The following is a 114217-nucleotide window of genomic DNA, read 5'->3' as shown; positions in this document are numbered from 1 at the left end:
ATAAATAGAATGATTTGTGTTTTTATTAAGTGTTTTAGATTAGAACTGTTTGTTTTTAGATTATGATTACATGTTATCAGTGGTATAACAAAGCTAAGAATCACTTCAAGTGGATCACATGAAACCTTATGGGTTTTAACTTTTGTTTGTAAAACCAATATTGTTGATATGAAAAATACAAATTACTTTCTGGGTTGGCAGTGGTGTTCAAAGAAAGAAAGAAAATTAAACAAGTAATAAAAAACTAACTTTTTTTTTTTACAATGTAGAGAGTTCCTTCTCTTAGATGAACCATTCTAAGTTTAGCAACCTAGTTAAAAAAGGGAATAAGAGAGAGCAAGAAAGGTGCTGATGGGGAAAGTTCTTCTTCATGTATGTGTGTGTATGTTCTTACTTTCTTCTCAGGCCTCCTTTCCCTTGGGATACAAGCATTTGAGCAAGTAATTATTTTCAGGATTCTGCTGGCATTCGTGCTTGACACATATATGTAGTATTAACTTAAGCTGGTTTAGTATTAACTTTTCAGCAGCAGCTGCAGGACAATGGCAGCAGTATGTGAAGAAGCCAACTGGGATTAAAATGTTTGTCCTTCATTTTGCTTTCAGGGTGCTTTTACTATAGGCAACTTTTTCAGTTGTCTACATTGCATGCAAGATGATTTTTTAAAATTGCCTAAAAATCTTATTCTACAGTCTCCCAAACTATTAAAAAACTGTGGAGTTTGGATGATGAGGTTTTCCAGCCCATGTGTTGACCAAAGGTTTCTATGTGTCTGAAACTGCCCCCTTGTCAGTCTTACGAATCAAAGGACTTAGCTTTCTGCAGAAATGTGACTGATAGAAAATAGGAAGCTTGAAGAAAAGTAAGGCAAAACATTTGGTAGCTTTTCCCCCTGTGTCTTCCATACCTTAACATTCCTCTCAGTAGGGATGATATTAAAATATGGCTTAAATTACTACTCCAAGCCCTCACCTGTCTCATTTTCTCTCCATCTCCTTCCCTCCTCCTGCCCATGCACATTCTTCACTTTTTTCATGCTGGCTCCAGGCCTCATTGGTCCTCTCTCAGCCAGCTCAGGTAGCAAAATCTCTTGCGGTTCATTTTCCAAACAATAAATTGTGACAAAAAGAAGAACTGATGCCTTATTTCTCACATCTCGCTCTTTTCCATAGGCACCAGTGTGCTCTCAGCCTGTCTCAGCCTTAACATATAGCTTCAGGTTTAGGATAGACTTTTTCCCATTGAAATGTGGCAGCAGGCAGCTGTATCCCAGTGAAAGCAACAGTTTATCACCAAGTTTGAATTCACTGAAGTGTGCTACTGATGTTGCATCTTGGATGGCAGACAAGGAGAATGCAAGTGGGATCACTCAGATAAGTTTTTCTTGGCTTAAAAACACGTATTGAACTAAAATGGGCTGTTCATCCATGCAGGCATCTTGTTTCAGTGCTCTCTGTATGTATGACCTATCAGACTTGCCTCACAGTTGCTAACTTTTCTTAAATGACAAGAACTAGAAATTTGGTCTTAGTAACAGAAAATCCAAATTTTTCCTATCTGATTTCCTTATATTTGGGAGCTTCTAAAATCAGAAACTCTGCACCCAGTTTTAATTAATTTGGGGTTTCATGTTGATGTGTTCTCTATTTTGATACACTTATGCCTTTTTTCTCATTGTACTTAAAAGTGTGATTACAAATGATTTCATTATTTTTGAGATCAAACTGTGTATATACAAATCTGTCGTTCAGAGGGACAGAAACCTAAATTAAGAGTGTTCATTGACCACAAAGCCAATAGTTATGTCCATTATATCTATTTCTTATTGCTACCTACCCGCCTGCAATAGGTTATCATCACCTTGTAACAACTTCCCTGGCCCTGGCTCTTTGGCCTGAATTGTGGTGGGAGGTTAGTGCCTTTGTCTTATTGTTCTTGCAGGCATATAACTGTGATTTTATTTTAAAGACCCAAATGCCTTCCTTTCCTGTTCTGTTCAGTATATTTCAGAAGGGGAATTTGTTGTCATTTTACTAAAATGTTTAAATCATTGTAATGCTTTACAGGAACTTGATCTTTTAGATTTTAAGTGTTCAGATCACCTAGAAAAAACATATGCTTTTAAGGAAAGCCATATATCCAAAATCCCTAAATTGCTGCTCATTTCTGTAACTGTGGCCTAATTTTCTGGTTTTTTTAATTCCTGTATTCGTTTTTTATTATGTGAATTTATGTATTCCTTTATTTGTATTTTTAGATAATATTGTATATTTATATTCCTATGTTATAATATGTATTAGAAGTCCTTATATATCACATCATCACATATGGTTTTCAGACATTGTAGGTTGTTTGTTCTACTTCATTTTCTCTTAGGTTCTTTCACATTTTCTGTTGATAAATTCCATTTCTATAATAAAAGTTAATTTATGTAAATATTTTCAAAGTGGGTTTTTTTTCCTATTTTTTGGAGGGACTTCCCCCTCCACCCAGTTTAATACTATTGTTACAAAAAAACTCCCACCAAAATGAGGTGAAGTATACAGGAAGTTCTTTCACACAGACAAACCTTTTGTCTCAGATTGGAGTTCAATTGGCATTATTTACTGACACTGCTGAAATTAAATGTATAGATGGCATTAAGACCTCTTACAGCTACTAAAGAACTATCATACATAAAAATGATGTGCTACCTTTTAATCAGAGTACTGCTATTGCTTCTGCTTCACGCTGTGCTTATGTTGTGATATGCTGTATCTCTTATAATTATGGATAAAAACCGAGTCCTTACTTACTCGGGTGTTTTTTGAAATATACCAATTTCGAGTGCCACTCTCTCCTCTTCTATTTAATGGCATTTTAAGAGGAAATATACTTCAAAATTATTGATGAACACTTCTGAAATTAAGATTCTTACATTCATAATGAAGCTTTATCCTGATGATAGGATTTGTTAATTTTTTTAGCAAGAGTGCATCTCAATTTTTACTTTAAAAGTTTTCTAACAATTATATTGCAGTAGAAAACAAAGTAAAGCAAAATGAAATTTCTAATATCAGCACAAGGGGTCTAATTTCTAATCTGTTGAGTAATGGAGAAAGAGAGGAGACATTTTAAAATTTTATGTACCAAAACCAGAATGATTGAGTAAATTTGGCCTCACAAATTGATTCCTGTTAATGTCAGAGAAATAAAATATCACTTTTCTTGTTGACAAAGATGCATAGTAAATCATGACTATAGCTGGCTGCATATAGCTCTATACAGTGAGGTTAGCCTATGTATCTTATTCATTGATTGCCATATTGCCGGTACAGTCACTTGTCATCTGCATTGAGTCATGTAGATGTGGAGATTCAGAAAAAAAAGGCGAGGTGAAGAACTTGTCCCAGCTCAGACCTCATCTGTGTAATCACTGTTGACACAAACAGTCTGAGCCTCTCAGCCCAGAGGACTTTGCCCTGGAGCAGGACATAGCTAACAAAGACAATATAATATGAAGCCTATACTCTCAAAGCCAATGCATTGGTGCACATATGCATTGTTTCATCTGTTTGCCCATACTACTTCATCAAAATAATACATATCAAAAGCTACAGTCATGTATTTTTTTGTATAACAGTCAGGCAGAAAATTCAGAGACTTCCTTCTTCAACTTGCAGTGTTTCTTTTGTTAAAATGTAAAGTATGTATCCAATAAGAATGTGTGTATCCATTTTTATGGCTAGTGGTGTCACACCTTTTTTTTTTTTTAAAGAAAAAAGAATTATGTTTGGAACAGTATATTCTCCCCTATAGCCAGATTTATTATAATCAATATCTTAATTGCTCTTTACAATGCAGCTCATGATCTTGGCTTTTTAGGCTTTACTTCAGTATTCACAGCTGGTCCAAGGTGTTCACCTAAAGACAATAGTTTTGGAAAGCAAGTGCCAAAGACAAATCAAAACAAATCCAAATGTCATTTTACTATACTTAAACATTCTGAGTTTCAGAATAGGTCTGGAGGATCAAAGGAGATTTGTGGGATTTGGCTGAGATTGTGACAAGGGTGTGTGTTGCTCAGTTTTCTGGTTTCTCTTTTTGACGAAGTGAAACTGGTCCAGAAAATGTTGCACTTGAACAGCCTTTTCAGAGTAGAGTTCATGACAAATATGTGCCCCAAAATTTTAAAATCTAAAACTGGTAATTTAAACAATAAACAATTTTATTTTTCAGAAGTTTATTGTTCTTAAGCAGGATTATTAAAAGGAAAACAAGCTGTTGTTTATTTTGTCATCTTTAAGGGGAAATAGAGGAAGGAGTAAAAAAGGGAAACGTATTTAGGTGACTTACGCTTTCCTTTTGCAGGAATAAATATTTTTTAAAACTTATAAGGTAATATTATTTTTGCATTTTTTCTTCAGCCTGCTCCTGTTAGAGTTATATGAGGACTAAGCATACAGCTGTAGCTAGAATTTTATTGAAAAACCTAAATATAAAAGTTTGTTGCCATCAAGAATCATACTTTCTTCAGTAGACCATACAAAAGGACACAAAGGGAAGATACTGGCTCAGAATGCTCACTGCAGAGGATTATATTAAATTTAAAAATGTCTGAAAACAGTAATAGCAGGTGTGCCTTGAAATTAATGTTCTACATGCTGTGCAACAACCAATTGTTCCTTTTGGCTTTAAGTGTTGCAGCCATTTCCTTAGTTATGAAAAAGAAGGTCAAACGGGTTCTTTTCCGTCCTACTCTTAAGAATATCCTTTTAAAAACACACATAAAAGCCCAATAAATACTCAGTTCATGGGCAGAAACATATTAAAAATCAACAAACAAACAAGCCTGCCCCTCAAATGGAGGTAGGGTTGCAGGAAGTAATTTCACAATACTGGCTGAGCAGTTCTTGTTGAGCCTTGATTGTCTTTCACTTCCAGTTCACAGAAGAGTTCCACATTTATCCCAACACTTTAAAGCTCTGCCTGTGATGTCATGAGCAATTTCCCTTGATTTCTGAACTCTCTCTGACTTCATCTAGATCCATGGCTCCTCCAGTATTCTCATTTCTCAGATGCTTATCCTTGCACTCTTAGTTAGATAGCTTAGAATGATATTCTTATTTCTCAAGATCTTATCATTAAAGGGTGTACCTGCAGCTGCTACTTTTAATTTGACATAGTTTGTAAATAATTTTAATCCCCATTTTTTACATTTATAAAGCACAAGTAAAATAAATTTTAAAAGCAGATTTTGGGCTATATCAGTCAAGCAATAAAATTCACAGCATTCTGGAAAAAAATTACTATTGTTGAAGAAACAATGTTTAAATCTAGATGGCTTACAGAGGTACATATGGAACTTCTCACATTTAGGTCACAAGTTCAAACATGGTCTTCATTAGCTGCAAATTAAAACTATCAATAACTGACATCTGTTACATAGCCAATATGGAATGAGTTGCTTTCTGAAGTGGATAGCACAAAAGACATAATTGGTGAACTTGTTTCTAAAGGCACTCTAAACATGCACATTTACAGATGTTTGTTCTCAAAAATGAGTAATTTTATCTCTCAGGAAGAAATCATAGTACCAACCTCTACAATTTGGCACAACACATTCATTACTTCTGTAATTGCAACAAGTAAAATACTGATGTTAAGAGCTCTGTTGTACCTGCAACCTATTTTCACAATGAAGTCAGAGTTTTTAATTTACAATTCTTTATGTGCGTGCTGCTCTCTCAGTTGAGGTGAGGCTGATTGGCAGTGCAGGGTGGAAAAGCCCTTTGCCTGCTCTAGGTATTTTCGATGGATCTTGGTCACAAGTCATATCACTGTGAAATCCTGAAATGGCACTGTGTGCATTAGGAAACAACCTACGTGCCTCATTTTCAAAAACATCCTAAGAACATTTATGAAGGTGTCTATGCAAGTGTAGACCACACTGAGTCAGTTGATTAAATTTGGGTTATGCTACAGAAGTAAGTTTGTCAAATTCATCACATAAAGCACACTGAACATTTGAAAAATATGAGAACAAGATTCAGAAAAGGTGAAAAATCCTCATATGATGATTGGGTGTCTAGGTTGTTTTCCGTATATAAAACAGTCAGGAAATACTCTGTCAGCTGATCTGTCTGCTATTTAGTGACCCAAGACAAAGTTGAAGTAGGAAGTGTATCATCTTCTTCCACAAAAGCTTTTTGGATCCCTTAAGGATTTCACTGCTTTTTATTTATGAAGCAGTAAATTTTGTTACTGTTGATTATAGTGTAGCAAAACTCTTTTTAGTCATACTATTCTGTTCCAGGTTAATGTAACTGGAGACATCTTTTGGAAAACAATTGAAAGAAAGACTCAGTGACCTGGACATGCTGAAGATCATATCACAGCTTCCTTTCATGTAGGAACTTTATAAAAGAAAAGAGCAGTGCTGAATATGCAGTGTGCTCTACCAAAGCTGGAAATTATTACTGATGTAAATAACTCTGCAGCTTCTTTTCACTGCATATGTAGAATACTTTAATGTGCATCTTACTACATGACTAAAATCAACATTGGTAAACTGACCACAAAGAATGATAGAATCCTAAACTCCAGGATTTAATTAAAATTGATAAATAAGGCTGTTCTTTTAGGACAAAAAAGAAGGTTGATATTTTTGCTAAATGTGGTCATCGTGAGTACACAAACGGGTCTCTTTTGTGGGTAAAAATCAGATTTTAGCTGGCTATCACATTTTGCTGCAGAAAAGAAAATGCTTTGATGGAAGAAATGACATTTGACTAAATAGCATGTATTCAGGGCAGATTCTCAAAGACCTGAAGGGCACTTAGATACATCAGTTAGGTGCCTCATGGATGTTCATGCCTTTGAAAAAACATCCTCTCTTGCTCTGTTAGGGTTTTCTTAATGCAGAATTTCTTTTATGACTCATCTCTATCATGTCTTTGCTGTAAATAAAAAATGGTTTTGGTTTTATAAATATGTTGATAGGCAGCATGGAAAACATTAATCATTGTAAAGATGAAGGATACTTAGCAAAAGTGAAGTGCATGAATTGAGAAATATTGTTTTAAATTGTATTCAATGGCTACAAAAAGTTCTATGCAATCTCACGATTTTCACACCAGAAAGGCCATTTTATCATACAGGAAAATTAATAAAATTTCTATTTTTCTCTTCTGAAAAAAAAAAAGAAAAAGAAAGCAAAATAAAGATTTTTAAGAACATATTATTTACCACTAATATTAAGAAGTTAGAGAACACATTGACAGATATAGAATACTACCTTTTTCATAATGATTCCCATTTTTCATAAAAATAAGAAAATGCTTAAATACTGGTGACATGTAAGTATATACATAGTGGGAGCAATTTTCATACGTAGATAAGATAGATGCTTACAAATCAATCAGAATTTAATTTTTAATACGTGAAAATTTGAAACCAAATCTTTATTCTATGTGAATCCTTAGCAAAGTTGGTGTTCGCTTCAGCATGACTGTGGCTTCCTCACTCCTTGTTTAAATACAAACTAGAAAGGCAATTTCATGTATACTACTGAATGCTAAATCATTCCTGTGGCAATGTGAAGACAAAATAATTGGGATTTAATTTTAAAACTTTCAAGCTTCAGATTCAGAAGTCACACTACTTCTTTTTTCTATTATTAAAAACACAATTAAAACGAAATTAGCAAAATGAAACATCAAAAGCAAATTAATGTCAACAGAAGTGACTATTTTTGTTGTATTAGAAGAGGAAATCTCTCAAAATTGCTGTTATAAAAGTTCTCTATTTAATACTTTAAATTTTTGAGAACTGTTTTAATACTATTGATCATTACATCCAATTATTGCTGGCTGGTGCTCATTCTTTGTTGTACTGGTATCAATAAATATGTATTGTACAATTCTGCTTTTTTGTCCACAGCATTCAGGTTCAACACTGTAAGTGAAAAACTGCCCTAAAATATATAATTTCAATGGGATTTAATATACTCATTATCGCCACATTTTCTTTTAAGTGTATTTAATCTTAATCAAGGACTTTTTTAGAACAGTACTATTACATTAATACTCTTTCACTTAGCAGGCAAACTTGAGATGCAAAAAGTTCAGTTAGTTTGATGAGACCCATGTGCCATAAAGATGTTTGGCAATTGACTACATTTCTCTCTTTTTAGTCTTCATTATCAAAACCCAGGCTAGTAACTTTCTCCTTTTTTTTCCAGTCTTACTAAATACAGAAAGAAGCTCTGTCTCTGATAATATGCAACACGTATGGCCAGTCAGGGAGGGGAAACTTTTCAGATTTCAGTTAGTGATGAAGACAGAATTTTAGGATTATCTGTTTAAGTGCAATAAAATTAAATTTTTTTATATTTTACAAAAATACTACGGTAATTGTGCCCATATGGTGTCTGTGGTGTGGACTCTGCAGCACCTTCTTGAGCTTGCACTTGTCAGGCTGGGAGGAGGGCACCCTTCAGAAGATGTGGTTAATTTAACTTCCAGCCCAATCCATACTTTGTGTAAAAGTCCAAGACCCATAAGCAGGGCTGTCATTTTGAAACTAGTTAGAATGCTGGGTGTGATTTGTCAAATATATTTCAATTGGTCAAATCCACAAACATCTCTTTATCCTCTGCTCCAGGTAGTGTGTCCCTGATACTTCCCTTGCACACAATAAGATAATGCTGCTGTAGGGGAGAATCATCCTTTATTCATACTCAGAGCCTGCCAGGGAAGGAGGTGGGATAGTTTTCCAAAAGTTCAACAAGCTGATCCAGCTCATAATGATGTATTTGCCAGGTCCAATACAAGGTTGAGAAGGAAAAAGCAAGTGCAGAACCACTGTGCCCCAAAAAGTCCACAGTCACACCATGTGGGTGTGAGCTAAAACCACATCTTTAGTGCATGAAACCCCTGATTTACTGATAGTACAATGTGAATAGGTCAGACAACCAGAGGATGAGTGGAAGGCTTTGTGCTTTGACCAAAATTCAGTAGGACTGAAGCAGCAGCAGTCAGATTTTCAGAGTATTTTTTCAGCTGACTGTTCTGGGTCTTGAGCATATCTTCAGTTTAGAGCTCTAAAATATTTACAAGAAAAATCCTACGAAGATTCTAGAAGGAACCTCATTCATAAATATCAAAATAATTACTCTAGATGACTCACTTTATGCCAGATGAAGACTCTCCTGGGAATGCTCAGTGATTTAAGATTTTCCAGTCTACTTGTGGAGGTATGCTAAGTGATCTTTGATTAAAAAAATGGATTAATTTCATTGAAATTACAGTAATTGGTACTACCAGAAAGTCTGTTTCTAGCCAATCATTTACTAATTGCTCACTGGTGCAACAGAAAGTGAAAGTAAGCCTTACCATGAAAACTTTCAGGTTACTGGCACCTAAGATAATCACTATGGTGACTTTATTTCTCTGTAGCAATTCATACTGCTTTACATATCACTACCCTGTGAGTAACCAGATTCTTCCATACCATATTGTGACTATTTATATGCAAAGAGTTCTCACCAGCTCTCTAAGGACCCTCATCATATCAAAGTTTAATTTGTATATGATGATTCACTGTTAGGTCTCTTAGCAAGATTGCCCTAAGCAAATAGGCAATGCATCAGAAAAGGGTCATTTTTCTCAAAGAAATTGAATAGAGCATTACTTAGAGTTTAACATTCATCTGATAATCAAAACATATTTCATTCTTCTTATTTTTAGATATCATTAATTCAAAGGGGAAACTTGGATGTTTTCTCCAGTCTGTAACTCTCTTACGCAGATTCAAAAGACAAAAGCTGTATTGTCTGTTTCTAAGGAAAAACTGCTGGAGGCAGTTCTTTTGTTTTTCTAATGAACACCATATGAAAACAGGCATAGAATAACTATTTACTTACATGTAGTGGTCTGCTAGGATCTCTTACATGGTCTACTTTCCTCATCATGACACTGGTCAGTCTATTTACAAGACTAGTCTCTTTTTTCCTATTATTTTTTGCAATGCAGCAATTTGTTTATTATTTTGAGTTTTTAATGATGCTGCTCTATGTACGGGAGAATGATACTAATATGTATAGTTTACCGGACTTAAACACATCAAAGAGCGATAGTATTTAATAGTTTTAAATGCTATGGAGTCAGTCTTGCTCATTTCCTTATTTCAAAGTTCAGATTTACTGTTCAATAACAGCACAACTTTTATTGTTCCTGCTGCTAGAAGTTTCTCATTTGTCTGGTTAAGGATGATTTGGAGGGCATGTTGGAAGAGAAATTGATGTTTTTATAGGCTTTCCTGTATTAAACATTGATGGCTGGATGTGGTTTTGGTGATCGGCTATAATGATTTACATATTTGCTTTGCAGCCCAGCATTTTCTGCTGCATCAGTTCCATACCCAGCAGTTTGTGTATTTTCCTGAGCCTGCTGACATAACAGCACCGGCCACGCTGTGAAATGTGTCGGACCTTGGGGGACCTTGGCCTCCACTGTTGGGCTGCCAAACAGAGGGAAACAGTAGCTGTACACTGTGATACTGTTAGATGGGGTTTTTATCCCCTCCCCTGTGTATGCAGATACACACAATGAGTTGAATACAGCACTCTAAAGAACAGCACTTCTTTGCAAACACAGTACAGGTACAGACATATATATTCCACATATATTAATTTCTCGGAACAAGTTATTTTCTTCTTGCTCCATCATTAATTTTCTTAAAGAAGAAAACCTGATCTACTCATTTTAGTAAGTGTAACTGTGTTTTATAATGAAGATTAACTTTTAGAAAATATTTAGCAGATAAAATAGTTCCCTATATTAAAGCTTACTTGAGAAATGAGCATGCACAGTCCTGGAGAGACATGCTGAATAAAAGCAAAAGTATAGAAATTGACTTGCAATTTTACAGTTTCTCTGAAAGTTTCAGAACAACTAACCACTACTAAAGATATATAGCATTCATTCTCTGAAGAATGACCTGTAGAAAACATGCATCAAAAGCCAATAAAATGAGGCAATGATTTATGTGCATCCCAGTATCAAAAGTGACTTTCAAAGGTAAGAGAGTTGTTCTGAAAAAATTATTGCCCCTGCTTGGAAAAAAAAAAAAAGCTTTTTATTGAACCCATTATATTAAAGTGAAATGGATAACAAATATATCTGAAAGTAATTGCACAAATATTCAGTTCAAAGAAATCATAGGTCACTGGTAGGATCTGATGTGGTCAAAGACTTTTTCTTGTGAAAAGCTTGGTAATTAAAAACACAGTTTGTATGGGATAAATAGCCTACAGCTTTTCTCAACTATAAATTGAGTTAAATACTTAATTTCTGTTAAATAAAAATACTGAGACACACCTAACACTATGAAGTAAGAAATAGCACTTACATTGTTGGAAGAGCATTGGCAGAAAAAACATTACATGAAAGTTATTTTAAGTGTTGCTTCTCCCCACTTATACCTATTCTGTCTAAAACTGTAACTCATGGTGTGACATCTGGCAACCACATTACCTCAGGCTGTGACCTTGCCAGTTCTTACAAAACTGTGGGAAAAGTTTCACAGTGTAGGCATCAGGTTTGGATTTTTTTAAACTGTCTTGAAGTAGAGAATCAAATATAGATACAAGCTACTCAGCTCTTTCATTTCTAAATAGCCATACCTGCTTTCCTCACAACAGATTCTTTCGAGAGCTGCAGTTAGATCTTTCATAGGCAAAGAAACTGAATGGCTGGCTGCTTTTGGTGCAAAGCAGTCCTTAAATCTTTACAGGAAGTTCACTTTATCCCAAATTAGTTTGTATCATTCAGCTTGAAGAAATATATAGCGAGAGAGAGCTGATTCTGCAAAATTGTAAAATATCACAAAATTTTGTAGCCAGGAAACTTTGCAAAGTTGTGTGTTTTCCCCATCTGTTTGAAATGGATGGTGTTTTACTAAAATGTTAATATTAAGAATTTAGGTGCATTGTTATCTGACCATATTCAAAATCATATTTGTAGTTATAATCATAAATATTTTCTTTTCCACCTGCTGTCAAGATAGCAATGAATAGAAGATAAATCAACATCCTCAGTCTGCTTTCTGGCAGGGGTTACTTTCTGGTAGATGTTGCTGTTACAGAGTGAGTTTCTTTGTTCAGTCCCTGGGGAGCTGGCCACAGTATTTCCTCATTGCATGATCACTGCAGAGCAGTTTTTCCTTTCAGAGACCATCATGTTGCATTAAGCAAGGAGTGGCAGGTGGAGTGAGGAGCAGCATGTGGAGAAAGCCCATCAGTGTAAAAAGGAAAGTTAGGAGGAGCACTAGGATCAGACACGAGTATGAAATCAGTGGTACCACAGAACAGGAAAGAAGTCTTGGCTGAGTTGGTAATCTCCAGCTACCCACAGGCCATTTGCTTTCTATGTTCATCAGATGGTCATTTCATAGGCTTGGTTTTGTTTGTTTCTTTTTTTAACAGAAATTATCATGGCTTCTTCAAAATTGCCAGAGAAAATTGTTCTTTTACTGAAGTAGCTTTCTTAATTTCTTGTTCGCCCTACTGATAAAGTGCCTAAAACAGCTTTGGAAGAATTTCAAGATGGGAACCATCAGTCAGAGAGGAGAAATCCTGTACCTCTGTACTTCCTCCAGTGTTGAGAACACAGCATCATGCTTTTTTCTTCTGAAAATTTGTGTAAGTAATGACTGTCATGTTTGTCATGTTTGTACTATGTTTGTCCTTTATCAAAGATATAATCTAAATGTTCAATCCTTCTACTCACATCATCACCCATATTATTGAAAATTGCTGCCACAAACTGATACTTTCAGGGCCCTTTTTTTTTTTCTTTATATAAATTGGATAGGAATAAACATTGAAGCAAATAAAGCAATTCTCTTTGTTTCTTAGGATCACATATACAGGGAACATAAGTCTTTAACAGAATGCACTTCTCCATATTCAGAAAACCTACACTTTCATCCAAACATCCTTTTGGAAATTATTTTAATGTTCAGAAGCTACCAAAAAGCTTCCTGCATTTTTTGATACCTAAAAGCCCATTTAAGCTTTCCATTCTACTTTTGCTGTAATCATAGGACTGGGTTAAGAAGCTCTACACATTACAAAAGATGCAAGTTACTGAAATAATGTTCATATTTTGAAAAGATGTTCCAATTTCAGGTTATGTGAAAAAAACATCAGAAATATGAGTACCTAGAAGCTGCATATTTCTTCAGAAGGCATGTATCTTAGCACAGAAATTACCTTATATCTAGAAACCATAAGCCATTCCTGAATTTATGGGATGATTGTACAAGATACACAGAGAATGCTGGCACTGTGGTACTCCAAAAGAAAACTACAATGGAAAAGTTATATCCAGAGCTCCTGCAAGAAATAGTTCTTAAATGAAAGTTAATTAGATGAGTTACTGTGGGCATAGACTTCTGTGAATGCCTGTGGTGGCTTGACCTTGGCAAGCTCCTCTGTGCCCATCAGTTCCTTTCTCACTCCCTCTCCTGGAGAGGACAGGAAGAGAAAATTTGATGGAAAAGTTCATGGGCTGGGGAAAACACAGGGAGATTGCTCACCAATTACTGCTATGAGCAAAATAGATGCAACTTGGTTATTATCAATTTCTTTTATTGCCTTATAACAGTAGAGTAAAATTGTGAGAAACAAAGACAAAATGAAAAACATCTACCCCTACCCCTTTCCCCTTCTTCCTAGGCTCAAGTCCTTGAGTCCTCATTCCTCTAAGTCCTCCCCTGTTGCCAGAGGGGAGATCAGTCCATGACAGCTGCTCTACTGCTCCTCCTTCCTCCCACTCTTTCCCTGTTCTGGCATGGGGTCCCTCTCAGGTGACATAGTCCTTTATGGGTCCTCTCCAGTCTTCAGGAAGATATTGCTCCAGCATAGGTCCCCCACCCCAGGCTGCAGTTCCAGCCAGGAGCCTGCTGCTGTGTGGGCTCTCTCAGCATCCTTCAGGGTATGGCTGTCTTCTGATGGGGGACATTATCCATGGGCTGCAGGAGGACAATCTGCATCACCACGGTCTTCTTGGACTGCAGGGAATCTCTGAACGGGCACCTGGGACACCTCTTCCCCCTCCTTTCCTGGCCTTGGTGTCTGCAGGGCTATTTCTCTCACATCTTCTCTTCTCTCTCTTGAAGCTGCTGTAAAGGATCTTTAACCTTTCCTTAAATACACTTTCCTGGAGGAGCCACTTATCATGGCTGTGGGGCTGAGCCATGCCCTGCGGTGGGTGGGCTGCAGCCAGCTGGAACTGTGTGTAGTGTGGGGCAGCTGATGTTGTGTTCTCACAGAGGCCACCCCTGCAGCCTCCCAGCTGCCAAAACATGGGCACCTACACCCAACACGCTGCTTCAGTGCTCCCTTAGCTGAAAGCAAGCACAAGCTGGGGCCTGATGCACAAGGGGGTCAGTGGCACCCAAGTGAACAGATCAGTGATACGACTGAGACCTGAGGAGCACAGCCACTGGGGATGTCAGCTCTACAGGTCTCACATGAGTAATGAAGGCACAGTACTTGATAAAGGACTCAGTTTGGGCATGACCAGCTTTGAATTTGCATAGCACTTGTGACCAGATGTGGAGGCATCTCTGAGCATCTCCAACATCAGGTGAAGACAAAGGGGAAGGATGTGCAGATGTTCGACACCTGAAATTCAGACACAGGGAAAGTCAGGATAACCACTCAGACTCACTCTCATTTGAAGATACTTATAAAAATGTTGCCTTGGAAGAGGTGCAAAACAGCAACAGGAAAAAGGCTAAAGTCATAACACCTCCATGGTTCCTGTAGGCCTGTTTGGAGTGGCAGAGAAGCAGCCAAAGGCCCATTCAGTCTGAGCTAGAGCATGAGCCAGCCTTTTGCCTTTAACCAGCTTGTTTTTCATTCTGTATGTATGACATAAGCCATGTCCATCACCTGCCTCTCAGCATCTTGGTGCAACTCTAATAAAAAGGACAGCAAATTCATCCTGTGTGAATGCAAGCGCTCAAGTACCTGCTGGAAAACCTTGCCAAGGGAATCAGTGCCTGTGGTTCAGGTGTCATTTCCATGATTAAACACTGATTTATTTAATGTCAGTATCAAATAGGCTGCTAATAGCCAAAATTTGCCCAGTCATATTTAACATATTAAACAGAGGTAAGCTTCCATGTTGTTATCCTTAAATCCAAAGGATTTATCCATAAATTCAAGGTAAATTTAAAAGCTTCTTGGAAAAAGCAGCTTTCATATTGAGGGATCTAAATGCTGAACAGACTGGACAAGTTTTCTCTCTCTCGGTCAAATCTACATTCTCTGTAAGAAAACAGGAAAGAAAAGGAATGGCCACATACCCAAACACACATAATAGAAAAAGCTAAGTCAAAGACCATGGTAACATTTTTGTAATAGTAATGTACAAAATAAAGTCTCTCCCTATCCATGTGAAACAGAAACATCTGAATTGATTATATTAAATCAAAGATCTAATCTATGTAAGCATATAAATGATAAGCAAAATGGTATTCTATTTCATTTGTGCAGGAAAAATAAGGACTTAACGAACCAAGCTAAAATATAAATATGCAATTTTACAGGCCTTGATATTCAAACTTTTTTTTTATAACTGGTGATTTTTATCTAAAAATTTAATAATGGCCTGTAAAATCTTTAGGTTAAACCAAAAATTCTTGGAAAAAAGTCACCTATTTCAAGATACCTTAAAGGCAATGTATGAAAATAAAACAACCTTTTTTCTTCCATCAGCAAATCAAGAACTATAAATTCAGTGAGTTCACCAACAAATTCACAAATGTTTGAAAATCTAAATAATCTTTAGATTTGTTCTGAATTTTTAGTGACTCTCAGTCAACTTCAGTGCTAAGTAGCTTAAATTTTTTTTCCCTCAGTATTGATATACTTTGATAATTACAATTATGTCACTGACTATGTCCTCTGATGTTCTAATTCCATAAACAATATTATAAACTGCAACTAGTTGGTTATGCTTTGAGGAATAGGGTTTCAGTTAATATCAATTCAGACTAAAAAGTATTTTTCCAAAGCTGGTCTGTAGAAATTCCTCCAACAACTTTGTCCCTATTTTTTTGTTGTTGTTTTCTTTTTTTTAAAGACAGAGGTTCCAAGTTAGAGCAGATCTTGGTTGCAATTTGCACCAATGTAACCAAGTTTTGAGAAAATGGCTTACAGAACAAACAAAGACATAAAGAAGCAAGTGTTCTCTATGTAACAGTGGTCTAACAATAGTTTCACTTTATGTGTAGAGCTTTTGTTGCTGGATCTGGGAACAGCATATGGGCAATTCCTCTTACCCTTGGAGGTCAGATTCCATTATAACTGACCTCCACATTACAAATTAGCAAACAAAGCCATTTGTGAGCCTTCACTGCTTGTTACTGTTATTCATGCAAATCTGCTGCAATGTGCCATTTGGGACAGTCCTTGTTGTAGCCCAACAACACCACGATCTATGCCAATGGCCAATAGACTGAGATACAAAGAAAGAAACAAGTTAGCATCGATTTTCCCAGCTGTCCACACCTGCTGGCATTAACAGCAGAAGTATTTAAAAATAAATGAGCCAGTCCTTGGTGGAGGAATGAGGGTCTTGCCCCCAAGAAACTACAGAGAGAAGCCTGCAGAGAAAAAGGAGGAAAAGGTGTGAATTCAGTTTATCAGGAGGTTCAGAGCTGTTAAAGCCCCAGGTGGGGGTGGGGGGTGGGAAGGGGTGGGGGGAAGAAAAGAAAAAAGGAAAGTGAACATTGAGAAGCAGGTATATTTCAATTCATCCTTCTTAGATGCTTATTCATGTTTTATTTTTTCATAAGGCGTACTTAAAGACAATTAAATATTATTAAAGTAACAGCATTGATTGATTTTCATTTAGAGTATTTTATTTGGAATATTTTTGGCTCAAATGCTGTAAAATCCCAGGATCTTCAGAAAAGGTATGTGCTATGCCATGAAGATGCCCATTTAACAATATTAAATTGGGGTAAGCAGGTAGCAAGACACTGGTACTTTTGGAGTTAACCACAAAAAGCAAAATTTTAAGCATAGTTGTTATATCCACTTAAATGGAAAATCTATAGTAGGGGGAGTCAGACTACATTAACTCTGCTTTTTGATGATAAAAAAGTGGCCTTCACTAGAGAGTGTAAAAAACAGTCATGTAGCAGCCAAGAGATGGGCTGTTTGTTCTTGTAAATTCCTTCTGTATATAATTTACATAATTTTCTGTGACTCAGCAGTTGTTTATCAAATAGCTTTCATTACATAGAACTTCATAGATTCTGAGCCAAGCATCTTTGTAGCATTTATCCCTTCCAGTTTGACTTTAAATTATGGACATTTCCATGTAAAAGAAAAATTAATCTACTTTATGTTGTTAATCTTAAAGGAAAAAATTCCAAAAATGTGATGGCACATTAGTGTGTGTGTGTGGGAGCACTTTTGCATAACAAATGAGTTACATAATCTGTAAGGTAACAAATGAAGAAAACCACATTTCTGTTTTCCTGGCTCTTCCTGTCCCCAAGTTTTGATGTTTTTCTCGATATGTGTTTGGGAATTATTACATGTAATATGTGGTAGAGTATAGGTAATAAGTCTCCACTGAAAGGCTTATAACCAGTTTCCTTACTACCAGGGTTTTTATGTCTTCTTCTCTTTTGCTGGAAAATTTTAAGGTCAAAGTCAATGGAAATTTCTTCCTGTTTCAGTTATATAAATGTAGTTCAGTATAGTCCCTGGGATTTACTATTTAGGACCTTCTCATGTCTTTAGGATTTCCAATGGAGATTTTACAAATCATAAAATTGCAGGAACTTTAGTGTATTAATTTCTGTGCAAAAAAATAGGAAAAGGAAGAACAAATAATGGGACTTTTGATTTTTAAAATATATAATAATGTCTCAGTGAGGGAAGTCTTGGGACTCTTAATGTAAGAATCAGCAAGCTCCAAAATTTATTGATAAGCACTAGGTTTTTATACACAAGTAATAAGCTCATGCATATTCTGCAAGCTAAACAATCTACTGGTTATACTACAATATCAGCTCTTCCTCATTCTTGAGAACTTACATTTCTGCTTCTCACGTCTCATCCTCATTACTGTTATCGTACTACTGCTATGCTCAAGGACACAATTTTGTTGCAGATGCAGAAACTCAGATTAGCTGGGTTTGGTGCTTTCTTAGTCTTTGGTCAGCTAATAAGAGAATGTCTGTGTGACCTCTACTCTGTAACCATTCCTCCACATTGTAAACAGTGATATAAGGAAGGATAATATTACAAATATGATTGATCATATATTTATCTTCTTTTGCTCTTTTTTATGTTTAATGGCCAACCCTTCCAGTGTTTCAAGTCACGGTCACAGCAATTTCAGTGATGCATGGGGATAAACCCATCCACACAATTGTAAATATTCCTCAGTGTTTTGGCAAAATATACATCTATAAAGGTACTGATTTTCACACCTTCATTGAGGGCTTCTATCCCAGCCAAGGGTCAGATTTTCTTTAAAAATTTCATCTTCTTTAAAAATTTAATCTATATGCAAATAAAATAGCAATTTAGGCATAGACATATTCTATCTGTTTTAGTTGTAATTAGATAGCTCATAATTCCTAAGAGGATATTTTATTTTTTTCTTTAGTTGTCATAATGTTATAGCCAAACTACAAGTTATAATTGTGTAACTCATTACTATACAATACAGTATATCTGAAAATCCAAAGTGCCTTGTTGTATCTTTTTACATTTTACAAGAGTTTTTTCCATGCCATTTGACAGGAACAAGCACTAAAATGCATCCTGAAATGTTGCACTGTTGGTTTTAGCTGTTCTGATACACTGCTGAGCTAAATCATCTCTAATATCAATACCTTTTATTTCCAGAAGTAGTCACATCTGGGTACCTAAGTGTGTTTACTTCATCTGGGCCAGGTTTTTTTGGTTTTTTTTTAAAGTTTTGAACAATTTTCTCAGACAAGGAAGTTCTATTAATATAAGTTTACAGGCAAGAAGCCCATGTCTACGTTCTTCTCTGACTCATCTGTTATCAAAAGAATGAGCGTCAGCTTTAGAAAACTCTATTTTACAACTGCAGCCTGAAACTTCAAAACAGTTTAGAATCTTTCAAAGTCAAAAATTTGCAATGTTAACATCTCAGATTAAACAAAGACTAACACAGAGAGAAAAATCCACTAACTGTATTTGTATCATGGAAAGATACAAAGACAGGATTTATCCTACCTGATCAACATCCACGTGAACACCCTATCTAAACCTGGTAATCTATTTAAAGCTTTGCCCAGTGTGGGATGCTTCATCTAAAGAGGAAGTCTCGCTACTCTCTCAAATTCCAAGTGAATTGTGTAATGCTGTTGAAAGCTTAGGAGATGCAAGTATTTCCTAAATTGACCAAATACTGAGCTGAGCCCTGAGGCTTCCTTAAAGCTCAGGACTCTGCCTGAGACCATAGCCAGGATGAGATTCCCTGGCATCCCCTCCCTGTCAAATACACAGCCAACACCTGTATTTGACTCCTCTCAACCAACTTAAAGCAGAGGGAACTACTAAAACAATTCCTTTAAAAAAGTGAAAACTAGAGAGAGGAGGCTTTTAATGAAAAGCCAGACTTCAGGCTGGAGGATAAGCAGTGTTGCTAGTAAAAAAGCACCTGTGATTCTGTGTCTGCACACTCACTCCTGCAAGTTTTACTTCAATATCTTTCACGTTTGAGGACAGGGTTTCTTCTAGAAAGGGACATTTTAGTGCTGCTGGATGAGATAACTTGCTGTGCTAACTATGAAAACTGTCACATCCATAACAAATAACTTGTGATGAAATATTTAAGTAACAGGCTCATTTTGGATTTCTAGTGGCACTTTTTCAGAGAGTACACAAGACTGCACAGATTAAGAAGTCAGTAGAATTTCTTCAGTAGTGAATTACTGCTCATTTTCTCAGAAAGAATTGTAAATGTAGCTGTATATTTTATTGTAATATATCATTTTATCTTAGAAGTAGCAGAACAGCTGGGGTTATCTCAGTGCCACCCTACTTAGCTCTACTTTTTGAAGCTGGTAATTGTCAAACAATTTCAGCATGAATGTTTATTGTATAAAGCCTCAGATCTAAAGAACATCTTTAAAACTGGTTGTAAAATATTGCTTAAATTATTTCTGACTTGATCTGAATAAAATATAAACCAAAAATATTTTGGGACTGAGTTGTACTGAGGGATATTTTTCTCCCTCTGTTCTGAGTCCTAGCATTTTGATATGAAGATTTGACAGTTCTATTTTTCTGAAAGGCCAGCAAAATGTTAAAGAGGAAAACTAAGATCCTAAGAACAAAAAAACTAGGCTCTTTTTGAAAAATAAACAATGTACACCTTAGGCCGGTGTGCAATTTGCAATTACGTGAGTGGGCTTGCATTCTTATGTACTACAGCTTGAAAAGCACCTTGATTAATCCTGATTTTCTTTAGAGACAGAAAAGCTTTTAGAAACTGATGTTTTAAGAAAATGAATAAAAGGAATACATACAGAATTTGAACAGGGGAAGAAGGTTTGAGTCAAATAACATGCTATCCAGTGATAAATATATAGAGGGTGTTAGAATCAGAGTCTGGTGTCTGTCAGGAATGAAAACGTAAGCATGTAAAATGGAATGCAGAGAAAAAGCTTTATCTTTGAAAAAATACATAAAGTAAAAAAAAAAAAAAGTTCAGAATATTTACAAAAGTCGAACAGTTGAAATATGCTAAATAAAACCTTTATAAATACTAGAGAGTATATTTTTCTCTTTAATGCAAAAATGAGCTGGAAGACTTTTCAGACTTTCATGCATTTATAATTTCTAGATATGGATATTGCAAAATTGCCTAGCAACACTGAGTGTCCAGTCCCTCATTGTTAACAGGACTGAAATCAGGACTGAAATATCTAGCTCTGTTAGCTTCTTATGAAAACTCTGAACCCTTATCCATCATATTATGTTTAAAAAGATGCTTTGTAAAAAATCTACAGGTTTCGAGGATTTAAAGGATGTTTCTGTCCTCTCTTTTGTTAGTGTTACAGCTCATGCATTGCTTTTTTACTGCTTTCTTTACTACTTTGTATTAATACAGTTACTATACCAGTGAAGTAATTTACTTCATTAAATTTCCTCTTTATATTCATCAAGAGGACATGCAGGAAATCAATTTTTCTTCTTACTTTGGACTGAGAGTAAATTCTATGTTACTCTTTACCAGGTGTCCCAGGTTTTGCTGCTTGCATCAGTGATGGTCAAGTGTAGAAGGAAAAGCAGGAGTCTGGAGTATGCATCAGGTATTTTGAGAAACTATTTTGAAACACTGCAGAATGAACTAAAGACAATTACTGGCTTAATAGATGAGAAAAATGTTTTCTCCCAGCTTCTAGGGGTTTCTCTGTTGTTTTTTTTTTCTTTTTTTCCTCACCACTGAAGACAGTGAGTTGTGATAACACACCTAGTAACCAAATTGAGGTTGATAACTATCCCTTTGTTTCTGAGTATCTTCTGATATGACTGCTAAATCATGCTTCTATCTTTTGCACATCTGAGTCTCCCATTTTCCCAAGTCTTCTGCTGTACTTCAGTCCTCAGGGCAAAGAAAAGCAGTCTTGTCCTGCTTTGAAAGTCCTTTGTGTAGTGGCTTGGTTGTCCAGAGGGGTGCCTTACATCTTTCCATTTTTAGAACATTACCTTTAAATACATAACCAACAAGACAAAACAAAACAAAAAATTAATTTTTTTTAATTAAAGCCTCTTTTCATTGGTTGGCATGCACTGAAAACCATGTGTCAGCTAGTGGGTGTGTATAAACACAGTGGTGAGGCTGCAGCTGGTCTTCAGACAGAAATATGCTGCTGCTGAAGCAGAGCAGGATCATGTCATTTTGGAGTGTACAACCTATCAAGCAGTAATTTGGGGCTAGATTGCAGTTTTGACCTCATGCTAGCGGTGAGGAAGATGAGCTGTATGCTAACAGCAGTTCCCAGCACTGCTCCTTGTGGTGCTGGAAGTGCACACTGGTGAGCAGCTGCTGCTGCCCTCACCAGAGCTGTGCATACCCTCTCCCACTCCAGCCGATCTCCGCTGACATCTGGGTACAAACAGCAGCATTGCTTGAGCCGTGTCAAGGCTGCTGCCTGCCGTTAATCAAGTTTCTGGCATCACTTTTGTCAGGTCCTGAGGAAACAGATGAAGTTCTGAAGAGAGCAAAATAAGGAAACAGAAGAATATGCTATCTTTCTTCATTCCTCTGCACACATTTTTTGAGAAATGCTAGCCAACAGTTTGTCATTTCACTGAGACATAGCTGTGCAGTGATATAGCTTTCAGATGGTTAAATGGGTGGCTTGCAGCTAAAAGAGAATTCTGGGAAGAACAATCTGAGACCAAACCTCTCTCTTTGAAGCATCACCACCTAAATGCTATTTAATCTGTAAATAGCGACGTGATATGAACCCACAGCCAGCCTTCTACTAAAGTGAGACCAGTAATAGACCCCTGACTTGTGAGAATTACAAGATTGAGATCTAAGAAAGTTATTTGTGGCTCATATTGGACAAAAAATTATCTAGTCCCAGAGAATCTACACTCTGCTTTCTCAAACGGTCACACAGCTCAAATGGATTCTTAGTGAAATTACTTATTTTGTAATTGTAGAGCTAATTAATTTGTAAAGGGAGACCTGTTGGCACTGGAAGCAATATTCACAGTCATCAGATACAGTCTTCTTATTAAAAGAGCTGTTGAACTGCTTTAGGCTGCCTGACCCTCTCTACACCTGTCTAATCCAGGTGTCTTCCAGTGTCTGTGGAGAATATTTGCCTAGTGGAAACAAGATAATTTCAAGGCATATTTGTGTGACAAATGTCTCAGAGATAAGTATACATCTGCTTCCTTCTGGTGATGCCTTAGGTTTCAGCTTTTATATTTTGTGCTGCTTTAGTGTGTGGTTCTGAGCTTCATATTGAGGGATGGTAAGCTCTCTTCACAGAGTAGTTAGACAAAATAATTCCTTCTCTAGCTTGGGACCAAGGACCACCAATCCAAATTTCAGGCCCAAGAGCATAAACAACGTGGACTGAAGAGAGAAAAACAAGAAGGATGGGACTTCATAAACTAAAGCTATAACTGGACAATTAACTCCAATATGCTGATGGACCAGAATTTATAAAAGTCTGAGACTCTGTGACTGGCTGTCTGTTCGTCTTGGGTGTAGCCCTGGCTGGGCTCCTGTGCTGCCCAAGGTGTATCCACTGAGGCCTTTTAATAAATACAATAAATACCTACTTTATTCTTTAACTGTCTAGTCTCTGTTCCAGGCCAGCCTTCACAAGGCATCACAGGCAGTGAGCAAAGCAATAGACAGATACTGGGATACTCTTTCTCCTGCTCCTGGCATTAGCAATGGGAAGGTATATATAGCTGGCGGCCCCTTTGCTACCTTCTAAATTCAACATACAGGAGTTAAATCCCTAAAAAGCTGCAACCAAGAAAAAGAAAAAAAAACTAATCATAAACCAAATGAAAGCTAAAAAACAATGAGACAAAAAACCTTCAAAAATATCATCATATAATGAAATGCAGATTTCTGTTCCACAAAATGAAGAAGAGAAACATTGTCTAATAAAAACAGTGCTAGCTCTCCCAGTGGTCACCATTACATTATTCATTAAAATGTCAGTGAATTCTTCCTCACTAAATATAGGGGTTTGGAACATTTAAATACTACCTGTAAACAGAATGACTTTTCTATGAAAAAATTAAAATTAAAACACCATATAGTTTTATCACTGTTTCATCCAAATATGCATATTTTACATGAAATTTGCTACTAGTTATAGACAAATGTGTGAACTAAGATGGTGAAGAATTCAGTACTGAATAAAAATATTTTTAGCCCCAGCATGTGTCATATATCTCGTATCTTTAGGATACTATTAATAAAATGTTCCTATATGAAACAAAAAAAGGCATTGGTAAAGATTGAAAAAAGCATAATTTTTTTGTCATTTACACTTTGAAAACCAATTCATTGATAATAGCAGAAAGCTTTCCACATGTTCCTGCTCATGAGTACTTCAGATTATTAATATCCCTTAAAAGTGCCTATATTTGAAAAGAAACCCTTGGACAATACACGCCCTCAGACAATTGACTCCTTTAGGCAGCCCTGGCAAAATTAGAGTTAAAAGAAGGTGCAAATCAGGACAGGTGAAGACAGGCTTAGTGGAAATATTTTCCTTGTATTACTTATACAGACATGTATACACAAATAATAAGAAAATTTAAATAAATATATATATAAGCCTGTAGTGCTGATGAAATACAGGTGCTAGGTTAGTTTTGTCTTTTTAAGCAGTGTTGATAACAAAGCTTCAGTGTTCTAACATATGATCTCTTCTTCACTGAGCGCAACTGAAGTTTCTGTGGTTTACATTTACCATGTTAACCTGGTGAAATTATGATCAGGAAAAAAAAAGAAGTAAAAATGACAGGTTGGCAGCTCTGCTGGGTGTCATTCTATCAATGTCTCATTTATTCTTCCAGGCTACACATGCCAGTGCAGTAACAGAGTGCATTCAGCTACCTGCAAATGAGCCCATTTCCCCTCTGCTCCCTGTCATTCATTGCCTACTGCCACTGAAGACTGCAGAGACTTCATCTTGTTAATAATCAGCTCTGTGGTTAATTCTGGAGGCAGAATACAGTCCATCCAGCTCACTGCTTGGCAGCTATTCTGACTTAGCTGTGTGACATTAGCTAAAACTTATTTTTGTCAGTTCACTAAGAAAATATCACTAGGTGAAGGCATACATATGGTTACATTTTCAAATTGACTTCTGAAAAACATTCTCAGGATATTTGGAAAAATGCCTATTTTAAAGACAGAACTGAAGATTAGTACAGAAAATAGGTTTTCTGCACACACTATACAAGTGTTACAGGTGAACTTGAGTATGATGGTTTTGAAAAAATGCTTGCAGGATCAAAAAAAATATCTAACAGTTGCCACTCAAAACACGCCAGCAGACAGTCCTCAATTTTTAGCAAGTCAAAGGGAGATATGAGGCTGAGTAGGAAAACATGTAGGGAATAAAACTGAATGACAATTATATAAAACAAGTTAGATCAATTTACAGATGAAATTATCAGCAACAAATAGCTTTAAGATCTGTAGTCATTAAAAAATGTACATATTTTTCCAAGACTGTTTAGTTGTCTTAACAAGCTCTGAAATCTTGCCAAAAAATTGAGAAGTCTCACATTGTTCATGATACTGTCCAAGAACATTCAGGCAATTACAGCTCTTGCAGATGTCATGATGTCAGATTTGTGGGCAATGACAAGTCATGTGATTTTCTGCTGCCTTCACAAACACCAACTGATCAATGTGCAGTATTAATCTCCAAAAGTTATTGTGCCTATATAAAAGCATACAGTAACAAATGAAACAGCAACAGCAATACTTAGAGTCTGTCAAAGAATGGTATTGCAATATACCTAGAGTGCAAGTTTCAGTTTTAAAGCCTAGAAAAATCACATGAGAAATCTAGAAATCAAATCTGTGTTAGGGAAAATATTTATAAGTCTCTAAAAAGTTATTAAAAATAAGTTTAAATCTGCAATCCGTGCATATACAACTTCAAAACTGTGTTTAAGATAGAAATGCAAATATTTTTATAATTTTTATGATCTTGATTGCAGAATTTTTTCCCAATATATTTCTTTTGAATTGATCATAAGATAGAGAGCATCCAACTCCATTGTCAAATATTTCAACAGATGACTATTTCAACAGTTTTTCAAAAGCTAGAAAAGTTGAGAACATAAAGTATATCATTCCAACTACATCTTCAGTCAAATCACTGCTGTTAGAGAATTTCTTTTGAGAAATTGTGCCCTGCTCAAGCCAGGACACAATTTACACTACAATAATTGCTTCAGTAATTTTCTCCCTCTTGTCATTTCTGCCTGATGTGAATCTACAGTGTTCGGAGCACGCAAGCCCCATGCATGAAGAGAAAGCCACCTCTCTTTTGTCTGATGAGAACCATAATTTTGAGAAATGTGGTAGATTCTTGAAAAGACAAGAATCTTGGCTGGAAACAGAATCTCATTTCCTCTTTCTTTGGCATTTTATAACCAAAAAATAACCATTTTTGGTTATTTATTAGTTTTAAAGGAAGAATAACATTGGGGAAAAGCAATAAATGTGAGGCACTAAACACTGCACTCTTTTTCTTCTGAAGTTAAATACACAGAATAATAGCCAAGCTTGTGGAAAATACTAGGTGGCTGTGATGTGTAGGGTAATGACATGAGTTTGCAAAACTCACTTTCTGAAGTAAATAAAGAGTATTACTTATCTTGCAGATACTATTATTGCTAATTAACAGTGATAACATTCAAAATTATATTGAGCTTTATTAATGTCATCCAAAGTTTTTACAAGTCCATAAATAATTATACAAAATGACTACTCCATAAGCATTTTAAGAAATTACTTCCTGTTTTGACTGAGTCTTAGTAATTTAATTACAGTTACATCAGTATAAAAACAAAATGTCATAATGTGGGCTAAAATGTGAATGTCTTCCAAATCCAAACTTATTACTTAAATGTTTTTATCCTTTGCAATGATGTACAGCATTAGTATTAGTAGAAAAGAGTTACCTCCATGAAAACATTAGTTCTCAAGAATATACTGTTTCCCAGAACAGCAGAGAATCTTCAGATGTTTAATATTATCCAAGCAATAAACTACAGAAGCAGGTCCCTTTAGAATAAACTATCTTTATGAAGCAAGTGCAGTAAACCATGTGGTAAATTATATAAAAGTAGTAGAGAAGTGCCCTGATACAAACTAAAATGCTAGATGTTTTAATAACATCAAAGACTTTACCAGTGGTTTATTAATTTTAAATGACATAACCATAAACTTGTTCATAAAAAGGAAAATATATGTGGCAATTATGTGTCCTGAGCCAAAACTCCTGTGCAATGCAGTGTGCCCTCAAGTGAAGCAAAGCAGTTATGTACATTAGGCATTGCCTTGCCAGCTCTTTCTGTGAAGTGGATGCAGATTCAATTCACAGCTGTTTAATCCAGCCTTTTCATTTTGGGAAAAAAAAAACCCCAAATCCAAAACAAGCCAATGTTCGGTTTAATTTGGCTTTATATTTTGGAGGGAAGAAGATTCTTACTACCTGTGAAAAGGTAATAAAAATCAGATGAGAGTAAGAAATGCCTCAGGGGGCACTGATCTTGTTGCCCCCAGGTGATAACCACAGCCACTGCTGGGGGAGAGCTGCTTTCCCCGGTCTGAGAGCCCTGTCCTGCCCAGGGACCACAACCCCTGCCTTGGTGGGTCAGTGGGCACATCCCTGCCTGTGCTTTCCGTCTCTATGGGCCTGTTCTCCATTAATTTGCCTACCCTGTTGTTTTTAGCTTTCCTGGTATTGTCTGCATTGACAATGTCCTCTGCCAACAAATTCTGCAAGTTTATCACCTGTAAAAATGTGTTTTTATAGGTTTTAAACAAACATCATGAAAGAAAGATTTTCTCACTTAGGTTTCTTGAAGGCCTTTTGTTTTGCAATTTATGGTAGACTTTTATATTGATTTTGACTGACTCACCAAATAAAATAATCTGTATGAAAATTAATTATATAACTATTATTTAGATGCAACTATTTTTTCTGCACCACTCTGTAAGTCAATTGCATATCTGCATATGCAATTTAGCACAGAAGATAGATCCAGTTAAATGGAAAATTAAACAGGAAAACAGAGAAATTAGAAAGTCTCACTAGGGAAGAAAATATAAACAATAAATTAATAATATCATAAATGAGCTTCCAAATTTGCATCTGCTCTGCTGCAAATACAAACATTTGTAGCATGTATTTCAGTTTGCTTTTTTGTACCTGATGTAGAAGCAGTAAAATTCAGGAATTTACATTAAAGTGTCTGTTGAGATCATGTCACAAACTTCAAGATAACGCAATAATTACATGCTATTCCAAAAAAAAAACCAACCAAAACCAAAGAGGGTTTATACATGCGTCTTCACTGGCATTAAAAGAAAACCTTTACAAAACTGCTGTCATCCTACTGATTTAGAATACTAATTTCAGGAACTTGGTAGTCAGTTAAAGCAATGAACATGCAGCTACTTGAATAAGTCCAGGTTGTCTTTACTGTGCATGTTCAATAGGTCCACTACGACTTGCATATATAGATAACTAATAGTTGGGGTTTTATTTGCTTGTTTGTGGTTTTTTGTTGTTGATGTTTTGGTTTTTTGTTTGCTTTTTTAAATTTCAGATGTATTTTTTTTTTACATTTACTGATGTATTTTTTTACCAATAGTAGCGAGTGAACCGAAAAGGATGAGAAAGCTTGGGGTAAGAGCAAGCAAGGTAGGCCTTCAGGGCAAGAAATGATCTATTTAAATGGACTCTGAAACAAATTGAGAGGCAGACTGAGAAAAGATTAACATACAAAGATAATTTTCTTATGTGGGGAAGATCTCATCTCAACTCTCTTGTCCATTTCTACCCCCTCCCATTCCAATACTCTGATCTCTTTGCTTTCTCTCCTTCGTTTTGGCAATCTTCTTTTAGCTGGCATATCACAAAGTTCATTTTAAATATAGCAGTCAGTGATGTTTGGGCATCATAGTCCCTATTTGGTGTTCCTATCAGAGAGGTACTGGGAATTTACAGGGTTTTTTGCAACTGACATGCCCTGATGTTTCTTCGTCTGATTGCTGCTCCATGAGATAGGTGAAAAGCCAGACAGCAGGAAATTCCCAGAGAATTGGAAGTTGCAACAGTTAAGCTCAGAAGTACAATAAAGATATTATCACTAATGGTATCAAGTCCCTGTCAGATGGATTCTTTGATATGTTGATCTTCAGAGAACTTGTGGAATGTAAAAGGACAGAAGTCAGAGCAGTAAAGAAGGAAAAATATGTTATGAATAGACAGCCTTTGAAAAAAGGTTGCAGAGATAATAAGACTTCATCCTGTAATGAATGAGTCACAGAAATAATAAATAAAAAGAAGGCTGAAAACTTCTTAAAAAAAACTTAGAAAAAGTTTTTTCAAGCTCCTCTCTCTGTATGACATTTGAAATAAGGGAAATTTAAAATTACAGGACATCTTATACTCAAAGTGCTCAGAGATGGCTTTTGTAAAAGAACCTCTACAAAACTGTGAGAATTACAACATCATCTTCATTTGTGCACCTGCAGTTACATGCTAAAATGTCATGCACATACATGCACAGTAATATCTACTGCTTGTCCACCTTTCATCAGTTTATTGGGATGGAACCCATCTGACACAGAGAAAAGAAAAAAAAGAAAAAAAGTTATTTGAATTACAGAAACCAAGCTTGTGAGGAGTCAGGAGTAGGCAGCTCTTTAAAGTTCATTTTATGCAGAGTGCAGTAAGGAAGGAACAAGGGACAATGTAAATGAGACCAGTGACTAATTTTCCCACTGGTGGAACTCCTACACATTTTAACTGCAGATCAGTAAGAATATACTTGGAAGAAAAGATACGCATGTTAAATAATGCCAGTGGAGAGGAAAAAGTCCAACTGGCTTCAGAAGCAGTCATGGGAATATACAAGCTAAAGGGAACAAGCAGGTAAGAGGAAAAGCAGAGCTGCTAGTGTTAGTCCAAAACAAGAGATGCAGACACAGAGGGAGTCAGTGCTCCCAGTAATGGGAGACAAATCTTCCCCTGTTTAGGTTGCCTTATAATGCCAGCCATAATTATTGAGCCCATCCACCACTTGCTGTTATTTTTAATGTCCAGTAAGCTTTTTTGCCTGTGTGTGTGTTTTTAGTCACTATTTTATAGAGATATACACTTTCCCCTTAATATATCACCCTTCTATATTTATAAAAATTAAAATATCTAAATTGAGTATCAGTCTTGAGCCATGATAGCATAAAATTTTATGTATTGCACCAGCTGATATAGCAGGCCCCTGGATCAGTTTTGGGCAAACAATCATCTCTTTTCTGGTCTAAAACAAGAGCAGCGAAACTGAAGCTGCTTTTCCAGGTTAGGAATATTTCTTAAGCATTAACCTAATTAGGCCATCATTTAAGAAAATCTGACCAAAATGGACACAATTACAGTGCAGGAGTATATTGGCAATGGAGAGTGTATGTGTCTCTATGAAATGTTTTGTAGCCACTAACACCAACACTGAATTGACCATATTTAAAGAGATGAGAAGGACCCAGACTGAACACTCCCATAGAGGTGAACGATGTAGCTCTTCCTCCTGAAGAATTTTTTTTATTTTGGGAAATGTCTTCTTCCTGAATTCCTTCTTCTTGCTGCAGAAATGAGATACGAATCCATTTTATTATTGTCACAAGTATCACATGGGGTCACATAAAGTTCCCACCAGTCCTGTTTGGGGAAATGTGAGTAGCCCAGTGTGCATCTGGTTAGAGCTCTTCATATTTCATTGAACAAGTGTATCATGCACAGCTAAAAGGAATTTTTACTTAGTAAGTGATGCTTCTCATGTAATTGCACTTGATAGATCCATGCAAGTTCAGCCTCCTGTGCTAAACAAACCCCTGTTGCAGCAATCACAGTGCATTTATAATTAGCTTAATAAAGTTCATTTCTTATATTGTTCTACAGATAGAAACACTGTCCTGCAAAATGACAGACGGTTTTGAGTTACAATTAAGAATTTAGCAAAATCTTGATAGAGCAGATGGAGGACATTAATATGAATTTACTGTGAAAGAGTAGCACAGTGATGGTGACCACATGGAGAAACAATTAACCATAAAATGAGAGGCCAGTAACGTATATCCTTTGGAAAGCATTTGCATGTGCTGCACTGCACCTTTACATTTTTTCAGGTGTTGATAAAAATGTAGTTTCTTGTGCAATACATGGTATAACTCCTCCCCCCCATGACTATTATAAGGCCATCTTCTTTTGTGAACCTGCAGTTATGCGCAAAAAAAATTCACGAGCATATACACACAACATCTATTATTTGTCCAGCTTTCAATTTGTTTTTTCCAACTATGATGACAAGCACGAATTTTCAAAAATAACACCAGCCCTCAGATCAGATAAGCAACAATGTACATCCATCTTTGGTACGTGCTTAAGAAACTCCTTTGTAAATAGCCTTGCATTATAGACAAAGCAATGTAGTCCTAGAGTCCAGGTTACATAAAAAAGAAACCCCAAATCCTCTAATGATTCACCTCCTACTTCACCCCCTCATCGCTTTGCTTTACACGAGTCAGCAAGAGCTATTTCCAGAGTGCTAGCAGACACATCAAAGTGATATCAGCAAACACTCCATTATCACTCTAAATGTGAATTGTAAAGTAGAACAATGGTTTGGGTGGGAAGGAACCTTAAATACCATCTAGTTCCAGCCCCACTGCCATGGGCAGGGCACCCTCTACTAGAACAAATTCCTCAAAGCCCCATCCATCCTTCCTGGGATGGGACATTGTCCTAGGCTGACGTTAGGATGCTTGTATCCCCATTCGTGTGTGCTGTTTAGGCTGGGTATTATGTTCTGTGCCTTCAGGACTGGCTCTGAGGAGTGAATGTTTTGCTTTGGTTTTGCTATCAGCCGCTCCCCCACGGCTGGTGGAACATACAGATGGGACAGTGCGTGGTGCTGCTTTTGCTTTTTGCCTGGCTTTTGGCTTTGCTCTCGCTTCTTGCTTCCGTTTCACTTCTGCTTGCCCTTGCTTCTTGCTTCTTCTCATTAGTTAGCTTAGCTAAACAGTCCAATTTTTTTCCTGGACTGTTTCTCCTTTCCTGTTTGGACCTACTCGAAGCTGCTCCGGACTGGGACCTGGGAACACCGAGAGTTGGCACCCTGTGGCTACAGCAGCTGCCCCAGCGCCGGAGGGACTGATACCAGAGCGACCACCCCCAGAGAGACTTTCTGAATTTGTCATCTTTTAAAGAGTAGTGAAAGAGTGCTGTCATCCGGTATTGTTCATTTTGTGTGCTGGGGGGTGCTGTGCCTGTTAAATAAACAGGTTCTTTCCACTTCTCTCCCAGGAATCCTTCCCGAGCCGGTTGGGGGGAGGGCCCGTGTGGGTTTGCCCCCTTCCTGGAGGAGCCCCCTTTGGGGATTCTCTCCCAAATTTGCCCTAAACCACGACAGACATCCACATCATCTCTGAGCAACCTGTTCTAGTGTCTCACCACCCTCACACTAAAGAATTCCTCCCTAACATTTAATCTAAACCCACCATCTTTCAGTTTGAAGTCATTCTCTCTTTTCCGGTCACTACGCGCGCTTGCAAAAAGTCCCTCGCTATCTTTCTAGCAGTCTCCCTTCCGTACTAGGACGAATAAATCGTCCCCTGGAGTAGTTGAAGGCTCCATCCTCTCATTCTGTCACTGGTTAGTTGCCGGAGAGGAGAGGCGGGTCCCACCTGGCTACACCCCCTGCAGAAGGTGCAGACTTTGGGAGCTTTCGGGCCCTCCGCCGCCCCGCACCTCCATCCCGGCCCGCGGACCCGGCGCTCACGGCGAGGCGGGAGGCGCGGGGCCTCATGGGAACTGTAGTTCTCTGTGCTCCCGCCGGCGGGCCGCGGGGCGATGAGAGATCCCGGCGTGCTTCGCGCGCAGCGCCGGGCGGCGGGCTCGGGGCGGAAGCGGGCGAACTACATTTCCCGAGGTGCTCGGCGGGCGCCTCCAGCCGGGCGGGCGGCGGGCGGCGCGGCGGTTGAATGCGGCGGGCGGAGCGGCGCGATGGAGCTGGCGGCGCTCGTCAGGAAGCTCGGTAATGGCTCCTCTCCCTCCCGGGCCCGCCGCCTGCAGGCTTGCGGGCAGCGACAGTCTGCGGCCCGCCGCTCTGCGGGAGCCCGGCCGCCCCTGCCCGGCCTCCGCCGCCCCTCGCCGCTCTTCTGTCCGCTGCTCTTCCACTCCGCTCCCTGCGGCGGGCGTGGAGGGGGCGGCGGCGCTGCCCTAGGGGGACACGCTTCCATGAGGAAATGCCGAAGGCTTCCCCTTCAGACACGGTGCCTTTCGCTTCAGGGGGCTCGGGTAGTTCGGTTGGTGAGTTTGAGGCAGCTTTCCGTACCCATGACATACTCTGCTAGAGGTTCCGGTACCACCTTAAATCACTAGAGGCGCATTTGGCACCGGATTGTATCAGTATATCTTACAACGTCTCACCGCTTTATAATCATGCAAACACACTTGATGAGGTTGCCGCTGGTGAGTGCTAATCGTGGTAGGCATAATACTGGCAGCTTGTAAGCCGGCTTTTTTTTTTTCACTCTATCTCTGGCAGCATTCTCTCCAAATAAGAAAAAAGTTATGTCAAATAATTTTATGGGTTTCTTAATCCCTTTTTTTTGGGCAGGTCATGAACTGACAGAGATAAGAGAGCGGTCTTTGAAGACTATTCTGTTTAAACTAGACCACAACTTGATTTCTTATGCTGATCTGGTCCATGAGAAAGTGCTTTTTCGCAACCTTTTGGAGTGGTTCAATTTCCCAGTCGTACCAATAAAAGAGGAAGTGTTAAATTTTGTGAACAGTTTGATCAAGGTATGACATACTAATATTAATTTATATTTAAACTGTATGTTTTTAGAAGGCCGAAGCTAATAAAACTGGATATTAACTTGACTTTGTATTTCCATGTAATGAGATTTTCAGTGTGTTTTACAAAGACAGGAATATTGAAGCCACTGTGCACAGACCAAAATTCAAACAATTTCAGTGACTTCAAATGGGTGAGAGAGCTGAGAAGAATCGTTTTTTTCTGGGTTTCTGCTTCAATTTCTCAGCTTCTTCAGTTTCTCGTCTAGTGCTTCATTTTTGACTTGGAGCATGATTTGCAGCTAAGCATTTTGCATTGTTCCTGGAAAGTAAAGATTTGAACATTGTTGCAACTCATTTGAGAAAATGTTACAGAAACTTCAGACAGCTCAGATTTTTACATTCTTGTGTTTTAATCACTAAACTGCAACTATGCAGAGTTAAAAAACCGCCTAATCCTTGGTACTGACAAACGGATGTCAGGGTTTAACCCCAGCCAAGCCCCACACAGCTCCTTGCTCACGCCCTACTAGTGGCACTGGGGAGAGAATGGGATTGGTAAAAGGGAGAGGACTCCTGGGTTGAGGCAAAGGCAGTTTCATAGGAAAAGCAAAAGCTGCATGCACAAGCAAAGCAAAACCAGGGATAAATTCACCACTTGCCATAGGCAGGCAGGTATTCAGCCATCTCCAGGGGAGCATGGCACCCTCACATGGAATAGTGACTTGAGAAGACAAAGACCATCACTCCAAATGTCCCCCCCTTCCTCTTCATTTCACCCCCTTTATAGACTGAGCATGCTGTTGGAACTAGATGATCTTTATGGTCCCTTCCAAGCCAGGCCTTTTTGTGATTCTGTTATATGGAATATCCCTCTGGTCAGTTGGGGTCACCTGTCCTGGCTGTGTCTACTCCCAGATCCCTTGTTGGGACAGTAGAAAACCCTTTGGTTCTGTGTAAGCCCTGCTTAGCAGTAACAAAAATATCTCTTTATTATCAACCCTGTGTTCAGCACAAGTCCAGAACACATCCCTGTGCCAGCCACTGGTAAGAAAATGAATTCTACATCAGCACAATGATCTAAATGAATAAAAGCAAAATACAACTTAAGAATTTCAATTATTTTCTTTCTTCCGCCTGCTGCTGTCTATTCCCTGCCCCCATTCAGAGACCTTAAGACTCTTCAAACTAACTTTGTCAGTTATTTGTCTCAATGTAGCATCCACCTGCTGCCCAGAAAATGGTTGGAATTGGTGCAGTGGAATTCTTCTCTCAGCTTCGCTCCGATGTGGATCCAAATTTGCAGTCCTTAATTGATGGGATTGTGGACAGACTGTTCTTTCTTTCTTCTGAACTCCCTTCTAGTTCTGCAGTATGTTATCAAGCTCAGTCTCAGCCTTCAGTAGATCAACCAGGTATATTACTTGTTTTGAACTGTAATTTATTTTATATTAAAATAAAGCAAATGAAAAGACTATGAGAAGCTGATGTTTTCAGGCATAGTAGGCGAATTATTCCTGAGAGCTCAGTGAAGTGTGTGCTAATCAGATTCTGCCAGAGACAGTGTGAACGTAGCTGAATCACCTGGTGGCATTCCTGTAATGGAATTCCGTATCCATTTCCTCAGTGTATAATATCTGTTTTCTACAATGTACAAAGAGCATGACACAACTTCCAAGGACAGCTTTATGGCAGCAAGTGTGTAGCAACTTCATATAAATCTGTAATTTAGCCAGTATGCTTTGCTGCTGTACTTTGCATCATAGGCTCTAGCTTGGAAAGCAATTCAAATCCTATGCGGACAAAAAGAAAAGAAAAAAGCAATTCTTGGTCCTAATAGAATGATTTTTGAAACTACAGTAGCTGTATGCTCTATGTACTTAGTATTGGATAAGCATGTGTCGTAGAAAAATACATAAACTTTCTTTAAAATGTCACATTATGTGTGAAGTGCTATTGCTTGCATCTGTTACCTAGCTTATTATGTCTGTTACAATGATTTACATTTCTTCCTAGATGTAGTCTAACCCATTTGGTTCTCCTCTTCTGCCTTAAAAATTTTGGAACAGAGTTTGGAGGAGAAAATTACATGTCATATTATATTACCTCCTGCTTGTTGTGGGAAAGACAGTGCTGTTACAGTGTGTGTAGCACTAATGACCACACCTCTGTCACCCATGCTGTGCAGTCACAGAGATAAAAGTAATTTTTTGGTGGTTTCTGCAGTTCACTAGAACTATGTGCCTGGAGATCAATTTTTAATATTTTTTCCTTCCTATGCCCACACAAGGGCAGATTTTTACTTAATGTTTCTACTGTATGGAGAAGAATAGCCTTCTACATGTGCATTTTTAAATTATATCTTTCTGAGACTACTTAGTTGAAGTTATTTATACAGTAAATTGTATGCATGTGTGGATGGAATAATCCTAATGCTTCCTAGCAGGAGTGTTGTATTTTTCTTTCAACTTCAGTTACTGGAAAAAAATTCTGTAACCTAATAACCTGGCATTATCTAGTTTGATCCTTTGAACCAAACATTGGGGAGTCTGGGGAGATTGCTTTTAGTGTTAACATTTCCTGTGTATTTTTTTATACAGTTTGTATATGAATGACATGGGGCAAAATACATTTATACAAGAGGGCAACTTTCTAGGTGACCTAAGAAGATGGTAGAAAAAGATTTTAAGTATTTAATTAAAAAAGTTAATTTTATTACTACAGAGGTAGATTAAAGGAAAGCCGTTTATTTGGCTGTCAGTCCTCTATCAGTCTGTGTAATTGTTTTTGCTGTTGTTTGTATGGTATGCTAGTTACTGTAAAAAAATGGAGAAAAATGCACCCTTTACAGTTGCAGAATATGATTATAAAGAAAAAAATAAACATTGACACACTCTTTTTACTTTATTTTTCTGATCATCTGAGACCATTTTAACCTATTAAGGAAACTGCTTTAAAACTCAAGGGCAAGAGGGAGGTAGTTAAGGAAAAGCATGAAAATAAATTGACTTTTTTTGTGCATGTGCATTTTTTAAACTTACCCCTTTTTTTATTTTAGTTCTGCCTCAAGAGGAATTATTCACTGGATATTTTTGTCAAAGTAGAAGTCATCTGCCGCAGTTAGAAATATCTCCCAAAAGAACAGTTGGTATGTGTAGTTATAAAAGAATATGTTAATTACAGAAAGAGCTTAGAATTATAATTTAGATGGAATTCCAATACAAATGTGGATAACAAAATTGGCTCTTCTTTTTCCTTTTGTTATTCTGTGAAATCTAACACCACAGAAGCTACAATTATAATGCTTATAAGAATGACATTCATCTTAATAGATATTTCCCTTTTCCAGTAAATAGTGTAGCTCTTTGGAATATCTAAAGTACATTAAAAAGTGCTGCAATTTAAAAAAATTATTTAAATTGCCACTGTTTTCCAGGTGATCTGTGTTTCATAATCAGAAGTGGCTTAAAGGATTAAGTACCTTTTATTTCAACAAAACTTAGTCTGAAGTACCTTTCTACTTTTTAGAAAACTGGTTTAGGTGCTAGGGGAATCTTTGCTTTGTATTTAAATGACAACCAGTGTTATGCTTTATGTTTGTTTTTTTTTTTGTCAAATGATATGAAGGGTATCACTGACAACCACAGATAAATAAGTCTTTGGCAAGTCATTGCTTGTACCAGTATACTAGGAGCAGCTCACAGGAGAGTTTCTTATTTAAAATACAGTATGGTGCTGAGATCTAGATTTTAAAATATAACTTTGCAGTTACTGTAGGTAAATCACCAGTTGAGTTTTTACTAGTGTATCAACTGTCTTAGGAATTGCACAATAATTAGTACAAACTTTTAAGTTAGAAATAGCTTTAAAGTTATTTTCATTACAAAGTTATTATGTGTCATAATTTTGTAAGAACAATAATTTCCGCTGCTTGAAGAGTAAAACCATGAGGTGAATTTTCCATTTTAGAGATCATGCTAATGGGTAAAATATTCTTTAGTAGCAAATAAAAAATTATAATTTAATTGAAAGTGTGATGTGGCAGATTGAGTATTCTTCCACTAATGTGTTCATTATTTGCTAAAGCTTTCTTCAGTAAACATATTTCATTTAGATTTGGTGTGACCTTAGAGATGTTTTGGTATTTCTGAAAAATCTAAAAGCATTTGAGTTTGTACAAGCCTGCATTTACTAAAAGATATTTCTGTATAAGATAGTATATTTTTATAGGTTTTTTACTTTGCCTTGAATGTATACAATATATTATTTCTATAAAATATATTTCAAGACATCCGCTCTGGTTTTTTTGCAGTGAAATGCTTGAAATTTTCCACCTTTCCTTGGCTAACTCTGACTTCCACAGATAGACACGTTCTTTCATCAAATGAAAGGTGCAGTAATAGAAACATAACAATTTCCTGGTAGTTTTTCTTTTTCAGGAATAGTGGCTGTAAATTTCTTTCCTTCTGCCTCATGAGGTTGTTCTTGTAAGTAGCCCAATGAGCTAATTTTTGATAAATGGTCATAAAATCTCGGCTGAAGCTGGGCAATATTACTCTCCATTTTTTGTATTTAAATCAGAGTGTCTTTAGGTCTTTTGTTCATGACACTTCAGTCTGTATTTTCTTAAGCGGATCAAAGATTTCTTTCAGCTAATAATAGAACTAGCTGAAATAAAATCATTATTTACTTTACCCCCATGAACAGTTGGTAGGAGAATCCCTACTTTCAGTAGTAGCTTTAGGCCAGTAAATTTAGGTACACGCCTAGTTGAGTCATTCCAACTGTCTTTCTGCAGTGACTTTTTTTCCCTTTAATTTAGAAAAAGTGTTTGAAGTGCCCCAAGGGAGAGTTCTGTAGTTGGGATTCCTTATGAGTTGTCACAGAGCTCTGATGGATTTCCAGCATTGGGTTTTTTTTGTGTGTGTTTGTTTTTTTCCTTTTGAAAGATTTCTGAAGCTGGAGGACCTGTTTAATATTTAATTTCCTTTATGCCGGTGTATAGAGGAGGAACACAGGGTTGTAACACTGGACATATTTGATTTTTTACAGTGGTTTCAGAAACAGTGTTTTTTGAAAAATTGGAAAAAGTGAAATAGACTATCCTAAAGATTCTTATAATTTACTAATATTCATCTTAGAGAATAGCTAATAATGGAATTTCCCACTTATGTAATGCAAGTGCTTTTAAGTTATACATGAACTTTAGTAATGGAAGAAACTTTCTCACTGGTATGAGTTATCTTACTTGCTATATACCACTGAGATAATCACTAGCTTCACAGGGAATTTCCAGTAGTTCTTATTTTAATTTCAAATTCAGAATCAATAAAGTTATTTCTCTTCCTGTAACCAAATTTTACTTGTGGGAATTGAGTTTGTTCTTTATTGTATATATAGCTAAGGAATAATTCAACTGAAAAAATGATATGAGAATAGAATTACAGAGATTTTTTTCTCTTTAGATTCTTCAGTGTTGTGATTATAACTTTCTTGTAAAGACTTGTTCAGGCTAATAATTACTGGTTGGTTTTCTTTTCATTTTAATACATATTTAAATATGAACTTGTAGCTCTTTGAGAAGTAACAACCAAAGTTTAATTTGGAGTACATGTGAGCTTCTTCAGGATGTGATTATGCAAGATTTTCCTGCAGAGATCTTCCTTCAAAGGCCAAAGATTGTACAGGCAAGAATTCACATAAAGTTTAACGTTTTTATTGGTATAAGCTTTGCCAAGGATGAATTGATGCAAATGATTTAGTTTGGTTTTAAACAAAATAGTGAAACAGAAGTACCTTCATGCTAACTCCCGGTGCATAGGAAAGGGGACATTGTCTATATATTGCAGTTTTAAAGTTTTTTGCTTCTAACAATGTATATTGCTAATCACTAATGAAGTGTTTTCTGAAGTAATACTTTGTTTCTTCTGAATAAGATAAATCTGTGTGGCTGTTGTCTGCACGCCCTCTAATGGGCTCCTATAATGAAAGTGGTGACTTTATTGGAAATACAATGTGAAACTTGGCTTCTTCCTTAGGCTTGGTAGTCTTGCATTCAGTAGTGAAACAGTAGTTGAGCCTGTTTATTCTTTGCTGTGAATTTGAAAAACACTTGGAAACATTTTTGGACTATATTTAGCGTAAGACTTGCTGGCATGGTTGTTCATGACGATGATTAATGTTCAGGTCTTGATGTTGGTGGTTTTCTCTTTGCAGAGCCTTTTGTCTCTTCTAAACTTGGCTTTTGGAGGAGATGGGAGACACCAGTTGGCTTTGCAGGCTGTGTCATGCTTGCAACAGCTCTGCATCTTTTTGAGAAGTAGGCTTAACTTCCATAGAGATCCAAGTTTTTCTTCCTCAGAGCACAGTAGGTATTTTTAAGTATTTGAGATACTGTTGTTTTTACTACAGATAAAATTGTCTAAAATGACAGAAAAAAACCAAAACCAGAACCTTATAGCAAATGTAATCTTGTGAAATTGTTTTGGTGTTCAGTGCTATTAATATTAATTTAAAAACTTTGACTACTTTCATTGTTTTAAAGTACTTATTACGTTTTACTTTCCCGTGATTTCCCATTCATCAGCTTCTCCCAATATCCAATTGTTTGTATGTCAGCAGGGGAGGAATTTTTAACTGAAACTAAATTAAATCTGTAAAATAAAAGTGGGCAAAGTTTCAGAAAAGCTTTCAAACTATTAGTACTTAGCAATGTAGTTACTAATTTTATGAGCTCTGTGAACTTTCCTTTTTTTTTAATGCTTATGGCTAAAAATAGTTGAATCATTGTTTTTAATTTTGCAGTCATGAGGGCTGCTTCATAATGCTTTAAATGCTTAAATGTTGTAGCTTTAATGATGTAGATTACTTTCAACGGTCTTCTTGTTTCTATTTTGTCATCTGAATTGAGTCAAAGCTTCATTTCTATAAATTGGTAGTCTGGCTCTCTTCATAAGATTGCCCCTATATTTGGGGTCTTAATAAATGGTACTGGCTGCTAATTCAGTTATAACATCAACAAGTCCAATAGCCTTACCCAGACACTGTGTTTCTATTTTTAAAACTCAAGATTTATGATTCAGCTGGAATCTTCAGTGGTGTTTGCCTTGGAATTTGGTTTCCAAACTCTGCTGCTTGACAGTGATCAGTTGTTCTAGGCCATCAGTATTTAGATGATTTTTTTTTCCATATCCTGCCTTGGTTACTTTTACTGTTTACTATGTAGTATCTTTGAGAATAATGGATACTTCTAAGTGAAAATATGTTCTTTGTGTTACATAAAGGCACAGCTTCCCAGAATTCATCTATATCTTACTGTCAAGAAGCAAGAGGTGCTCCTCGTTCTCAGAATCCATCGCCTGGAAGCAGCAGTCCTCGGCCCTCTGTAATTGGACGGACAGTTCAGCGTCCTAGAGGAGATGGTCAAGATTGGGATGCAGTATCTTCTAGGTGAATGAAACAGAAAATAACTTACACTTCAGTTAAAAACTTTTTAATATAGGATTATATTATCAGCTCCTTGTCAGTGTGTGGATTGATGCAATGGTTTTGGTAACTTGTGAAGATTCAAGCCGTGTTTATGAATTAAACCTATCTTGAAGTGGTGTTCAGAATACATAAAAATATTACCACATTTTGTACCCGACCACCATTTTAAACAAAGTCTCTTCCTATCAACTGTTATTGCTTGTGCATGTATTTGTAAGACACAGAAAAACATATATTCAGTCTATTGCTGGAAAGTCAGGGATTTTTCTTTTTTTCAGCAGATGACCTCATAAGTTCTTTTAAGTGGAATGGCCATCCTGTAGGTAACAGTATATAGTATTGTAAAAAATGCTATGCTGTATAAAGATTTCTATTGAAGTCTTTAAAATTTGTTGTTAAATGTGACAACAAATTTCAGTTCTATAACATGTAAATATTTGACTCTTATATGAAATTATACCCTCAAAATGTGGGACTTTTTGTGTGTGGTTTTGTTGCTTGTCTTTGCCCAACTTAAAGCTGCTGTTCAAGTACCAATGTCTTCTAGTATGTGGGATTTTAAAAATCCTTGTAAATCTGTGTGCTTGTTGGTAGTTCATTTGAGTCTCTGTGATGTATGGGCTTAGTGATTGAGTACCTCCTAGGTATTCAAATAGACTGTGATCAGAATAGCTCACTTGTAAATATATCTTGACAGTCATATTAAAATGTTATTTTTATTGAAGTCTAATATATTAATTTTTATCATGTAACTAATATGGCACTGTCAGTGAATTCCAGGCTTTATGCCTTCTAGGCCCCGGCCATTTTCTGAAGCTGAACAGTTAACATTTTAATAGCAGCTGGTGTATATTGTGGAAGAGAGAATGATGGCCTGGCTGTCAGTCTAGAAATGGAAGCTGCATAAGAATAAGTACCAGTTCAGGCAGTGATGAGACTTCTAGAAACCAGGGAGTGCTAGCTAATAGGGTCATTTATGACTCCTCACCTTTATCTTCTTGCATCCTGTGTGCTGCAGTAGACCTGCCCACAAATCTCATTTCTTACAAAAATATAATCTAGCCCAGAGGTAGTAAAAAGAACAGCATGATGTTGAATAGAAGATATCAGAGAGAGAAATGACAGTAGTGTTGCTCTGACATTTCTGGTTTTGATAAGGAAGAGCTGCTTTTAGTGAATCTTGTCTTTTCTTACATAATTGTAATGTAAATGTGTTTATTGCTATTTATTTGTATATTGTTATTCTATATGTAACTCTTCTTTTCCTTCTTCTTTAATCTTGAGACTCTTCAATCTATCTGTTTGTCTGTTTCAAATTCTGCCTGGAAACTTAACCTTTCCTCTTCTGAATTGTGTTTGTGATTGATACCTCTCCTTCCTTTTCCTCTGGTAAGTTCAGCCAAATCCAAACTACATATTGGTGAACTCTTCTGTTTTGATTGTATGTTTTCTGTTGACTTCTTAATCAGTTGGCATTTAACTTTTTCTAGACATCTTTTACATTTAATTAGACAATAGAATGTAACACAGTCATGTTACAATTCAGTTTCTTCAGCTGTTTCAATAATAAAAAAGGGAACCACTCAGTTATAGGTCATACAGCTTTTTAAAGGAAATCAAGATTGCTAAACATTGTTTGGGATAAGAAAACTTTAAAAATATGTTCTGGTTTTTCTTAATTATAATGCTGATAGTGGAATTAAATTATTGTTGAAAACAAATGCAGTTATGAACCATATGTTGTTCATAATAGATGAACTGTATATACTATATTTAATGATATATTCATATGCAATAGATCAAATATTTAATAATTTTTAAAATGTCTATAATGTAATAGCATTCCATATACTTTTCAGTATATACTTGATTCCATTTAGGACTTTCTTAGACAAGGAAATACTTCCTGTTTTACAGTGGATAAGGTAGTCCTAAGGAGTAAACAGAGCTCATGCTTCTTAGTTTTCCTTCTAAGGATTCTTGTGGCTAGCTATATAGAATGATTTTAATATAGTAAGTATAATTCAGCCTGAAATTTGATTTAGTAAGTTGTGTTGCTTCAAGCCACTGATAGATTTTGTTCATTAAAAAAAAATTCAAATAAACTGATATTTCTCATGCAATATTGTGTTCGTTACATGTGTATTTCTTCCAGTACAGAGTGCTAAGTGATTCTGAAGATGATTGCCAAAACATTTGGCATTCACTTGTGGTGCTACCTGTTCTGACATTTAAAAAAAAAGCTAAACAAAATCTCCCTCTTCTTGCAACACTGGTAGATAGTAGAGAACATTTGGGATAGGAGGAAGGATACACTTAAGGCAGAAGTCATGAAAATACTTCATGCTGTTTTTAACATCTGTATGTATGTGTTTTCTCTTTGCAAGAGTTAATTATGTTTCTTTTTTTTTTTCTTTTTTACCTTTTTAAGTGGAAACAGTACTCAAGCAAATGCAAACTCCAGAATCTCTCTGCATTCCCCATTTGACGTAGGACATATTGACCTACCAGATGCTGAAAATGAGAACACTTTGGAATTACAGATGAAGCAACTTAGCCTACCTCAGTTCTGTGTTTCCGTCTTGGAAAATGCAATACCTCTTCTAAGAACAGGTGAGAAATTTCTCAGTTAAGTATTTAACTTGCATATCTTTCCCATCCTTAATACAAGATACTCTTGAGAAGTTGGTTGATGAGGTGAAATAAATGAGGCACAGATGACTACTGATGTACTGTTGCTAGTTGCAACAGATCTTTTCTAGAGACTTTGTTCAGGTCACAAAGCTTGAATCTTCTGATTGATTTCCAGAATTGCTGCGGAACTTTTAAGTGTTTTTTACAGACAGTGGCAGGCAGTCAGTGTGTGGTGGAAAAATGGTGTGTCAGGATAAAATGTCATTCAGGAAGATGGAAAAATAACCACTTTTAACCAGAGGTGTTCTCCAAAGGACCTGTTTAAGCATAGAGTTTTTCTCCCGTTGAAGAAATAATAAACAAAAATTCTGGTGAAAGTCTTGCTTTTATTCTTACAAATGGAGTAACAAGTGATTTAAGAAGCATAAGTAATGATAGTCTAATTGCACATTTTAATTTATAGAGGTTCTAAATTGCAAAGCCCTTTTGGAGGACAATCTTTTTGCTCTAAGGTTGTCTAAAATGGTATTTAGCTGTAAAATGTAATGTAATTCAAAACAGGTATTGGTAAATGTGGTCAGGGTTTCAAATGTAGGAGCTGGAAATGTGCATCTATGGCTAGAATACTAAAAGCTAGAGGCTTCAACTTACAAAAAATTTATGAAATGTGTATGAAAATTATTCAATTCTTTTTGTTTTGTTATGAACCACTCAAATGAATTAAAGTTTTGTTTTTCCCTTTCATAATAGTGATATTTAAATATTAATTAGTCACAAGCACATTCATGACTTCTAGCATCTTTTATTTATAATGTAAAACTGCAGAAAATTTATTTTCTATCTTTTCCATTTCTGGCGCCTGTCACTTCAAATCTGCAGAGTTAAAAGATAATTTTTCTACATTTCAAGGTTCTTTCTTTCAATTTTGTAATAGAATTGAAATAGTTTAACTTTCTGGAAAAGTGGACCTGTCTTTGTTTATCTTCCCCTTAGTTTTTTTACACTTATTGAACTTTCCTTGGTGATATTTCTTCATTCTTCCACTGTGCTGTAATGAGACACAGATTGTAAGGAAACTAGTATTTTTATCCTGTTCCTGTTGATCTGAAAGCCTGTGATCTGAAGGCACACTGTGAGACAGTGTGATATTGTGAGACAGTAACACACAGTTTCTCATGTGGTTATTTTTTGGGCTGTTATCTTTAGTAAAATCAACAGGCATTTTTATGAACATTATTATCAACTTATATGGTATAGTGTAGATTTTAGATGTTTTAATTACTGGGTAAAGGAAAAACCAGTAAGCTTATTGTAAAATTTGCTGCCTTTTATTTTGCAATATTATGTGTATTTTACTTAAGCCTAAATTCTGTTCCTTGTGGAGATGTTCACTGAAATTTGTCTTCCTATCTGCTGATCTGCCTTGTAAGCAAAGTCATTGCAGAAATCGGTAGTGGTGTGGGCTTGTTTTGGTTTTGTGGGGGTTGTTTTCGGGACTTTTTGGATTTTTTTTTTTTAATTGAGAGATTTATTAAGTTAAATTGGCCTAAAACCAATGGAAAGCAGAACTTCTGTGAGATAAGTAAAACCAAGCTTTCAAAAAGTCTTTGTGCCATTTTCTGTCACTTCTCACCTGAAGCAGGTCACTGAAGCTACAAATTGCAGAAGCTGTGGTCATTATCACTACACATCTAGTCACATACAGAGATAAAATTTTTTTCCTCAAGTATATCAACAAGGCTTCTGCAGTCTGTAAAATTTACAAGAGAAAAGTCCACAAAGAAATTAATGTTTAATTATAACAAACAAGTAGATCTTTATCTTTTTTAAACAGATTTTGTTTTGAGTGTTTTGAAGAATGCAGAATTTTTATCTTAGTTAAAAGATACATTGAAAATTCAATGCTGTTGTGTGAAATCCATCTATGATTTTAAATAGAAACATACCATCAACAAGTAACTAAGCCAACAGTTGCACTACATTGATTATTTAAGGGAAACTGTCACTGTATGGTTCCTTAAGATGTCAGACAGTTTTGGCATCTTCACTTGTGTGAGGTTGAAAATATTTGGTCTGGTTCCAGATATTCTGCCTTGTTCTTCAGAAAACCTTTTAACTCCTCTGTTTTCTCATTATCTGGGTACATTAGAAGGAGATTTATATTTGTAGTAAATGTAGGCTGTAGATTTCTCAGTTGAGGCCAAGTTTCTTTGTGGCCACATATTCAAACTTAAAGTTGTACAAAGGATAAAAGTTACCAATGAACCACATTAGCCTTGTTATTAAGAGACACTCAGAAGAAGAAATGAAAATTAATAAATACCAGCCTACAAGCAAAGGGGAAACTGTTAAAGAGAATTGTGCAAGTAGCTTAAGTGGGTATTCCTCTTTGTTTTTTTAAAAGATCTCAAATAAAATAATCTGTGAAGAAAGTCACTCCTATACCAAAAACACAGATCAATGGGAATAGGTAATATATACAGAAGATTTGTAACAGATGCTGTCTGGATGGGGGAAATTAGTGACTTTATTATGAACTTTAAAAAAGTCTGTAATCAGATTTACAGCTGTAGTAAAGTTCATTATTATTTTCTTAAATAATTTTGCGATAGGTTTTAGAGAAATTGAGATTTTTTCTAAGTATACGATTGCTTTATCTGTTGTGTCTTTGGCTGGTTCTTGTCTTCTCTGATTCAGAGCTATTAGTGGTTGAGGACAGTTAGCATTAGTTCTTTAGAAGCATAGGAAAATTTAAATACCAGAATTTCATATGAGGAATAATCTCTTGTTTATGGTGGTGTCTTCTGAATATAATATTTTGTCTGTTTGAATTTTTCCTCTCATTTGTGTTGGTAGGCAGTAGGAGAGTGACAATGGAAGTTCTTGAATTGCTTGTTGAAGACATGTCCCTTATTGGTGATGCTATTTCTGAAAATGTTTGGGAAGATGACAGCCTTTTTGCATTGGAATTGGTAAGATTCTTCAGGTTTTGATCAGCCATATTTTTCTCCTTTGATAAGCTTCTGACACCTTCTGCAGCAATTCATATAGCTAAGCTTCTGCTGAGCTGTGTGTTTGAAAATTTTAAGTAGTTTATTACTAGTTCTATTGATGGCACTTTGTAAAATGTAAGTTCTTTTACCAGGCAATACTTGGAGTTTCACCTCAAGAAATTAAGCAGCCAGTGAGAGAAACACATGTAGGAAAGGGAAACTGAGGGAAAAGCACTGACTACAAATGTTGGACACCAATTTGATGTACATAACAACTTTCCCTTTCTTTACTCCTTATAAACTATCTGCTTAAAATTAGGGAGATAACTGTTCAGATCCAAGACTGGAATTATAAGATACATGCTGTCCATTTCCTACACAGGAACTATAGATTGCCCAAGTTTCAGGTATCTTAACAATGTTGCTTAGCTGGGAAAGAAAAGAGAGGCCTTTTTGGCCCAGCAGAGATTCAAAGCATTAAGGTGCTGTTGACTAAATATTTTAAGTTGCTGAGCGCAGTTGAGAGTTGTTATATACATGAATTATAAAATAAGTGAAAAGATAAAATGATTATGACTTGCTTTTTTGAAGACAAGTGAAAGCTGAAGCATAAGCTGGCATGGCTCAGGAATGTAACAAACATACCAGAGTTGCAGACTGAAACTTGTCTAAAGACTTGAATTAAATGTACTCTTACATGCAGTTGACTTGTTAGAATTCGTGGAAAATACCACTGAATATGAAACAATAACAGCTGCAACATTAATTAATTAAAATATTGCTTTAGGCTTTCCTATTCTCAATTTTATAATTGTTAATATTTAAATTTATAGGACCTATTAGTGAATGAGAATTTTTTCTTTGAATTTAATCTTCCAATCTATGAAAATCTATTATAATTGATCACCAACATATCAGTGCTGAAGATTCCTTGCAGAACATTAAATCTCGGAAGCTTAATGTCTCTTAATCTACTTGTTTTATGATCTGAATCAGTATATTTCATTGCTTATAAGTATGTCAGACTACAGAAGGATATCTTATATGTATACCATACTGATTATTATTAGTAGGATACTGTTTGTTTTCAGGCTACTAATAAACAAACCCCTGCAAATAAGGTGGGTAATGGTACACAGTTATATTGTTTTTTTTCAAAGGAGGGGAGAGAAAGAAAAAGGTTTTGCTATTTCCTTTGAGAATCAATAGGGATAAAAAGCTCTTTGATGTTTTCAAAGTTACTGTGAATAGGTTTGGGAAGAGTTTTTTTTAAAAATAATTTAATTTTAAGGTAAAGCTTTATTAGCAGGTTCAAAACAGGACTTAATATTTCCTTATTAAGATTGAACTTCAAAACAAGTAAAATTTCAGAAGGTAAAAAGTATAGTGAGCAGAAATAAAGCTGGTGGGGGGGAGAGAGAAAAGTGGGAGAGGAAAGGGGAAGGAGCAACCAGGAATGGGTAATTATTGAGCGAAGTATTCAGAACTAATAGTGAAAGTAGACTGAGGTCTGGGACTAATGCATAGGTGACAAAAACATTGCTATGTATTTTGCAGCATTTATGCAATTTTACCTTATGTGGCATAATTGTGCTGATGATGCTGCAGGTGCTGTGTAAACACTGTAAATTAACAGTGATGTTTCATTTTTTTCTAATTATTGTATTTCTGATTTTGTTTTCAGAGAGACAAATTGCTTCTGGTCTTGGGTTTGCTTGGAGAAACTATATTATATCACAAAAGCAATATAAGTACAGAACAGCCTAAGGTGATGCTGGTGCATCACAGAATGGCATTTATTAGTATTTCACTCTTCACTGTTAGATTGCTCCAAGTACTTCTCCCTGTAGAAAAGGTATGTCATCACTAATTATTGAGTGATTGTCTTTTGGTTTTGCATTTTAAGAGAGCAGTAAGAGATACTTTCCTCAGGGATGAATACTGAGAAAATAGGCCCTTGGACAGAGAAATTAATCTGATTTGCCCTGGGTGATACATAATCACAGATGGCAACTTTGTCCATTCTTCAGTTACCAGTGTATTCTGCAGACTACAACTCTTAAAAAAAAAAAAAATAAAACCAGAACATTTTTAATCCAGTTTTTAAATGAATTTTTGAAATTCAGTATGCTTTTTCATCCTGTGGTGTTTTTTTTCTGATATGATGTATGGTCTGCAAGGCTCTGCTGCCCCCTGCTTGTTTGTAGTATGCATGCAAGTAAGAGTAGGATTATGTAACATGTAAAAATCATCACTCTTATTCTGATGGAATGTAGTATGATGAATTACATTTTGTAAATTGGAGTGATTTTAACTGTTCTTTGCTTCGAGTACTCTTTTAAAATTCTGTTGTAGCTCTTGGGGTTCGGGTTTTTTGTTGGTTTTTTTAGTGGGGAGGGTTTTGGGGTTTTTTTATTTCAGTTGGGAAGATCTAATGAAGTTTTTGTAAGGTGGAAAGTGTTAGATGTGTAAACCTGAATCAGGTTTAATTTTTTTGGAACAGTTTTTAGTAGAATGTAGCTTTTCCTACACATTAGTTAATCGGATTAGAAGATTTTTTAGTAATTTTCAGTTACAGAGTTTTTGTCACAAACATTAAGTCTTGTACCTGAAAATAAGTGTAGAAGTACTAATCTAATGACTTTTCATAGTTTTTGTCTTTTATGTTCTTGTGTACCTAATGCAAAATTTCCGTTCTGTGTATAACAGTTTGAACAAAGTTACTGTATTTGAGGTCAAAATTTAAGTTGAAAGCATGTACACTTGCAATTAAAAATAAAAGAAAACACCCAAAACAGCAAGAAAAATCCCAGTCCTGAGTTTGCAATATGACCATGTGGAATTGTAGTCAGCTTTTTTATGGTGGTTTGTGTACTCTTTGCCATCTCGTGGTCAGACAGTGAATTGACTCCGGCCAGCAGTGTGCCGTGCCTGAATCATACACAACTTGTGTGGCTGGTTGCAGGTCTGATATTAGGAGCAACATCTCAGTAACTATCACTTTTAATGAAGAAAAAACAATTCTTCATATAAAAATTATTTAATGAAATGTGTTTTCTAGATTTTAAGTAGCAGCAATAATGATTGTACTTGTTGAATGACTGCAAGTGCTATTGTTGATTTTACTGTATTTTCAGGCTGTTATTCTGACAGTTGCTTTCTTTTTCAAAGGCGAGTAAAGTTACACAAAAGAGTTTGCTGAGTGCTTTGTTCCTTCTCTCACTGGATATGTCATTCTCCTTGGAATACCCAAGCATGCATGAATCCATTGCAGCCTATCTGGAGCAGATGAGTACTGAGAACTACAGTATTTATAAGCAAGTTTCAGAAGCTGCATATTCGATTGAATGCACTTGTAGCTTTATGGTTGAAGTTCATAAGGAGGTGTGAAAATTTATTATATAAAATATTCCCAGTAGGCAAATTTCTTTCCTTACTTTGTCTTCTCTCTATTAAAATCTAACATAGCAGAGGAAGATCCCCATATTCTGTATCATGCAAGGTGTAGTTAATTTATATTTGTTTTCATTAATACTAGTCATGATGTTGATGACAAATCTTATCTGAAGTAAAAACAAAGAAATAAACAATTGGAAATTGAAAGTGGGCACAGGACCTCTTAGGGGCAAAGAAAGAAGTAGCAGCAAATACTCTGCTTATTTATACAAACATATACATATATATCAATATATATCTTGACATATAATACGTGTTTATTCATATAATACACTATTTTTTAAATCTCTATTAAAATATATAGTGTGGGTGTATGTATGTTGTCCAGGAGTTAAATATATCATTCAGAAAATTTTAAATCCCACTTACTTTGGCAAGTGCAGCTTTAATAAACAATACTAAAGCTGCACTGGCTGGGGTTTGTGTTTCACTTTGTTATGAAGACAACTGCTTTATTAGTTAAGAGATTCTAGCACAGTACTGAAATATTCTTCTCTATTATCTAAATGGATAAGCAATTTTGCACAATACTGGTTCCATTGATACTGATACAAATGAATAACATACAGAATATAAATATAGCGCTGTCTTAAATCAGAGTTAATCTATCCTTTGTCTAGGCAGGTTCTGAAGTTAATAGAAGCAATACTTTGCTCATAAAATGCTCTTTACAATGAAATTTACTCCATCAAATTTAAGTGGCTTATGTTTAATGTATTTGGTAAGCAAATATGAAGACATATGTACTTAAATTAAAAAAAAATCTAACTTGTTTATTTATAGTGGTATGTTTAAAGTTTAATAGTTAAATCTTTTAGTATGCTTCTCTCACATAAAATGCATATTGATTAAAAAATAGTGATTTGAATAGTGTTAAAGTGTTCATGCTGTGAAATGTTAGACACATTATTCCTACTGAGTTTAATAGAAGTTTATTTGCACTCAGAAGCTGAAGGGCTTTCAGCTCCCCAGAAAAGGTTCTAAATTTTTTTTTGTTGGAATGTATTGGATTAGTTAATTATAAACTTCTCTGTGAAAGACTGAACAAAATTTTGATAAATTTGGAAATACTATGCAGTAATATTGGATACTTTTAATTTTACTAATTTTGTTAGTTTCAGTCTTTCTCTTCATTTTACTTCACAGGGGGACAAGAATCTTTCTGAATTACTAGAATTGGCAGATCAGGCTTTGAGTAGTCTACCCTTCCACCTACACTTTCCCTTGCTTCAAGAATGCATTCACATATGCTCAAATATGTGAGTACATTACTATTTAAAACTCTGCTTGAGAAAATGTGACTTGTTTTTTTGTGGATAAGGTTTCTCAAATAGGAGCTCACTTCTTTATTCCTTGTAGGAACAATTATTTTCTTTTAGCCATTGAACAGACTGATTAGTGCCATTCTGTGGTGGATTTCTTGAAAACTACATTTCAGTTGCTAAAAAGTTAATTATATTCTATGTACGAGCTTTTATGATTTTGTGCGTAAAGTATGTGATTTATAAGGAAGCAATCTCAAACACTTTGACTTGTCTTTGAGTTTTCTTGAAAATCCTTTGCCCTATTTGTATCGTTTACTTTTATTTTACTTTCAGGAATCCTAAAGGACTTCCTTTATTATAGATGCTTTATATTGCAACATGGAATCTCATTTATTAAACAGCCTATTTTTATTGCTTTTGCGATTTTTCCATGTCTCTAGTTAGAGAATAAGTAACCTTATGGTGCCTGAAAAAGTTCTTGAAGAACAAAAATTTAATTATATACTGATTCAGAACTTGACTTTTGGGATTTTTTTCAAAGGAGACTGCATTTAAGAGCTGTCCAGTAAATGTTCTAAATGATGAAATGTATAAATGTTTTTCAATGTTTAGAACTTTTAGAATTTATTATTTTTTGGTTGACGTTTCAGGCAATAGGAAATTCAATTCTTTAACTAATATCAATTCCCTTCATGATAGTGAGATGGACTTTAACCTCTATACTAAATCTGAAACCACAGATGTTTTTTATAGTCATATATATGATCAAATATGTCTACTGAAGCACAATAGAATTTTATGTTTTGCGATGAACATCAGTGGTTTTTAGGCTCATAATTCTGATGAGAGAATTTTGAAAAACTATGATCTTTGATTACCTACATGTTTAAAAGAATAAAAATAAAAATATACAAACACAAAGACTGATACTATGATTTTGGCAAATATGTTGTCATCTCTGAACTTTTTACTGTTTTCCAGAATGTATACCATTGCAGGAAGTATTTTTCAGAGATTATCCTAAAATGTAACAAGAAAATTTTTGTAGGCATCTTTAGGTACTGTAAAATAAATTGGTTTAATTAACTATTTTTCATTTTTAGTTGGAAGTCTGCTGAAGCCAACTCATTGCTTCAGGCGAAGGGTCAGAAGTTGCTTCTCCATCTATTGTCTCATCCTTTGTTGAATATAAAAGCGGAAGCCTATCACTGCTGTTTGGAAGTGGTTAAGGTTTGAATTAATGCTTACTTAACACTCGTGGTGTTGCACTCAATAATGCATGTTATATGGTTTTGTCATTAAAAGCATTCTTAATACAAATTCTCTTTACTGTGTTATATGCTGAAAAATCAGCGTAAGCCTGGGCTTGCAGTTTGCTGTTACATTCTTGGTATTAAATCTACTTGGTTAGGTTAGACTTCAGGTGCTGCACTTAAAAATGATGTAAAGAACATATAAATCCTTTTATATACTCCTAATATTGTTTGTTGTTTTGTTTTCTTTGGGTTTTTTTTCCCTGTTCTGGAGCTGTGTTGTGCATGTCTTGTTTTTTTTTTACATGGGTATTTTGTGATGGCCTTAGTTTTTTGTAATGATAGCCCAAGGGATAAAGAGCATGAACTTCCTAGAAGTATGGCATGAACTTCCTGAAGGTATGGCTGTACCCTATTCTGGGAATGGCAATGTCATATTATCGGGTCATTTTGGATATTCCGTAATATTGGCCCACAAAATAAAAATAATTTTTGTATTTTGATATAATACTTGAATTAAAGTTTAATTTCCTGTAATGGATACAATCTATACCTAGTGTGCTTGTAGCACAATCCGCTAATGTATAAATATGCCGGAGCTAGTTTCTCTGAAAAAAACCCCTATCTCCACTGAATTACACTTGTCTCTTTTTGCCAGCCTGTTTTACATTTTTCTTATTTTAATCTAATGCCAAACGTTGTCTTATTTAATGTAATATACAGGTTTTCAAATTTATTTTCACAATTATTCAAAACAAAACCAAAATTATTTTCTGTTTCTTAGTCCTGTGTAGTAACAGGAGTTTTCAATCAGTGATACAAACAGATTGTGTTTCCTCCAGGGCTGTCATGTTTAGCTTTCAAAACTGGTCTTCCAAAGTGCATGGAAAAAGTCTTTTACTGCATGACAGTTTTGGTCTGTCTATAAAACAAGATGTGGTAGTGGAGACTGACTTGAATTTTTAAACTAACCAACTTTTTTTTTACTGAAGGACTGTCTAGGTATCCATAATATTGCAAAGCCCGTGCCTTCAATCTGCCAGGGAGTACATTTTCTTCTGCACCCTAAAGTGTTGTATGAAATCTGTACATTTGGCCTTCAGGAAGATAAGAATGAGGTACGGTCTTTTCTGGCTGCATTTGTAAGTTGGTGTGCACACAGAGTAGGTGTTGATATTCTCCATAGTGGTCTAATGCTTACCTGAAGTTTTGACCAAATATGGTTTCTTGTATACAGAAAAGATATGCAAATAATAAGGTTGTAGTAAATGGAAACCAAATATGGTTTCTTGTATACAGAAAAGATATGCAAATAATAAGGTTGTAGTAAATTTTTTAATACAGTTAAATCAGAGACAAGGTAATATGTGAATAGGATGCTATTAACTGTAATAAATACCAAATTAAAAATTGAATATGTTTTTTTACTTTTTGCCTGTAATATTAAGCCCTAGTAAAATGTTTGTATGATGAAAAAGTATGTATGGTGCTTCACATTTATGGGAAACATGAACTTTGAAGTCTCAAGTTTTGTAAAAGTGGGGTAACCTCTGCAATGGCTGAGGAACAAAAAGACAATTTAAATCTGCAAGTCTTTGCTATAAAATTGTATTTCACCACCACAAACACCTGTATTTAAATATAGTAACTGGAGTAACATAGAAGTGTTCTATTATGTAGAATAGGACCAAATTTCCATTGGGTTCATTTATATGCACGACTGCTTAGCATGTGTCCACTAGCCTATAGAGCTAAGTAGGGAGTTGTGAGAGGACAATAAAGTTACTTATGTTCTTTATGACAACTCCTTTATACCTGATCTATAGCATCCCTACAGTCAGAAAGAACATTGATTACCAAATTATTTATATATTTTTAGCTTCTCTTCTGGAATGAGATTTTTTTTTTTTCAGTACTATGCACAGTTCCATTTAAGAGGGATTTTTTTACATGTGAGCATTTTAAAGAGAGAAATAAAATGTCTTTGAGAATGTGCTTTATGTTTATGCTTTGAATGTAATTTATCTTTGGCAAGGAAAGCATTTTTTTTGGCTACTCTGTTGGATATGTCATTTAAAAGACTGAGAGTTTTCTATATTAGTGGCTGTTCAAGCAAAAGAAATAATTTCAATTGATGCTGAATTAAAAGAGTCAGAGATAGTGCCTATTTACAAAATTGTCACTTTTTTTTTCTACCTTATAGGGTGTTTTTATTATATTTCTAACAAAATAGATAAAGAACATCGTATCAAAGTATTTTTTGATTTATATTACTTCTTGCTGTATAACTGCTGTTTAAGTGTTCATAAAGTATCAGTTTAATCTTTAGGCATGTGACATTGAGAAAAAAATTGACAAGAACCTTGTATTTCAAGTTAGGCTTGATATTTGCCATATGATTCTATAAAGACAGTCTTTCTCTAAAGATAGGTTTGAGTGATATTATTAAAGGCTGTCCTTGTTGCCTGGGGTGAGAAGAGGTTTAGCTCTGGCATAAAATGCAGAGTTTTAGCTTCTGAAGGTAGGTGATTTCACACTAAATAAGGAAGAGTTAATTCTGATAAGCTGGGCTTTTTTCCTATGCTCCCATTGCATTAATAATTTTAGCTCGTAAATACTCTAATATTGCATGTTATGTAGATTATATACTGGATATATTAATGCAGTGTAAGTGCTGTATCATATTCCTTTTTTGGTTTTGATAGAGAACTTCAGATGAATTATTATGCAGCTTGAAATATTCAGTAGCCTTCTTAGTTTGACTCTTTGCTTCAGGAAAGTGAATTGGCCACATAACAAGCTTTAAGTCTCTTGTCTTTCTGTGTCTTCAGACAGGGAATAAAATGGCCCAGAAAGGCAAGGTCAGGAAAGAAAAGAAACAGAATTTCTTTTACCTGCAGGATAGAGGGACCAATAGGTGTAGAAGTTTTAAGTAATTTTATTTCAGTAATTTTATTTTGTCTTTTATTTCAGAAAAGACAATCCAGAGTTCTAAGGAGAAAATGATTATGTGCTCTTTAGGCAGAACTATTTGTATGTTTTCTCTTGGAGGCTTTTCGAACAACTTAATATGGAGTTGAACTGACAATTCAAGTGTAGCAATCTTCAGTAACAATATTTTGTCTTTGAGACATTTTTATATAACATTTGCAATTACGGCATTGAAAACTGACTTGGACACATCGGTGGTTGCATTAATGTTTTGTTTTTTTTGTTATTGATCAGGTGAACTCTACAGCCAAGGCCATTCTGATCCATCTGTTGCAAGGACGGTTAATGATGGAAGCATTGACTTGGAACAAGTTTATTGAGGCCCTCTGTCCCGTTATTCCTGTTTTACAGGTACTTCTAAGTGCTTTAATCTGAATTTGATGTATGCAATCATGTATATCAGGTTAAATAACAGATAGAAGTAGCAGATGGAAAATAGATAAACAGTAGAATACCTACAGATTTGTTCTATTAAGTGTCAAATGGAGAAAGATTTTATAGGCATCCCAATATCAGTAAAGTTTGTTTAGTACATTGAATTTGCAGACACATTTGAGCCTGGTATTACTTATGCATGAAATTTGGATGTTGTAGCACAAATGAGCCAGTACTGACTGGGGCTTAAAAGGTTTGAAGATATGAGTGGATAATGCAAGTACAGATTAAAGCATTCATAATTGCTGGAATGTCCCCCATGTCTTAAATTTGAAAACTGTAGCTTCTCTGTAATAATAGTTTTCTGATCAAATACATACTCAAAAAATAGCAATCAGTCTAAGCTAGATTTTTAGTATTTTTAGATATTTGTTTTTTCGTGGTTTTGTTTCCAATATTGTAGAAGTATTCCTTTAGCCTTAGTCTTCATGTTTTCAGCAATGTACAACTTTAATTTTCATTGTTTTTACTCTCAGCTTGATCTAAATGGAACTTTTGCCTTTCTCAGTTGGATTTTCAGCATAATTGCTTCATCTGGATTCTTTACTCTTCTTTTACTAGTATTTGAAATTTCCTTATTGTGGTCTGCCCTTAGTGTTCCAGATTATTTTGCTGCATTTGCCTGGTATTTGTTTTTTTGCCTTATTTCTCTCTTAGCTGATAAATTCAAGTATACCTTTTGTCTTCATTTTCCCCCAAAAAATCACACTCAATAATTATACCAACCTACTTGTTTCCCTGCTGTGTGTTCATTAGTTGCCTGCACCTCGGTATTGCCCTAAATTGAAAAGTTAGCTTATATAACTTTACCCTGTATGCAAGTTGCACAAAAATCAAGGCAAAAATGGGGAGAAATTGCGAATAAGATGGGCCATGAAATAGATGGCTCAGAAAGAAAAATATGTAGAGGAAATATACTGAGAACTTGAAAGAGATGGGAGAAGGGTTATTTCAGAGCTTTCTCAACCAGTCATTAGAGCTTTTTTATGTTACCTGCATATATGTCCTACAAATGATTGACATTCAAGATTAAATAGTTGGAGATTTAATATAAGATGTAGGCTAAACATGTGAGAAATTTTTATGAGTAGAATTTCCCTCTATTCTGTAGCCTATAGTGGCTTTGTACAATAGATTCCAGAGTAGGGTATGGCAGAGGTCTGTGTTTACCAGATGCATAGAAAATGCATTGTATTTTACTCTACTTTTAAAATGTTTGCAATATCATTACTTGATATAACTGATTCCCTTTTGTCTGTATGTAAAAATGCTTTAATGAAGATCTGAAAATAGATAGAATTTAATGTTTTAAAATAATTTTTTTGTAGGGACTAAATTTTTTTTATTGAAATGGAAACTGGCCTTACAGAGCAGAATCATGTTAACAGATCGAACAGTGAAGCTTTGGGTCAAAGCACCTTTGAACCATGTAAAGAAATCTTTAATTTATATAAAGGATATAAAGGATCATTTTTTTTTTCTTTTTCACAGAGGAATATTAATCTGCAGAATTTGAATGTTTTCTTAAAAATAACTGCATAGTTGTTTTTTTTTTTTTATGTTGCTCCTTTCACACCCTCCCTTAGACCCTAAAATGGAATTAATTACCTTGTCTAATTTGCTAAGTTAATGAGTGGACTTTTATAATTCTGGAAATTTTTGTTTGTTGTTTGTTTCACTTAGGGTTATGCTGACACAAAAGATAATTTAGGTAAATGCATCCTCTCTCTGAGTGAAACAAACTCTGACAAAGGAGAGGGCATTCTCCCAGGAACTCCCAGACTACAGGCTGCCCTGCGCCTTCTCTTCTCAAAAAAGCAGCTGTAAGTTATGCTCTGGAGCGTTTCAGCACATCTTCTCATCTTGTTGACAATGTCTTCTCCTAAATGTTATGCTGTGTCTTGATTTGAAAGGTTGATTAATCAAGTCTGAATTGAATTACATCCCATATTAACTTTTAAAACAAAATAATTTCTAACTATACAGCTCAAATTTTCCAGTATGAGTGCTTTATATATTTATTTAAGTATTCGTTCATTTAGGGTTCGTTCTGCAGCTGCTAAACATTTAGCATTCCATGTTCTCAATGAAGAAGGGGCAAACCTGAAACGCCCATGCCTGAATGGTAATGTCCTTTCCAGCATTTCAAACTTATTTATTATAGAGGGAGCTATGGAGCTAAAATTGGATGATAAAATGAACTCAGTAATTAAGGTTAGTAAACTCTAAATTTTGCTCTTCTACCTGTCCAGTCTCCGAGTTTCCACTTTCAGAAGGTTGCAATATTTCATACAAATTGCCTTGCTTCATAAACAGAAGTCTGTTGATATATTCTTTCTGTGTGCCCTGGAACAGTAGTTCTTGTGCTACCATTTGCAACACTAAGAAAAAAATCATTCCTTTTTTTCTTCTCTGCAGAAAAGATTTGATTGCAGAGAATACAGGCCTGGTCTGTTCATAGCAATTTCATTCTGTGTGGATAGATTTTTCTCATATATTTTTTCCCCACAAAAATAATTTTTACTAAAACACAATAGGCACAAAAGGCACAATAATTTTTAATATGAAATATAAAACAGGTTGCAAACTTATGTCTGTGTTTACTTAATATTGCTGCTGTTATAAAGTGTAAGGCAAATCATGAGTGTGTGACTCAAGAGAATACTTTTCTTTTTTTCTTTCTGATTTCTCATTTCCCTTTTATTCTCCTTTCTTCCTTCCCCTCAATACTTTCAGATTAACAGTATGATAAGCAAATGCTTAGATGCTCACCTCTAAAAGTCAGTCCCCTCTACAGACTTTAAAGCATTTCTGTATAGTGTTAAGATTCTGTAGTCCTACATAAATTAGGCATTATTTGTTAGAAGTCTGCAGCTATGATGCACTAGAAACGGTTTGGTTTTCTTAATCTACAGGTGTTTTTAGAGATTTGTTGCAAAAAGATTGTAACCTAATCCATTCCTCTTACATGTATGTAGGATCTAATAAAATACATTCTAATAAAGAATTAAGATATCTTTTTCTATTTCCTCTTAGGAAATTCGGCTGGTATCCTTGTATCCTTGTTTTGTATCCAGCATAGTGGATGCAAATCTAATATTGTTTTATTTTTAGGCAGAAACTGTTGAAAAGCTGTATGACATTTTGACTTCTGATGCTGTTGACCTAGTTTTACGGAAGTCTGCAGCTGAGCAGCTGGTTGTTATTTTAGAAGGTAAAATTCTTCAGAAAATTTGTATTCTTGTGCTGGTCATTTGTGAGCTTGAAGTTTTGCTAGGTTGTCTGTATGCTTGTGCTAAGGGTCTTCTTTGCAATTTTTATTTTATGAGTTTTGGTAAAAAGAAGTGATTGAATTACAAGGCAAGTAAGCAATTTGAGAGCATTCTTTCACTTGGTGCATAACTGTAGTTTCAAAGACAGCTTGATGTCTTTATTCTTTATGCTCAAACTCTAATTGAGTAATCTCTTCTTCAAGGAATTTGGATTCTAATGAGAGCGCATAAGTTCTTTACCGTGGGAGGGGAAATCTTAGATAACGTTAAAAATACTGTCAGAAAAATTGCCACAAAAATGAGGAAGTGTATCTACTTTGTCTCATAAAATATAGGTACTTATGACTGCAAAAATTTTCAGATGTTTCAAAATTGAAACAAAAGTTGAAATTGTGAAGAAAAATATGCAGTTTTATCAGGACAAATTTCATATGAAGGATCACTTTTTACTTGTTAAAAAACAAACAAACCAACCCAACCAATTCAAATGTCGTACCTTTTTGCTGTTTATGTTGTTGAATATTCTTAAACCAGCTACTTTAAATGGTGATATCAGTGGATAATACTCTCATGGTGATTAAGTAAATACCATTTTCAATTCCTTATTGAACTGTTAAAGTGTTTTATAGTATTTGAAGTGACATCCTTGTTTGACTAAAATTGAGTTGCATTGGTATTGCTGTAATTTTTCAATGTAAAATTCTTGTGGGAATTTATGTAATGTATTTAAGAATCTGGTGTTTAAGAGGCTCCTATAGTCAGGTAAAAATACTTTGAGAAGGCTTGCCTTGCTAGACATCTGTGTTACTGGTGATTGATTGGCAATATTAGAAACATACTGTAGATAGAAAGAGTTTGTAATCTTATTAAACAATATTAATACTAAGCATTTTTATATTAAATTTGTGTGGAACCAGTCATTTATGCTATCTTCTGCTTTTCCTACAGATACCAAAATGCATGACATTCTGAAAAAGTTAGGTGTGATAGAAAAGATACTGGCGTACCTTAATGAATGTGTACACATGGATGGCAAGGTAAAAGTATTGTCAGAAGTGGTTCTGCAAGCATTGCACAGCATGAAAGTAGTAGAGTCTGCCTTTTTCTAGGCTTGCAACACTGGTCTTTGTGCATTAATGCTGCACTAAATACAAGTGTTTAATAACAATTAAAATATGTATTTTGTTCTAGTTTTGATAATGCTTCTCTCTTAATGAGAGAAGATTGGTTTCCCTACCTATGAGAAGAGTTAGCTGGAAAATTGTGTACAATGACATTCTGGAATGTGCCAAAAATTCCCAGAAAGCTTTTTCTGTAGAGTACAAAAAAAATTTAATGACTGTAAAAAAGGAAAATGTTATGTATAATAGTCTCCAAAAATTCGGAAGCAAATTATAATTAACAATGAAATGTAATTGTATGACGTGCTATTGTAAACATGTCAGATTGAATTTCAGGTATAAATAATTTTCTGATCAATAGAAGATCACTTCACCAGGGAGGATCTCTTGGTGTAGATGATGGAGCTTTCTGGTTTTGTAATATATGGATAATCTGATGCTTGATTTTTTTTTTTCTGGAATTCATTCCTTGAAATCCTTTCATGCAAGCACATTTAAACTAGAAGGTGCTCAATGTAACTTCAGTGGATAAAGTTTTTTGGCTTCTTGCATAGTATTGTTACTGCATTCCAGCAGTCGAAAACCTTGATGTTTTTTAAGAAAGCATGAAAATTTTCATGTAGTAATGACTTTTTTTCCAAAAATGTTCTATAGAAAAGAGCTGCTTGATATTTAGTGGACTTCTTTTTTTTTTTGTCAAACTAGTGAAAATTACTTCAGAAATAGCAGGTTTTCCCTCAGATTATCAGTAGCTAAGATTATTCCTGTAGCATTAAAGAATGTCTTGTCCAATTTACAATCCCTTGTATAGAAGTACTTCAGTAAACTGTTGTAATACAGTCAAAGAAATTGAAATATTGGGTTCTTCAGGTTTCTGAATGTTGGGTTGGTTTTTTTAATGTCAGTTTTATAGTACCTTCTTTAGAGAGAGAAAGTAATGCAACTGTTGTTTTTTTTGGTTTGGGTATTGAGTAGATATTGCTCAATAATAAAGAAGGACAAGCATGGGAAATATATTGCCCTGAGCAGATTCTTCAGAATCAAGTAAGGGTCTGGGATGAACTCTATAAAGGGCTAAACATATTATTTTAAAGTTTAATTTAATCCAGGAAGGGCTCAGGCATCAACTCTCTGGGGCCTGTGACATTAGGACACTATCCTGAGGGATCCTTGGTTCTCCCCATGAATGATTTTTAAAAATTTAATAATAAAAATCAATATCAAAGAAAAATCAACAAAAAAATCTTACATGTTCTTATAAAAGTGGCCATTGGGAAAATAATATAAAAGACATTGTAGAAATAAATATCAGCATCTAAAAAGGCTTTATATATAACTGTGCAAAAGATTCTTTCTATGCTAAATAAGTAGGGACTTTTATTCATGTGGAATGAAAATAAAATGTATTTGTTGATGCTGTTTACAAAGCAAATTTTAAAGGCAGAAACTCATAGGCAAAGTAATGATACTGTGAAAGAAATACTCTCTTCTCATTCTTAGGAGCTGTGACTTTGGTTGTATTTTTGGCCACTGTTAGTACTTTAACTTTTAGGAAACTGCTTTCCATTCTCATGATCTGACTAACTGGGACCCAGAAAATTAGTGTGATATGATAAACTATTTACATTTTTTTAAAATGAATAAACTTAGATGGTTGTAAATACGTGGTGTTTTTTTAAATCCTTTAGCTTACATATATACTCCTTAAAATTCTATAATTTGAAAGCAAATGTTATAATTCTTTTATGAAGCCAGAGACAAATAAAATTACCATCAATTAATAATAAAATGAATCAACAAGTAAATTTTTTTTTTTTTAGAATATGAGATTGTCATCAAGCTGAAATGTGCTTGTCTAAGGAAGTTCTAGACTTCTCTTTTACAAATGATGGAATATATCACTTAATAGTGCGACAGTCTGTGTTAAGTGCATCATAATAAATTTTACTGATAGTTGTATTTATTTAACCTTTTTCTCTGTTCCTGCAGCTAATGGAATCCATAGTGGTACCGTGTCTGACGCTCCTACGCAAAATTGTGTGTGCTGACCCAGCTGTTCGCCTGTCCCTGGCACAGCAACCTTCTCTACTGCTTTTGCTATTCAGAGGTGAGAATTGTATTTCCACTGTAGTACCCCTGTCAAAAGATGGTTAGATACCTTCTTAAATACCTTCTTAAGTGCTTTGGATCATTTCATTGTATCAGATTCTGATATTTAAAAGATAACTAGCACACAGTGATTTTTCCCATGTTGTAGCATGTGTTGAAAGTGTTGGCAGGAAACTGTGGAAGGCGGTTTCTTTTAACTAGTGTTCTTCTATGTAGTATTAGGTATCAGTTTTTTCCTAACATGTTTTTAAATATCTTTATTCAGTTTCCCTGATACTCCAAAGTGATCGTGCTGTTTTAACTGAAACTGCAGTATTGCTTTGTCTTCTGTTGTTTGATGAAGTAGCAAGAACAGAAACATGGTATGAAAATCCACTTGTTTAATAGCATATTGTCCAGACAAATTTTAAGTTTTTAATAGAAATAAATTTTTATATATCTCCAGACAAGTTATACCCCAGAATTTTATAGATCCAAAATTGCATATTTATAGTCCAGATTGTTTTGATAATTGAGTTACATGCTCTGGAGGCCTACATGGCATATTTTTGCACTATGAATACCTTAGTGTGAATTTTAAGTTTATTTTTTAAAAAACCTTGATTGGTCTCTAATCCATCTTTTCCATGAATGGAAACTACACAAATCCCATAGCTAGCTGTAGACATGTTTTTTTAAACTTCAGCTTTTAAGTGTAGCAGTTGTCTCTAAAGCAACAGACCTCAGCGTACAATATTTTATTATTTAAAAGCTGCATGTGTGTGCAAAAGTATGCTTTTAGAATTCACAAATGTGAAATATACTGAAAATACTCAGAATGTGTGGTTTTTCTCTAACAGAAAAAAGGAAATAAGTATACAGAGTTTTTAATGTACAGTATATCTCCATTAAATATTCCATCTCGGTGTGATTTAAGAAATACCTTAATAGTGCATAATCATGAAGAAATATTGTTCATTAATACAAATTATTCACCAATGGGTTACTAAAGATCTAGCTAAAGGGAGAAATAATAAGGAAATAATGTGTGTAGTATTAGGAGAAAATCAAATCTTAAAATAGAGTGTAATAACTATGTCTTAATCTCTTGCAGGGCTGATGGCACAGCCAGTAATAATACTGAGGTACCTGCCTTCAGTTTGCCTGTTGCTATTGTTAGAAGGTATGTGTGGGTGCTGGCTGGTTGGTTGGTTGTTTCATTGGTTTGGATTGTTTTACACTTCCATTTGCTGTCCTTCCTGAGGTATGGAAGTGGCAGAATAAAGGGAAACCTTGATCAAAGCATTTTTATGATGATGAAATCAGCATTTTTAAATAGGGATTTTTTTTTTCTCCATGTCTTTGTTCTCTGTAAAAGTGTTTCAAAAACCTTGTTTGCAAATTTACAAGCTGATTGTAATAGAGTATTTAATTTAAAAATGAGCAAACAAAAAAACTCTCACCAACCACTTAAAAAAAAAATTGTTCTTGTTATTTGTGTATTTTTAGGTACCATCTCCCAGTCAGGATCACTGCTCATCATGTAGTTAGCCCTAATACTGTCGTGGTGCTGCTGTCTTCTGAGTGCTTGGCTATGAAACCCGTGGCAGATATGCTTAAAATGGCTTGGAATCTGTCATGGTACCATGGGATTGAAAACCTTCTGCAGCTGGTAAATTATGAGAAGGAAACAGAAACGTGAGCCATCTTATCTTTCATTTTAAGTCCCAACATATCTCAATTAAATTAGTGTTTCATGAAGTTTAAATAGGTTTTCAACTTCAAACAGCAGTTCAGGCTGTTACTTGTTTGAGAATGGTGTCATTTAAATGTAAAGGATCACATCCCAAGAGGATGAAGGTATGTTGTCACAGCTAATGTTTTACCTAAATTGCATTTTTACATGAAGTCTAGAGCTTGATCTAACTTTTATTGATAGTCAGGCTAATTCCAGACAATTTTAAATAGGCTCTGTGACTGTTTTTCTTTATAGTCATTAGGGTTTCTTAGGGAACTGACTCTTTTTTCCTACTATGTAGACCCCAAGCTCTAAAGTTGCATGACTTTCTCTTGGTTTTCTTGAATGTTTAAATTTCAAATAAATATTCTTAATGGTAATACTAAGAATTAGTATTTAGGTATCATTTTTCCGAAGAACTCAAAACACCTCATGATTTACAAGTGGTGGTGTTGGTTTTGGTTTTGTTTTAGTTTTTTTTGTTTGGTTTGGTTTTTTTGAAGGTTTAGTGAAGAAAGAATTGGCTAAGAAAAATAGTGTTTTAAGTCAATTTTTGTTTTGTTTTCTCAATTAAGGAGGCAGCGGAAGAAGTCAATACTCTCTGAAACAGTTTGTAAAGATACTGTCTGTTAATAATTTTTCCCTATGCCTTTTCAGATTTTTAGACTCGCTAAAACTTTCCTCAGAAGACATTCTTATATTGAAAATAACTCACACAAACTATGGACTGCAGGATTGTCTTAGTTTGATCATTCAGGCAGCATCCCACAGGGATGTTAGAACTGCTCTCACTAGGCTTAGCTTCTATGTCCTGAATGACAGACTTGCATTAAAATGCAGTTTTGGGCCTTGTGGAGCCACTTTGAAAAGCTTTGTTTGGCAGAAAGCAATGAACAGGTAAGCTATTGACTATAAGAATACATTAAACGTTGTTATACTAAAATGGTAACATTTCTTCTTTTTGTATTTTAACTTTAGGGAATTGATTGTCAATGCATCTCTGATTTTGATATATATATACACATATCTATACATGCACACACATCTATCTATCTATCTGTCTGTCATGTCTATATATTTATATATTAGATATCTATGTATCTATATCTGGGCTGACAGGAACCTTAGGCAGGTCAGCAAGGGGAAGTACAGAGTCCTGCACCTGGGGAGGAGAAAGGCCATGCCTCTGGGGTGAACCAAGCTGGAAAGTAACTTTACAGAGAAGAACCTGGGGGTCCTGTGGGACATCAAGGTGAAAATGAACCAGCAGTTTGTCTTTGCAGTAAAAAAAGCAAATGTTATATCGGGCTGCTTTAGGAGGAGTGTTGGCAGCAAGTTGAGGCAGGTGATCCTTCTGTTCTATTCAGCACTGGTCTGGAGCTCTGGCTCCAGTTTTGGACTTGCCAGTATAAGAGAGAATCATATGGAGCACAGATATTGGAGAGAATCCAATGAAGAACCATAAAGATGATGAAAGACTACAATATCTTTCCTTTGAGTAAAGGATGAGAGGGCTAGAACTGATAAATGTGGAGGAAAGAACACTCTGAATGAGGATCTTATCAATGTGTACAAGTCCCAGAAGAGAAGGTGGGGCCAGACTCTTTTCAGTGATGTTCAGTGAGAGAAAGAATGGCCACAAACTGAAACACAAGTGGATCCCTGTGAATGTCAGGAAACACTTTTTTACTGTTAAGGTGACCAAACACAGACACAGGTTGCCCAGAGAGGTTGTAGCATCTCTATCCTTGGAATTACTCAAAAGCTTCCTGGACCCAGTCCTGAGCAACCAGCTGCACATGACCAGGTGACCCCTGCAGGTCCCTTGCAATCTCAAAGATTGTGATCTTGCAATTTACATAAATAAAACCATCAAATATTTAAAATTCTATATTTAAAATAAGGGCTATTTGAAATGCATAGGTAAGCTTTGCTATTTTTATCAAATGCTAGTATTTAATAGATACTTAACTTTTTATTTCCTATGTGACCCTGCTCAGATTTCTCTACAGTTTACTTAACAGAATTCCATTATTGCCATATGCAAATAGATTTTAAAATATGCATAACTATTTTGCATAACAACAACAACAACATTAACACTATATTGTATATATTTGTGTATCATGGGCTAATATGGTGCCATATTTGCTATATGTGTAATATACAAATTTATTTCATATAATTTAACATTTGCAGGTGACTCCAGTCCTATTAGTCTGAGATTTTAAATGCTCTTTAAAAAAGGTACAAGTATGAAAGCTTTTATTTGTATTGCAGGTTTCTACAAGTGCTTCCAGCTTCAGTGGAGGATGAAAAGCTTTTGGTAGATGTCATAAGATTTTTAAACAAATTGCTTAGAGAGCAGAAATCAAATCTGGAGTCAGACCATCTAAAGTGGATCTTAAAATCATTGCTAAAAAATGTAAGAGTGGGGTTGTGTATATACTTACATGATTTGATTGACCACATAACTGTACTTGCACACCCGTGTGTGTACCTGCAGAGCTGCATGAGGGTGTGCTTAGCTACATAGCTGCAAATGTATTACCTCTGTAAGATGGAAGAGCGTCCATTGTCTTACAAAGGGTGTACTATGTTACATACAGTCTGCGTGCACTTGTATTTTCCCATTTGCAAATACAATCTAAGCATTTGTGGAAAAATGCTCATAGACTTAATTTCAATTACTTATAACACTACATGTACTTCAATTTATATTGCTAGCTGGGAAATCTATAAATTTTTTAAGTATGACCCATTCAATACATTAATATAAAACCTTAAAGCCATTTGATATGAAGTCTTTCAAGCAGCTGAGAAGTCCAAAATGCAGCCTGAACTAATTTTGTTACTGTGTTTTCTAGTTTTTTGTGATCTATTTTTTATTGCTGGCTATTGCTGTATTACTTTGAGTTTTCTTTCATCCTTCATAATACACTGTCTTCTTAATGCCAGGATGTTTGAAAGGCCTTAACAGTAGATTCTTTTATGGCATTTAGTAGATTCAAGATTCAAGTTAGTGGTGGGATTATAGGAATTATAGGAGTTTTGCACTATACTTTTTGCAGTTACTTCTTAGTTAAGTAATCATGGAATTTCTGGTTTATAATGTGTGTGATTTGTAAGTTCTCAACAGAAAAAAATTGCTTTAATGAAGGCATTAAAAGAGGATTTAAACAATGCATTATGTGACTGTGTTTTTTATTCTTTTCTTTTAGCAGCCAAAATCCCTTACGGGCCTTCTGGTGCGACCAGAGTCCCAAGTGCAGGATGAAATGGATGAAACACAGGCTGCTGTCAGGCAACGACTGGATAAAGAACTCATTTGTCTTTTTAACCTGTTGTTAGTTTGTTCCATGTCAGTGACTGACAGGTACAGTGCAAATGGACCTGCCTCTGTCATTCTAACTGAGCATCATAACACCTATTGCTGCTGAATTTTGGTCACAATTTTAATATCATTACATCATGTCTCAGTTGCTCTGAACTGTGAATATACACTCTTGAAATGAAAATCAATATTAGATATTCCTTTTGACTGTAAAATCAGGAAATTAACCAGGAAATTTAAAAGATAATGTGCTAGTGGTCACTTAGCAAATAGATAATTAAATTGATTGCATGGAGAAGATGGGCTATTTCTTTTCTGCTGCTGCAAATTTGCATGAGCAAATGGTAACTTCATTGATTTTGTAGCATGTATTTATAGTAAAGTGAAACATTGGAATCTTTGAAATAGCAATAAATGTTAATTTTCATTGAACTCCTTTTTGGCCTATTTACAACAGCTACTTTTAGCATGAAGCTCCAACCTTTTTCTGTCAATTGAGCAAACACAGGAATTAATTTACATTATATTTTCTTCAAATTTCTCATAAAACCTTTCTTATACTAAATCTCTCCATCCACATGTATCCTAAGAGCTACTAAAACTGTAGTTTAAGATAATATTTGATTATTTAGTGTCACAATATTTTTTGTGAAAATATTTTCAAAATGTTATCTTTTTCATTATTTCCACTTGGTTATTTTCTAAAAGTTTTGACAGTGGGAAAAGGTCATATTATAGAAATCCGTGCTAGTTATGTATCACACGCTCCTGTATTTTTTTATCTGCTTAATTCTAGATTTATTGGTTTTTTGCAGGAAATGTTTTTAAACTTGTCTCTTGAATTAGAACAAACTTAAGTGAAACAGGCCATACATTTAAGAGTTGGACTTGATAATCCTTGTTGGTCCCTTCCAGCTTAGAATATTCTAGACACTGTGTGATTCTGGAACTACCGAGTTTTGCAGCTCTTCTCAATGTCAATTGTCCTCAATCTCTTGCTCTTTATTTAGCATTCTCCTTAATAATGAGTTATATCTCATTTGTCTTTTTTTAGTTAAGCAACTTCGTTGTATTCAGATGCAATATTATCTTTTCAGAACCGGGCTAAACTTAGAAATGTCAAATTTGATTTCATATTACTCTTTGCATAATGTAATATTAAGTAATTGAGATGCTGAGCCTCACAAGCTAACAGTAAGAAGAATGAGGCATTGGCCTTTTTTTCAAAATGATTCTTTGTAACAGCTTCATATTGATGGTTCATCTGTTTTGTTTTTTACAATTAAACAGAGAGGGCTTGGAACTTGCTGGCTCATTCAGAACAGAGCTGGCTCTGAAGCTGCTTCAGTGCTTAAGGCTAACAGATGCACCACATTTTTATGGACTCCCGTCACTGGAGAGAACATTACAAGGAATGGTTCATGTTACTGCACTTCCAGGCTGGAGTACCTATTCTGCTGCAGTTGAACCTGTCACAATTTGTAAGAAATATTTAACAGGTCTTCTTGAGGTGAGTAGCTTATGTTCTTACTTAGCTTTTAGTTTGAATTCTGGTAAAGAACTGTGTAACTAATGATACTATGCTTTTTACAGTGTACTTTTGGTGAATGTTGTCAGTAACAATAGGTGTGGGAAAGATGCTTTTTCCTGCTAAGTTGATAGGAATGATATGGAGACTAGATTGAGTGATATGTCTGTAGTTGTGAAGATTGGTTGTATTGCATGTGCTTCCATCAGTGGTTTAAGAGGTAATACAAAGTGACTGTAGTTTTAAGCAAGGTAAAAAATATATGTGCTGTTTTTAATAACTGAAACTCCAAGAAGAAAAATCCAAGATAACTTCCCCCAGGCAAAATCCACATATGAACGGTGGTCTGGGAGAAGATTAGCTTGTTGGGTAGGTTGTTAACACAGCGAAAGCAGAAAAGAGGTAATTCAAGCTGCTGCAGTTGCTTGAAAGACAAAATTTCATTTTTATTTTCAGTGTTCTTCTGTGTTTCCAAATCCATGGACATGGTAGACAGCTAGCTTTTGCTCCTAAAATGATGTCTTTTGAAAACTCCAGCCTTCTTAAAAGAAAGACCATAATGCTGACTTTTTGTTTAACAGAATTAACAAATTCAATAATACACTTTTAGAAGTTTTTAGTTCAAATACCAATACATTTGATGAAGAAAAGATGGAGTGTTTTACGGGCCTTAACTTGCCAAGATTTCTTGAGTAGAAGGAAATAAACATTTTAGACCTGTTTGATTAGATGAGCTCTGTCACTTGAAGTGTAGACTGAAAATGGCACTAAGGTTATAAATGTTGTCATGCAAATGAAAGAATATTACTGGAAAAAATAATAATAAATATTATAGCATGCAATCAACTTGTGATGCGTAAGCTCTTGTTCAGAAGAATTAGGCAGTTTTATTTAACCTAAATATGAAAGTAAATGTGGCTTTCTTTTGGAGAAGGATGGAGAAAGTATGTATAAAAAAACTTCTGTATGCTGGGACACTGAAAGGAAGAACAGCAAAAATGCAGAGGTTTAAATCACTGTGTTTTGTGGAGAAAAGTAAATCTAGAAGTGTATTTTCTAAGATTTTTTTTTTAAAGTATTTGGGGGCATATTTTGTTGAAAGCAGCATGCCTTTTAATATGCATGGTTACTTATTTGGTCAAACAGTTTATTTTATATTAGGATCCACTGACCTTTATTTCTGTTTCTTAGTATTTGATATAGAAACCTGATAAATTTATTCAAATCACAATGAAATATATAAATTACACTTTCTCTTGAACACTGAATTTTGAAAAGAAGTTTTATTTTTAATTCCAGACATAGCAAAAGAAAACCTGGGTACAATAAATAAACTTTCAGGTTCATGAAAAGAAACTTTCAGGTTTCTATTCAACTTAGAGCTTACTATTAAGCTTTGACTGTATTTTTCATTTGAATAAAAAATCAAAACCCACAGATGTTCAGAAGTTTAAACGTATAGGAGCCCATCAGATGACCAAATGGCTCAGGAATAAAGAAATTCTTACAATTCAGCTAGAAATCTATCAACTTTTCATGAGTTTAAATTATGATTTAGTGTGTAAGACAGTTTGTACTCTGTGTGCTGTTTATAGTAAAGCTGTTACAAACTTGTATCCCACTCTTAGGTCATCTCATCGTTTTATGTTGAGTGGGGGGGAAATGCCATGTCCTTCATGGGAAAAGGGGTGACAAAAAGCACAGTCCTTTGCTTGCTTCACTTATCTCATGAAATGATGGCTCAAGCCAAGGATATGGTGAGTGCATGCCAGTTGTTCTTATCTCATCACTGGTAAGGGCTATGCAGAGAGATTTTAACTGCTGAAGTTCAATGCTAACTTTCTGTCATGGTTTAGGAATGGTACTCTTCAACTTTGTAGTCCAGCTAAAACCACACCACTGCTTACTCTTTCTTCCCCTCCAACTGGAAGCACAAAAGACAAAAAAAAAACCACATTAATCTCATTTGGTATATAATCTTAGATAAATGTACAGGATAGATTATAGTATACAAAATGAAATTGTTTTGTAAATAATTCCGTGGATTTTGAAACGCCTTCTTTCAGAATAAGTATGATTTCCTTTTTATAAAAAAATGAAGCATCGGGATTTTCTGTAGGATGAATAAATTTAAGAATTTATAACATTATTTCTTCGGCCTCACAGAAAACAGGCTTTCTAACCTGTGTTTAAACATTCATGTACATAGGGCTTTCACGATTGTGTGTGTGTATATATATGTATATAAATGAAAGAATATGTACATACATGGAAAAAGGATTGCCAGATAAAGGAGCTATCATTACATACTAGCAAAATTCATATTGTGCTTTGTGTTCATGTACATGTTTGAGGGCTAGATTTGTCAGTTTAGTAAGCCTTTATCCTGAAGCAGTTGAAGCAATTCAACAATTAAGTATTATTTTAAAGAATTAAAATCCAGTCTTACTAATATCTGTGATAGCCACAAATGAAAATCTTTATGATCAAGCATGCATATAACTAGAAATTTCAGTATACCCGCTTCTCCAAATTCCAGGTGTGTCTTTCTTCAGTTCTCTACTCCTTTTTTAAGATACAAGGTGCTGGAAGAGTTTATTAAAATTGGGAGGGGCCAGAGCTTTAAGTACACTGCAGGGAGACAGCAGCCTCCAAAGACTTAGACCATAAATGCATAGTTGAAGGTGTGGACTCAATTTTTTTAGTATCACGGTTATAGAGTAACATGCATAGTAGCATAATTATAGGTTTTATTTTCTTGTGTTTCTAAGGCAGACTCTCTGTTTATGATAGTACTGCTGTTTAGACTGTACTAATAATTTTTAGTCTCAAAGAAATTTTAAAACCTGACTGTTGTTTAAATCATGTGATTTAGTGTCAAATCCTTATGGAAATAGAAGTACAAAATTATCCTTCCTCTGCGTAATTAGTGTTATACAAAACTGTTTTAGTAGTTGTTGGTAGCTCACACTGTTAGTACATTGGCATAAATTGAAATATTTATAAAATAATTTCTTAATTTGTTTTCTGTTTGCTAATCAGGACTGGATATCTCTTTGGTCTTTGCCATATGATAGTGGTGAAGAACAAGTTCTGTCTCATCTAGGTCTGGCATGGCTGGTTCCTTTATGGGTAGACAGAGATCCTGAGGTTTGTTACTGTGATATTAACTTCATATCTTATTTTGACACTTAAGCATTTGAAAATTTTTGATTCATTAATGTATTTAATAGTAGAACTGCTGTTCCAAATTATTTTGAATGTTATTAACTGTCTCCTAAATAGCAGTAATAATACAGTAGGGTGAGTCTTTTTATATAAACATAATCTAAGAAATCTTTCCTTATATCTTCTGTCTTCTATGCGTTCATTAGTCACTCACTATCATGATTCATAGTCAGTTTTCCTTGTCATTGCTGTAACTTAGCTGCAAAGCAGACACATTTACATTAATTAAAAATTCAGAGCAAATGTATTTAATGGCAATCTGTTAAATTATATGAGTTTGCTAAATGGACCTAGTTTCAAGTGGTAAAATATGAAGAATATTGAAGATTATCTTGCTTAGGTTTGAATACTTAAAAATAATTTTGTTTATTCACTCTGTGAATAAACATAAAGTGAATTTATTTGTGATTGTGAGTAGGGAGCGAGAGAAATATAGGAAAAGAGGTTGTTACTTTTGAAATTATTCCCTTAAGCTCCAGATTCAGTTGATACAACTTAATAATTAAAAAAAAATATTGCTAATTACTGTAAGAAATACCACTTTCTGTTGTGCTTATATGTACTAGGTCAGATTTACAGCACTTGGAATAGGATCAGCTCTTACATCTCTTGAAATAGGATGTATTGCTTTAGCAGAAAGCTGCCAGAATATTTCAGGAGGCCTGTGGGGAACGGTGATAAACATCCTTCTGGATCAATCTGAATGTAGCATGGTACGCAGGGAGGTATGTTTCTTGTGTCCTTCTGCTGTTGTAGATTGTCAATTTGTAGGGAGAAAAAAGATTTTGTATTTTTTATTGTATATATCTATTATCTGACGCTGCACAACAACATCTGCTGCTTTGTAAGTTAAACACTACCTCATTAATATAAATGTTTAGCTACCTATTTAGGAATTGGATAAGAAGGAGCAAATACAGATTACTTATTTCAAAACAGAAATGGCTTAAACAATACAAGTTAACTCATAAAAACTCCTAAGACTTATTCAGTAAGATAAGTAGGTTGAAAAAGCATAACTAATCAGCCTGATTTTAATTGCTGCTTTATAACATTTATGAATGCTTTGGTACAAACACATCACCTGATCTGCAGTAAATATGTGTTCATTGCAGACATGAAATATCTAATTTGTCTAGGCATTAAGGTTTACTGGTGTGAACTGAAGGTCTGTTCTATGGTAGAACAACCACAGAATTCTAAATTGATGGATTTAATCTCTGTACATTTTATTTGCAACTGTTTCACAGCTCTAGTTGTAAGGTTTTCCTTCTGTTCTAATCAATAAGAAACAAAAGCTCTGACACTTGGTGACTAGTTTTTTTCCCAGCTGTACTGCTTAACTAATTTTATTTTCCAAAGTAATATTTGAAGTTATGTCTCAAAATGCCTTTGATGTGTCCTTCATTATTTTATTTAACTCCAAATTATTGTCTCTTAATGATATTCTCTTAAGATTCACATCATTGAAAAAATATTTTAAAAAAAGGAATTTCAATCCATGCGCAGACATGTGAAGTGTGTGTAATATAAATCAGAAAAACAAACATGCTGTGTATTTATAAAAAAGGAAATATTTTAAACATATCTCTGTCCTAATGGGTTCCCCGCATTGTCCCAATTATTTTTTAACAATTAAAAAACCCAAAACATAAGGAAAATGGAGTGACTGATTATAAACAGTTATCTAGGTTTTTCTGTTCAGGATTTTTTTCCCCTAGTACTTGTAATGCTTGTTCTGTACGATTGACCGTACTGGAACAGTGATGAAAGTATTTTATAAATACATTTGTTTCCTTGTCATTTCTATCCCATCTTTTCCTTTTTTTATACCAGACTGCTCTTGTGCCATGCTCTAATGACATCTCTTGTAAGTGAAGTTTGAGGGCTTTGAAGTTACATCCTTCTAATTATTTTTTCCTAACATGAACATGAGAATTCTGTATATTTCAACATATATCTGAAGCAGTGAAATAATATGTGATGTGGTTTTTTGAACTGTGATGGCTAGATGGCAATATTGATGCTTTAATTTCTTTCAGGCTGCTTTTATTCTACAAAATCTGCTTGTGATTCCAATCCCTACAGAAGACACAAAAGATTGTATTTGGCAAGTGAGTGACTATTAAATTTGATAACAAAAGTCATGGTGTCTTAGAGAGATGTAATTTGATATGAAAAGTTTTGTCAGAGTACCTATAAAATATGAACTTTAAAAAATTCTATGTCTAAGGTTACATTCTAGAAAGAGAAATAAAGGAATTGACAAACTTCTCTTAAATTTTCAGCAAGCTCAATAAAACAACCAAATTTAGATTACATATATGTTGCATTTCATGAATGCAGTATCTTTGGGTTGCTAGGAAACTTGCATACCTATATGGTATATCGTTAATGTTTTAGGATAGAAATTGATAATTTATTTTACTCACACTTGGAATGCAGGTAAAACATGATTTGAGGGACATGAGGAAGAGGAAATTCTGTCAATGTGATGTTTAGAAAATGTTTTGAAAGAAACATGAAGGGGTTTGTCACTTAGGTCAATTTTAATGCTTCTTGAAGACAACTACTTTCTCAAAGCAAAGTGAACCAGGTTGCTCAGGACTGTTTCCAATTGGATTTTGAGTTTCTCGAGGAAAGGAGACTCCACAGTCTCTCTGGGCAACTTCTCATGTTTGTCTACCCTCAGATAGAAAGTTTTTTTCTTAGGTTTAAATAGAATTTCCTTTATTTTTGTTTTTGCTCAATGCCTTTTCTTCTGTCACTGGATACCAGTGAGAGGAGTCTGTCTCTCTTTACCTTCTCTTATCAGATATTTTTTAAATTGATAAGATGCCCTGGAGACTTTTCCAGTTCTGTTCTTGAGTCAGTCATCTTATTTTACTCTCAGCAAGTCTGGTTCATTGTACATCACAATATTTGGATCTTAGCTTGCAATTTTTAAATTTTTTGTGACTTTCATATCTGTTTTTAATGTCTGTCTTGCTCCTTTCAGTGTGTGAGATTACCTATATGGGAACAGTGTATATTAGTTTTTGAAGAAATTTGCAGATGCAGCAATATTCTTTTTAATTTCTTCCTTTCTGCAAAAGATGAAGTTAGTGCTGAAAGGCATTCCAGCTGTTTTACTAGGATAAGTTATCTATGATTCAGCTGCACCCAAAATTGATTATGCTATTTCTTGAAGAGTTGAATTTTACAGAATGTCTCGTCTTTTCTTTACATGTAATCATAAAAGAAGATGTGGAAGCAGTTTTAAAAATCTGGCCCTTATTTCAGTCTTACTACTTCTAATTTATCAATATAAATAGTAATTGTTTAAATTCATTATAGTAGGGGGTTACAAAAGGGCAGCCATTGTAGCTTGGTAATATAGACTCTATTAAAAATTGCTTTTTAGTCTTTTATTAAAAAAATCAATTACTGTGGTGAGGTGACAAAAATTGAATCCAGTTGCGCAAGTCTGGATGAATTCCAGTGCAATTAAGAGAAGCTTTGAGTCAATGTGATTCTTATTAAGAACTGCATTTAATGAAAATTGCTCATCACTTAAAAAGTGTTCATGCTGAAAGATGTTATCAAACAACACTTCATGGTTACTGGTAAATTAAAACTGTTCAAAATAAAAACAACAATTAAAACTGTAACATACCACCAGGATAAAATTTTATATTTTTTTTCCCTTGCACTGAATAAGGTGATTTGTCTGTTCCTTTTTGTGCCAGGAAGAAAAGGAGGGTTATTAAGTGGATCTTAGTGAATAGTAGGAATACAGTGCTATAGCCAAATCAGAACATTACTATTTTATTCTTTAGGCAAATAGGACTGGAAAATGAAATACAGAGTTTGTAGGCCAGTATCTTCATGAGAATGTCTCTAGTGTTACTTTTGTCTAGTTGATCTGCTTTATAATATTTCATTTTACTGTGTCACTTAAAAAATTTCCTAGTCCACTCTTTAGTCATGAGTAAAGTCAACCTGTGTGAAGTACTCCAAGAGTGCAGCAGACTGTGTTGTATAAAGATTGCTGAAGTCAGAGCACTCTGTCAATGTAATTGATGAATAACTCTTTCAAGGCCCCCCGCATTGTACAATAAAGTATCTGGCCTGGCTTTTGAAACTGGCCAAGACTATCCTGGGCAGTAAAATTTGGACTAAATTTATCAGTATTTCCTAAGTTAGCACTTGCCGTAGTCAGTACGGTCTAAGTCTATTGCTGACAGTATATGAGTAGAGTTTTATAATTCATCATAAATAGTGCCCTTGAAATGCTACTTTCTGCCTCAAACTGTTGATCATATCTCATTCTCTACTAGTTGGTGTAACAGGCAAATAGTGAAAATAGTTTCTGTATTACAGAAACCAAAAAGAATGAGAGTAACAATCTAAAATTTTGGTGATAACTTATCTTGTAATATAAAATAGTGTTACTGCTTCTACTGTATCTGGTTTTAGGTTTATTTTTTTTTTAATTGGGAAATAAACTTGTATCCAGTGTAAATGAAGTGTTTGAGAGAAAGTCCCTTGAGGATAGATGGTGTTTTCAAATTACTTATTTTCAGTTGATCCAGCTCTCCTCTCTCCTGACTGCCAAAGAAAGTTTCTAATTAGCACTGAAAGTTTTTCTTTCCATAATTTTAACTAATTTATTTTTGAACTACTGCAGGATGCCCTCTAAAATTGCCTTTCTGAATGTAGTTGATTTGAATTTTTGAGTTCTTCTGCCTTCTTTGCATTTCTAATTTTTATGGTCAGTCTAAACCAGATTATGTGTAGCTTAATAGAACTTTTTGGTTTTGTGTCAACGTGGAAGACAATGAAGAAACATTTAACAAAAGTAGTCAAACTGTTGAGTTAAGTCAACTGTAACAGTTAAGTTTATTACCAGTAAACTAAGTTTACTGGTAATAAACTTAACTGTTTATTTGAAAAATGACTAGAATCCATTATCTTAAGGTATAAATCTACTGCTCTAGGAAGTTTTCCCTGATGTCAGTATTTAAAAAGAAATAATTGAAAATCATACTTCAAAGAGAATTTTTCTTGGTTATGTCTTGCCTTCTAAAGTAATCTTTTTTCATAGAAGATTGACATAGCTGGATATAGTATAATGACAGTATACTTTAGGGCAGGAGGACTTTTTCAGGATATTTAGTCTTATCTAAGTGTTGTTTTTGCCTAAGGAAAACTTTTTCATTGCTTAATATCTGTAAGTAGAAATAAATGAGACATTAAAATTGTAAAGTCTACTGATACATTTACTGTCTTGAAGCCACTCATTTACAGCTTTTCATGAGTTCTTACCTAACTGTTAGCACACTTCTCAGGAGATAAATAGCTGTTTGATTTAGCTAAGTCATGACAGCTTTTGTAAAATATTATGATTTAGCTCAATGTTAAAATCTGCATTTCATTTTTGGAATTTATTAGTTACAGCCTGCAAACCAGTGTACATGCATACACACAGCATTAGCCTTAGTTAGGGTGGGTTTTTCTGAAAGTTTATTCGTGTAAAACATTTCTTTAAAGTAATGTCTGTGGATTTCGTGACTTCAGGGTCCTTGTGTACATGATGAAGAATCTGGCCTCTCTCAGACAGGGCTACCTGCTCTTAAAGCCCTTTTGTATCACTACCAGTTCTATGAACATGTAAATCAGATGGTGAAACACTGTTACCTGGGATGTTACATGTTTGATTTGAATTCTTGTGAGGAAGACAAGCTCAACATAGAAAAAGGTGGTATAACTGGTAAGTGATGTTGTAATCTTCTGGTATTTGAAACCTACTTAAATAAAGTGTAGTTTTGAGTAACTTACCTCCAATAATTCTTAATAAGAGAGGAATGGAATGTATATAAACCCTGCACTTAAGTATGTTGTGAAGTCAAAAGATGGCTGTGAGGATTTATGTAGTTAATCTCTAGTTTAACATAGCTCAGGAAAAGTTCTGAGCTGTTACTTGCATCTTCAGAAAGTTGAAAATGGAAAAGACATAATCAGTTCTGCAGTAAATTTTCTTGCAAAATGTTGGGGTAAATTATTTTAACAATTTCCACTTTATGCCATCCAGTCAACTTTCATGAAAGAAATATTTGGGAAAAAGAAATACATTAACTTTCCTTAGATTTCTGTTTCTTGATGTGTTCAAAGTTACATGAGTAGGAATGGGCTCTAATAATCTGCATTCTAAGACATTCAGATACAATTTAATTCCTAGACTGATGAAATGTAATACTCAGATTGGATTGATTTGTTTATTTTTAATCTGTATTCCCTTGGAATATCTCAGATCAAACTTTTATATTTACTGATCCTTTATTGAGCATTATTTCTAAGGCTCATTGTGATGCATTGTGGGAAAGGGCTTCCTTGTCCAAATATATCTGATGATCATAAGTTTAGATAGCTAGAGAATTTTTCAGAGATCAATTAGTAAAAACTTTCACAGGCAGAAAATTAATGAGGGTTTTTCCTTTTCTTAGCTATTTTTGTGGGCCTAAGTTTCCATATTTCCATATTATAAGGCTGCTGATTTAAATAGTTCTTTTTAAGTCTGTGTCATGGGTGAAGAGGAAGCTTCAGACAAAGTTGTTTAGAGAAGCCCTCCCACTGAGTCACAAGGTGCAGGAAGGATCCCCTTGCTCTTTAAATGTCTTCTTAGAGAGGAGCCTGGCTGCAGCTGAATTCAAACCTAGACCCAGACTTTTTCAGTGGTTTAAATCTTAGGAATTGTAGAGATGTGTTTGAACCTTTGTCTAGCTTTATCTTGTGGATGGCAAACCAGATATATTTATATAAAAATTAATGACTTACTATGATAAATGACTGGACAAAAAGATCATAATCAGACTTATTTACTACACAGTACAGAAGCTAAAACAGCTAGTAAAGTTTAGTGTACTATATAAAAGGAATTATATTAAAGCTGGCAAAAAAAAGGCAATTATTAAGTAGAGATTGATGTTACTCACCCATACCAATGACCCTGGCAAATCTTTTGCTCAGCCTGGAGTGACTGTGAGAAGCATCCCCACCCCAAGGGGGAATCTCCACGAACACTCCAAGGGGTATTTTAGAAAAGCTGCTGTTTGCAAGTGGGACTGGACTTTCAGAGTTTAAAGTGATTGACTGTCAGACATATGTCTCAGGCCAGCTGGGCCTTAGGATTTTTAGATCAGAAGTGGCAGATATGATAAAAGTATCCTTCAGCGCCCTATCAGGATGTTTAACTTTTGGGGTTGATGAGTCAGGCTGGTTTAGTGTAATTCAACACCAAAAGCAGCATGACACCCCTCTCAGTTCGCCACTTACAGCTTTGCAAAATAAAGTATTGTTTGAGTTGTTTTGCACATTCCAGGCCAAGCATCCTGCTGGATTCTGCATTTGATAAAGCTGTTCCAGAGGCATGAACAGAAGAGGAATGTTACTTCCCCAGCTAAGTTATGACTTTCTGACAGACCCAAGGAAAAGGAGCATTCTTAGTTAACTAACTGAGAGAAATACCTCACCAGTACACAAAATTCCAGCCATAAAAGTCCTCAATTTCTTCAGTGTCTGCTTTTTTTTATCTATAAGTGTAATTTTTCAATCCAACCCATTTTACTGCTCCTATGGTCCTCTAATATGTGCCTTTTGGTATTTCTGTTAGCTCCTGCAATATTGTATCTAAGAGTAACTGAAAATTAGAATGGTACAACATTTCAGTGAGCAATTGAGATACATTTTATTCAGTCTTTGCAAAGCAAAGCCAGAAAATACAGTATTTCAAGAATAAGAAATAGTATTTTTGTTTCTTTAGAAAGGGGAGTACAGGACCTAAACCTTATTGGGCTTTTCCCTATGTAGTTTTCTCGTATTTTTTAGGAATGTATAAAAGTCATCTTCAATGCAATGTTAAAAATAAGATAGTTCAGTTTAGTAATTACTGAGGATACATACAGGAAACCTACTTTTGTGGGTTTGTGCTCACAAACCGTGTAGTCTAACTTTATTCTTTGTTATTTTCTTTTCTAAATATATGGCAGCTTCATAAGTATTACTGACAGTTTTGTGCTATAACATTTTTGGCACTTTTTATTCTGAAGCAGATTTACATAGTAATTCTGCCTTTGTTGTATTTATGAATATGGGTCCTCTTGAAACTATTTCTCTTAAAATGAGAATTTGAAGTTTTTTGAAGACAAGGACATCAGTTTATTATGTGTTCTTTGAGACTCTAGTATAATACTTCAATACTTTTGTACTCTTGCATTTTAACTAAAATGAAATCTGACCTATTTGATATGACTGAAGACTATGCAATTGCAGTTTGTGTGTAGTTTTTTCTAGACCACTTTATGTTGCACTGAAAATTTTTTATTTCTGTTTATTCAGGGAATTTGATGTGCAAGACTTCATAGATACAATGTGTGAAAACTTGTGTTCTGAGAGCTTCAGAAGGATAGCTGTGGTTGGCGAATTTTTCATTGAAACAGTCCTTTAAAAAGCTTGTTACAGTAATTTTGATTCTTATTTTTTGCCCTACAGATTTTGATGATTCTCTCAATCTTTGGAAGGCTCCACCTAGTCAGAGAAAATCTTCACATTCTCACTCAACATCTGAAACTATGGTAACTTGCCGAGTAATTATTCATTTTAAATATAAAGTTTTTTGTGAACTGCTTTCAAGGAAATTAGCACTCTTATAATTGTTAAAAAAAACTCCAGCAAAACTTAAAACCTGAAATCAGTCAGAAATTAGCTGTGAAATTGAGTTGAAATTTGTTCCAATATAGCTTTAATATGCTGAAAAAACTCTTTTGTTGTTCTTAACCTGAGCAAAAATAAATAAGGTAGCTTGCCTTGCCTAGCTAAATGCATAAGGCAGTATTGAATTCTATAGCTTCCCACAACAAGACATATTCTCTAGAGATTACTCTGTAATTGGCTTTATTGACAAAATGCAGTTGTCTCCATTTCTGGTTGTCACTTCTGTTGCTTTTATCCAAACTGTCTGTTCAGAGTGAACCTGTGTTTACACAACACAGCTACAGAACTGGATCAATCAAAGCCACATAAATACATTGGGTATTCTGTGCCACAATAAACTCTGGATTCTGAAAATGCTTTTGTATAATTTAAAAGTGGCACAAGTGCTTGCAGACATGGAAAACAGCAGGTAGCTGCTTGAAAAATTTGTTTCTGACTTTGGCAATGTAAAGCTGTACCCATGTGTCATCTTTCAAGATGGCAAATGCAGAGGAGAAATTGAAAGACATTCTTTCAGGTCCAGAGTAGATTTGCAATAGTAGTTCAGGCTGTGGAGGAAACTTTTGTAACATTCATTAGTTACCTGATAAAAATCATGTGTTTTTCAAAGACTGCAGCATAGTCTTTGAAAGAAAAGAAAGAAAAGTTTCTTTCTTTGAAAGAAAACTGACATGTTGCTCTGAAATGTATTTTTTAGTTTCATATTCAAAAATTTTCCATTTATGAATATCTAATCTATTACTGAATCCAGAATATCATTGTTTAGAAGTTTCTTTTCTCTTAAACAGATGCATGTGTGGATATGACAAAGGCTGATAAATTACTATCCTATATTTTTCTCTTGACAAAAATTTCTATGCTCAATTTTGCTGTGAAACATGGTAAAAATAAAAACGGAAAAACCAGTATCAAAATTTTGTCTCATAAGTATTACACAAGTATAATTTCAATGTTCTTTTGATTCTCTATTATAAATTTAACGCTGTATAGTACTGATACTGTTATCTTCCATGTTTTTAATAATTGAGGAAAAAGTGCACTTTAGTTGTAAACTGATTTCTCATTTTCAGAAATCCTGTTAATTAACTGTATTTTCATGAATGAAGAACAACAACCCCCCCCAGCCCCTTAGGGTTATTTTATAAACAAATGTTCAAATTTGAAGATCAAAACTAAAATAAATGAACGTGCATGTAAATCAGGAAGTACATGTAATCATGACTGCTCCTTAAAAAACATTAACATTAGAATCTCAGATTTTTTTTAAATCAGTTGTTCCCAGATTACTTTTTACTGAATAAATTGAATGCCACATACTTAGAGGAATGAAAATTGGCCAAATTTCATCTTGTTTTGTTCACATTACTTGAAGACAAAATTAAACTGCAGCAATTCTTATCAGGGCTTGGTGTCTAGTCTACTTAAAGTTGTGCTTGAGTTTTTATGAAGAATTGGACAAGTTCATAACACTAAATTTCTTCAGCTTCAGTAGTTAACAAAAAAGAAAAAAGGAAAAAATAATGTGGAATCTACTGGATCAAATGAATGTATCATATTTATATATGTAAAGTGGCAACAGAGTTTAACACAAAGACTTAGCTCTACTATTCCATTCACCAGACACACAACTAATTATTAACAGTGGAAAGTACAGTGTGCTACTAAGCTACACTAATTTATATCAGTCTTCCACATATTTTAGACTTCAGACTTGCTAAGATTAGACTCTTACAGCTAGCCATGTGAGTTTTGTAGAAGTTTGTGTTTTGTTTTGTTTTCCTTCTTTCCCTGACATGTACGAAGATTCTTAGTCACACTAAGACTTTGATTGTCATTTCTAGAAGTTATTTTAATTTCCATTTATCCTTCATGGGCATTTTTAGTAGCTGTAAACTTTCTTTAGTTTTTGGCGCTTTTTTATTTACTATGTTTCTTACCTTTAAAAAATGCCAGTGCTGACATGACATATTGAAAATTTCCAAACTGCAAGATGTAGAGGTCTGATGTTCCAATGCCACTATCAATTAGGAGAAAAAAGGTGGATGAGCCTAACTTTGATGGAGGCTGATTGTAAACTGTATTTCAGAGGCCAGTTACCTGAAGTGTGTATCTAGTGAAGTTAGGAAACACTTCTGAAAACTTATCCTGAAATCTCAGGCATTTTTAATTTATTCCTACATAACTTGAAATTTTTGGGTCAAAGTTCAGCCCAATTTCTGTTTTGATCTATGAATAAAGAAATATATTTATGAAGTCATTAGAAAAAGCTTGTAGAAGTTTATTTATTGCTAAATGTTGAATGTTGATGGTGCCGGGAAGATCCTGTTATTCCAAGCCCACCAGATGGCGTGCTTTCCCCATCACAGATGGAAAGGAAGCTGCAGGTCTCACTGAAGGAACAAATGTCTTTTTGGTGTGTGGCACAGATTTGATGAAAACACCCACAAATACTCCAGAACTAGCAATCAAACCAAGTAGAATTGTTTCTATTGAAAACTCTTCTCTCCTATTTTAATAACTTAAAAAAAAATTGATCTAGATATTTCCATGTTTTTTCCTATTCCTAACATTCTATTAGTTTTCTCTTCTTCCAGATTTCATGCAACCAATACTTTTTTTGAGCTGTCTGCTATCATGAGCTGATTTCACATAGAGCCATGTGACTGTAGCTGAAAGTTGCCACTAAATTGTTTTTTGGCTTCATCTTTTTTCCTTCATCCCCAATTATTTTCCCCAAATTTGCAGAAAGAAAATAGAGAAAATTAAAAAGAGAGTCAGAAATTTTGCAGAGACCATAAGTTAAGTTTTCTTTGTTTTATGGAGTAAAGAATAGTCATGTGGGGATGAAATCAATGATTCAGTATAATAGAAAAAGATAGCAGAACTGGATTGTCTGTACTGTGTTAACTCGTATGCACTGTATTTTGTGTCTTTAATATCCCAGTAGATTACAGATTTTTGTCAAATTTATCTTTATTTTTCTGTGAACTGGAATGTGGATACTGCAAAAAGGCCATCATTCTGAGATGATTAATAATCTTGGTCTTTTATGGAATAAATAGTTTAAATGTTAACTCAGGTTATCATTAGAGAAGACAAGTCCTTACTCTGGTTTTCACCAACATGTTTGGTTTGTGTTTCGTAGATATGATAAGAGATCACCCATTTGCATGGAGATACTGACTTGCTTTACACTTCATAAATAAGCTAGGGCTGTTCTGTGTCCAGGAAATCTTAGCAAAATGAGCAGTTATTTAAAAACTTGAGCTAAAAATGATGTGGGCTAAAGATCTACAGACATCTCTCTGACAGCTTCAAGTCATGGCCATTCTTTCCTATGAAATCTTGCTATTTTCTATAAAAATGTGTGCTTTATTTTCTGGAACTTTGGTTATCAGAGTGCTCTACAGTTAAGTGATTTAAACCTTTGAAAAGGGAACTGAATAGAATTAATCACTGCAAGCCTATTAAAGCAATGCCAGAGGGATTTTTGTACTAGAGGTTAAGAAAAGGCCTTTTATTCCTATCTAGTAGATAAATGGCAAAACCCTCACATTTCTCCTGTGTTTCCACTCTGACAATTTTTGTATTCTTTTGAATTGGTTCTAATCTGCAGTTGTCATCTCCCTCTCCACACACACAGAACCTTTTCCCCTATTGCACCCCCTTCCAAAGTTTCACTGCTCAGCAACACAATGCTTCATTGCTCCCAGGAACAATATGGTAGCAGTAGTAAATATCCTTTACTAAATACTGTGTGCCAAACTTCCAGTTCATCCTTATCAAAGGTGATTTATAGAAGTGGCAAAATCCTTTTTTTTTTTCTCCCTGGAAGGCAGAATAGTGTGGAAACAACTTAATTGTGTTACTGGATGTTTTCTGTTATGACGGCAGAAAATGTTGGGGTTTAACCTATTTCCCACTGTGATGCAATTATCAATTAATGTTCCATCAGTGCAGGAAGATGATATTTTTCTAACCAGATAAAGCTTTTGCTGATTTTTAAATTTTTTTTTTAATGTAACTGAGAACTATTTATTTTCTTGTCCAAAGTATTTGGAGAGTCTTAGAAGGTAAAGAACAGTTGTATGAGGTAGCTGATATTTTTACTAATATGTGAAAGGTTGTATAATTCATAATCATATCTGTAAGATGACTCTCAATATAGTTGAAATCCTTTTGGGGTTTTACTTGTTTCAGAAGAACCATATGGACTGATAGAAATTACATTTTGGGTTTGTGCTGTTTAGGCAAAAGTGTTCTGGTTTTTCTCACCTATTGCAATGCTTGGAATTGACGTGCAGTGCTGAAAAAATGCAGAATTTGCCATGTGTCGTGATAGATTAGCTTAATATAAATAATGGATTTTAGTAATTATTTAAATTAGCAAGCATAGAACTTTAAGTAATTTTTTTTTAAATTGGCAAATATGCTTTTTAGTTGTGCAATCAAAATAGGATTTGAATTTCAATCACTCAGTACAGCTTGGTACTGCATTTTGCTAATAAGAAAATAATTTAGCCAAGCATTGTCCTAGTGTTTATGTGATCCAAGCTCTTTGTGTTTTAGACACTCTGTGTGCTCCATATGCTCTATGTACTCTCTATTTTGGATACTCTGTGTGCTCACTCTATGAGCTCTATGTGCTCCCTGTGTTTTGGACACACCCCCAGATCTTAATGTAGCTTGTTTTATGTGTTACAATAATCCTCTGACTTTTCTTGAGGAATGACTGAGCAGACTTAAGAAGAAAGACTCATGGGTGTAGGATGAACAATAGTGGGAGACCAGCGGAAAATGCAGGAGAAAAGGAAGTTACAACGTGGAGGTTGCAAAGCTACAATAGCTAGGAATAGAGTGATCTCTGATTTCCTTCTCTGCACCCTTTTTGTCTGTTAAGTCACTTTTATAATTTCCTTATATAAAAATATATTCCAGCAGTTGGAAACCTTTGAGATATTTCAGTCTTCCTTAGAAAGCTCACTGTAAGGAAAATTCTAATAACACCCTTCTTCAAGTTGTAACTGTTGGGATTTTGTTGGATTCTCCTATATTCTGTATTCGCTGCTTTATATAGTTACACTCTTGAAGAAAATTATATGATGTGACTATTCCATCTAGAAAATAAAAACTCAAATGAAAGAGTGACTTGACATGATAGATACTTGTCCTGTTCTCTGAAACAAGTTACAGGTCTTATTGTGTCACAAAAGCACATCACTTAGGTGGAGGAGCTTTTGAAAACACACACAATTCATAATGTAAATAATGCAAAATGGGTAGGAGGAGCATGGTATTCTGTCAGTAAAGTTATCTGCTGTAATTTAAACATCTCAAATCTTCACTGTGAAATGAATACATTTAAGGATCACAGGATTAAGGTTAAGAGAAGTACCCAGAGTTCAGAAGACTCAGGGACATCAACTTTGACTGATGACAAATGCACTTGTGATATTTTTATCTGAGTGTGTTCTGGTACAAAGGGACAAGTGCTGATGTTCTCAGTAGAGCAAATAGTCCATGAAAAATTTGAGTTTAAATGCTTCAGTAATGTCTTTCTATCTTTATCCAAATGTAGGTTGAGTCAATTATATGGATGAAAAAGAAGGATGAAGAGAAGGAATTTCCAGTAACATGGGCATTGATCAGTTTTTGACTGAAATGTTTCAGACTGTTCATATTGCTCATCTTTTAATAGTTTCAATTATTGGGGTTTTTGTCATATATATGCACACACATAGTGGACAAAATCTAATCAAATTGATTTTGAACAGTAATATTTACATTGTATTTGATTTTGTTGCTTATGATGTGTTGTTCCCCCTTCCCAAGCAGAATATAAATAAAAGACTAGTCTGTAAAAGCTGGAATCAACTGATTTCCTTTTTTTATGGCTTTCTAGATTCTGTCTGCATCACCATCACTGGGGAGTGCTACAGAGCTTCAGGCAACAGTTCCAAGTTCAGCCAGTTTTATTCCGGAAGCTGTGGTTGATCGGCTTATGGCACAAGGTAAGTCAAGCTTGAGTCTTGTACCTGATGCTAAATGCAGTGTATTCACCTGCCCATATTTCAGTATTTGTCTGTGCTATACATTGTACAGCTTGCATGTTGCTGGAGCAGTTGATGCTTCCAGTGGTTGTTTTAGAAGACAAATATTAAACACTTCCTTTAATATGAAATTTGACAAAGCAGGTGAAAATGGTACTGCTTGAAATATAACTCAAGACTTAGGTTCTCTTCTGGCATCTGGTCATGCTTTCAACACATCAGTCATGGTAGAGCTGTCATATACATACATACACAAAGATCTGCATATAATTCTCTTTATATGTAGAAGCATAAAAATCAATATAATATAAAAAATGTATTTGTAATCATGTATGTAGAAAGAGCTGTGTACAAATAAAAATATTTTTCTTTTAAAGAAAGGACTGGTAATTTGTCTTTCCAAATTTGCTAGTTATCTTTATTTAATGCCTGGTAGAGGGAGCATTTTATTTGGGAACTATTTCCTGTATCTGATTTTTTTTTTTTTTTTTTGCCATTCATTCCTGAATATACAATTTAAATATAGAGAGGACTCAGATGTTTTATGAAAAATACAAATTAACTTGGTTTATGTAACTGCTGTAATTTAATATTTTGGTTGTTTTGTGTTTTTTTTTATTCAACACACTCTAGGTCAAAGTGATACAACCATAACAGAATCTCCAAGTCAACATGATTCTCCCATGTCTGCTGGGCTGTCTAAACAGCGTGCTGTAGTCACACCTGCCCTTTTGTCGGCTGTTTGCAGCCTTCTGCACAATCTGCTGGTTGTCATGCCAAAAGATACTGGAATTGCCCTTCAACAAACACATTTGCTAACGACTCTCAGCAGGTATGAGATCAATAACTGTTGAACTACAAACGAGGTGTAGCAATAGACATTTAAAAAATCTTCGAATGAGATCTACCCATGTTTCTTACTAAAACTGTTAAACATATTGATCATTTTTTGCTCCTGAAATGTTCTTTTTTTTTTATAGAAAAATACAATCAGTTGAAGAAATGAATCAGAATTACTTCCTTTTTTTTTTTTTTTTCACAGAATAGATAGTCATATTGGTGATTCCATTTGTGGTGTATGTCTTATACAGGACTCTTTGTTCCTCTCATGTTGTTGTAGGGTTTTGTCAGGTATTTGGAATTGCAGATCATTTCAGCTCATTTTATTTTTCTTCTTTGAATTGTATCAAATATTTTGAAGATGAGCCAAGGATTTTCACACTAAAAGAGAGTAAATAAAACTTGCCAAATTTGGATGATGGATCCTAGTATTTTACTTCCTTTTAAAAGGAGGAACCACTTCAAAGGAAGTGTTCAGATTGTGTGCCATGTTTCCATTTCCATTGTAGCAAATTCTTTTCTCTGTAAAAAATGTTTGGAAGTCCTGAAGTGTAGCATGAAAAATTAGTTCATTTTCTGGTAAAAGTTTTCAAGAGCATTTGTAGTTGTTCTTCATAGTGCAATTAATGGAAAAAACGAAACACAGACAAACAAACATAAAACCCCAACAACCCTGGTGTGAATACAGCTTATATTATTGCAGAGCTGTTTATTCTTCTAGAGGAAGGAAAATAAGAAATCAAATAGAAAAAATTGATTTTTGCCAGTGCAGTAGCAGCTATTGGAATTTATATTAGTCTCTAGCTATTTTGAAACAGCATACTGCTGCTATAGTTGCCATTGCACTAGACTTCCTTAAAATAGTGGGGTTTAGCAGTAGGTGCATCTTACTTTATTTCTACTTGGTTTATTTATATTATTATCTTCTATGGAATGTTAAGTTAATAGACTGTTTAATTACTCAACCATATTTCTAACCAATATATTTTGTTTTAGTCTCGTAAGTGCAAATCTGGTTGAAAGATGCATCTTGGAACTGAGAGCTCCATTGGGTCATAAATGTCATACGGAACATGTGAAAGCTCAGGTCAGAGAAGCATTTGTTACTTCCTAATTTTTTTAAGTTATGAATTTAATTATGTTAGCATAATTTATCTTCATTAACATAGTCCAGACACACTGTTATAGGCTACATTCATGTCAATCTTTGTGCTTTTGACAAAGCTTAAGTGAAAATAAACCATTTTATTCAACACAGAAGAATTAATTTCTGTGTTAGGACTGTAATTGGAATAACCAAACTAAAAATGAATTGTCTTTTAAAAGTACAAGTTAAATTTAGCCATTGAAGAAATTATGTAATAGAATTTTTTGTATGTTACTGAAGTATGAGCCAGATATAGTTACTGACACATTGGATATTTATTGTCTGTAACAAACCTGGCTGCTTTGCTTTGTCTCTGATCCTGCAGACACTTACATAGTTCCCAGCTAATTTTGATGTGTGCAAACCATATACGGTTACTGCTGATAGAACTACCTTTTTATCAAATTTAACTCTGTATGTACAATGTATAGAATATGCTTTTTCATGACACAGCCATTTTGTAGCTTCTGCTGCTTTGCATTCAGATTTACTTAGAAGTAAATTACTCTGCTAATTAAAGAAATGTGTTTCTTCAGAAAACTTACGAGAATAAATGAATAAATATGTCAGCTTCTGTTTTTAGGAAGATATATGTATTCTTCAGTATTAATGACCATTTTTGTGTTTTTCTTTGTGACCTTCCAATGAGTATGCTGCTGTAAATGTAGCAAGAGTCATGACCTTCTCACAAGGAACTTTTGCTTTGCTGCTAGAAAATTGATTGCACATATGTGTTTCCATACTAGGGATTCTGTTTCATCTTCTACAACAAAAATTAAGAGAAACATTTTAAATTCATGTCCTATTATTTAAATGGTGTGTATTAAAACATTATGAATGTGAGTAAACTTAAAATAATGTGGAAGGTGTAAATATATGGCTTTATTTCTTATCTTTCTACAAATATTTAACAGGTCTTGTTACTACTTCAGTACTTGTCATCTGTGTCCAGGCTTCTAAAATCATGTTTATTGGTGGACTCTCATCTTGTAAGCCAGGATGAACTGCTGAAACCTCTCTTAGGAAATACCTTCAGGATTCTCACCATACGTCCCAAAGCTGGCTTAGGTAATGAAGTACTTTGTTTCCTTTATAACCAGACAGAGGCAGGTCTTCATTAAGGTACCACCTTGAGGTAAATGAACAGGTGTGGTCAGACTCAGCTTTCCAGGTTTGAGCACATTTTTAAGTGTTTTGATTTTTTCTGTATTCTCTTTGCAGATCCTGAGTTAACATCTGTACTTCATGAAACATGGGTAGACTCTTTCAGCCTTCTAGCTACATTACTGTGGAAAAGTGGTCAGATATCTTTTCCATCTGTGACAGCAGCCCTTGCAAATCACTGTACAGCGATAATTGGTAATGACTATTCCTGCATGGTTTTTTTTTCCTAGCAACTAATAAACAAATAGAAAAGAGAGTCATTGCTCTTTAGATGCTCTTAAGTAATTACTAATGAGATACCCACAATGAAAACCAATGTGTCCAGAGCTTGGCTGACTTGCTTTGTTTTCTTCACATGTATGGATGAATGATTTTAGTTGTAAACCTTAACCAAATGTGGCATTTGTTAAATGATCCATTAGTACTTCATTTTTTTCCCTTCTTTTTAAATATCTTGCATAAAAGGAAAGCAAAGTTTTGCGAGGAGATGAGAGATATAAAATCCAAGATTATTATACAGGAGTTTGTTTTTTGTGCCTGAATTATTCTTACATTAGTTACTTGCGTAGTTAGGCAAGATTCTGTGACATGCTTCAATACTGAAGTATGAACACAGTCCAGACAAGCTTGTGCATGTTAAGAGATTTACTGAACCCAAATCCAATTGCAAATAAAGCAGCTAATGCATACTGTTGGTTTTATGATGTAAGCTGTTGATAACATGAGGTGAGTTCAAAAAATTACAGGACAAATGAGTGATTTGAGTGAAATGGAGATTGCTTTTTTGTTTTATAGTCAAATGAATGCATGGTAATTAATTCATTCAACTGTTATAAAACTCAAACTTTTCTTTCTTAGATTATTTTGAAGACTTATAAGATGCATAGAATTTGTAGAATTCCTTGTACAATGCACAGTATAACTGCTTCTGGGTTCTTGTGCTTTCTTTGATAAGTCTTTCTGTGTTCTAAACTATACTTGAGCTTTATTCATAATGAAATGTAAAAATTTTCATTTTTTTGTTTAACCTTTTAGATACCATTTCTGATTGTATTCATCTGTCTACCACATATCCTGCTTTATATGTGGCTAGTTTACAGTTCCTCTCTGTCCTTTTGAATGAGGAAGGAAGAAAACAGCTCCAGGATAAACAAAGTATATATCAAAATCCAACTATTAGCTTTCTTCTGGATCACACTGAAGAATGCCAGGCACCAGTGACTCAACTTACTGCTTTAATTATTCAGGTATTTAAAATTTGACAATGTGATTGCAGGATCTATTTTTGCATTTTTGATTCTTTTACTACCTTTAGTTTTAATCCTTCCCTTATTTACAGGGTGGTAGAAGTAAACAAATTATATGTGAAATTTGTGTCTTATTTATTTTCCCTCTAATTTAGTTCTTTTATCTATATTCTTTAATTAATGTGCAGCTTGTCACTGTAACAATCATAGTGATCTATGATTAGAAGTGTAGGTTTTTTTTCTGAATGATGCACATTATATAAAATTTCACTTATGATTTCTGTTGTTCTGAAGTCATTGTCTTACAACTATTTTTTAATAAGTATCTTACTATTTCACTATGTAAAGCATGTTTTTTTGACATTTATTGGTCGTATATTGGATGGTGTGACCAAAAGAATGCTCTCTTAGTATTCATCTCCTCTCTTCCTGGATGCTGAATTCTTGTTTAATAACCTTACTCCTACCAAGACTGGTCCTGGTATCTGTCACAAGCTTTGTGCTTCTTTCCTGCTCTGTTTCAGCACTGTGGCTCTATTGTATCTACTGAGGCATGGTGTTCTGTCCACTGAGAACCTGCTGTCTTTCAGGGAGGAAAAACTCCCAATAGGGTCTTTCTTGGTCACTCTACAGGCCACATAACCAGAATTCTCTGTGTCTTTGGCAACTAACTTCAGGGCACAGTGTTTTCCTGTGAGGACAGGATTTTCAGGGACTCAAGCAAAGCAGGGGCACTTTGTTCAAATCCCATAGTTTGCTAAATGTCCTGTTGTGTTTTTCTATTAATGCTTGCATATGTGCCTGAAACAAAACTCCTTGGCTCTGACACAAAAAGTCTGGTTGCATGAGAGTATGTCTGATAAAGACATGTTGTAACATTCCTCTAATTTCATAAAAGTGTACATAACTGCTTTTCAATCTGTGCCAGGGGATGATTCTTATGCTGGGAGCAGAAAAAGTTGATACAATGAAGAATGAACTTCAGCCAGGTCAATGAAAGGACATTAGACATAGTTTGAGTATTGTAAGAGACATCAGCTTTTAACATGCTTTTTAACTGTTCAGAGATGTAGACAGACATTGCATTTTGTTCATAAAAGAGTTCAAAAGATAGTCTATGTTCTCTGGGTCCTTACAGGGCTGCTATGATCTCCCCAAAAGGATAACAGAATTAGGAAAGAGACAGCTTCAGTTTCTTAGGTCAAAGTACGTGTTATTTATTTACACCCCCTTACAGTGATCATTGAGAGGGCAGTGGAATGAGCCCATGGGTAAAGTAACCTATTGAAACAACAAACACCTAAACAAAACCACCATTAAAAATGAAAAAAACATCCCAAAAGATTCAGGAGAAACATTTTAAAGAAAAGCAGTCAAGCAAATAATTGGCTAACATAGAAAGGGATGGGAGACTTTTCAAACAAACAGTCATCTCCATTAATCATCCCTAAATACATAAAATCTACAGAATACCTGATATATGCAGTGGCAAATGCTAATTTAGTACCCAGTGTACAGGCGTGAATATTAGTAGACCAGGTCTCAACTTGGAATTCATTATCACATACAAGAAATCTAGTAAGTGCACATGCTGACTTTGAAAGGTTTTGGTTGTTTTATGTATGCAAATGTTAATCTTTGTGTACATGTGCTTAAGATCAGAAATAAAATTAAGAAGGAAATCATAATCTATATATAAACTCTCAAATTTTGGCCCTAACATTTTTTTCCTAGATATAAAGCTTACAGTATACTAGAAAGACTGTCATCTCCCCTGCAACTAACTTACAGTAGGTGAAGACTAATGTAGCCAGATTTATGGGACATCTTAAATTTATTATGCAACATAATTTCAAAAATAATTAATTCAGTATCCATTCTCATTTTAATACTTTTATTATAGTTTAAAACTATAGAATCTTTTGGCACAAGGCATTATGCATTTCTAGTTATATTTTCATTCAACTGGTATTTAATCATTAATTAATTCTTAATTACTTGTGCTCCCTATGCTTGACATAAATTTTCCTTTTTTATTATGAACTGCAGTTCTTGATGGCAGAGTAAGAAAAAATGCATAGAAGAGCATGCTTCAAGAAAGAACAGAATTTTGCTAGTGTTTAAGATAAAATTTAGAAAACAGTAAGATGAAATTAAAACTTTTGAAAAAGATAAAAGTATAAGACAACTCACCTTAATCATTGGATTAGTCTGCCCCATAATACTTACAGGAAAATACCAAGAGGTTGATAGGGAAATATGTTTTGTATTACTAAAGTATTAATGAATATTGAGAAAAAATAAAAACATTTAGCAATTTAATAGGGCAAAAGCCTTTGAGTGGATAAGTCACAAAACCTACATCTTAGGCTATGCAAGATTGCTGCAATTCAACAATTTTTTCTTTCCTGGCTTGTGTCAATTAGTTTAAACTTTAAGTACTCAAACATCTAAATTTTTTAATTTGAAAAGAGACCATCTCCTATCAGAACAGAAAAACAATTAACTTACTTTAAACATTCTTGTGTTGCTGTTAGATTTGAGATTTCACACCAGATCTAATAAAAACTGTTGTCGTCTAAATGTAAATTTCTTTTTTGTTGGTTATAAACACAGAACCCAGTCCATCCTTCGGTGCCTTTATTCAGTGTCAGTTGTCCTTATCAATGAGGTGTTGGGATTTTGCTAGTTATTAACTTACTATTCCATATCCTTTGGCCCTCTCATCTCTAGTTACAGTGAACAGTTCAATAATTTATCACCTTAGAGCATATATTGATATTCTATTGCATATGAAAATTTGAAAAAATTATTAGTCCATTAATACATGGTGTATCTAGAATTAAAATCTGTGAGATATGGATAGGTACTCATAAGATTTCTGCCTAAAATATTAAGGTTTTCTTAAGATGTCATATTTTTGGCTAGCTTCAAAATATGTTCTTCTCTTTACTATGATCCAGCAACTGTTCTTATTTTCCTATATTTTTCTGATTGCAATGGAGGTTTTTTCTATTATTTTGGATGTCAGAACTGGCACGGTGTTTTAGGGAAAATTTCTAGATAGACAAAATTCTGTAGTGGATAATATATGAACCACAGAGTGCTCCTTGTCTTTCAACTATCTTGTTATATGGCTCCAAATAAATATTCCTTCAATAACAGAGATTATACTTAGGTTATTAGAAATGTGGTGATGCTCACAAAGGCCTCACAAAACTAAGACAACCATTTTTCTCCGGTTAGTAAAAGTATCTAAAATAACTCTCAGTGATTTTTTTTGACGGAATTTCACTGTATTTAATCTCTTCATCATCATTGTGTAGAAGGAAAGTGAGATTGCACCAAAGGCATATCAGTGAGTTGTCTACTACCAAGCCTAATCCTGAATATTAGGAAAATAATGGAATGCCAGGATTTGGAATCTAGGCCTTAGAAAAGTAGAATGTTAAGAAAAGAATAAGAGGGGTGGGCTTAGGAGAAAAAGAAGAAGTATTTAATTAAAAAAAAATTTTAAAAACCCCAAAACACTTCAATGCAGACTGACTATAAACATGAATATAGAGAGGGAGAACTCTATTTAGAAATATAGTGATAAATCATCCAAATTAAAATATAGACTCTGACAATCTATTTTTAGTTGTGAATACTACTTTTAATATGGTCACTTCGTCATTTCAGTAATGAAATTGCATTTTTGTAGGTCTGTGAAAGAAAATCTTCAAAGGATGTGCTGAAAGAAGTTGCTACAAATGCACTGTTGTCTCTGTTAGCTGTCAGTAAAAATGCCCAGAAATGTGCTTTGGAAGGTGAGCATTTCAAAGCGTATGTTAAATTATATGTGAATCAAATGCTTGCAGGTCTTTTACATATTACCTTTAGATTGTAATTTCTTTTTTCAAAGCAGAAGACCTAGGTTTCAGTGGCAGGTTTCTTTTCTGATTTTTACTAAGAAATCTTAATAATTAAAGTTTTCAGCTGCAGATGAAATGTTATAGTCAGTTTAAAAACCTGTGGTGAAGTCACAGGTCTGTGTTGGAGTAAGAAGAGACCTGTTAGCTTTTTACTACTAATGGTACATTCAACCATTACAAACTGGAAATTTTTCACTGGCAGTATCTTCCAGTACTTGTGTAGGTGAAAGTAGGCCCTGTGTTTTTAGTTCTGGCTGTACCTGGACAAGAAGAGAATTCTTTTTCTCAGCTTTGTTCTTCCCTGGTTCTTTGGTCCCATATTACAGTTTAAGTAGGACTTTCTTCCCTTCACAGTAGTAAACCAGCTTCTAATCACAGGCTTCTTGTGTCCTCTAGAACATGGGAGAATGATGAATTTGCATTTCTCATGCATCATGTGTTTTACACCTTTTGATCTGTCCAAGTGCACTTTGTCTTGGGTGCTTTCCTGTAACTTACATCTCTGTTTTTTCCACTCTGTAACCTACACTACACTGACATTGATAGCTTAGATCTGTGCAGTGTCTGATCCCTATAGTGGTAGAAAACTCAACTTCAGGTATTTGGCTGTCTGCTCTTTCCCAGTGTATTGGTTCTGTACTCTGCCCTTACTTCAGTCAGTCTTCTTTTTCTGTTGATGACTTACTAGATCAACTAAGTTCCAGCTTCCTGTTGATTTGCGGAAACAAACAAAACTCCACAACTTTTGTGAAAGTTGGACACGTGGGAATCTTTCCCCTAAAATGACACGTACCTCTGGGAACTCCAGGTCCCTTTTTATCTCCCTCTCAAGTACATATGCATGCAATTTTACAATAGGTTCATACGTATTCATTCCACTGATTTCACATGACACTTGCCAGTAATTCTTCTTTATCAGAAAGAACTCCTGGGTCAGGTTGTCGTGCTATGTCTGTCCCCTTCCCCCCCTTATCTCTTGTCCTTTTGCTGAAGCAGTCCCTCCAAGCACAGGCCCTTCATGAGAACAGGCAGTCAGACTAAACAGCAAGTACAGACTTAACTCAAAAATGTACATTTCACCTAAATCAAAATGGATTTCTACTCTGGAAAATTTCCACTCTGCCTCACTGTGAAGGCACTTCCACTGCAGGAAGTGCATCATTCTGTGCTAGAGGAACCATCAAGTGATCCTTGCTGTTGTGCAACACAGACCTTTGAAAAGAGGAAGACAACTTCTGGGGCTCAAAGCAGTGTTCTAAAGACACCTGTAGCTCTAGCATCACCTGTTCAGCTCTTAAGGGCTACTTTAAGTTAAAAATGCAAAGTCCTGCAGCTCAAAAGGTACAAGCCCTTACAGCTGAAGAGGCTGACTGGAGAGCTAAAAAAAGGGACTGGTAGGCAGCAAACTGAATGTGAGAAGACTAACAGCATCCTGAGCTGTATTAACAGGAACACAGCCATTAGATCAAGGGGAAAAGTTTCTTTCCTCTACTTACCGCTCGTTAGACTAAATCTAGAATAGTGCGTCCAGTTTTGGCCCAGTACAACAACTGTCAACAAACTGGAACAGGATCCCCAGAGGGCCATCAGGGTGGTTGTATTCACTTGTCATTAGAGAAGAAGCTGATGGAGTTGACCTATGTTCTACCTGGAGATGAAAAGGCTTTGCGAGGACCTATGAGATTTTGAAGAAGTTGGAGATGGGTTTCTTACAGCAGTGCATGGTATAGGAGATTGAAAAGAATGGGCATAGATTGAAACATGAGTGTCAAACTGCCTGTAAATAAACATTTGCCCTTTGAAGGCACTGCTAGACATAGAGTGCTGTCTCTGGACATTTTCAAGACCCTGCAGGGTTAAGCTGCAAGCAAACCTTGCCTGCTTAGAGCTTGCTCTGCTTTGAGGAGAAGGTTGGGTGTATGGTTGGGTATATGACCTCTGGAGGCCATCTCTTCCAACTCAAATTATCCTCTTATCATGGAACCATAAAATGAGTTGGAAAGGGCCTTTAAAGGCCATCTAGGTCAACCCCCCTGCCATAATCAGGGACAGTTTCAACTTTATCAGGTTACTCAGATCCCTATCCAACCTAGGGTAGGGGGTGGGGCTTCTACCATCTCTCTGGAAAACCTGTTCCAGTGTTTCACCATCCTTATTGTAAAAAATTTCTTCCTCATATCTAGTCTAAGTTTGTCCTCTTAGTTTAAAACCATTACCCCATAAAACAGGCCCCGCTAAAATGTTTGTCCCCATCTTTCTTAAGCTTTTCCTTTTAAGTGGAAGGCTGCAACCAGGTCTTCTGGAGCATTCTCTTCTCCAGGCTGAGCAATCCCAACTCTCTCAGCCTGTCCTTGTAGATGTATTAGATCCCTCTCAGGATTATTGTGATCTGCCTCTGGACTCACTCCAACAGGTCTTTTCTCTGCTGAGGACCTCAGAGCTGGATGCAGTGTTCTAGGTGTGTCTCACCAGCAGAGCAGAGGGGCAGAATCTCCTCCCTTGCCCTGCTGGCCACTCTGCTTTGGCTGCAGCCCATGATGCACTTGGCCTTCCAGACTGTGAGCTCACATTGCCTGACCATATCTAACCTTTCATTCACCAGTGCCCTGATTACGTCTTGGCAGAGCTGTTCTCGATCCTTTATCCCCCAATCTGTATTGAGAGTTGGAATTGTCCCAACCCAAGTGCAGCACCTTGCCTGATCTTGTTGAACTTCATGAGGTCCATCTGGACCTTGAGCTTGTCCAGGTCCCTCTGGGTAGCATATGAGACCTCAGGTGTGTCAATTGCACTGCTCAGTTTGGTGTCACCTGCAAATTTGCTGCAGGTGCACTCAATCCCACAATGTTATTGATGAAGACATAACCAGTATTGGTCCCAGTATGGATCCCTGAGGGACACCACTTGTCACCGCTCTCCATCTGGACACTGATCCATTGACTGCTGCCCTTTAGGTGTGACCATCTAACCAATTCCTCATCCACTAGTCCACCTGTCAATTACAGAACTCTCCCCTTTGGAAGGAGGTTGTAGAGGGCGGTGTCAAAATCCTAACAGACGTCCAGACAGATGATATCTGTAGCTCTTACCTTCTCCACTTAGTAGTCACTCATTCATCTTATAGTGACTTGAAGACCAGATCCAAAGAAAAGAGCCTAACTCAACATTTTGCCCTTAAAGTCACCTGAACAGTTGCTTTCCTTTGTCTCACCACAGACACAGCAAATCTGCTGTTGTTAGATAAAGATTAGGTAAAATAAATGGATGCCCTAATCTCTTGAAGTTTCACACTTCTAAGGAGCATCATTGAAGATATCCTGAAGCATTATGAGTTATTATCCTCTCCACCCAAATCATCTTCCCCTCTCAATCTTACCAGTCATTCCTTTGGGCATTCCTCTAATGGGACTTTGTTGCAAGAGAACTCAATTATATTCTTGCTTCTTGAGAGCACTCAACTAGATGCACTTAATCTCAGAAATCGTTTGCTACTTCCTGATATCAAGGAGAGAACAAGAAAATCATTGCCAGAAAGATAATTTGGTTTTTAATAAAACATTTTTGATTATGAATGTAATTATAAATGTTACTGGTTTTTTGTCTTCTAGCTGACCTGATAGACAGCTGTATGGAAAACATGAAGCACATTCATGCACAGCTGAATTTGGATTCCCTAAAGCCTGGGAAAGCACAGAGAAAAAAGGTAGCTATAAAAACCAGAACACTGATAGGATAAGGTACTTCCAGCTTTGTTTGTTTGTTTTCTTGAGGCAGATACTATTTGTATGTGTCACAGATGAGACAAAGGAAATAACAGCTTGTAGTGGATCCAGATGCTGGCGCTTCTATAAAATTAAATTATTTTAGAACTTTTACCAACTTAATTATCTCACACACTCTTCTACCCAGAGGTCTCACTAGGTCTCAACTACCTTTTCCAACACAGAGATGACTGCTACTTCAGGAATGTCAGGCGGAAAATCACCTTGGTTCCTATTTTGCAGCTGCCCAGTCTTGGTTGTTCACTGGACAAAGCCCCTGGGCATGTCCTGGTGGTTTTTTTCCATTCCTCTCTCTGGTCCTCAGGGTCTTCTCCCATTTGCCATATTGTTACTCCAACTTCATATACTTCTTTCTGGGGCCATTTCTTTCTGTGAGGGACCATCTCTTTTCAGGAATCCTTCTTTTTTCGACTGACTTTTCTTTCCAGAACTCCAAGCTTCTGTTTGCCTAAACTCAGTAGTATACATGCAAAGTACAACATGATCAGCCTCTGAATTACTGGTTCTGTCTCATGTCTTTTCATTAATTGGAGGATTTGGGAATTCCCACTTTTAGTCTAGGTTATCAGAATTAGCAGCTAGTCCATCCTGGCTGAAAGCAGCAAATAGCAGGCTGATTGAGAGTTCAAAATTCACTTTCAGACATCCATTCATATACTCATCTCATCCTTTTGTAATCTGTTGTGCTTGTAATTTATTATATTTATCTTATAGCAATATCAGAGTATTGTTTTCAAACTTAGTTGGACTTTCAGTCTTGACTTTACGGCCCTATCTAATCTGGCTAGTTTTTTCCATCTTGTTTCCACAATTTTTTTTCTCTTCTCCTTCAGACTTGGTCTGGACATCTCAGTTTCTTGTCATCAGACTCAATTGTCCCTGGTATATTAACTTCTTTTCAGTTTTGTGTCTCTTTAACCTCATACTTGTGGTCCTTCCACTGCCTGCATTCCCAGTAGTTTCTCTCTATTCACAGTTTATTTATTTAGCCTTTTTTTTTTGCAACCTGCCTTCCAGTTTTTCTAGGCTCTCATGTCACCCAAGTCTTCTTTACCACATATAGATATAAATTATGTCTTGCCATCATACAACAGTTTCATAAGATTTTTGTTGCAATTTGCTTGTTCTCTGCTGGTTTCATCTAAGAGAATTAATAAAATACAAGCAGTAACCTCTGCTGTCAAGTTTGATATCTTGTCCACTCCCACATAAATCAGAAATTGCAGAAAACACCTTCCTGTAGGGTATTTTCTGCATTGCTTAAACTAAATAGTATTTTTGTCTGAGGTTTTGATACAGACATTAGTCTTGGTTTGTGAGAGTATGTTTTATGACAATGAACTCTTAAAAAAAAATTGAGTTTGACCCTGAGAAGGCTACCATATTTTTTCTTGAGATCTCCTAAACACACTCATTTTACCTTTTCAAGTGTTGGAGGCTGAAAGGAGTCCTGCCCTAGATATGTCCTATAAGGTTGAAGTCAGCTGGTTCTTTGTAGTTTTTGGGTTGTAGAGAAATTTAAAACTTGAATGAACTTGGAGGAAAGGAGCCTCTGAGAAAGTTCAGAAAACCAGTTTATGTTTCATTGAAAATTCTTTGAAAGATTTGCAAAAGACTTTGTGACAGATTTCCCGCTTAGCTGAGACTGTAGGTTGCTGTATCATGTGTAACTGTGCTGTTCATCATATGTGGTACATAATGACAGTTTCGTGTGGGGGACACTGAGACATTGCTCTCATGGTAGACTTACCTGATCATTCACAAAACTGCTTCTTTGCCCTCTTCAGGACACAGCTCTCACAGGAAAGTCATGACAGCTTCTTTTCTTTTTTCCTTTCTCTGACTCTTAGTTATTGCGAAAAACGTGTTTTACCTAGCTTTATTCTCAGGTCAGCTGAGGTGTTTTTCTTGATATTTCTTTTCTTTCACAATAATTAGTGTGATGCTAATAAAGAGCATGAAAAGTATTTGGAAGTAGTCAAGCTTTCAAAAAATCATGTCAAAATATTATTGTAGTAAAAAGCAAGATATCCTAAAAGAAATAAATATAAACAGTGTTATCAATGCAATCCATAACTTTTTCAACCTCCTAGAAGTTTGTACATTAAATATGAGTTGTAGTTCATGGCATTTTAATGCTATTTTACTTATTAACTAAATTAATACTTACAGAATTCCTTGAAAGAATTCTTGTCTCAAGAGTCTTGTCTTAGTGTTAGCATTTTATTTGACTAGAGGTGAGACAAACCAGTTATACAATGTATTTGTAATAATGACTTGTGTGTTTCTTCCTCATCTACTACACCTGGCTTTCATTAACCTTGTTGCAGTAGGCTGTACTGCAGAGTAGTTAATCTCTAAATGTCATCAAATACATGATTTATGATGTATAAGCACATTATGATTTATAAGCATGCATTGTTTTTTCACCTTGTCTGAGATTAAGTATGAATCCTATTTTACATTTTTGTTCCTTTATGCTTGATAAGACAGGAATAGTATCCTGTGGTGAATAAGCTTGTTGAAATTTGGTAATCTTTCAGAAGTAGTTTAGTGTGTCACCCTTACAGGAGTTAGGGCAGCCATCACTGCCCTGTAGTGTCACAGCTCTGTCAAGAAGATAGATTCTTTGTTCACTTGTAACTTGAATCTCAGGGTAGTTCCTCACTGTCCAAAGGTCTGTATTTATTTTTGTAATATTCTTATCAGGTTGGAAGTTATTTATAACTTCTATATTTATAGTTAAGGATAGGAAATGAATTAAGATCTTAGGAATGTAAGGATGGATTGGCCTGACCTGCTGTAGAGATCACAGAATATTGTGAGTTGGAAGGGTCAGGGTCTCCCAAGGATCATCAAATCCCATTCTTAAATGAATAGTCCATATAAAGGTCAAACCCACAACCTTAACATTATTAGCACCATGCTCCAACTGAGCTCATCTCAGAGTCTGAAAGACAGAGCTAATTTAACCTTGTTTTTATCCAAGGAAGAAAAATAAATGCTTTTAGGCAATGATTCATTTGACTTGTTTTAGACGTGTGCTTTAGGATGGAACAAATACTTGGAAAGTTCCCGGCCGTTCTTCATTAGTCATAAGAAAAGTGGAACTCAACATTACAGATTTCTGCATTTGGTCACATTGGTGCCCCTAGAAATAGTTTCTGTGGGTTATAAAGAAAGATAAGGATAATAAGTTACTGGTTATTAATGTCTTTAGTGAACATGCTTGAAGCTAGCTGAGATGAATTCTATGTGATATCAGAAGAAAACTGCTGAGCAGATGTGACCCAAACATTGATACCTTAGATTTGCACTTCTTCTTTTGAAATATCTTTCCTCCTTGTACAAAATTCATTCTTTCTTACATTGATGATCTTAAATTATTTTTCCCTGGATAGGAGGATAACCTTATCAAGGAGTTAAGGTGTTCTATGCAGCTCCTTAGAAATTGCCTCTTTCAAAATGAAGAATGCAAAGTAAGTATTCTTATACTAAAGTAATATGGCACATTTAGTTACTGAATGAAGATAATTTTTTTTCCTACTTGGAAGTTATTTTCAAGCTGGCTAAATTTAAGTTTGATATTAATAGCAAGAAATATTTCATTATTATTCCCACTTCCTAAGAATACTTCACACATCTATTAGGAACTTAGTGTTCGTATGGAAACATCATCTCCCAATAGTTTCACATGGCTGTTATCTTTAATATCCACTTCTGCTTTTTGTAAGTCAATAATTCTAATTTTCAAAGCATACAACATGAAAAATGGATGTGGAGAAAAGTGTGGAGCCACCAGAAAAGTGCATAGAGATACATTTCAGATCTTAGAAAGTTATTTCTTCTCCTTACTTTTTTTGCTTTTCTGAAAGACAAGAAAACCCCCAAACCACCCCAACAAAACAAGCAAAACCAAACAAAACTCAAAATCTAAAAAACAATTTGCTATTTATTTTTCTTTATCTGAGTGAAATTGTACTAATCCTCCAAAACACAATTTTGTTTTCATATCCATTTTTTATAAAATCATTTTTCTTGCTCAGAATCTTGAATGTCTTTTAATTTTATTCTTGATTTTTACTCTGTTCTTTTCAATTTCTTTCCAACTTCCATTCTGCCTACTTGTTTTTTTTTTTCCCCATGGGGAAAATACTACATTACTTGTTTTCACTTTTTCCTGTGTTCATTCTTTCTGATTACTGCTCTTCTTCTTTCTTATTGCTGATACTATCACAGATTTATTTCCACTTTCACAGTTTAATTTTTCTTGGCATTGTGTTATTTATGCTATTTATACAACTTGGGCTACTTTTAGCAAATGCAGTGGTAGAACTACAAGATTTCCTGACTTTTCAGGAGTGCCCCTTTTCCAGGGCATGTATTAACATCCTTTTTGTGTGCAGAACACTTGGGGCTGAATAAGGCATCTGATTATTCCTGAAGTCCCCATAACTTGGTTGTGCCATAATCTCAGCTAAGATTATTGTGGAAAGTTTTTCTTCTTTTGATCAGGATTTGCAGAAAGAATTGCTTGGAGGATTGAAGGAGGTTACTGTTGATAACTGAAGATTTCTATCATTTGCTCTGTATACAACTGCACTCTTGTATTTCCATGCTTTTTGAGTTCTAATAATTACTTTAGAAGGAGTTGAATAAAACTTTAGAGAGCTCCTGAAAAAGAACACTTGGAATGAATAAATCTTTGCTTTTGTTTGCATATCTTTCAGTAATTAAGATAGGTGCTGGTTTTGACTGGTGTAGAGTTAAATTCATTGGTGGTTGAAATGATGGTGTCAGTTCTCCATACAGTCTTTTAAACCATAAGATAAAAATATGGTTTTCTCATTCTATATTTCATTTTCAAAGGACTGTTTGCATTTGAAATTCTTCCTCATGTTGTTGTAGATGGCAGCACTCAAAGCTCATCTTGTTCCTGTTCTGCATTCTCTGTGGCCATGGTTTTTAGCAGATGATTCCTCAATGGAAATAGCTCTGCATTTGCTTTGTGTCTACACTGCAAACTATCCTGCAGGTATGAAAGTCACTCTGTGGTGGAATACATCAAAATATTTTACCAGAATAATTAAGACAGAAAAGCAGAATAAAGGGAAAAGAATGTTTACTGCTACCATGAGAGGAAAGTGTAAAAGCCCTGGTCCATCAAAGTCCATCAAGAGTTTTGATTTTAATACGATCCAGACTTTTGTTCTGATCTGGTTCAAGCTGTTGGGTTTAGCAAGAGTGCAATTGTACTAAAGGATTAAATAGCATTTAATTCCAACCATTATGTTTGAAGGTTTTGCTGAACATCCTGCCAAGCTGAATAGTATATTATAGAAGTATTCTTCTAGGAATTCTTTAATAGAGAGCAGTGTATCAGTACCTTGTATGGGTTGTACATCAGTCCTTATTGAGAACATTCTAGTTTTGAAATAGTCAATCAAATTCAATTTTGTATTAAATTTCTTCAATTTATTTATGCCTGGACTCAGTAGCTTGCATTTGTATATTTTTCATAAGGAATCTCCTTTTCATTTGATCAAACCTTTTATTTCCATTGATATTATCCCCATTACTAGAAGCCTGAACTTTCTTCTAGCATGGATTTTCCTCTTTCCATATCCTGGTTATTTAGATTTAGCAAATCATAAATGATGATTTGCAAATAGCTTGAAGAGACACAAAAGTGTCTGTTCCTTTCTCCCTGTCAGGATACCAAAACTGTTAAAATAAATAGTTAACGGTTAAAATATGACTCTTTTTTTAAAGTTAATGTCTCCAGACCTTAAATGAACTTGCAATTACTTTTTTCATAAAGAATTTGTTTTAATATGGGTTGAAGAAAGATGTGTATAAGTCAGCTACAGAGTAAAAAATAAAAATGTGGTGTCCTGTCCATGTGCAAGAAATCAAGCTGAAGTGACTCTAGGCTGCATATTTATTTTCCTTGCTGATGAGAGCAAGTGCTCTCTGATCAATCATGGTTTTTCTTTCTGTTTGGAATAGCTGGCTTATGAGGTGTCCCAAATTTACCTACTCTGAACTGGTTAACCGCTCCTCCTCAGTGTAGTCAGAGAAATGCGTGTAAATGTTTGTCACAGTTAAGCATTGTCTCATTTTTGTTTACTTTTGTCATGTAAGAAATTACCTGTTGTTGCTGATGGCCAGTGCCACTAAAGAAAAAGACATATCTATATTTGTGCAGAAGGCATTTATCTGTACTAGGTCAGTAACATAGCTGTTCCCTGCTACTGTATTAATTCAAACTTGTAGCTCTGTAGCATAGGATTGTGCATTCTTCTGTTGTACAATGTAATGACAGCTGCAGACAGCGCTTATATTTCTCAGAAAAATATTCTAAGAAACTTATATTAATCCTTTCAAATTATACAAAGACCTCTTTTTTTGAGCCAGTTTCAGAGGATCCCTTCAGATTCAACCTCTAAATAATTGTATAATTACGTATATGTTCTGGGTTTTAAGGAGACTTTCTTAGATGGAGCAATGGCTCCTATTTAACGGCAGAATCACCTCTTACATTCCAGAACAACAGAACAGTAGATGCCTATTCCAGTAAAGTGCTACATTCAGGCACGATTCTATTTGTAGCATGTCTGATTGACTTTATTGGAGTTCAAAGAACAGATACCTAACAAATCCTTTGAAAAGTTCCATCTCAGTGTTTGAGCAGTTGCACTGTTGGTTCTATAGATTTTTTTAAAATATATATCTGCATTTCTAATGTGATTAATGTTTCATTGCTTTAAGGTTGTGCTTCACTTTGTTGGGCCAGTGGTGGACAATCATCACTTCCATCTGCACGAAGTGCAGCTGGCAATTCATTAATGCATTACATCTTGAAATTGGCTTCCCATGTGTCAAATGATAACAGCCCAGTTCAGCAAGTGGTCTTTTGTCTAATATCTAACCTTGCTCTGTCTCATGACTGTAAAGGCATTATTCAGAAGGTAAGCAAATGATAACCTGTACTTTAGCAATGGATGCAATTTCCTTTTTAATACACCCTCAAATTTTAATATGGAGTGTCCTATAATCATATGGACATGCTTCTGTGGTAATCAAATCCATTGTGTCTTCTCAGCTGCGTTACTGTTCCCTAAGAGCAGAGTGTAATTCAGTTATGTTCGTAGTCTGGACAATTTTTGCTAGAGCTTTTTGTAACCTGTTTCAGTGGACTGTAACATTTTTAATACCCATATATATTGATAGCAATCACTAGTGGATCATGCAAGTGAGTTTGCTGTAGAACAAACTGCACATGAATGAACAAGAAATGAAAAATTGTGTAAATCATTAGGTATGCTGTGGGAAACAAAACATTTATAAAAGTTTTAAGAAAAAAGCAATGATTGGATGTTGGATAAAAATCTATTCTTTTTAGACAAATGTATGCAATATCTTTTCCTTTTTACATTTTGAATATAGAATGATCCTTACTTTGTTTTATAAAATGTGCTGTGAAAAATCTGTTTCCTGTAAACTTTGATCATTTAAATAAATTCAAACCTTGAGAAGAAGATTGACCATGCAGAAAGTCAACTGTAGTAGTGACATGATCAGATGAGCTAACACAGCAGAAATTATAAAAAGTGTATTTGTTTCTAGCACCTTTTATAGTAATTTATTAATTGCAAAAATTTCTTTTGATCTCCTTTAACAATGTTCTGTTCTTGGACCTAATTACCTGTTAGAAATGCAGGGAGAAATAGATCTTTTTGTGATGCTAATTATGTAAAGCATGGTCATACCATTGCAAAGTGGCTAATACTCACACTTTTTGATAGAAACAGAGTTTGAGATCTCTTCTGTAGTAGCTGTTGTATTCTGTCTTTTTTTTTTTTTTGCTTTTACACTCTTCAGAGTTTCACTCTAGTGTGATAGTACTTCCTTCTCTCTCTTGGGCTCTGCTTTCATAAGTGTAAGCAATGCTGAATAACCAATTCCCTCTGTGAAAATTAAATTACCAATATTATATTCACATGAAGAAAACCACAATGAGTTTGTATGCTGGGTTGCTTGCTTTCAACCAGATGCTTGTATACATTGTAAAGATTCAGTGAGACTGGGAATATTTAGTAAAGGACTTTTTCATTAGAGGAATTAATGTTAGAACGCCTCCCTCTTGCAACAGGGGAATTGATTTTTGTCTTCTCAGAATCTCCTTAAAGTGGAGGCAAAGCTGAGATACTGTATGTCATATCAATGCACAGTTCTTTTTCTTCAAAGCTTACACAAATAGAAGACATTCCTCTAGCTGTCAGTGAAGGGAGGAGTGGTGCTGTAGGTTCTTACAAGTCACTTCCAACTTGAGGCATTCTGTGATACCTTTAACATTTGTTAATAGCATGCAATAATAAGAAAGGAATCAAGAATACATTATCTAATGTAGTGGATTGATTCACTTAAAATGTGGCTAGCTTATTTTTGGGTAGAAACAATGAGTGCAAAGCAAAAAGCTTATGTAGTAGTAGGAATTAGTCTTTAAAGAAATATACTGTGTTGGGATCAACTTTTATGTGTCTACACTGCATAAATTATTATAGAAGAAAATGTATGTTACCATATTAACTTTTTAACCATGCAGCAGATTCTTTCCAATATATTTTTTTTTTCAAAAATCCTTGACTAATAAGGGGTTGCCTTTAATGTGTAAATTTAACAATACTACTAGTGTTTGGTCAAGTATGTAGACTGGAAGGTCAAACAACAGCAAACAAGCCATGGAATACTATAAATTCTAAAACCCTTTTTCTTTCTTCTAACAGAGTAACTTCCTGCAGAACTTTTTATCACTTTCATTGCCAAAAGGAAGCAATAAAAATCCTGGTAACGTGTCTACTCTCTGGCTAAAGCTGCTACTGAACATATCTTTTGGAGAAGATGGACAACAGATGGTTATGAAGATAAATGGCTTTTTAGACCAAATCATTGAAATGTGTAAATACAAGCACAAGAGCAGCCAACATCTAGCACTTCTTATTCTACATAACATATGTTTTAGTCCAGCTAATAAACCAAAGATATTAGGTAATGGTAAGTATCTGAAGAGTATGCAAACTCTTGTTCTCTGAGTGTATCATGGCTTCCAGAATACTATATTTTCATGGCAGTTTGGGTTACTGACCAAGAACTCAATGTTGTATTTTAGAAGAGCATTTTTATAAAAAATTAATTTTTAGAATTACAGAATACATATTTTGGCAGAGAGACAATTATAGTGATACATAATAAAAGGAAAACCAAATAAATAGTTTTCAAAAGAAAATCAAGATTCATTGTTAGGCAGATCATTTGGATATAATAACAGATTATAAATAAAAGGATTTTTGCAGTTTTCTCAAACAGCTAGTTTTTCAGGGAGGGTTGAAGGGTTCTTTGTATCAGTCAGTTGAAATAAATGAAGTTCTTATCTTTCAGCTGGACAAAACTTTCTTAGCTTATGCAAATCATGAGTGTTGAGACAAACTATTTTATGTCCTGTCATGTACAGAAAATGTTTATGATAGTGATAAAGTTATGTCATGACATATATATTTAATGTAACATTATGCTCAGAACTTTTTTCTTGGTTGTTTGTAGAAGGCATGTTTCTTTCCTTCGTTTAACTGCAGAGAGAATGTTCCTGTCTTTGTTTCAAATTCTCAGCAGGTTTTCCATAGTGTCCATGGTTTTTATTTTTCCTAAGATGTGGATTTACTGCCTTAATTAAAAATACATTATTTAGTTACATAATCTATGAATTTTTGTTGTGAAGTGAAGAAGCAAAGTGGAAGAGTTCAGCTTCAGAGCAATGCTAGAAAATTAAGGCACCTACAATGGGGTGGAAAATATTTCTCATTGGTTGCAAATCATCTGCATAATAAGTATGAAGGGAAATAGAAACATCTTAATATCCATCCTTATGTGGCTCTAATTGTGGCTTCTGGGAGTTATAAAACAGTTTCACAGCTTACTTAGTCCCTAAGCATAGCTGATAGCTATACATAATGTTCATGTTTTATTACTGGTGGCTTAACTTTTTAACATTACTTGGTTTTGTTTTGCTATATTGTTTTTAACACTTCTTTCAATGTACTGTGCTGATTTTATGAGTATATTGAAATTTAATCGATAATAAAGTTTCTGTAATTCCTCTGCCATACCAGTATTTGTCATAAAAATAAGTATACTCCTAGCATCAATCTACTGAGGCATGTAAATATATTTACATTGCTCTTGATTATATTTTCTAGATGCATTTGGTTTCATGTTTTTTTATTTGTCTCATTAGATCAAGCTATTGCAGTACTGTCTGCTTGTTTGGAAAGTAACAGTCCTGCTGTTCAGAGAATAGGAGCAGCTTCGCTTTGGGCTTTGCTTCACAACTATCAGAAGGTTAGTATTTAAGAAATCTGTGAAAAAACTGTAATGTTATACTTTTATGCTGTAAACAATACAGTAATCTCTAAGTAAATAATAATAAGGTTTACAATAGTCATTCTGTTTTATTTTAATTGCGTAGCTGCTGAGGCTGGGAGATTAAACAACATGGTATAGAAGCAGATTGTCCTTTGTAATTTGTGACTGCTTATATAAATGCAGTCTATACGGTGATACAGTTATATTAATTCTAAAATTCCTACATCTCGTGCTCTGATGAGTTATTGTAATTTTTTTAGCTTTGTGTTAAGGAGTGATCATGTGGACAAAGCTCACTGTGTTTTGTGTGTTTGTGTGTGCTACAGGCAAAAGTGACTTTGAAGAATCCATCTATAAGGAGAAGAATAGATGAAGCTTATTCTTTAGTGAAGAAAAGTAGGTCTTATTTCTACCTAATGCAAATTCTTAATTTTTCTATCATTAAAGCATTTCAATTTATATCATCACAGTAAGTTTTTGTTGTGCTACAAGTTTTTGAAAGGATACTTTTGTCCCTAACATCACAATTAGCAATGTGGCTTATGGTTTGGCATCTTATAAATAGAGATGGAGAAAAATGCCTTAGGTGAAGACCTTAGGTAATTACCAAGTTTAGTTTGGAAGCATAGGTCTGATCATGCTTGCAATAAAAAGCCTTTTTGTTGTCTTAGACACCATGAGTTCTACCATCATTATAGTGCAAGGATTTCATATCGCCAATATCCTCAATGTTTCTTGCAAGCAGCTCCTCTATGCACTGACTGTTCCCAGCCCTTGCAGCAGTTATCTGACTCCTCTTACTCCAGATCTCACCAATCCACTCTTTTATACCACTTGTTCTTATTGGCTACAGGTGTGGCCTGTTAACATCAGGCCTGCTTCTAATCTTTAGTAATTGGTCCAGCTGTAACTCATTGGGGGATAAGATTACCTTCTATACCACCTTCATTTACCCATACTGTATTCTCCTACACCTTTTCATAGTACAGTTTTGTGAATCTTTAAATTTTAAATTTAGTGATAAGAAAAATTGTTCTCTTGGCAAGGACTTTGCCTAACCCTGCTCAGCTGCAGGCTGTTGAGCCACACAGAGAAGGGACCAGTACAGAACATTGTTCCCACATTAAAATATTCTGGCATGGGTTAATGACATTCTGAAAGCTTCACATTTTTGCTTAAGTAACTGAACATAGCTCCTGTTTGAATGGCTGCAATACAATAGATTCAGCTGAAGAACAGTCAGTATGGATGGTGTTCAAACACTGATTCAGAGCTTCAGTAGCTAATAATGGGTTTATTGGTTGTTAGTCACATCAAGTTAGTCTAATCTTGAAAGGACATGATAGTATCTTTTTAAGCTAATGAGCTTTCTTACTAATTTAAATTGTTCTATGGATGTACTCAAATAGGTTTATTGATTAAGGGGCTTATAATGCAAGGTTTCCATAGTATTTGCATAACATATTTGCCACAAACTTTCTCTCTACACTTGCCATTGTTGGTATCCTAATAAGGAGGAGGTGTATTTTTCGTAGTACATCTCATCATTCTTCCTGTACTGTTGCCCAAATTCATTAATTTTGTGACTGTACTGTTGTTTCAAACTCAGCCTTTACTAAGTCAATCCTTAAAAATAACAATACAGCATTTCATATACTGATAATGTATTAATAAGTTTGTACTGTTCCTTATAGCAGAACTACCACAGATCAGAGACTTTTCTACCTTATTGAATCAACGAGGTAGAAATATGTACTTTTTACAGATTAGCACCTCATAACATTAATCCCCATTTATTTATGTACTGATCTAGAACATGAAGTCCCAGACTGAACTATTGATTTTTAATTCAATAAAAATTTGCATATCAAAATAAGGATTTTATGCAACCTTCATTGTTACAGTTTACAGTTGTGTAATATGTCATCAATATTGTCACTAAAACATTCCTGCATTAAGGATCCCAACTAGTCTGTGCTTGTAAAGCTTTGATCACTTAACAGTGATAATTGGGCTAAAATGGTAGATTGTTATTCGGAGTACACATGGGGAAATATTTCAATATGGCTATTGTTATTTTATATTTCCTGCTTTGTCGTACCCAAGGGTAAAACCAAAACAGACTTTGTGACATAAAGTACAAGTATTTTATTTGCTACTCATTAATACAGAGGTTAAGGTCATAAACCAGCATGAATTCTTGCAAGGCACTTAATACAATCTTTGGAAAAGTAATTTTGTATTAAGAATCTACTAGAAATTCAAATCTTGGGATTTTTTTTCCTTTCAGGTTCTCCTCAGACAGAAGAAAATGAGCTACATGCCTATCATGTAAAATGCTTAGAGAATATAGTGCATCTTCTTGATTGTTAATGGTCATCAGTTGACTTCTCGTGTTGAAATTGAATAGCTTGTTCAATGAGAGCCTGAAATTTGAAGAAAGCACTTCTGATTCACAGATTTGTGGCAGCAGCAGATTTATGAAGCCTTTGAGGAAGGAGTTCATCTCTTTGAACCAAAGAAATTGCACTGTTTCTGGTTCAGACTGTTTGTACTGTAATCCCAATGGGAAATTATAATTATGCTACTATGTAAAGTATGTACACAGAAGAAGGAATGTACAGGGGAAATGATTTGAAAAATGAGTAATTTTCTTAAATTATGCATTGAAATTGTTACTGTAAAGTATTAGAATTTCTGGTTTGGATTGTTCTTAATAAAGGGGTTTTTAACTGAGATCAACATTTGCTGTGAGTGAAGTGGAATTTTTAAGATTGCAGGTGTGCACAGTGTATGCTCAGATTCAAAAACTGAAAATATTGGTAATCGTGGTGTGTTGCACATATTAGATGCAGACCAGCAAGGTGTGTGTTGTGGTTTTGAAGAAGATTTCCGTTCAAATTGCTGCATGTTTTTGAAGATGCTAACAATTGAAAAAGAGCTCTCAATTGCTGATTTAGAGGTGAGAGTTATGTTAACATAGCAGTTTATTCAGGATATGGGGTGTGTGCATCCATTTTAGTTATGTTACAACAATGTAGAAAATATTTGCGTCAAAATCTGTTGATTTCTAAAGACTTTGAATCTTTTGCTTGGGGCAAATTCCCCCCCTCTCTTCCCCTCACTATTATCCAGGCCTGTGTTGCCTTTAAGTGCTACTATGTAACTATTGCTCTAACTTTTTCAGTATTCTCCACTGAAAGAGTTTGAGAAAAAAATACATTGCTGTCTGAGCACATGTGTTTTTCTGGCTGTGCTTCTGGAGTATCTAACAGGGTGTTTTAATTTCCCTCAACACATAAAGGTTTTATTTTATGTCAGTCAGATAGAAGTGACCTAATTCAAAGCAAAATCCAAATAACATCTCTAAGAATTATAGCAAGGCCATGTCTACCTGTAATTAGTCTTTTCTTCCTTACCAGGTGATGAAAGTATTTTCTGCTGACAGAGGATTTTGGTTTATTTGTTTAGCAGTGCTTGTAAATTAAGTGTGACTTGATATAATTCAGCTGACCATAAATGTGATGCTTATGGCTAGGTTAAGTCATTACTAGAAATGTAATTACTGGCTGATCTCCCATCTCTCCCCCAAAGAGCAAGGATGGACCACCAAAACTTGATTCTTTTCCACTTACTGTATTGTGTAATTACTGTATTTTGCAAAGCAGTTGTTAAATGCTGTCGTGCTCATTCCATGGTATTTATTGCAGAACACTCAGCTGCAGGGCAGGGGGCAGCTCTGCAAGTTGGCATTTGCTGACTGGGCTTGGAAGTGTGAGGTCTCTTCCCCTCAGACTGCCAAGTGCTGAGTCTCTTCAGAGACTTATGTTTCAGCATACTCACCCCTATGATCTTTCTCATAAATCAGTCACTAAGTCAAAATGCAGATTGTTTGCCATGCTTTCTGTTTCAAAAGACAAAAAAATGAGAGCACTCAATGCCAAATGAATTCTAATGGAAGTAACCACTCCTGCAAGGACGGCAAGATCTCATTCAAAGCATAGAAATACATATGGATCTCATGAGGAGAATGAGGGCTGCAGTTTCATGACTTCCATGAAGTGCAAGTACAATATAATAAGGCCATAGAAGATCTGGTTGCTTATTTTCTATTAAACATTTCTATTTTACTAAGCTATGCTTGTTCTTGAAGAAACTATTCATATTGAAAAATCTGGGCAAATTGCTAATACATTTGTTGTTACAGTAAGCCTTAGTGCTGTGCTTATCCCAAAATGAGTTATTTTCTCAGTATTCTGCAACAATTTATAGTTGTGGGAAGCAATTGTAGCAATGTCATAAGCAAATACTTATATTTGGTGTTGCTATTCTGGAAAATCAAAACAATTTTTAAACTCTAAGGGCTAAAATCTATATTCATATTGTGAATAAGCTTTCCTCCTTCAAGATAAAGGAAAGGGCTTT

The 114217-nt window shown here is 35.1% G+C and overlaps 1 protein-coding gene across 1 annotated transcript; it reads left to right on the top strand.

Moving 5' to 3' along the window:
• Positions 1–32853: 32853 nt before the first annotated feature.
• Positions 32854–112165, top strand: RTTN (rotatin; the record flags this gene model as incomplete). Its single annotated transcript, XM_084202696.1, has 49 exons — positions 32854–32884; positions 33470–33657; positions 34871–35066; positions 36722–36808; positions 37964–38042; positions 39224–39338; positions 39868–40018; positions 40935–41100; positions 43571–43752; positions 46630–46745; positions 48451–48621; positions 49938–50150; positions 51369–51481; positions 52591–52717; positions 53733–53858; positions 55966–56082; positions 57850–57989; positions 58209–58384; positions 59285–59380; positions 60387–60475; positions 62549–62666; positions 62934–63046; positions 63793–63830; positions 64157–64345; positions 65043–65282; positions 66666–66810; positions 67607–67761; positions 69010–69229; positions 70876–71004; positions 72290–72397; positions 73042–73200; positions 74518–74589; positions 78035–78227; positions 81005–81087; positions 87129–87237; positions 87910–88108; positions 89113–89203; positions 90178–90331; positions 90485–90622; positions 91463–91674; positions 95378–95483; positions 99197–99291; positions 102772–102849; positions 104279–104405; positions 106142–106341; positions 108160–108427; positions 109665–109768; positions 110119–110188; positions 112083–112165. The coding sequence occupies 49 exons, from the start codon at positions 32854–32856 to the stop codon at positions 112163–112165; spliced, it is 6675 nt and encodes a 2224-aa protein (XP_084058822.1).
• Between the last annotated feature and the right edge of the window lie 2052 nt (positions 112166–114217).

Source organism: Fringilla coelebs (genome assembly GCF_963513975.1).
Source record: "Fringilla coelebs genome assembly, chromosome: 1".
NCBI lineage: Eukaryota > Metazoa > Chordata > Aves > Passeriformes > Fringillidae > Fringilla > Fringilla coelebs.
This window is presented reverse-complemented; position numbering and strand designations above follow the sequence as displayed.